We start from the raw sequence: 144,179 nt of genomic DNA, 5'->3' as shown, positions 1-144,179 counted from the left end.
AATGCTGAGATCAGAGGTGGGCAAATGCCCTCATTTTGGCCTTTCCTCCCTCACCCTCAATTTCTAATCGGCAGCCCTCCCTCACCCTCACTTAAAAAAATTTATTCGCCCTCCCTCGCCCTCATCCTCACTTAAAAAATATTGCTGGTCCTCACTCACCCTCACCCTCATCTCATTTGCCCTCCCTCACCCTCAACCTCATGTCCAGCAGTTTGAATATTTTAGTTTTTTTTCATTACTTTCGATCTGTGACAACGTTACAGCGAGTCTAAGTAGGCGCAAACTATTCTTATCTGCGTCTGTTTTCGGCATGTGTCAAGCTGCGTTGATCACTTAGCAATCCGAATTTCTCGAAGCTAACAATGGACTTAAATAAATGACGGGGCTGCATTCATGCTGTAGCGTATCACTGGCAAGAGCCATCTGGTACTTGTTCCAACAGTTGCTGAGAATAAGATATGCACTGCACATGGAAACCAGACTATGAAAAGTGCAAAGAACAATTCTGTCAGTGCTCTAAGCATGCCAATCAAAGGCGAAACTTCGAGGAGGAAGGAAAATAACCACTGTCATAGTTACCAGGCAAACCTGTCCACCGGTTTACACGCCATGTGTTTGAAGGAGATAGAGTGATCAAATACATTTACACAGCGCATGAGGAAGGAGGAGGTTCTAACTTCTAACCAGCCGCAGACGGAAGGCATGAGGCATATACGGCATATTAGACAACAGAACAATGTAATCTAATTCAAGTAACAGAAAAAACGCTATCACACAGAAGCGTAAATTTCGAGGGAGTCAGGGGATCATGACCCTCGATCGCTTCGCAGAGGGGGTTGGAATGGGGGGACATAGCATGCGAGCCTGGGGCCGTGCGCGACAATTTCCGACATGTACATGAAGTGTCATTTGGGAAACATCGCGTAAAAATGCGGTTGTTAGGACACGGCACCGTAAATGCCACCGACGATGTGCCCCGATCGCATCCCGCCTTCCTCCAAGAACAAACCGAAAACGCAAAGTGAAACACGTAACTCTGTTGCGCTTCTGATTTTCACGAACGCCGCCTCAGTGTTGCGTAAAATCGTTTTTTTTTTTTTTTTCCAAATTCTATTAAAGTTATACGAGAACAGGACGAGACAGCGCCTAACTAGAGCAGTACGATGTGCAAAGTGAACAGGCCAGCATTTCATGTATAAGGTTTGATTATGCTCCCTGACTAGTGTGCTTAAATCTAGGATCACTTATGAAAAAAAACAGCGCTTACAGAACGGGAACAAAAGAGCAACACATATGCGCCAACTGGCCGAAATCAGCACTCTGCATTAATTCGCCTAAGTTCACATCTCCATAGCTGATCTGCTTCATTCCGGACAAACCCGCATATGCAAAAGCCGGAAAACGGATTGTCTGCACTGTGAAGGCAAGAGCGGCAAAAAAATGAAACTCACCCGGAACCTGCATGACGTCCTACACACCTTTCACAATTGGACCGCGCATTTCCCAATAATATCCGAGAACACTGCCACAATGGAAACTTATTCGCGCACATAGTACACGGACGTCCTTGAGCATATAGAATTTGCAACAGCGCACCAAAGTGTTGTTTCAACAAGCGTCAACAACTTGAGTGATCCGATCGAAAGGACACAGTAACACAAACTGAAGGGCTTCCCCAGCCATTCCTGCCGTTCGCTGTTTTTTTTTTTTTTTTTGGGGGGGGGGGGGGGGGGACTGAGCTGAAGGAAGACCCTTTCTTTGGACAGAGAGCGGGAAAGGAACGCACGGTGATCAACGCGTGTGTATCCTTCCGAGAGCAATGCTGCCACGTCCATCCATGTCTCCACCCGGTGCCTCAGGAGATCTGATAAGATCAGCCACAACCGCCTTTTGAGCCCAGCCGTGGACCAGCGTGCGTGGTCTGCCCACCGCTCGGATATTTTTTTTTTCTTTTTTTTTTTTAACAGCTTTCCTAATGACAGCTGCCCTCGCTATGGGAGGGGGAGGGGGGGGGGGGGGGGGGCGTCAAGCGCCTGTCGTCGGCGCATTGCCACAGGGTGCAAAGCTAGGCGCACACTGTTTTGTGCGTTATCTGTCGCCCTCCCAAGCGATCTTCAAACGAAGCGCCGCTAACCAAAGCTCTCGGGTGTGCAAGCTGAAGTGCACCCCGGCTAACAATGTTCCGGCTTACAGCCTTGTAGAACACTGTAGTCTGCCTAATGAAACATCTTCCCGCGGCCTAGTACGAGTAGAGGCGTTCGTTGCTTCGTTTTTAGTTTGCAACACACAGATGGTGTATGCGTGTGTTTGGCACGAGACAGAAAAAGTAGCAGGCATCTCGCTGATCATTCCACTGCTTTACACGAGAAGCGACCAACAGCTAGCACAACAACATGGGAAATCCGCGGAAGAGAGGAGGCCTCTTTCCTTCCACAGAAATGGCTAAGCACAGTCAGGTGCACAAAAATCAGGGCTGTTATAGTTTCAACTTGCCAGCTTGAGATCCTAGGACATACCATAACTACGCGGAATCGGGCTTACTTTTATCTCAGCTGTCTGGTTTATTAATATTGAGTCAGTCTTAGAGTGAATGTGGGGCGTTGAAGCTGGGAGGTAGTGTTGAGCGTTCGAGAGCAGGTATCACGCAAACCCTTGAAGCCTTCTTCCCTAAAGTCTTCCTCTTCTTCAGACCTGGTAGACGTTTTAACAGTATGCAAGACAGGGGCTCTCTGGTGCGACTTTATCCTTAGCGGCATGTATCCCAGCTGGTCATCTTTATGTTAAGAAAATGTAGGGACACTTATTAAAACGTTCTCATAAAGTCCGAAGCTTTGGCTTTGAGGCAGTGGGCCTTACTCGAAGTCTAAGCGTCCTGGAGGGCTAGACTTCGACATCACCCTCCCATCTTATAGGTGAAAAGCACTCAGTGCGGACCTTTATAACCAAATGTGAATTGATGTTTTGTAGCTTCTCTCGAATTTAAAACCCTGCTTTACGTCAGTTAAAAATTCCAGTTTAGCGGTAGCCTTATTCTGCAGCATTGTGCCTACATCACTTTTTCGCTTTATATCGTGACGTACCAAGCACAGTAAACCATGCTTCGAATAAGAAGTTGTTGAAAGCCGACATAAACGTGGTCCACCCCTAGAGTGAAGCTGATCTTGGCAAATTAAGTAATGGCAAAATAAGAACACTAGCCCGTTGCCGTACGTACGACTCCTTAAGTTATCGGATAAGGCGACGGAGGCTTCAATTGCTAACACAAGTGGTAAATTCCATCTTAATGTAGTATGCTTCGTATACTTTTCTGCTTGTTTCGAACGCAAACTTCTTCAAGATTGTCGTTTCGCAGAATCGAGGAGCACGTTTTTGGAACAGAACCACGACACTGACGACATAGACTGCCAGTTCCCCACCACCCCGCCAGTGCGTCTACTCCTGCGTGGAGCTCTGAAGTGCGACGTTTCTGCAACATCCAATTTGTTCTGTGTAGCTTCTGACACGGGAGATCTGTATATGGTTAATGACGGCACTCTCCCTCGGCACGAACCTGCCTAAGTGTTTGATACTGCATCCTTAGCTGCTCGTGCTTTCCTTGCACCATATTGCACAAGCTAGTCAGTTTTTCGGGTACAGTGATGACTACCAATACGTCACCCTTCTGAGCCATATTTTTTAAGCGGTGGGAAACTTGATAGTTATATGGAATGACAACGTATCTTGTACCTTGCGCTTCTTCAGCGCAGCGGTGCTGCTCTACATCCCTAATATCCCTGGCAAGGTCCTCTAAAACAAAGGTGACCACCTCAGAGGCAAATCCTGCACTGGTCAGTGTTTGCAGCCAGATATTCACGCTATGTGTCATTTAATGTAGGCAAAATTTGTCAAGAGCGGCATGCAGGTAGTTTTTAGCAATGCTCTTCTTAAGAACCTTTGAATGAGCTAACTGTGGTGGCTTAAAATGCCTTCTTTTTTTATAGCGAGGCTGATACCTCCAGCATGCTTTGATTTTGCGAACAGCAACACATGTATCTAAGAACTGCAAGCACCCTTGCGCACCCAATCCGAAAGCACATTCGGCAAAGAATTAAACCCGGTACAGTATTGTCATACCTTCCTCATGCGTGAGTCTATGACAGCATTCGGCCTTACGACCGTTGGGCATTTCGATGCATTAAACTTATTCTGAATACAGAACAGATGCTAAAATCAAAGAACATTAAAGAACCTTACTCCAGCGCAGGACTTCAACAGGTTAACACGAAATGAGAACACTCTATAGACTTTGGATACTGGAAATGAAACAACTCTTGCGCGAAATTGTGCTCAATGCTCACACGCTGTAGTTATTACTTTCAAATCGATGCTATGTTAACACTCATCTCAAGAAAACTGTCTTAGGAAAATAGAAAAAGTAAAACTTAATGCTATAGAAATTGCAGAAAAAAACAATGCGCTGTAATTACGAGCCGCACATATTAATGCACGATTTGACAATTTTGCTTATTCACAACAGAGAAAAATGATAAAATAAATAAGAAAATATTTCTTGTTTCTGCAAACACATGACAAAGGTTGCAACAGATATTGAACTGCGGTTTATTTTATTGCAGCTATTATCAGCACAAATTATTTCCGTTGGTTTTGTTGCGAATTGTAATTTACACAACTTATGAAAGTTTTATGTAAAACCTTGCTAACCAAACAGTCAAGTAACACTATGAAGAAACATTTCGCATGCGTCGGCTACTCATGCAAGCTATCTGGACGAGAGAAAAACGAACATGTGGCAGGGTCCCAGCAGATAAGATCACCCCACCTCGGTCTTTTGTGTTCAACTTTCTCTACGCGTCCCCTCTACTTTAGACGCGCTTTTTTTTTCTTCTGGTCATGTTTTTTCCTAAATGGCAAAGAAACGTTAGCAGTTAGAAACGGGGGTCCTGTGTATTTTGCCGGTCCTGTAGTGTTCTGTGAGGCTGGAAACAGCGGCATCGTTCTCGGTGACTTCCTGCAGCTTCCTAGGGTCGTTTTTAGACTTTTCTTTACCACGAGCGCTGGGGAAATTTTGTGGCTTTCGTTCCTGCTTCTTCTATAGCTGCAGCGCCCGTGTCCCGTTCCATTACATCTGTTTTCTATACAACATATGCCCAGTGAAGGAGAAAGCGTGTTGTCACCCATGCCTTTCGGGTCGCCGCGTGTTTTTTCTTACTGCAGAAACTACACCTTTCGTAGAGCATTTGCCCTCGCCCCTCATACTCTTTATCTTTCCCTCCCTCACCCTCCCCTCACCGCCTCTGCCCTCCCTCACCCTCGTCCTCACGAATTTTTCAGCGCCGATCCTCCCTCGCCCTCACCTCACCGAGTCAGATCCTCGCGAGGTGAGGGTGAGGACGCCCTCATGAGGGTTCACCCTCGTGAGGATGCCCATGTCTGGCTGAGATACTATATAAGCAGAGCCCCTAGCTCCCAAAAGGGAGGAATTTATAACAAGCACCAAGATATTGGAGGAGGAGGAATCAACATTTATTAAGCCCGAAATAATTCGGTGGTGCATGCTTGCACCAGACGGGGTGGTTCCCTAGTTGCGGGACCCATATGTTTCCAGCAGCTCCTGGCCCCTGTCTGTCAGTGCGAGCTGGATCGATAGGGCGGGGCTGGACAACAAGGTCTCCCATCGCTCAAGGGGTTGGGGATTGGGGGTGTTTGCGGGAAGGGGAGGAGGGGGGGTTTGAGTTGTTTGCATTCTGCCAAAACGTGCGGCAGGGTGCCCTTTTCTTTTTTACAAAAAGGACAGAGCATGTCGTGTTCCGCAGGGTACATGCGGCTCATCAATACGGGATGCGCAAGCGATCCCGCCTGCGCTCGGCGCAGGATCGTCTGTTGTTGCCTGGTGAGCTTGGGGTGCGGTTCTGGCAGTCTGCACCTTTCCTCTCAGGAAATTACACCTCTTTGAAGGGCAAGGAGTGAACAATGATCTGGTGGATGCAACTGAACTGGAATCTATAAATGGTGAAGTGCATTTTTTATATACTCTCACGTTATGAATAGCAGCTGACATATATTTCTCAAGACAAAGCATACGACACTTGCATCTTGTCAGTACTCAATTACATGGCAGTGGTTTGAAGACTAACGGCAAAGATTAAAATTCAGCTGAGGACGAAGCAAGAAGGCATCAAAGGGAATGATGAGTCGGCTAGGGAACAAACACATCATCTTGTCCTACCTAACATCTTAACGAGGAAATATAAACTGAGTGCATAAAAGCGTTCAGTTCGTGTTATACTAGCCAAAGCTTAAAGTGGAAGCGTTTCGCCACATTTTCGTCTTCTGTTTTCAGCCAATCAGAGAGCGTTCCAAACTGATCGTGAACTGAACGCAGTTCTGTAATACCACCCCAACTGTGAAACAAGAGCTGGGAATTCACCGACGCCAAGTCAACAAACGCCGAGGCTCCCTCGCTGTTTCTACCCCTCTCACGTTTTCTCCTCTCTCTGATGTTGTATCGTGCGGGCCATGGTTTCCAGTAGAACTTGAATGATGCCATCTGAATAAGGTCTATGAGAAGCAGATTCAGTGCAGTAGCATCAGCGGCGTTTCTAATTGGTTTACATGAAAGAAAATGCGCAGAATCTGTCACAATTCTCCGCAGACAACTGTATTGAGACGTAAGGAAGAGGAGAAAGGTGGGAGTGAAAGAAGGAAGAGAGAGAGAGGTACCGTAGTAGAGGGCTATAGACTATTTTAGTTTGAATGCCTGAGCGCAGCCATATTAGTTTGATGGTGGCGCCCGGTATGAGCCAAACTGGGAAAGTCCGCTCCGGCTCCTCTTGACGCCATCTTAGGCTGTGCTGTCCGTGTTGATGCTGCGATGTGGCAGTGTAAAGGTGATGTTTCGCGGTGCTCGTGAGAACTATCGGATACCTTCGTGCAATTTTTTGTTTTGCTTGAGCGCGCCAGCTAACCGCATACCATCCGTTTGGCATGGCGACAGCTGTTGGAAACAGCACAAGCGGCCGGAGCGACTGCGAAGGACTGCGCTCCACTTCCGCATTCCGAACTCGTCAAGTTAACTGTGATGATATATCTGTTCTATCTTTAACGATGCATGCATTTTCAATTGTATTTTATAATCGCAATGGTAACTGTACATACAAACACACAGCGAATGAACCGTACGGCCAGCTACCGAACGCAGAATACAGATATTACGAAAGACGCTTTTCAGTCATCGCTGCATTGATTCAACGTGAAGTGTGACCCATTTCATGTCGTGTGTTTTCTCTCTACAGTGAATATTCCTATTCGATGTTGCGCTGCTTTCATTTCGCATAAAGGCACTGGCAGCCTTCACCGCGGTTACACAGCTAACCGCTGCTATCGCGTACCGAGCTTGGCGAATGTATGCGTGTATGTGGCGAGTCGGCGACCAAGTGCGAAAAGCATACGATAAAGCTTTCCTGCTTCAACAATGTATACTTTCAAGTTAAACCACGGTTCAAGAACAGCACATAAAAGTAGTGTCTAAAGTACCATCCGTCGACATTTTATGCAGCCTTGGTGAACGTCCGGCGGCGCAGCAACATCTTATCCCCTCACGTCGTAGCAGCATCGTTTGCGCGACGTATTGTTGAGCAAAACATTGAAAAATATGAGCTCCCAGCTTCACCATGAACGAAGACGACAAATTCGCAGCACATACAGCAGCGCTTACGAAAGCAGCGTCGCCCGCTGGCGCGGCGGACGACGGTGCACTCTCACCGAGCACCACTCCTCGTCCATAGGCCTAACTTGTTTCGCATCGAAGGCATATGCGCCGGCGCTTTGTAATTTGTCAGCGATAGAGTAAATAATATCTCGTGGAAATGCCTTACTGCCAATCCCATTACATCAGTAAAAAAAAAAAAAAAGATGTAAATTTCGGTGACGCCTCAGCAGCGGAGCCAGCATGCAGACGATGAGCCGCGCGCCGCACCAGCGGCAGCTGGCTGTGTTGAGAAACTTGTTTTATTATCATTATCAATAACATGGTATGGGTCAACGATCCGCAAGAAAGATTTTTTTTGCTGTCGGCTTATTGTTTAAGTCAAGAATAGATTTCAGCCCGCCCTTCTGGAGTTGGCGGAAGAAATCCAGCGTATAGTTGGCGAGGAGCGCTTGCGGGAGGTGGTAAGCTTTCCTTGCGAAGGTGGTAAGCTTTCAAGTCTGCGACGTGCACCAGCCCGGCGGTTTCACCGCTCGTCAACAACCGCAGCTGGTAGGTGAGTGGCATAGTCCGTGCCGTAACTTTGAACGGTCCAACCCACTTGTGCGCTAGCGACGCGGCGAAACCACGCACTGCGTTACTAAGCGGGTGCGTTCTTTTTAGTACCAAGTATCCCGTGTTGAAAACGACATGACGACGACCTTTTTTGTACTGATCCGCTTGCTCCATGCGTGAGATATCGAGGTATTCACGAGCCGCGCGCTGCGCTGCCTCAAGGCGCTCGCGGGTGGTGGTGGTGAGAACATTATTATATTACGCAGAGGTATATACACTAGGTGGGATGCCTAGACAGGCACTCCACTGGCGTTTGCCGCAGCCCGGGCGCGCTGCGTTAAGAGCTTTGCCGCGTACTACGTAAGCGGAGGGAGCGCGGGCCCCGTCGCGTCAAGTAGAGCGTTCTCTGGCGGAAAAGCGATCTCTTTCCCAAAATTCAAGTAAGCAGGTGTCATACCCACCGACCTGTTCACGGTTGTTCTAGTGGCGAACGCCAGTTCGGACAGCCGTGCGTCCCAATCTCTGAGCTGCTCGGTCGTCGCGACCAGCATACTCTTAACACTCTTAACACTCTGCCCCGCCGGGGTGGCGCAGTGGTTACGGCGCTCGACTATTGTTCCCAAGGACGCGGGATCGAATCCCGGCCTCGGCGGCCGCTCTTCGATGGAGGCGAAAAGCCAGGCGCCCGAGTGCTGTGCGATGTCAGTGCACGTTAAAGAACCCCTGGTGGTCGAAATTTCCGGAGTCCTTCACTACGGCGTCTCTCATAGCCTGAGTCGCTTTGGGACGTTAAACCCCACAAACCATACTCTTAACACTCTGATTCACTCTCTCGGTTATGTTGCTCTGAGCATGGTAGGGACTCGTTTTCCTGAGGCTCGTTTCACAACAAAGAGTGCTTGTGAAATACGAAGCATTGTCTGTAATCAGGTCGGAAGGGAAACCTGAACGAGTGAATGTCTCCAACAGTTTCTCCCATATCCGTTCGGACACAACTTTCCTAAGGGGGAATACCTCAACCCACTTGGAATAGTGGTCCGTTATTACCAGGATATATTGGTTTCAGAGCGCGGAGCGAGGGAGCGGTCCCATGATATCGCACGCGACCACTTGCCAAGGATAGTTGCTAACTACCGGCTTCATCATAACAGCGGGTTTCCCCGCCCGAGGCTTGGCTATCTGGCAACCAGAACATGTACGGGCGTAATCCAGCACATCCTTTCTCATCCCTGGCCAGGTCGCGACACGGCATAACTTGTCATAAGTCTTACTGCCGCTGCCATGGCCTGCCAACGCTCAGTCATGAAAGTACCGGAGAAATCGTTTCCGCAACTTCCTCGGGACCACGACTCGGAAAGGGGATGCAATCGCCTCTTCCTCGTCAAGTTGGGGGATGTAGCGGAGCAGTAAGCCATCATCAGGTGGTGCAGCGGTGGCGTAGTGGTAGAACATCCGCCTCGCATGCAAGAGGACCGGGGTTCAAATCCCGGTGCCACGCAATTCTCCACCGGATAAAAAAAAGAGAAAAAAATCCGCGTGTCGATGGAATTGCATAAACAGATTTGGGGTGCGACCTGATTCCGGTCAACACCTCCGGCAACGCACTCCCTCACCAGAACAGGAGTTGGCCACCCTGGTGCAGTAATTGGCCGCATACCTCGTATGATAAGCTCCATAAAACCCCGGCCCTCAGTCACCAGCGGCTGCGGAACAACTGACCACGGCGGCGGTCAGACCTGTGACGCAGCAGGGGGTGCTAAGAAAGCCTGGCTCCGCTGGACAGGCCGCCGTTGGAAACTGACCCTGGCAACGTTTAATGCTAGAACCCTAGCTAGTGAAGCTAGTTTAGCAGTGCTGTTAGAGGAACTAGAGGGCATGAAATGGGATGTCATAGGGCTTAGTGAGGTTAGGAGGCCGAATGAGGCATATACTGTACTGAAGGATGGGCATGCACTGTGTTATCGAGGTTTACCAGAGAGGCGTCAACTAGGAGTAGGTTTCCTTGTCAATAAGTATATAGCGGGTAATATAGATGAATTCTATAGTATTAATGAGAGGGTTGCAGGCATCGTAATTAGGCTTAATAAGCGGTATAAACTGAAGGTTGTACAGGCCTATGCACCTACATGTAGTCATGATGACCAGGCAGTTGAAAGCTTCTATGAAGATGTAGAATCGGCAATGCGAAAAGTAAAGACGCAGTATACTGTACTAATGGGCGACTTCAATGCCAAGGTAGGGAAAAAACAGGCAGGAGACAAGGCAGTAGGTGACTATGGCATTGGTTCTAGGAATAGCAGGGGGGAGTTACTAGTTGAGTTTGCAGAGCGCAATAACTTACGAATCATGAATACCTTCTTCAGTAAAAGGAAGAACCGGAAATGGACATGGCAAAGTCCTAACGGAGAGACTGAAAATGAAATCGACTTCATAATGTGTTCAACCCCCGCCATTGTGCAAGATGTAGATGTAATCGGGAAAGTGCGATGCAGTGACCACAGGATGGTGAGGTCTCGAATTAGCCTAAATCTGAAGAAGGAATGCAACAGATTAGTAAGAAAGAAACCCATTAACGAATTAGCGGTGAGGGGGAGGGCAGAAGAGTTCAGGATCTCGCTACAGAATAGGTATTCAGCTCTAACTGAGGATGGCGACATTACCCTAGAGGCAAGGAACAATAATTTCAGAGATATCATTACTGAGTGCGCGGTAGAAGTAGGCGGTAGGATAGTTAGAGAGGATACCGGTAAGCTGTATAAGGAGACGAAAGATTTGATTAAGAAACGCCAGAGTATGAAAGCTTCCAATTCAACAGACCAGATCGAATTGGCCGAGATATCAAAGCTAATCAATAAGCGCAAGGTGGCCGATATAAGGAAGTATAACATGGAGAAAATTGAGCATGCTATAAAGAACGGGGGAAGCCTTAAAGCGGTAAAGAAGAAATTGGGCATAGGCAAAAACCAGATGTATGCGATAAGGGACAAGGCGGGCAACGTCATCACTAATATGGACAAGATAGTCAAAGTAGCCGATGAGTTCTATACAGATCTCTACAGTAGTCAAAGTAGTCAGGACCGTAATGAGATTGGTGGTAGGGAAAACAGTCAGACGTTCCACCTGTGACGAAGGACGAGGTCAAGAAAGCACTAGAAAATATGAAAAAGGGGAAATCAGCTGGAGAGGATCAGATAACTACAGATTTGCTGAAGGATGGGGGGGGGGGGGGGATATCGTGCTAGAAAAACTGGCCACCCTGTATACGCAGTGCCTGGTGTCATCGACGGTACCGGAACCATGGAAGAATGCAAACATTATCCTCATTCACAAGAAAGGGGACTCTAAGGACCTTAAAAATTACAGACCAATCAGCTTACTGTCTGTTACGTATAAGGTATTTACTAAGGTAATCGCTAATAGAATCAGGACAACCTTAGACTGCAATCAAGCAAAGGATCAGGCAGGGTTTCGGAAACGGTACTCTACTATCGATCATATCCATACCATCAATCAGGTGATAGAAAAATGCTCGGAATATAACCAGCCCTTATACATAGCATTCATTGATTACGAAAAAGCATTTGACTCAGTTGAAACCTCGGCGGTGATGCAGGCGTTGCGAAATCAGGGGGTAGACGAGCCGTACGTGAAAGTGCTGGAAGATATATATAGTGGCTGCACAGCAACCATAGTTCTTCATAAAGAAAGTAACAAAATTCCCATAAAGAAAGGTGTTAGGCAAGGAGACACAATCTCCCCAGTACTATTCACAGCTTGTTTAGAGGAAGTATTCAGAGACTTGGAATGGGAGCAGTTAGGGATAAGGGTAGATGGAGAATACCTCAGTAATCTGCGATTTGCTGATGACATTGCCTTGCTAAGCAGCTCGGGGGATGAACTGAAAATAATGATTGATGACCTAGACAGGAAAAGTAGAAATGTAGGCCTGAAAATCAATATGCAGAAGACTAAGGTAATGTTCAACAGCCTCGGAAAGGAACAGCAGTTTACATTAGGTAGCGAAGTACTGGAAGTAGTAGGCGAATATATCTACTTAGGACAGGTAGTAACCGCAATTCCGGACCATGAAAAAGAAATAACAAGAAGAATAAGATTGGGATGGAGCGCATTTGGCAAGCACTCACAGATTATGACTAGCAGCTTACCGGTACCGCTAAAGAGGAAAGTATATAACAGTTGCATCTTACCTGTACTCACCTATGGGGCTGAAACGTGGAGGCTAACCAAGAGAGTTCTGCTTAAGTTGAGGACAACCCAGAGGGCCATGGAACGAAAAATGGTAGGGGTAACATTAAGAGACAGGAAGCGTGCAGAGTGGGTCAGAGAAATAACTCAGGTTACCGACATTCTAGTGGAAATTAAGAAGAAGAAATGGACATGGGCAGGACATGTAGTGCGAAGAGAGGATAACCGATGGTCGCTGAGGGTAACAAACTGGATTCCAAGTTAAGGAAAGCGTAGCAGGGGGCGGCAGAAAGTTAGGTGGGCGGATGAGATTAAGAAGTTCGCAGGGGTCAAGTGGATGCAGCTAGCACAGAACCGGGTTAAATGGAGAAATATGGGAGAGGCCTTCGCCCTGCAGTGGTATAATCAGGCTGATGATGATGATGATGATGATGATGATGAAGCCATCATCGCCCAGCAGATACACGTCGTACTTGCCCTCAGCGTTCCCGGTGCAAGCTGCACTATTCGCAAGCTCTGTCAGCACCCGCTGGCATAGACCTGCTTTCTGGGCCTCAATTAGCTCTGCCCTACTGACCGCTACTCCCCAAGATTTCTCTCTACCTCGGTTCTTGGCAAGCGAGTAGTCGCCGCCACCAGCTGCTGCGCCTTCTCTTTCTCATAGCATAGCGCGGAGCCTCTGCCCGCCTCCTTTCTCTCTTTAAGTACGCAGGGCGCGACACTCGCGTCCGCCCTCTCCTCCTCTCCAATAGCGGCGACGCCGCTTTCAGCAATGCTGGACTGCGCCTCTTCTGTGCTTCCGCCAGCTTTCCACGGTGCGCGCGATAAAGCATCGGCCACCTTATTCATGCTGCCGCGGCGGTATTGAAAGGCGTACGCGTAACGTTGCAACGTCAGCGCCCATCTCGCGAGTCTGCCTGTGGGGTTTTTCAGCCTCTTTAACCACAAAAGTGCCTGGTGATCTGTCTGCATGGTGCAAACCACTCCGTCTAGGTACATGTCGAACTTTGACAATGCGAACATTATCGCCAGGCATTCCTTTTCGGTCACGGAGTAATTCCGCTCCGCCGATGTGAGCGTGCGGCTAGCGAACGCGACAGGGCGCAGCTTTCCCTCGTGTTCCTGCAACTAAACAGCTCCTACACCGGCATCACTAGAATCTGTCTGCAAGACAAACTGCTTGTTATGGTCGGGAGGCGCAAACTAGCGCTGTTCGCTATCGCGCGAGCCAAGGCAAGAAAAGCGTCGTTCTGTTCCTTGCCCCAGACCCACTTCGAGCATTTACGCAACAGCTGGTTCAACGGCCTAGCGAGCTCCGAACAGCTAGGGATGAATTGTCTGTAGAAAGCAACCATTCCCAAAAGCCTCTGCAAGCTTCTCACGTCCGTCGGGCAAGGGTAGTTCAGAATTGCCTGCAGTTTGTCATCGTTCGGTCTCAAAGTGCCATTATCAACCCCAAATCCCAAGAGGTTCACTCTCTTTGATGCCAACTGCACTTTCTTTGGGTTGATCGTTATACCCGCACCTCTCATCCTTTCAAGAATGGAATTCAGGTGAATGAGATGCTCTTCGAACGACTGTGAGAATATCACGACGTCGAGGTACGCCATTGCGTAGTTGAACCTTGCATCGCCCAGCACAATGTCCATCAATCGCATGAACGTGCTCGGTGCATTAAACAAAGCAAACGGGAGTCGAGTAAATTCGAAGAGCCCGCGGTGACAGATGAATGCGCTTTTGTGAATGTCACCTTCCGCCACCTCAATCTGCAGGTACCCTCTGCTTGCATCCAGGACTGTGAAGAACCTTGCTTTCCCTAATGCGTACATCACAGCCTCGATCGACTGGAAAGGGTACGCAACCGTAGGCGTCAGTGAGTTGAGCTTTCGATAATCAACACAAAGCCTCACCGAACCATCTTTCTTTGGCGCTAGAACCACTGGGGACGCCAAAGGACTTTGTGAGGGTCTCACTGCGCCTGTATCCATCATCTCGTCAAGGGAGCTGTCAAGAAGCTGTCTCTTATGCGCGCTTAACGGCCGCGGGTTACACCTGAAAGGGCGCGCATCACCCGTTTCAATCTCGTACCGAAGCACGTCGGTTCAGCCCGGTTTCTCTGTGAAGCAATCCGAAAACGGCAGTAAAGTTCCCACAAGCCATCGGCGCTGACTACCGGGTCCTGAGAAGGACGCGATAATTGCTTCTAATGGACTATACCATTCAGCATCGCGGGGGAGTCGTCTGCCACACAAGCGTGGACGCTCGCCCGCATGGAGGAAGAAAAAAACTAGGAGAGAGCGCCGCGGCGGAAAAGTGAAGCCTAGTCATAAAAAATATAATGGAAAGCATCATGGGAAATTAGCCGTCACGTGACACAGCAAGCGGTAGGCGCTAGCGCTTGTCCAGTTTCGGTTCCGGTTTCGCATGCTCCGCTACGCGATGCCTGCGCTTCCCTGCCTGCGCTTGAAACCCGAGATGCGGAGAGGGAGCGCCGAGCAGACGATGGAACTTTGGAACTTGGACCTTTGGATGGGCCAATGCGCGAGGGCCACGGCCGCATTCCGCCCGTGTATTTCGCAAAGCGTGGTTCAGTCTGCTATACTTCGCCATGAAATGCTGCGTGCCGGGGTGCAAGAACTGCACGGAAGAATACCGCCCTGGACTCTCGTTCCATCGGTGAGTACATGTTGCTATGCGCTCCACGAGAAACAAAACTTTTGACGATCAGGGCATGTGCATGTATTGTTTGAGACTGAAGTTGTTTTATTTTCTTCCGGAAATTAAATGATGATATGGCTGGCGAATGCTGCTTTTTTCTTTTTCGCCCTTTTTGCAAGAGGTTTCCAAAAGACCCTGAAGTGAAAACTCTTTGGATAAAAGCGCTACAACGCGATAAAACTTGGATGCCATCGAAATATAGCAGTATCTGCTCCGTGCACTTCAAATCTGATGATTTCATGGGTGGTTCACGTCGGCTGAAACCAAGAGCTGTACCGTCACTTTCACATACCGAGGTTTGTAGACCCAGCTATTTATCCCATTCGTATTCCTTATGTCCGATATTATTTCTGAAAAATAGAGAAATAGCGCCCCGACTCCGCGAGAGGCGTGTTGAACTATTATGACGATGGTTTACGAGGTAGCAAAAAAAAAAAAAGCGCGCAGTTTTAACAGTTAACAAACCCGTGCCTGGTTTGTTAACTGTGCGAGATAGCGCCCGCGAGCACTTCGATCAGTTACTATGCTGTGTTCGCTTTTTTTTCTCTCTCTCTTTTCTTTTCTTTTTTCTTTTTTTGCGGAGTTTGGAATATATGTGAAAATAACACACTGAGCTGCCCGAGAATGAAACTATTTAGCCAAGTTAACAATATGCGCCTTTTTGATTGCGGCACTATGCAACAAAATGCTGCATATAAGCAATACAAGTTCTTTTCCAGAAACTGTTGTACTTTATCGCCAATTAACGGGTGATAATTTTTTATTGCCGAATATATCATTGAAAAAATTTGTACAGACCGTAAAACAAAAAAGGAGAAAAAAATTGGGGACAGTAATTGGGTTCTGCATCACTTAAAGTAAAAAAGAAATGTCCCATATTGTGCTTTCTTCGGTTGGTTGGTTGGTTGGTTGGTTATTGATTGACGCTCAGGAATCGAGTATAAATTTCCGGGTTCACGGAATTGCATGACAGCTAGTCTACGGATGATAATGGTTAATCTTCGGAAGACGAGCTACATTCCACCATTTCCTGCTTTGAACATATGAGTATAAATTTTCGGGTTCGCAGAATTGCATGACAGCTAGTCTACGGATGATAATCTTCGGAAGACGAGCTACATTCAACCATTTCCTGCTTCGACCATACCATATGGTCGAAGCAGGAAGCAAAGTATGGCTTTCTTGCTCCTTTAATTACAGCTATCCCTTAAAAAATCAGTATCTTAATTTATGGAAGCATGCTGGCTTATTTTTTTCCAGAGTTCTTCAGTGAGGGAAAGTGCTGTGCTGCTGAGCACCAGCAGAGCAGAACCTACCCCCCACGAAGCGGTGCTAACGTCCCAAGATGAGCCTGTAGGTGGAACGTTTCAAATTTTTCTTATAAAAAAAAAAAGAACAATGAAAATATGCAGCTGTACTGGACATGATGTGTCGTTTGTCTCTTTACAGGTAGCTTCTCAGGAGGCGTCAGAGCCCATGGACATTTCAGATGAGCCAATCCTTATTACTGTGGACACTTTGACTGACTTGTCAGCATCACAAGATGTCTTGGCAAGTCAAACAATCTCTGTGAATATTTAATGAGCAAAGAAAGAGCAGTGCTTGTTACCAATTTTCCTAGAAGTGCATGCACATTTCTTACTGTCAGAAGATGGCAAATTTGTGAAATTCGTTACTTTTTTACCTGATGCAGCTGGCCTCCCCGGAAGTAGAAGTTTTGCTTGCTTCATTTCCATTAGTCACAGACACCACTGCTGAACAAACAGCTAGTCAAGAAATGTTGGTATGTTTGCTTGCGATACTATCCTTGCAAGTTTGCTAAACCAGCACATATTTAAGACCAATTTGTACTTAGGACCAAAACATATTCCCAGAGCCAGCCCAAGTGATAGGCTCCAAGCCCAGAGCTTAAGAATAGTTATAATATTGCCTTGACATGGCCTTACCAGTATTACTACTATGCATATTGTGTAATTTCCCACTTTGTCTGCCTGCATAGTTAAGAGGGGCGCATCAACAGAGAATATACTGTTGCTAGGTGAGTCTGGAGATGTACTTTGGAAAGCCTGCAAAACAGCAAGTGTTGAAAATTGTTATCATACCATAGCTTACTTGAGGCTGCATTTTCTAAGGACAAGTTCACAAAGATGGCCTCTAAAGTATGTTTAACTGGGAATTTTAATCTTGCCCCAATGTTGCAAAATGGTATTTTGAAAAACATAAATACGCAATAATCAGTGAATGGATGGTTACTGCAGCAATTAAATATATCCAGGCTGAGAAATGGAATTATGGCCCCTATTAAAAGCTACTAGCCCCAAAATCTATCTCTATGAGAGTCATTTTTTTTTTATTCAGAAAGAAAAACACGGTGTGTATTTTGCTGTACCCATATATGTGTAGCCATCAGTATTTTGGGACCTGCCAAAAGTGACGATGTGTTAGACAGTAAGCACGAAGAAACAAATCTAGGTTCAAGTTTTATGAGCACCAAAAAATGATATTCAACTCAATTTATTGAAAAAAAATGTGATTTTTTTTATGATTGATATTTTTAATTGAGCTGCTTATGTAATTTAATCTGCTGTTGCACTAGTTGTAATAAGGACTTCAAGTTGATTACTGCAACAAGACCAATTACTCTATTTGCATGCACTGTGGTTATGCTTTTTATAGCCAAGCAGTTCAAGTCAGCCTGATGCAAACATGGAGGCCTCTCCATCACCACACTTGCAAGAAAGCCACATTTTAGAAAGACCATCAACTTCACGATGCGAACTGGTAAGGAAACTTCAGGAAGGCGTGTTATTGGAAATACTCATTTTTATGTGTTTAGTGATAGTCCACAAAGAAGGAGGTCTTTTGTAAGCATTGCATATGTCATTAGTTAGAGCCACTGGGCTTGCTCCTTCATATAGGCTGCACACCCCTGCTTGAAGAAAAAAAGAAAAAAAAGGCAAAATTATCTTGGAAGCATATTAAAGTCTTAATTAACAGATGCTTTCTTTTGTCTAGGTGAATTCTGAAGGCATGTAAATAAAAACCATCTATCAATTAACGAGACATATCTTTTGCAGTACCTTTCATACCCGAGTATTAAGTGTGCGTGCGTGCATGTTTTCATTGTTGAAGCTCTTGTCAAAACCAAAATAGGAAATTGTACAGTACAACTTTGTCATCAAATTCTAGCATTAATAATTTAGAACAGTATATCTGTATTTGTAGAGCACTGCCATAGGATTGCTTGACTTGACTTAGTAAGTAAAATTACATTATGCGCAAGCCAAAACTCAACGTGTAGATATGAACTTTTGCTTTTGCAAATTTTGTTAAAAATTTGCTAAATCTGCAAAAAAGAAAAAATTTGGAAGTGTTAATGATCTGTTGTATTTAGCTATTTATGTGTTTTTTGAAGCTTGCTATAAGATAATGTTTAGTGTAAACTTCATTTCAGCTACAGGTTGTAGAAGACACACCTGAAAAAGCTTTTCTGCGGAGTGAGGTGAAAAGATATTCAAATCTCCAAACTGCAAGCAAAAAGCGGATAAAAACTTTGCAGCAGTCTCGACGCCGGCTTGTACGCAAAGTTGCTCACCTCAAAGATGTGATCAAGGACTTAAAAAAAAAATCGTATCCTTCTTGACCAGAACATTTCCACACTGGAAAGCCTCGCTGGTTCTAACAAGGACCTTCTGATGCGTCAAATGGCACGTAAGATAGGGGCAGCAATGCCATCCGTTTATTCACCTGAACTTAGGGCCTTTGCTCTCACTTTACATTTTTATTCCCCAAAGGCATATAACTACGTACGAGCTGTATTGGATACCTGCTTGCCACACCCAAAAACATTGTCGAAGTGGTATCAAAGCATTGATGGTGCTGCTGGATTCACAAAAGAAGCCCTGGTTGCACTAGAGATGAAAGTCTGCCAAAATTCAAATGAAGGCTATCCGACACTTTGTAATTTGGTCATCGATGAAATGGCGATTCGAAGGCATGTAGAGTGGGACGGCAAACAACTTCATGGATATGTAGATATGGGAACAAAAGTAAATGATGACTGTTTCCCAATTGCCAAAGACGCATTTGTCCTAATGCTGGTAGCAATTAATGGACGATGGAAACTTCCAATTGGTTATTTTTTAGTTGATGGACTTGCAGGGGAGCAAAGAAGCAGCCTAGTTCTACAGGCTCTCTCTCTCGCTCACGAAAAAGGAGCACATGTTGTGAATGTGACCTGTGATGGCGCTGCAGCAAACCTATCTATGTTGCGCAGCCTAGGCTGCAAGCTCGAACTAGCTAAACTGGATGCATCCTTCCCACATCCAGTAACCAGAAAACCTGTCTTTGCTATGCTCGATGCATGCCACATGCTGAAACTGCTGCGGAATACACTCTGTGATAAAAAAATTATTGTAGATGAAGATGGAGGAGTAATTAATTGGAAACATATTGAGGACCTCCATGAAATTCAGTATGCTGAAGGGCTCCATTTGGCTAATAAGTTGAGGCAATCACATGTTAACTGCAAAAGCCAGCCCATGAAAGTGTCCCTTGCAGCACAGGTGTTCAGCAAGTCTGTAGCCGATGCTTTAGCGCAATGCAGAGCTCAGAATGTTTCAAGGCTGCGTCATTCTTCTACAACAGAAACATTTTTGAGGTATGTGAATGATACATTTGATATCCTTAACTCCCGAAATTTAAAGCAGCACGGGTGGAAAAAGCCACTGACAGTTGAGAACTCGGCTAGTGTCATTGCATACCTGCAGAAACTAAAGTCCTACTTTTCATCATTGAGGGAATCTGTAGGTGGAAAGCTGATGATCGAAACGAACAGAAAAACTGGATTTATTGGCTTTATTATTTGCATAGAAAGTGTTATCTCTTTGTATAACCACTTAATAGGTGACAATCAGCTATTGGCATACCTCCCTACAGTAAAACTAAGCCAAGACCACCTGGAATTATTCTTTGCTGCCATTCGCTCATTTGGCCGATGCAATGATAACCCCACTGCAAGACAGTTTGCTGCAGCATACAAACGTTTAATAGTTCAAAACGAGGTGAAGGATGTTGCTGCCGGGAATTGCCTTCCATTAGAACACATACAAATTTTGTATGCGAGTTCGACAGCAAAGCCTTCATCGATGGATGTGATTAACCTGAGTACCTCCAGAAGAAGTCTTGCTGACAGTGAAACACCTCCAAGAACAGAGATTCTTTCTGAAGATCATGCATACTGCGCTGATCCAGGCAAAATTTCAGAACTTGGCGATTCAATCATTGCATACATTGCTGGTTTTGTTGTTCGCCATTTGCAGGCCCGCATCAAGTGCTCAGAGTGCACATCTGCATTGACTGTGTCAGGCCCTGTGTACACTGCACACTCTCTAATCCAAAGGAAATCATTCGGTGGACTAAATTATCCTTCAAGTGATGTACTGATAATTTGCAGAGAAGCAGAGAAACAGCTGCGTAGGGCACTAGTGCACTGCTCACTGCCATCGCAAAGACTTGCAGCAGAAGTTGCCTTGGCCACCATGACCACCTTCATTGGCAGAGGTCTGTTCAAAGGTCTAATGAGCATATGCTCGACAATTCTGCCCTGGAGAGCCACTCTTCTCATTTGATGAGAGCAGTAGTAGACAAATATCTGGATGTAAGAATGCATCACCTTGCAAAATCAATAACACAGAAGCTTCATGAGGAAAAGGTTCGTCAAAAACATACGAAATTAACTCAGTTCAGGGGCCAGTAGCAAGTTGTTGTGTCGGGTATAACACTCTGACCTCTTACAAGAAAGGCAAATTTTCTTCCATTTGCTTTGAGTGCTACTTCCTTGTTGCTTCAAGCCTCATCTTTTTTTTACCCATTTTATTTTGGGACTAAATCATGCTGTAAACGATTGCAACATGCTCTTTCACTACAGAGGCACTCATTTTACTGGGGCATCATTTGACGGGCTGTGTAATTCTGCGCTCGTTTCTGCATTTGGGTCATGCAAGCGCTTAAAGATTTGCATCGTCTTTTATCCCTGTCTTTGTAAACCGAAACAGTGCACGTGTTTTCCCCTAGCATGCTCGAACTAGCACAATTACAACCACTGCTTTAGATTGGACAGAGGGTTCCTTAGGACTTGCAGATATTTTATTATTTTTATTTACTCAGTACTGCAGGCCTGAGCCCAAGCAGGAAGTGCATACAAGACAAAAATAATTCCTTTGGGTCTCCAGCATTAAATATATTGATAAACCCAAGGCTAATAAATATAATTGGATCAGAAATGGGAGAAAAAATGGTGCAAGGGAGAATGGAAATGGAACAAAACAAGAGCATGCTGTTATTGACTGTACAGCTTGGGCTTCTTTTGTGGTCTAGCGGCGGTTTTTATGCTTCGATGATGACTTTTGTCTGTGGATGCTATTGTCTTTTATGGTTTAATTGCTTCTTACCAGGAAAAAAGAAAGCATTGCATAAAGTGACTGTTCTCACTGAACACAAAAGGTAACATGGAAAAAGTGACACAAGGTATCTGTATGAAGAGGGGTGAGGCCCATGTCAGTGGCAAAGGCAGCATTAAGTAAAGGCTGGTATGTCGCAGTATGGTATAAGTAATGGCTTATTATAAGGCATGTAGGGCTTCAAGGAGAGACAAGGCAGGAAGGAAAGATGGGAAGGTTAACCAAAAGATATTGGTTTGCCACCCCTTAAAGAATAAAGCCAAGTTAATGTTGAAGCATACAAAGGAGCATACTTAAAGGGAAGCATACTTTGCAGCCAGCAAAGTCATAGCCTAGTGCACACACAATGCCCTCGAGAAACACAAAATTGCCTATCATGCCATCAGGACCATCAAATGCTGTGGCCACTGGCAAGAACCTTCGTCACTGTTTAATGTAGGAGGGGTGTGCTCACCAAGACATGCCAGGGCATGTAGAGCTTCCAAAATTGCAAGTACACATTGAGGACAGTCTTTTTAAGGAAGCCATGACTCTGGAAGTTTCATTTAAGCAATACTGCAGCCTGTTTATGCGTGTTTGAGTGAAAATGGCTTAATAGTCTAGAAAATAGATGCAAAAAAGGCAGAGGAATGCAGCTTGCTAGTATTTATTTGATCAGTAAGGTTCGTCAGTTGTATGCCATGAATGGGGCTAGTCCAAAAATGTTGTACACAGAGGTAGGAATTATTCAGTCACAACATGTCAACTGCCATAACGAGAAATGTATTTTGAGCTACAGCAAAATTTTCTTGTGCCTTTGTTCCAAGTGCTTGTTCAAAGATATATGTCTGAATGAAGCTCATTTTGTGATGCGTGATGGCCCGACTGTCTACATAAGCATTTTCACATGAAGGTCTTGGCCAGTGATTGTATTGCTGCACCTTGCATATGAGATGACTATTGTGTCAACAATCTGTAACCATGATAACCTGATGGTGTATATGAAAATTTGTATGCTAGCCCTGGTCTTTCCACACTTTGTGAATACTTTATGCTGTTTTGCAGTTCTGTTACTATATGCACCCGCTCATTTGTGATTACATGCTTTCTCTGGATAAATATTGTTCATGTAAATCTGTCCACTGGTTGTTTGTGTCATTCGCTGATTGATACTGCTTAACACAAGCAGCAAGCTGCTGTTGGTTTGTCCATGTCGCACTGGCGAAAACGAAAGCTTCGTTATTTCTACTGAGCGGTATCAGTGGATGTGTTCGGAAAAGGGCAGCAAGTTACTTCTCAAGCAATGGAGCTTGTCTGAAGCACATTAACCCAGAGCAGCTTGGAAATAGGCGCTTCGAATAAATGCGAGGAGGCCCTGCGCAGGGGCCAGCCTAAAGCCAGCGACTTCCGAGAGGGGCGAAGCACGCGGGCCAAAGTGCGGTCTGCCCGAGAAACGCGGGGTTTTCAGCTGCGCGACGGAGCGCCGCTGAAAATCGCGCGTTTCTCGGCCAGACCGGACTTTGGCCCGCGCGCTTCGCCCCTCTCGAGAGTCTCTCTTTAGGCCGGCCCCTGCGCAGGGCCTCCTCGCATTTCATCAAAACGCCTATTTCCAAACTGCTCTGTCTGCCCGAGAGACGCGGTGTTTTCAGCGGCGCGACGAAGCGCTCGTTAAACACGCATCGTGAGGAATCGCCTTTTTAGCTAGAGGTTCTCTTTGTCTATTCTTTAGGGTTCCGTTTACACGATGCGTGCGCAAAAAAAAAAGTAAAAAACTTCATATGTGCGTAATAACGTGGAGAGATTTCATTTTATTTATGAACCACCGTTTCAGCGACAACGTCGCGGCCACTCGCCTTGGAGTTATTTCAGAGCCGGTATCTAAATTTATACTTTCACTAATAGCAAGAAAACGCTTCTGTTCACGTCGGCACCACAATACCGGATACCTATGATTACAATTTCTTATGTATCGCATGTTATAGGAAATGCAGACCTCAAGCCAGTTTCCCAGGCATTCAACACTATTGTAGTTCGAATGCGTTGCCTGCATGGCGAACCCGTAGATGAAAACGTTACCTGCATTTCTCTCTCCAGTGTGCTTACAAACACCGAGCACAATGCAACATTGGAAAACTGAGCAACTGAGGTGTTAGAACAAGACGCGAAACTTTCAGCAGACGACTGCGGTAGGCTTCTCGCTGAAAAGTCCCGAGTCACTAAAAACTACCGCGCGCCCAGCTGGCTTTGAGTCTGGCAACTATGTTGGCTAAATTCCCAAGATTCAGTGCGCGGAGGAGCACCGAGAGAGAGAGAAGGCAGCGGCGTCAGAGGAGGTTGGCCTGCGGAGGCTGCGCGCGCTCCCTCCTAGTCTTTTTCTTCCTCCATGCTCGCCCGCTAGGCGACGCATTCCTGTTTGGATGTGCTAACAAAGGGAATTAGGGGGGTGAATGGGCTGTAGCGATAGCCGTTCTCCCCCATGTCGAGCACAATGCCTTCGCTCGAAAGAAAATCTCTTCCCAGAATTACTGGTATGGCTAAGCCGGAAAGATAGACGAAGCGATGCCTCCACTTTCTGCCATCAAAGCGCACAATGAGGCGCACCACTCCCTCCGCTTTTGCCGTCCCTGCAGCTAAGCTCAAAGGGGTTTCGGCTGGCCTGACACGGGTGTTACATCTACGGCAGGCCTCGAACACGTCGTCACCGACCAGTGACAGCGTTGAGCCCGTGTCAACGAGTGCCGAGTAGCTTTTACCAACTAACCGCACTAGCATAAAAATGCTCGAGCGCGACAACATTCATTGCGCTCTACAGGCGAGGGGGACAAAAGCCTCTGCGCCGCCTGTGCGGTCGTCCGGTGGCGCGGCGTGGGAGTACATTTCCCATTTTCCGCCGTGACTACCGCGAAATTCTCCCACCGATGGCGACAGGCTGGTGTTACCAATTATCGCCGCTGGCGGTCCGCGTTTCCCTGCATGCACTTTGCTTGACACTCGCTTGCCACGTGGCCCGGCTGGTTGCAATTCCAGGAAAGCCGATCGTTCACCTGCCGCGTTCCACGAAGCGGTTGGGGATGTCTTTCCCCTATCTCCACGCCTATGCGGACGTCGCTGACGAGCCCAGCTCGACGCCGCTGCTCGAACGCGTACGGGTCAAGAGCGCGAGGAATAGTAGAGCCTTCCGTTGGCCTTTCCTGCCCTACCGTCATTACGTCTGCGCCTCTGGTGCGCGGCGCTGAGTCTAGGCCTCCGGCCCAGGCTCATCGCGGCTCTAGCGATTCGGCTGGCCTGGGAGGTGGGTGGTAGCGCAATTTCAGTGAGTAAATCCGCCTGCACTACCTTCGCTTCCTGTGCTAGGGCCTCGAGGTTTGCAAAACCACGTCCCCGCAAATACGGCTTCAAGCGCGGATTGCATTGCCTGATCACGCGCGCGACCTGTTCAAGATCGGTTGCCGTGGGATCTGCCCTCTTGTAGAGCTCCTGCATTGCGCGTACATACTGAAGGAGGCTCTCCTCTGGGTGCTGTGAGCGCAACGCTAGCTTCTCAAGCATCCGGCACTCGTAATCGGGCGGCAAGAACTCGGCGCGGAAGCGATCTGTGAAGTTTGCCATATACTGGAAGGCCGGCTGGCAGCGTCTCCATCGTGCCGCGCTCTCAACAAGTGCTACGGGAATTACCTGCGCTAGCACTACGTCGTCTTGGGAACCCAGTGCCCTCTGATAATCCTCGAGTTCTTGTTAGAATTAACTCATGGACTGACTTCACGTCCGTGTAGCCGGAAAAAGTGGGACCTCTACATTTATCCGCGGACGCGAAACTGTCGCCGCAGCTGCGGCTTGGTTGGCGCTAGCCACCGAACCGAGCTAACGGGTGAACACAGACATTTCGTTCATCTGCCTCATCAGGGCGGCCGCATCGGTAACCTGCGCAGACTCTACCGCGTCCCTTACCTCACTGCCGGACGCACTGGCATCCGAAGCGGCGGCCCTATTCGGCACGTCTTTTCTCGGAGGCATTGCACTCAACAACTAAGGCCGGCCGGAAGCCGCAGAACAACTGCACGCGCATGACTACCACCTAGCCCGCGTCAGGAGGCTATTCACAAAGGCTAATCGCGGCGATAACACTTCATAAAACTAAGATACACAAAAAATAAAAATTCAAACACAAACCGCCCGAAACTAAAAAACACACATAACCCGAAACAAAATTAAAACACTGTACAAACACCACTATACTACATTCCGCCTCATCTATACACACGCTAACCCTAAACTCAAAATGGCGTAGCGCCTATCACACAAAGGACCGTCCCATCGTGAGTCTTGCCGTGCGCTCCCACGTCGGCAGAGAAATAGTCCACATGGGTGCTAATTCTGCCCCACGTTGGGCGCCAGTTGTGGGCGATTCCTCTGCCCTAGGGATACGCAAAACAAATTCGCAGCGGGCCGTGTAATAAACATCCTTAATCTCACATCCGAAGGGGTCCGTCCATTTCGGTGCGGAAGGTCATCGGGGTCGTCGTCTGGGTGGGCAGGCAGCGATCCGCGAGTCGTCTCGGGAGTGAAGAGAGAGCGAGGCGACGGCGTCTGCCTCCCCCGCGCGGGACCGGTTATCCCGGAATGAGCGGGGAGAGGGAAGGGATAAACGACGGCGCATCGGTAGCCGCGGGAAAAGGGCTCCCTTTAAAGGTGGTTAGCGCGGTCCCCACACGCTTTCTGCACATAATTCAGTGACGCTTGACCACGAGGCGATGGTTACAGGCTCGCGAGCGCTAGTGTACTTCTGAGCATAGAGTTATGTACCAGCAGACTGCTGTTATCGTTTTATCGAGGAGCACAAAAATATCTGCGGGGAATTTTTTTTTTCATTGTGGTCAAGCGCACTATATCTACTTACCGCACTGAATGCCCAGCAGGTACCGCATGAGCCCTGATTCTTCACTGGTGTCACGTAACCTTTCCTGCGCCAATTCAAGGTCCTCGGGAGGTTTCTCTCAATAATGATGGCTGGTTCTAGAAACTCCGTGCGCCCTCGTCGATATCAGTAGCATTACCGCAGCCGTACTGTTCTATATACTCATCGTGATTATTTCGAAGAAAACGGAAATAGAAAGATATGCAGGTGATTTGTCAAAGTTGTCCAATAGCAAAGTATGCCTTCGAATATAACTATAAAGCAGTCGGAATGGTGTCGTCGCAACTGAAGATCAGACAAATGAGGTCAAATTGTATATGGGTTTAAGGGACAGGCGTAATATCATCACAGTTCTCGGCAGACACTGAACACCGCCTTAAAGGAATACAGGAAGGTGCGATTAAAGAAGATTATAAATAATTTATTAAATTGGTTCGCAGAGAAGGAAGGGGCAGTATCTGCCTCAGTAAACTTCTGGAACACGTAGCACTGAACCGACTTAAAGATAACATGGCCGAGTCCAACCGCTTTCCACATACCATGATCGGTTTCCGTGCCCACCTAAACTCACAAGACGCTATGCTGCAAATCACGCATGACGTCCTCGACTCCCCTATCCCAACCCACACTGAAGCTATACTCGCCTTAGACCTCTCCAAGGCTTTTGATAACATCTGCCTTATCGCCATAATGACCGCACTTTCCCTGTTAAATATTGGACATAAAATGTATTCTACATCCGCGCCTTCCTTACCAACCGTACCGCGGAGGTTTATATAGGCCCCCACTCCTCCTCCCCCTACACCCTTCAAGGAGTGGGTACCCCACAAAGCTCCGTACTATCGCCATTTCTATTCAACGCCGCCCTCATTCCACTCGCTCTCTTATGGCGCCGCCTGCAGACCCGAACCCTTCCCACGCCCTACCCACTATCCCGCATGCACCACCCCATCTTGTTCCTTCCGACCGCTATACTAACACATCCTGATGGAGTGCCCGGCTGATCCTCCTCCGCTGGGCTCGGAGCTCTCTACCTGGGAGGAATGGGAGGTCTTACTGCGCGCGACGGACCCCCATCCGCAGAAGACCACCATCACGCGGGCCGCGGATGTGCTGCAGCGACATGGACTGTCCCACATCTAGTCGTAGTGAGGCCATGCCTGGCTCGGCGCTTACGGCCCACACCAGGGGAAAATAAGGTTTTCACTCTCTCTCTCTCTCACTTGCTCTGTGAATACCTCATGAACCATAAGGAATTAGAGAGAGGCGGGAGTGAAAGTGGAAAGAGAGAAACGCTGCCGTAGTGGAAGGCTACGTAGTAATTCGACCACCTGGAGATCTTGAACATGAACTGATATAGCACAGCACACGGACGCCTCTCCGATAAAATCAAAACAATAATGTCACCAACACACGTAGCAAGCAGCAGAACAACCGAGCTGGCCCTTTTAATTCAAGCGAAGCTCGAGAGAGACGACGACGACGCTCAGCCACGTGCCAAGACATTCGGCCACTTAGTGGAGCCAGAAGATGGTCAGCGGTGTGGCATTGCCCCCCTTCCAAGGGGCATTCCGGGCGTGTAAGTCACCTCTCGGTGTAGCAGGTTGTAGCGCTGGGCGTCGTGTACTTGGCGCCAAATTCGCTGTCGGGCAAGCTGGCATGCAGCTTCTGCGTCACGAATAAATTGGTCAGCCCCCACGATAGTGGGGGGAGCAGAATCTGGAAGAAGCATGGCATACAGCATAGTCAAGGGTTCGCGTTCATGAACCAAATGAAATGGAGTGAAGTATGTTGTTTCCTGGAGGGCAGTGTTTTATGCAAACGTGATGTACGGCAGAATTCTGTCCCAGTTCCCATGATCGTCATCTACATACATAGAAATCATGTCCGCAATTGTCTTGTTAGGCTGCTCAGTTAGTCCATTAGTTTGAGGATGATAGGCTGTTGTCTTGCGGTGGGTGGTGCCACTGAGTCGAAGTACCTCAATCGTGAGTGTCGACGTAAACGAGGTTCCTCTGTCAGTTAAGACGACTGTTGGCGCACCTTGACGGAGTACAATGTTGTGAATGAAGAAATGCGCAACTTCCTCTGCGGTACCACGGGGAATGGCCTTGGTCTCACAGTAGCGGCTGAGGTAGTCAGTAGCAACCGCAATATACCTGTTACCCATGGAGGACTTCGGAAATGGGCCCAGTAAGTCCATGCCGACCTGTTGAAATGGGAATTTCGGGGGAACGATAGGCTGCAGGAGCCCAGCTGTTTTAATGTGTGGTGTCTTCCGCTGCTGGCACTCACGGCAGGTACGGACGTAGCGGTGCACAACAGCAGCTAGCCTGGGTCAGTACTACTTTCGGCGTATTTGTGCCAATGTGCGAGAAAAACCGAGATGGCCGGAAGAAAGGTCATCGTGGCACGCACGAAGAACTTCGTCATGTAGCGTTCTGGGTACTACAAGCAGATAAGCAGTTTCTGTTGGACCGTAGTTCTTGTAGAGCACACCATCGCGCAGGCAAAATGACGACAGTCCGCGCCTGAAGAGCTGAGGAGGAGATTACACGGTTACTTCGAGGTATTCGATGAGGGGCAAAAGTTCAGAGTCAGCCAGCTGCTTTCAGAATAAGGTGGACGTCGCGATAGCACCGAGGAAAGCGGAATCGTCGTCGGAGCCGTCCGCGTGGCAGGGAGTAGGAGCGCGGGACAGTCAGCATCACTGTGGTTCTTTCCGGACTTATGCACAATAGTAACGTCAAATTCTTGCAACCGAAGGCTCCATCGAGAAAGCCGACCCGATGGATCTTTCAGGTTTGCCAGCCAACACAGAGAGTGATGGTCGCTCACGACACGAAACGGACGACCGACGAAATTTCATGACTGCACACACAACAGCAAGGCACTCCTTTACCGTAGTTGAATAATTAACTTCGGAACGGGACAAAGTGCGAATGGCGTAAGCAATGGCGCGTTCTGCACCGTCCTGCCACTGAACAAGGACCACACCGAGGCCAACGTTACTGGCATCTATGTGCAGTTCCGTGTCGGCCTCTTCGTCGAAGTGGCCAAGTATAGCGTACATTGGAGACGGGACTTGAGTTCCGTGAAAGCTTTTCCCTGGTCGGGGCCCCAAAAGAACGGCTCGGCGTCTTTTGTCAGGCAGGTCAGAGGCTCAGCGATCCTGGAGAAATTGTTAACAAAGCGACGATAGTACGCGCAGAGGCCGAGAAATCGACGCAAGCATCGTTTATCCGCTGGTTTGGGGAATGAAGCGACAGCGGTCGTCTTTTCTGGGTCTGGGCTAACACCTCGAGCGCTGACAATGGGGCCGAGAAATTTCAGCTCGTTAAAAGCAAAGTGGCATTTTTCGGGTTTTAGAGAGATAATGGCAGATCAGATGGCCTCGAAGACAGCGCGCAAACCTTTCAGGTGCTAGTCGAACGTGTCCGAGAAAATCACAATGTCGTCGAGATATACGAGGCATGACTGCCACTTCAGACCAGAGAGTACAGTGTCCATCATTCGTTGAAATGTGGCAGGGGCCGAACACAGGCCAAACGGGAGCACTTTAAGCTCATACAAACCGTCCGGCGTAATAAAAGCGGTCTTCTCACGGTCTCGCTCGTCAACCTCTATTTGCCAATATCCACTGCGGAGGTCAAGTGACGAAAAATGGCATAGCGAAGGCGATCGAGGGAATCGTCTATGCGCGGCAGGGGGTACACATCCTTCTTCGTGACGTTGCTGAGGCGTCTGTAATCCACGCAGAACCTCAAAGTTCCATCATTCGTCGCGACGAGGACAACAGGCGAAGACCAGGGGCTCGCCGACGGTTGGATAACGTCGTCCTGGAGCATTTCTGTTACTTGGCGGCGGACGGCATGACGTTCTTTTGAAGACACCCGGTAAGGACGCTGACATAGTGGCCGTTAGTTATCGGCAACTATAATTTGGTGCTTCGTTAGTGGCGTCTGTCGGACCTTGGGAGGTTGATGCAAAACAATCGCGGAACGAATTAAGAAGATTCTCTATGCAGCGTTTCTGACTGGGCATGAGGTGCGGGTTCACATCGGTCTGAATGGCTGTAGGCGTCGCATTGTCGAGGTCTGACGTGTTGGGTAGAGCGTACTGGCCTGTACATTCTCCGAGTTCTTCAAAATAAGCGACTGTCGTGTTCGCCGTCAAATGTTAGGGTTCATATGTGATGTTTGTTACTAACACTTCGGCTTGGCCACGGACACGTTCAACAAGGCCCCGAGCTACACAAACTTGTCAAGTGTTAGCTTCAGCAAGGCCATGCGTGCCGGTGCTGTGATCACATTCGACTGTGACGAACTTGCTCGCACGCAGAGGGATCGTTTGTGATCGTCACAGACGCGCAACATCGTTTTCCGGAAGTCCGTGTTGCTATCAACGGCTCGCTTGGTTGAAAACGATACCATGAGCTGCTCCCAAAGGTCTATAACAGCACCCTGTTCTTGAAGAAAATACATGCCGAGAATCAGATCTTTGCAGCACTCTTGTAATACGGCAAATATGTCAGTGAAAGTAAAACCGCAGATCTCTATGCGGCAAGTGCACATGCCAATCGGCGTCATCACATGACCACCGGCGGTACGCATCATTGGCCCAAACCAAGGCGTCAGAACCTTACGGAGTGCCGTGGCTAGCAGGCTGCTCATGACGGAGAAATCGGCGCCGGTATCCACAAATGGGGTCACATCACAACTGTCGGTGGTTACAAAAATTTCTCCGGAAACAATGCGTTCGCAGCACGCCGGTAAGTTCATCGGATCGGGTCGTCGCCGCCCGGGCCGTCGCGTCAAATCGTCGGGTGGAGGCTGTTTAATCTGAGACGTAGCGGCGGCCTCACCCCCGGAGGTCACCGTGTTTAGCTTTCCCGGCGAGGGGACGTCCCTCTGAATTGCCCAGAGGAGGAGTACCGACTGGGCGAAGCAAAACGCCTCGGGGATGACGATCGCGACTGCCGTTGTGGTGACGCTGGGTGCATCTCGTTAGCAGCCAGGCACTCCTCAATCTCCTGTGGCCTTTCGCCATAGCGGGGTCGAGGAGCGTTAGGCTGAAATCCTCTCAAACCTATTCTCCGGTATGGGCAGTTGCGAAGAATGTGACCACGTTCGCCGCAGTGATAACAGAGCGGCCGTCTGCTGGGCGTGCGCCACAAGTGCGCCTTGCTGATAGCCGGACGCTGGTATTGCTGCGGCTCGACGGGGCGCAGATCTTGTTGCTGCTCGACGGGGCACATGTAGCAAGGTGTTGGTCCGACAACGGGGCAGAATAGATTCGGCTCGGGGGCAGGTCGATGTAGGACATCACTATAAGTCATGATGCATGGCTCCGGTTGTGGTGCTGGTGGTGGCTACACCGCTCGTCGGATTTCATCACGGATGACGTCCCCGGTAGAATAATTCATTGCAGAGGGAGTATTCAAGTGGAGGTATTGCAGCTCTTCGCGGACAATGCTCCTCACAAGCTCCCGCAATGATTCGGCCCTGGCTGCTGGCACGGACGCGCCGCTGGGTGTGGCCGCTACGCTTGCCTGACGGCCGTATTGGGTACTCCGTTCCTGCAGTGAACGTTCCATGCTGGTAGCTTCTCTCGCGAAATCTGCGACTGTTCTTGGAGGGTCGTGAATGAGGCCGGCGAACAGTTGCTCCTTCCACCCCGTGCATGAGGTGCCCTACCTTCGTTGCCTCGGGCATGGTAGGGTCGGCCCGACTGAAAAGCCGCGTCATGTCCACGACAAGCATGGCCATGCTCTCATTTGACTGTTGAGACCTCGAATGAATTGCAATTTGTTTTTCTTTGCGTGCACTCGAGCTGAATGTTGTAAGCAACTCATGGCGAAAGGCTGCCCAGTTGACAAATGATGCCTCGTGGTTCTCAAACCACGTTTTGGCCGACTCTTGCAGCGCGAAGTACACACCCATTAGCTTCCGCTCGTCGTCCCATTGGTTAAATGCGGCCACACGGTCAAAACTGGCCAGCCAGTCTTCCACATCCTCGAACCGGTCACCATGAAATGATGGCGGTGATCGCGGTGCGAGAACGACGAACGATGGGGCGTTGTTGGAAGGCTGACTTGTCTGGCTGCTCGTCGTGGATGTCATGGTTCGTAGCGGGGTGGACAATGGTTCGAACTCAGGTTGTAGGCCTCGAAGGCGACGGCTGGCTTTATGGACAGGAGTCGCGTCCACGCTTTGATGAGCAGCGTCACTGACGTCTTCGGGGGCAATGTACATGGGATCTCACCCAGCACCTCCACCAAATGTCACCAATACATGTAGCAAGCAGCAGAACAACCGAGCTGGCCCTTTTTAATCACGCGAAGCTCGAGAGAGACGAGGACGACGCTCAGCCACGTGCCAAGACATTCGGCCACTTGGTGACGCCAGAAGATGGTCAGTGGTGTGGCAATATTAACTGGTTCACTGGAGAGGAAAGGCGCAGTACTGTCACATGGTCTGTGGACACCTGACCCGTGCCGTATAGGGGAAGGAAGGAAGATAGGAGTGAAAGTGCAGAGAGGAAGAGGAGCCGTACTGGAGGGCTACGGAGTAATTCCAACCACGCGGAGATCTTTAACGTGCACTCACATCGCACAGCACACAGATGCCACTTCTTTCCGCCTCCATCAAAACTCAGCCGCCGGTGGTCGCGACCGAACTCGGGTACTCCGGCATTGTAGTCGGGCGTCCTAACACTGTACCACCGCAGCGGGGCATTAAAGAAGATTGAGAAAATGTAGTGGATGCCTTCTTCCGATTTAGGCTAATTCGTGACCTCATCATCCTGTGGTCACTGCATCGCACTTTCCCGATTAGCTCTACATCTTGCATGATGGCGGGGGCTGAACACAGTATGAAGTCACTGCGTCCATAGTCTCCTACCTGCTTTTTCCCTACCTTGGAATTGAAGTCGCCCATTAGTACAGTACACTAAGTCTTTACTTTTCGCATTGCCGATTCTACATCTTCGTAGAAGCTTTCAACTACCTGGTCATCATAACAACATGTAGGTTAATAGGCCTGTACAACCTTCAGTTTATACCGGTTATTAGGCCTAATTGCGATGCCTGCCACCCACTCATTAATACTATAGAGTTCATCTATATATACCCACTATATATTTATTGACAAGGAAACCTACTCCTAGTTCTCGCCTCTCCGGCAAACCTCGATAACACAGTACATGCCCATCCAGTACAGTACAGTATATGTCTCATTCGACCATGTTACGTTTGGGTCGCGAGTGCCGGGGTAGCGTACCGCTGCCACCAGTTATTACGTGCGGCGCGCGCGCCCCTCGGTAGCGTTGACCTGGCGGCTCCGTGGACGGCGGACGGCATCAACGGTCCCAGCAAAGACGAGGCGTCTTCTAACGAAACAACCTTTACTACAACATCGTGAAGATACGGGCAGAGAAGCTGACCCGGAGAGAATACAGACACTCACACAGCTGGTGTCTAGCGTCGCCTCCACGGCGCGTCAAAGTAGTCTCTATCTCAGCGGAGTCGGCCGCTGCTTTTTATAGGTTTTCCCGTTCACAGGGAAAGGGTAAACCCTCACAGGAAACGGAGCGTCCAACGTGTCTGGGCAAGATGGGATGACTCAATCGCAGCTGGTCCGAACGCATCTCCTCCACCTCCTGCAGACGGGCGAAGGCGACGCTCTCTCCCTCGAGCTCCAGGCTTGGCCGGCGTTTGCACACACACGCACGCACACACATTTGGCGCGTGGCAGGAACACGCTGAGACTTGTCGGCGGGAGGAAGCGTTGCGCGGCCGATGAACGGCGTCGAAATGGCCGATCCGCTCGCGGTTCTGCCTGTTGCTATGCGGTGGCCGCGTCAGCTGTCCCACTTGTCGGTGGAGAAACGTAACAGACTGCCCCGCCGGGGGAGGGAGATCCCGAATGGCAGGGGACTGCATCCGCTGTCCGGAGGGATCGGGATATTGCTGCTAGCCGGGGTCATCCGACTTTGTTTCTCTTGAGCCAGTCAGCCTGAAGAATTCCTTGGCAAGTCCGGGTTTCCAAGGTACTCTGCAACTTGTCTTCAGGAGAGATTTCTGACAACCCGCAACGTCACAACCACGCTAAAAACTCAACCGTTCAGCCAGCAAGCACGGCACAAACTTCACTAAGTTCTGCCAGACTATTTCCCTCTTATGCCCCCATCAATATTAAAGGGCAGCTCAGCAGCACTTGGAACGCGTCCACAAATTTGAAAATTGCGCTTTCAAAAACGTCCCACAAACAAATAATAATGCAATACAATATGTTCAAAATCCTATGCCAGGAAGAAAAACACCAACAAGTGAAAACAGGGGCTTCTCACGTTATGGGCTCCGACTTAAGCCATCGGTGTTACCTTTGAGATCACCCTTTTCACTAAAGCTTCGGCTGTCCGATTCACGGGACAACCGTACCTTCTTGTTTCTATGCAAAGAAACATACGAGCATGAGTCACTCGCTTTTCGGAACAACCTATCCCTCTCCTTACGGGTTGCGCACCAGTCGCGCATTTTCTGGGCACGGGCGCATTTGTGCCTTTGGGATAGTCGCTTTCTCTTTCGCGATAGCCTCAACTTGCTCCATTCTTTCTCGCGCCTGCCTTTCCGTTTTTTTCTACGGCAGCACTGGAACACAGGCTTTCTGCTTTCTTGTTGCAACCGTTTGAGCTTGCTCTCCTTACGACGGCAGCAATCTTTCTCGTGCCTGCCCTTACGTGTTTTTCGGTGGCAGCACTTGAATACTCTAGTCCTACTTTCTTTCGGCGCGAGCTCTAGCAAGCTAGGGGTAACCGGAGCTAGTAGGACACCGGTGTCATCGAATTGGTCAAAGCAGTCAAAGTGCGGTGCCGCGTCTGCATCGAGGCCAGCAGCGCATGACTCACCTTCAGACAAGTCCTAACAACTGCTCACGCCAGTCGCGTCAATCTCCCTTCTAGGCATTTGCTCTGGCGGCTCGCCACTCAGTGCGTCGCCTCGCTCAGAGCTAACCGGGGCACGATCAAGCTCCTTCGGCAGCTGGGGCGCTTCGGATTGCGCGAGGGTCATATGTGCCACGTACGCGTTCTCACTGGGGTTGCTTTCGCGAATACAACCTAGCATGGTATTGGGGCTCGAACGATTCTGACTCTGCTCTGGTCGCTCGCTGTCGCCTTCGCAAGTCTCGCTCCCTACAGCGGACGCGCACTCCTCGTCGGTCTGCCCTGGCTGATCACAACCCGCGGGCTGCGCAGCTTCCCTGATTGGCAATTCGCTTATCTGCGCGCCCTGCTCTACAACACAGTCGATTTAGGAGACTGAAAGTTTCTCCTCTCCTAGCTCGTTTCCAGCTCCGTCGCGCTCTACACAAGCTTCTGCTTTCGACTCGAGAGGCGGTTCAGTTATTGCCAGTTCCCCACTCTCATTTGATGGAACTGTATCTCCTGCAGCTACTTGGGTCGGCATGCAGTTCACCTCGCTTAACGGCGTCACTTCGGACTTCCCGCCGATTAAGCCTGTGCTAACCGTCTCAGCAAGTGGCTCGACCAAGGTAACAGGATACTCTTCTGTTCCAGGCTCGGTCGGCTCGCTACTGCGGTCACATTGCTCGGCCGCTTCCCCAAGCTGTTTCTCACACTCCGGTGCAAGTTCGATTTGCTCCGGAACTTCCGCACTGTCTAGCCATTCGCTTACAGCGGCTTTCAACTGATAGGCCAAATCACAGTATGCCTCGTTACGATGTTTCTCGCTCTCATATCTCTTCCGAAGATCCTGAGGCGTTATCTGATATCGTATCAGCAATGACTCTTTTAGGTCATCGTAATTTTTCAAGCGGTCGCCAACCAATCGCTTGATTTCTTCCGACGCTTCAGCGGAGAGAAGAGCTACCAACTTTTGCACCCAACTATCTCGCTCGAAGCGTTTACTTCTGCAGACATTCTCAAAGTCTGCCAAATAATCTGCCATATCCTCGGCGATGAGGAACGGTGGTAGGCCATCTCGCGGTATTGAACTGTTACACCGCATGGCATTGTTAATGGCATTGCAAAGCTTTTCCGCGCTCATTCCATGTGCTGACACCTCCAGCTGTATCAGTTTCATTACGCGGGCAGACTGCTTTTCTCTCTCCTCGCGACGTTCCCTACGTTCACGTTCCTCTTCCTCGTGACGTTCGTCAATGATCTCGAGACATTCCGAAAGCTCGTCATCTTCAGCTTCCAACGCAAGAATAGCCTTTAACACTTAAGGTTTTTTGAGTTTGCCTGACAAATTCAGACCCAACTCCTCCGCAAGCTCCAGCAATTTCGGTTTGCGCAACGACTTCAAATCCAAATTCATGGCTGTTCCGAGTGCTGCCTTCTCTACTGCCCACTATTGTCTTGCTGCAATTAACCCAGCAACAACGACAACACAATTACCAGCTCTGTTCTCTACTTAACAAAAGCATGGAAAACTCAGTAGAAGAAAGTCCCGCACTCACCAAACCTCGCAGCCAAGAATCCAACGCAGTCGTTCCGCTGCAGGCAACCAGTCATCACACAGGGCTCGTTGCACTGCTCCCGACTTTCCGCTTAGCTGCTCGTTTCACGGGTCACGCCTCGGACATCTCCGCTCTTCCCACCAGATGTTGCACCTCGGTCAGGCCTGGCTCGATTCACCGACCACGGTCACTGCTTGGTCGTCCTCGTCTCTCCGCTGTTCACCAGTTGTTGGACGACGGTACCGCCTGGCTCGTCCCTCCAACCACGGTTACGGCTTGGTCGTCGTCATCCCACTGCTGTTCACCAATTGTTACGTTTAGGTCGCGGGTGCCGGGGTAGCGTACCGCTGCCACCAGTTATTACGTGCGGCGCGCGAGCCCCTCGGTAGCGTTGACCTGGCGGCTCCGTGGACGGCGGACGGCATCAACGGTCCCAGCAAAGACGAGGCGTCTTCTAACGAAACAACCTTTACTACAACATCGTGAAGATACGGGCAGAGAAGCTGACCCGGAGAGAATACAGACACTCTCACACAGCTGGTGTCTAGCGTCGCCTCCACGGCGCGTCAAAGTAGTCTATCTCAGCGGAGTCGGCCGCTGCTTTTTATAGGTTTTCCCGTTCACAGGGAAAGGATAAACCCTCACAGGAAACGGAGCGTCCAACGTGTCTGGGCAAGATGGGATAACTCAATCGCAGCTGGTCCGAACACATCTCCTCCACCTCCTGCAGACGGGCGAGGGCGACACTCTCTCCCTAGAGCTCCAGGCTAGACCGGCGTTTGCACAAACACGCACGCACACACATTTGGCGCGTGGCAGGAACACGCTGAGACTTGTCGGCGGGAGGAAGCGTTGCGCGGCGGATGAACGGCGTCGAAATGGCCGATCCGCTCGCGGTTCTGCCTGTTGCTATGCGGTGGCCGCGTCAGCTGTCCCACTTGTCGGTGGAGAAACGTAACAGCCACCTAACCTCACTAAGCCCTATGACATCCCATTTCATGCCCTTTAGTTCCTCTAACACCACTGCTAAACTAGCTTCACTAGCTAGCGTTCTAGCGTTAAACGTTGCCAGGGTCAGTTTCCAATGGCGGCCTGTCCAGCGGAGCCAGGAATTCTTAGTACCCCGTGCTGCGTCACAGGTCTGGCCGCTGCCTTGGTCAGTTGTTCCGCAGCCGCTGGTGACTGAGGGCCGGGGTTTTATGGGACTAATAATGGGAGGTTGCGGCCAATTACTGCACCAGGGTGGCCAACTCCTGTTCTGGTGAGGGAGTGAGTTGCCGGAGGCGTTCACCGTCATCAGGTCGCACCCCAAACCTGTTTATGCAATTCCATCGACATGCGGATCTTTTTTCTTTTTTTTACCCGGTGGAGAATTGCGCTGCACCGGGATTTGAGCCCCGGTCCTCTTGCATGCGAGGTGGATGTTCTACCGCTACGCCACCGTTGCACCTAAATCGAAAGAAGGAACCAAACAGATTAGTAGGAAAGAAATTCGTCAAGGAATTAGCGGTGAGGGGGAGGGCAGAAAAGTTCAGGATCTCGCTACAGAATAGATATTCAGCTCCTACCGAGGATTGCGAGGAGTGCGCTGTAGAAGTAGGCGGTAGGATAGTTAGAGAGGATACCGGTAAGCTGTCTAAGGAGACGAAAGATTTGATTAAAAAACGCCAGAGTATGAAAGCTTCCAATCCAACAGGCCAGATAAAATTGGCCGAGATATCAAAGCTAATCAATAAGAGCAAAGTGGCCGATGTAAGGGAGATAACACGGAGAAAATTGAGCATGCTGTAAAGAAAGGGGGTAGCCTTAAAGCGATGAAGAAGAAATTGGGCATAAGCAAAAACCAGATGTATGCGCTAAGGGACAAGGCGGGCAAAGTCATCACGAATATGGACAAGATAGTCAAAGTAGCCGAGGAGTTCTACACTGATCTCTACAGTAGCCAAAGCACAGGACCGTAATGAGATTGGCGGATTGACGGTAGAGAAAAACAGTCAGACGTTCCACCAGCGATGAAGAACGAGGTCAAGAAAGCGATAGAAACTATGAAAAGGGGGAAAGCAGCTGGAGAGGATCAGATAACTACAGAATTGTTGAAGGACGGGGGGGGGGGAAATCATGCTAAAAAAACTGGCCACCCTGTATACGCAGAGCCATGATGTCCTCGTCAGTACCGGAACCATGAAAGAATGCAAACATTATCTTCATTCATAAGAAAGCAGACGCTAAAGACATGAAAAATTACAGACCAATCAGCTTACTGTCTGTTACGTATAAGGTATTTACTAAGGTAATCGCTAATAAAATCAGGACAACCTTACAATCAAGCAAAGGACCAAGCAGGTTTTTGGAAATAACACTCTACTATCGATCATATTCATACCATCAACCAGGTGATAGAAAAATGCTCGGAATATAACCAGCCCTTATAAATAGCATTCATTGATTACGAAAAAGCATTTGACTCAGTAATAACTTCGACGTTGATGCAGGTATTGCGAAATCAGGGGGTAAGCGAGCCGTACGTGAAAGTGCTGAAAGATATATATAGTGGCTGCACAACAACCATTATAGTTCTGCATAAAAAAGTACCAAAATTCCCATAAGGAAAGATGTTAGGCAAGGAGACATGACCTCCCCAGTACTATTCGCAGCTTGCTTAGAGGAAGTATTCAGAGACTTGGAATGGGAGCAGTTAGGGATAAGGGTAGATGGAGAATACCTCAGTAATCTGCAATTTGCTTATAACATTGTCTTGCTAAGTAACTCGGGGGATGAGCCGCAAATATTGATTGATGACCTAGACAGAAAAAGTAGAAAGGTAGGTTTGAAAATCAATATGCAGAAGACTAAGGTAATGTTCAACAGCCTCGGGAACGAACAGCAGTTTACGTTAGGTAGCGAAGCACTGGAAGTAGTTGGCGAATATGTCTACTTAGGACAGGTAGTAACTGCAGATCCGGACCATGAAAAGGAAATAACAAGACGAATAAGATTGGGATGGAGCGCATTTGGCAAGCACTCGCTGATTATGAATAGCAGCTTGCCGGTATCGCTCAAGAGGAAAGTACACAACAGTTGCATCTTACCTGTACTCCCCTATGGGCTGAAACGTGGAGACTAACCAAGGGGGTTCTACTTAAGTTGAGGACAACGCAGAGGGCTATGGAACGAACATGGTAGGGGTAAAATTAAGAGATAGGAAGCGTGCAGAGTGGGTCAAAGAAATAACTCAAGTTACCGACATTCTAGCGGAAATTAAGAAGAAATGGGCATGGGCAGGACATGTAGTGCGAAGAGAGGATAACCGATGGTCGCTTATAGGGTAACAAACTGGATTCCAATGGAAGGAAAGCGTAGCAGGGGGCGGCAGAAAGTTAGGTGGGCGGATAAGGTTAAGAAGTTCGCAGGGGTCAAGTGGATCCAGCTTGCACAGAAGCGGCCTAATTGGAGGAATATGGGAGGGGCCTTCGCCCTGCAGTGGGTATAGTAAGGCTGATGATAATGCGTGGACGGCTTCATAATCAATTTGACCACCTAGGGAGGTTTTGCATGCAGTGACATCGCACAGTACACGGACGCCTTTGAACTTTGCTGCCATCAAATCGCGGCCACCTTCTCCGTTGATGCAGAGGTTAAGACGCTCGGCTGCTCTGTCAAATGATGCGGGATCGTATCCTGGCCGTGACAGTCGCCTTTCGATGAAGGTGAAAAGCAAGATTCCCGTGTGCTGTTCGATGTCACTGCACATTAGAGTCCCAGGTGGCCGATATTTCCCGAGCACTCGACTGCGGCGTCTAAAAGCCGTAGTCGCTTAGGGTGGGGTAAAATGTAGCCTCCGCGGTCGGTTCGGACCCATGAACCCCATTTCAGTAGCCAAGGTCTTACACAGTGAGCTATTTCGGCGTGAAGACCTGCAATCCCGCGCGAAAAGGCTAGCAGCATTTCTCCGCATTTAGCTGTTGTGACATGCTATAGTACCTCAGTCCTTTATCAAACGGCGCGCTTCCAGGTGGATCTAGACGGGCTCCTTTCATATGAAGGCGTGTGACTTTAAGCCAAGAAATGCGATGGACAGGCGAACGCTCATGGCCGTAGGCCGGAACAGAACGTCATTTAACGATGTCTAACTCACCCTTCCAACCATCACTCACCAAACCGGAGGCGTCCACTTTCAGCCAATTCAAAATTATTCGCACATTACCACCTCACACCGCTTCCTCTGATGCTATTGATCTGACGTCTCCTTTTTCTACTGCTCTGCCTAGGCAGGTCTGTATTGTTACCTGTGCTACTGACCAGGTGCAGAGTACTCGGATTCCCATCATCACATAGCTACACTGGCTTGGCGCTGAAGGAGATAACAGAGCCGGCTGGTGGCCCAGGACGTGGACAAGCTCGCCCTGTAACTTTTCACTGAATGAATGTCATACTATTACCCAGAAGATACAACTCTCTTGTGATGGTTCAACAAACGACTGCCAACAAACTGCTTCCATGGACACACTCAGCGAAGAGCAAGCATGGCACATGTGCGCGACAATCGCATTTCCGTAGCTTATGAATGACATTACAACATAATTCGGACGTTCTGTAGTAATCTTCATGTAAGGCCGCGCGTTCTTCTGAGCTGCACTGCCATTTCCTTGTTTTGCGATGTGTATGACGCTTGCATGAGTAATGGCCGGTCACAGCGGTGCTTTGTCACCGGTCGGTTGAAAGCGAGCCTAGGGAGAATTTCAGCGAGTACCTTTAGCCAAGGCTTTGCACGCTCACGAAGTGTTCCCTGTATCAGCAGTTTTAGATCCATCTTTGCGCTCGAGAGAATAAAATCAGCCGAGGTCGTTTCCGACACGGTGCTGAGGAACCGAGTTCATTCGAGGCTGTCAGTGGGATCTGCTCATTGTGGTCGATAGGTCGACGGGAGATTGATGATTGATGTGTGCGTATTCCCTTATCCGTGCGCCGTCTCTCGACACACATAAAACACCCAGTCACATGCAGCTGCATGCGGACGGTTTCTCAGATTTGTCTACCATGGCAGCTGGATCTCTGCAAAGCGGTCCAAACTTCGAGGTACGCGCTCTAAACCTTGATGCTCAACAAGTACGTGCGCCCGTGTGCAGTGGCGGCGCGACTTGATGAACAAATGCGCTAGCGACTACTCTCGAACATGTCATAGAAAAGTCGAAAATGCTTTTCTTCTCTCACTAGGCACCCCTGCCGCTTTTCTCTTAAAGGCTGCATGACTCACTGCCCCGCCGCGGTGGTGCAGTGGTAAGATGCTCGACTGCTGTGCCGGAGTATCTGGGTTCGACACCGACCGCCGGCCGCTGCGTTTCGATGGAGCCGAAACAAAGACGCGTTTGTGTGCAGCGCGATATCAGTGCACGTTAAAAATCCCCAGGTGGTCTAAATTACTCCGAAGCCATCGACTACGACTGCTCTTTCTCTTTCCACTTTCACACCAACCCTCTTTCCTTCCTCTACGGCTTGGTTAAGGTGTTCACAAAACAAGTGTCACAGCTACTGCGCCTTCCCTTTCCTGTGACCAGATAATATTATTATTATCACCATGGAACTGTTAGTTTGTTAATTATGTGCAAATATATCGACCACTCCACTGTCCATGTCGTAACGATGTTTATTTGTTTGGCAGTAAAAAAATTTCTCTCCTGTTGTCAGCAATACATGCATCATTTGCTACAGTCAATTGCAAACGTAGCGAACGAAGACATAGAAGCGATGTAAATCAAGAATCAAAAAACACATTTCTAAGATATGCTTCTAAAAACCTGCCATGGGCATTCCCTGAGTAAAAAGAAAATACTACAATATAACGAAGGTATGAATAAATCGGGGAATCTTGATGCAGAGTCGTGTCAGAAATAGTTGCAAAGGCAGCAGTGCAACCGACTGGGCAAAGTTATGATATAAAGAACTATGGAATATGCTAAAAATTTTAAAATCTAAAATTAAATCCCGCAGTTTGCGATATACGAGAATTCGTGATCGCCATGCCGTATCTGCGGATTATTTTCGGGGGTGAACAGACGATCTGCGGTTTCCGTGAAACCAATGTCGATCGCACATGGATAGCGCCGACAGCGAGGGTAAGACCTCGACGAATGTCACGAATATAGGCTCTATGCGAAAATTCTTGTTCTTTACTGTACTATTTTCGGAATGCTTTTAATAACGACGAAACATTGGACACCTGGACTCCTTGAAACCAACCATCGTAATGAAGCGTAGCGTCGGCAGAGAGCGAAAAATAATTACAACGTGACAATGTACGCGTTAGGAAGCTTTCGGACGTGAAGCACCAGAGAAACGTGGCCATTCAACCGTTCAGACGTCAGATACGTACTTCTGGGCCCGTATTCCGAGTTTGCGTCGTTATCGGTGTGTGGCTATCTCACGTGACCTCGAGTCACCTGATTGGTAGAAATGAAGGAACCGGGCCGGTGTCGCCACTACGGGACCGATAGAGGCGGTAACATCAGGTTCCGGCATTTCCACCAATCAGATGACTCGAGCTCGGGGAGATAGCGACACTTTCGATTATGACGCAAACTCGGAATACGTTCCCAGATGAGAGGTGCACTTTGCGACGATGAAATTTACATACCATAAAAAAAGTCTTGAGGGCACTTTGGACAACTAAAGTTGTTGTTGCGACTGTAGGAGGAAGGAAAAGAAAATGCACGGGCCTGCTACTGGATCTGTTGCTGAGCCACATCTGCTGCCTCATGCGGACAGAAGAGAAAATAGAGAAGCGGTGGCAGGTGCAATGACGGCCTACAACAGATAAATATTCTGTGGCAGGCTAGCCCTCGCCGCAAGCGGCGTTGACCTACCCGTCCCAGCCCCGTAAGGGTGGAAGCAGCCACCCTTGGACAACTAAAGTGCGATGAGGCGAAAGCCATTATAGCGCGGTGGACCGTAGCCCGCCACTACGGCACCTCTAACTTTCTTCTTTCTTTCACTCTCACCTTCCTCCCTTCCTTTACGGCGTGGTACATGTGTCCGCGGATACTTGTGACGGATACTGCGCCTTTTCTATCCTGAACATCAATTTCCAACATCGCTGATGCCTGCTGTACTATCCGATCTGGCGACCTGCACGCGGTCCCTCTCGTCAGCTGGATGGGCCAGAGCGGTTAAGGCTGCTAGCCTTTGTCCAGTTGCAACGGCCAGCGGTCAGTATGGGTGCAGCCGGAACCCATACTGAGGGGTTGCGAATCCCCGGGGAGGTTGTCAGCTTACTCCCTGCGGCATTGTGAGCGTGCCGCGCCCACGTAGCCCACGGGGGCAAGTCTGAAGGGGTTCGGACTGGGCACGTGGAATCCGGTTAAAAGCAGAACAAAATTCCCAATGTACGGGGCGGTCGGTAGGCCGAGGGAAAGCCCTGCCCGCCGCCTTGGGAACGGTGGCGTAGCTGCAGAGTACTAAAGGAAATGCAGTTAGCTGACTCCGTATGTTGGATCAAAATTACCCCTCGGTGCGAGAGAGCGCATCTCCCAGCCGCAGACACGTTGGTTTCCGCTGCCAGGGGGAGCGGGTCCTCGCGGGGCCGCGGCTGGGGCGAACCAAAACCAGGTTCTGGGGAACTTGCCTTTAGGCTCGAAAAGGCGAAAAAGACGGTGTCAAAGTAGCCTACATGGTTTCTAGTAAGCCAGAAACTTGGGAAAAGAGGGTGGTTGCACAATGTGGTAAAGCACATGTGTCCCTCACTGTCAGTATCTTCAACGAACACGCAGAACTACTCAGGGGAGTCAGACCCCGCAATGATATGAGTCAGTTGGCTGGCCGAGGGAAAGCCCAGCCGGCTGTAAGGGGACAACGGCTCAGCCGCGCAGTACGTGAGGAACCGCGGCTGGCTGGTTCATATGCTTGCATTAAGGGGAAGTAAAGTCCCCTTGTGAGGAACCGAGTCGGTACGACTGACCGAGGGAAAGCTCAGCCGGTCATTAAGGGAACAATGGCGCTGCTCGCGTAGTACGAGAGGAACCGCTGCCCGCTGACTTGGACCTCCTCCAGGGGGCAACGCCCCGCAGTACCGAGGTTAGTAGGCGGGGCATAGGTAAGCCCAGCCGGCCACCTAAAGGTGGCTTTGCCCGCGCAGTACGCAAGGAACCGCGGCTTGCTAACCGCGGAAGAAGCGTGGGGTTCGAGACCCCTTGGTCCTGGGCGGTAGTGCTGGCCGAGGGAAAGCCCAGCCCGCTGCCAAGGGCCCGGTGGCGCTGCTCGCGAAGTACTAAGGGAACCGCGGCTCGCTGACTCAGGGCCAAAAAAAAAGGGGAGTGGTGACCCCTCAGTGCCATCTGTAGGTGCGTGCACGAGTATCTTTGCGGACATTATCAGACGGTGAACCTGGAGTGGTCAACCAGAAATTAGCCGTCAACATACTATGTTGGAGAGAAAACGGTGAATGGAGGGTTGTCTACAACAGGTGACTCTGGGCACCTCTCTTAGTACCTTGGAGTAGGGCTGAAAGAATCTTAGTACGGCGAAATGCGCCCCTCCAGTAGCCCTAGTACAGTCGGGGCGAGGGAGCCTGACTTGGGGGACGGGGAACCCCAATGTGGCCCAGCAGCCTGTCTCATGTGGCGGAGACCCGGCGAACGTGATGTGGATGTGAATGCGCTTGAAGGCCGAGGGCCGTGCATTGGCTAAAGCGAGTGCTCGCCCTCAACTGAGGCCAAGGAATTGGAGCTCGAATCGAATCAGGATCATTTGAGAAACCCCTAAGCTGCCCCGATCCCTCCTACAATCCCATAACCCTTTCCCTATATCCCATTTCCCTTTCCCTTGTCCCATCCCTTCCCTCTACTTCCCAGGGGAGATCACGGGGGATCTACCCGGGCCCGCTCTCCGGCTGTGGGCCGCTGCGTAGAGATTCCCGCATTTTTTTGGAACCTTCGGGTTCTTTCGCCTACGGGTGCAAACACAGACCAAGCTTGTCCTTCGGGACCAATTCTTTTATATTCGATTGGATTGAGCCTGTTATACCTAGAGTGACACGGGCAGAGGCATATTATTTTATTCTCTTTTTGGTTGCCTCACCATATTTGATGTACTAACGCCTCCTAGACACCTGGGTCTGCTTCTGTTTGCTGCTTGATTCTATGTTCAGGAAGCGGAAAATGAAATGCGCCGCACGGACGTCTGAATCGGACGCCCGGTGGGGTCAGCTTCGTATATGCATGAATCGCCTGGTGAGGTCATGACCTCTCGTGACGGCATATCACGTGCCCCTTGTCCAACACAACCATCATTTCATTGCACGCATCAAAGTTCACCGGCGTTCTGTAATTCGTTTACAGGAAAGGAAATGAGCAGTATCTGTCCTATGAGTACTTCGGTATTGTGACGCAGTTTTGTGGACGTCGGGCTGTGATGCCATTGTGTGACGTCGAAACCGGGAGAGGACGTTTTTCGAAATGATGAGCCGAAAAGACCGGAAGTAGACATGTTTCGACATGAATGAGCCGGATAAACTTTTGGAACTGATTAGAAAGCGTGTAAAGTGTCCGAATAACTATTGAAAGAGATCAGAAAGCTTGTAAAGTGTCGTTTAATTGAAGAAAAAAGAAAAAGTTCTGTGAACACTGCGCATATTGGTCTGCAGTCGAGAAATGAGAAAGGCTGAGCATCGTTTCAGCACACGCTGCATCGCGCGCCACTTGTCGAACGCGGCCAGCATTGCGTTGAACGCATCAAAGTTGAGCGGTGTTCTATAGTTGGTTTACAGGAAAAGGAAGGAGCAGTATTTGTCACTCGCAAAATCTCACTTACGCATCTCGCGGATAAACCTCGCCGGCGTGTGATTTTCACCATGAGCCTATACGAAGGCTTTCGCCTTAAAATTAAAAGAACATGCACTGCTTGCTGCACAATGGCTTCAACGACGCAGCTGCTATCGGAATTTCAGCAGTGTGAAATCTTCTACATGGGGCGCGCAACATTCCTCGTGCAGCTCCAAAGCTCAGGATTACGCATTTTTCTAAAGCACATTCTGCAGTGATCTCGAAAAGGTTTCAGTGCTGCAGCACTGCTAACGAATTCTCGCAAACACCTGGTGTCGGGAGCTGATTGGACCTTTGATTTTCTCGAGGGACTTCAGGTGCCCACAGAAACAAGTGTGACAGATATGCGTTTTGCATTTCCTGTAAACCAATTATGGACGGCCGGTGAACTATTATGCGTTCAATGGAACGCTGGTTTTGTTCAACAAGGGGCGCGCGATGTGCCATGTGCAGCAGCAACGCTCAGGCTCTCGCATTTCTCCACTGCAGATTCCGCCGTGCGTTCGGAACATTTTGTGTTGCAGCACACATGAAATTTGTAGTCTGGAAGCATGGCGGCCTGAATAATACAGCAAAATAATGTTTAGTAAATTAGACACACCAAACACAATCCTGTTAAAAGACCCTGCTGCTGCATTATATTCCGTGATTATTCGAGTTTAACAGTCTGTATTTTGTTTGAACAGTGTTTGTGTCAGAGATATAGTACCACTTCTGCGAAAGTTGGCTGCTCAGCAGCTTTGTCTGCTACCTTTCGTTTACGTCGCTGCTGCCAAGTTTGAATTCGTGGGGACCTGCGATTTTGTTTTTAGATTTGTGTATCTCAGTTTTCGTGCGCTATGGTAAAAGATGCTGACTTCCTTAAGTTCAAAGAAGAAATCAGACAAGAACTAAAAGTGTTTCGCGAATCGGTAGAAAGGGATCTGCTAAACGAGATTCGCGACCTACGGACCGAACAGAGGAATCAGGCCCAAAGCCTTGACTTTGCTGATGGAACCATTACAGAGCTGAAAGCTAAATTAGAGGCAGAAATTGCAAGAAACACTGAACTAAAAAGAAAACGAACTCATTCGTGCTAAATGTCTGAGCATCGAACGCAAGACAGAAGACCTTGAAAACCGCATGGTTATTTGCGAGCAGTATTCTAGAAGAACCAACATTGAACTCCAAGGCGTGGTTAAGCAACCAAATGAAAATGTGTCCGATATACTATCTAAGATTGGCAGTCTCATAGATGAACCCATTCAAGAGTCTGACATAAAAGCATGTTATCGTGTGCCCACACGGAAAAACGAATAACTAGTGACTTTGAAGTATTAACATTACAAAGCAAGAATGAAACTATTGCTGTGATATATCGTCCGCCTTCCGGAAACATTGCTAGCTTTATACAGTTTTTCGAATCATTGCTAGAACACACTTGTGCTAAACATTTTCAATTCATCTGTGGGGGAGATTTCAACTTAGATATTCTAGATGCAACGCATGCAGTTCGCGAATTCAGCACCCTGATTCAATCTAATGGTTTTGTGAACTTAAGCACTACACCTACCTGAATTACTGCTAATACTTCGAGTGCTCTTGACCTTATTCTGACAAATGTTGAACCTGCAGTCGTTAGAACCGGTACGCTCTCATATAAGGGACCACTGCCCTGTATTCACAATTTACCGTAACCATCTTTGCGAGCGACAGGAGGCGGTTATTGTACAGTGTGTAACAGCTAGATGCAAGACTGGAATCGTTTAAAAAGGATATAATCTCGTACTTGGCTACGGTTATCAATAATACAAATGTGAATGATGCGTACAATGAATTTATCAAATGTTTGTGCGTATATACTCAAAACATTTTTCATTCAAGATTCTCAGACCGTCAAAGAAAATAAGGAAACCATGGATTAACAAGGAGCACCTCAAGAAAATAAGAAACAAAAACCACTTGTATCATCCTTTCCTCCAGACGCGCTCGGAAGATACCTTCAAAGCCTTTAAAAGGCTGAGAGATCAATTAAACGCTGAGCCTAAAAGGGGGGGGGGGCGAAAATTAGCTACTATCAAAACCTTTTTGCCCGTATTAACAAAGACAGACCTGGAACGGCATGGAAAGTTTTAAATACTGTGCTCGGTCGCGAACGTAATTCTTGTATTCCGAACACAATTTCTGGTGAATCGAGGGACTGTGCATTATCAGATAACTTTAACAAACACTTCGTTAACGGGCCTACGCAATAGCAGATCACTTGATATTGATAACATACAAATGAAGCCAGTAAAGCACGTCTTACCATTCATAGCTTCGCCTCTGGTTCCCATATTTATCACTTGAATCTGGTGACTTCCCGGATGGCATGAAAAACGCGCAGGTGTCAGTGATTTATAAAAGCGGCGATCGTAACCTGCCTTCGAATTATCGGCTCTTTCTGTGATTCCTGTGTTTTCGAAAGGGTTCTTTGACAAGACAGCTATTTTAACCAACTCTCAGTTTGGTTTTAAGAAGGGCCGATCGACTGAAGTAGCTCTGCTTGTGCTTAAGGAAACGATTTTACAAAACATTGAACACAACCTGCTAACCATCGGCATCTTTATTGACTTCAGCAAAGCGTTCGATTGCATAGATCATGATATCCTTGTAAATAAACTAAACTCTTATGTATTCGCGGGACGCCTTTATCTTTAATTCAAACTTATCTCAAGAACAGAAATCAGTGTGTTTCCATAGACTAAAACTAAAGTGGAGAGCTAAATACATTGGTTGCGTCCATCGCGCCATCTTTGCTACGTCGAATAAGTCAACTTGGATATCGGCGCGGCACAATTCCTTTTTCTAGCGATGGGCCTTCTGATTATAATGCCTTAGAACACCAACGAAGGTTCTGACTGGCCAATCATGGATGACCTAGCGAGTGCGTCTAGTGAAACTTCATTGCACTTATAGTCTTGTTAAAGCTGGAAGCTGCCCTGATATTATGTTCGCGGTATTGGTAGTTAGCGAGGTAAATTATGTGGGCTGCATGAAATGACAAACTGTGCTAATATGTGTTTTACAACCTGCGCAGTGCATAAAAAATTGGGTTCAGTCACTGCTCGCACACAACGAGCCTCTAGCATCCATGGAGCGTCTCACTGAGATCCTGGCTGCAACTCACGCTTTCATTGTGTTCAGAGATACTTTTGGCAACTTTGAAAAAGTTTGAAACATTGTCACAGGCCCCAACTTCCCTGTACAGGTGCACAGCGCGTCAAAGGCAGAGTCACCAGCTTCTTGGACACAGCTGTTGGAGCATCACGTCCGATGTGTTGCCACTGAACAAGAGGCAACTATCAGTATTCATCATTTTCTCTATATACTTTATACTGTCTCAGACGTACTGTCGCTTGTCCAGCTACAGTAGGTAACAGATCAAGAACTGAGCGAGAGCTTCCCGCCAAAGAGATCTTCCGGACAAAGGAACCGACTAATTGTAATTGCGTCACTGGTGGTTCGTGACCCGTGAGTTGCACCCAACAGGACACTGCCCGTCATGCTAACACATGTGCAAAACGATTGCTTACATCCTTATGCCATTCAGTGAAAACCATTGGCTGGTCATGTGCGTAGTGACAGGCATCCTTTGAGCGAAGTTTGCATTACCTGTTTTTTATCTGTAACTGGCTTTGCATGCGTAATGTGCAATAAACCCGTGGAGAAGGGACACAATGGTTACGACGCTTGACATCTGGAGCCACGGCAGCGTTTAATGGATATGAAACAGGGCGCCCGTGTACTGCGTGATTGCAGACGCCATACAATCCAGAAAACAATCCAACAATCCAGAAAAATATGATCGGCTGTTTCTGTAGTTGTAGCGTACTACATTCAAGTGCAATGCAGTATGTTCGTTGTCCGACTCCCGACGCGTACAGCAATTTCTTCTTTTTTAAATTACCATTGTTATTAGATATACTCAATGTTTTTCCTAACCTGGACTCGCAATTTCCCCAGAACTCGGGCCACCGACCACATCTTTCAATCCATACACTACAACCCACATATCCTACAACCCCTACAACTCCCATGTCCAATAACCCGGTATGTACAGGTACGATACATATGTAGATGTTTTCAATAGGGACGTATCGCTGGATAGCTTATACCAAGTACGACAGTACAGCACTAATTATAACTTAGGTAATAGCCATTAGTTGGCTGAATGTGATTAACAATGTTTGTGATTAACTTTAATCTACAAAAGGGGGGGTTAAATATCGTTGAAAGGCTTCGAGGAGTGCAGCCCAAAACAAAACGCTAAACCAAGATAAACCACGAAAAAAACATGAGATTGATAAAACCGCGCGTTACCCGAGCTAACGTTTATCTGTTTTTTTTTTAATAACGTTGTTTATTGTCTCAGGGCATAATAAAATATGATAGAATAGAATAGAGCGATGATAAGGTCCTTGCATCCAAGCAACGTACGAAGATGAGTTGTTCGGCTAAAGGCCCACTGCCGTCAGGTGCCGAATTCTCATCGGCTTCAGTGCCGGGCAAACCCACAACAAGTGGTAAATATCTGCCTCATGATCTTGTGACTTGCAGACAGGACATCCTGGACGTTGATATAAATATCGATATTGAGGCCATGTTCGTGTCACAGCAGCTATTTTCTTATCTTGCAATTTGCCACGGAGCACTCAATCTGGTAGCATTTATGGGGCAGTGCGTCAGTGAGCTAGTAGTTTCTCATGCTGGACTAGTTTTTCATCATGCGCTTGGGCTCTGTGTGCCCATCGTTTATCATTCACGCTCAGTTTCGTTTCATGTAAGTCTTACACATTTTGTAGCAGAAGCTAGAACGTCCACGAACTTGCGATTTCTCTGTGGTGGGACTGCGCGAGGCACAGAGTCATTCCCTATGAAAAACCGCAGCTGGCGGATGCCGCGCGCTCGCAGCGCCATCTAGCATGATGTCACACTGCTTGAGGGCGCACATCACAATGGTTAGGCTGCCATTTTGTGAGCAGCAATACAAGTTTTTAAGGCATCTTTGTAGCGCCTCCAAGCCACACCAGGGCTGTGAAGCGTGCTGTAGTAGAGGGCTGCAGTTTAATTTTGAGCACTTGAGTACCTTTAATGGGTATCGAAATCTTGACACATTGAAGTTTATTTTTAAATTCCATAAAATCTCGGCCACTGCTTCTGAGATCGAGCCGGCATCTTTTGGCTCAGCAGCACAAGGTCATTGGTCACCCTTAAACACTTTAGTAACCAGAAAGTTTCCTCAAGGTGAACCCGTAGTCGAGTCTGTGAGCGCGATATGGTGTAGTATGCGCAACGCGAGCGCGGAGACTGCTTTAACCTTACAGATTTGATCGTCGACGCAAAAAGAAGACAAACGGAGGCCAACAAGAGCAGTGTCTGAAGATATTCTTGTCCAAATGCAGTGGCTCGTCTTCAACGTACGACACCGTTGTAATTTCCTTCGCTGTCGAGGTGGCTCTCCAATTGAGTTTCCTATGCGTTATAGCTACCCGCAACATATTGTCATTCCCTGAACACTGCAGCAACAGAAGTGCCGGGTGCGTCACTAAAAAAATAAAACAAAAAGCAAGTCATTAATGCCCTATTTATTTAGTATACAATGCAGTACTTAAACTAAAATGCATACACAATAAAAACGTTTGCTGGATTAAAATTGCTTCCAGTAATCTGATCATTAATGTTGCGTCCATCGCGCCATCTTTTGTACGTTGAATAAGTTGAATAAGACCTCATTTAAAGCCCGCAATTCCCGTACCTTCTGATGATCGAACACTAATCTCAGCACTAAAACTTGTTCAAATCATGGGACTGCAATTTCTTTTTTAATTCACAACATCCAATTAAATTACTATCATCTTTCCTAGAGTGTGTTTCTTTTAGGCTGCCTATTGTGATGCTTTTGATTATTAATAGCCACGAAAAAGGCCGTGAACACAAACAGGTAATGACGTTATGACCATAGTTAGACTATGCAATTGCCTTAGCCGTAGTCAATTTCTGCCTTTGTGTGTAGTACCTTTAGTGCCCTTAAGTTGCGTCCAGACATCTCCGAGCAACAATCGCCGTTTAACCCGCTGAGATGCATCTAGTACAGCTAGTTCACTGTACAGCTAGTGAGGAGAAAGAAGTTGCGGCACCCTACCGTGCAGAAAAAAGAATTACGCCACGCCGCTATCCAAGGTAACTTATTCGACGTAGCAAATATGGCGTGACGGACGCAAACGATGTATTTATCTCTCCACTGGAGTTCTAATCAAGAAAACATTGTTATTAATAGTGCATTTCAGTTTGCATACTGTGCTGTATGTTCGAAAAAAGCGTAAGGCTTTATTGACTTGCTTTTTGTTTACTTTTAAGTGATGTACTCGGCACTTATGTTGATGGAGTTTTCGGGGATTGCAAATACGCGTACCCACAAAGCCGCTAGGCAACGTGAACAAAACAGAAAGCTCCAAGTTGTAGGTCATTATTTTATTCATAAACCTTCAGTGAAGAAGAAGATGGACCCCTTTTGCTGGACGCTGACGGAGAGTGTGGAATTATCGCGCCGGTCATCGTGGTGGTCTGAATCGCCCCGCTTCCTTGCCGACCTCGACACCGTCCTCGATGTGTAGATTAAACCTTCTCTTACATTTGGTGGGGATGCGGGCTTGATACCCTTGCCTCACGCTGGAGCTTCGCACCCGCACTTTACCGGCAGTTCGCATCGCCGAAGACGAACGCCCACCAACCACCCCGATGACCCCGCCCGATGACCCCGCCGGTCGTCTGCTCTGGCTCCTTACGCCAGCGAGACCCTGAGCTCTTCAGTGGGACAGAAGACAGCGACTGTGACGACTGGCTTGCTTCATACGAGCGAGTGAGTTCATACAATAAGTTGGGCGACGCAACAAAGTTAATAAACGTTACCTTTTATTTGTCCGGGGTTGCCAACCTGTCGTATCGTAACCACGAAGCCGAAATCATGATTTGGGACTCGTTTAAGGTGAACCTTGCCACCGTGTTTGGTCGTCCTGTTGTACGCAAGCTCCGCGCCGAACAACACCTGCACGATCGATCAAAGCGGCTCGGCGAGATATTTATTAGTTATATTGAAGATGAGCTCCACCTATGCAGTGGCGTAAGAGCCCAGATGTGCGAGGCACAACAGATAATGCACATCCTGAAGGGCATCGAATATTACGCCTTTCAAATGTTAACATCCCGGAAGTTGACAACTATTGCACAAGTTGTCAACTTTTGAAAAAGCTACGACGAGTTGCGCAAGCAGCGCCTCCTCCCTCGACAGCCTTCCGCGCCTGTGCAATCACTTTCTGACCTCTTCGCTACATCTGAGACCTCATTGCTGCTGCAGCAGCTCAAAAATTTCATCCGGGATGAAGCTGCTCACCAAATATCACTACTGCCCACACACTGCGAGCTTTCTCGCAATTTGGCGCCCCTTCGACAGGTCACCGACCGCGTGGCGGAGGCCCTTCCCTCTGTCCCTCCGCCAGCGCCCGTGCCTCAGCCCGCACCAACCGTTGAGACCCTCGCATACGCCGAAGTCCCTGTCGCTCCACCAATGACATGCGCCCCCGCTCCTGTCGCACCGCTAACGTACGCTGCCGTCGCTGCCCCACCACGGCCACCTAGCTACCCTGTGGTGTACGCTACGCCTCCAGGGCCTGTACAGGAATTTCTTCAGGCGCCACAACCTTTCGTTCCCCCTCGTCCGCAGCGCCGCAATCTATGGCGAACAAGTGATAACCTTCCCATGTTATTCTTGTGGATTTGCTGGCCATATTGCCCGGTACTGCCGAAAATCGCACTCCCGATGATTTTCTACCGCGCCGAACGTCAGCTTCCTGGCAGCTGACCCAATATCAGTACGCAGCCGCCGATCAATCTGCAGGTTTCGTTGCGAATGACCGAACTACCTTTTCTCCTCGCGCTCAACCTCGCCGCATCGCTGCTCGCTATCTCCTCTGCGATGGCGTCCCAGTCTTGCGCAAGAGGACAACTCAATGCCGCAGTTTCTGAGGCGAGAACTGCGCAACGAGCGAACTGTAAAAGGCCCCACGTATCTCCTGCAAATCTGCTTGAAGTTTCTGTTGAGGGCGTTGTAGTACTGGCTGTGGGCGGCACCGGCGCTGCTGTTTGTGCCATGGCTTTGTCTTTACCGTTCATTGCGCAAAGTGACAACACCTATTTCAGGATTCTCGCTATACATGGCAAGTTCCCAGCCTGTAGATCCTATAGCGGGGCGTACAGCTCGAGTCATCATTCACATTCAAGTTCAAGCATCATTCACATTCAAGCAATAGAGTTCGTCGTTTTGCCTTCCTGCTTTGATGATCTTATCTTGGGGCGGCGATTTTCTGTCGCGTCATAATCCGAACCGCCGCCGGACGTACGTTCCTTTTCCCAAAGTCGTCGTTGCCGAGAGTACTAATCTCTATGCGTGCTCTTTCGTTCTTGTGCCCACTGCTTGAGCTTTTTCCTGCCGTGCTGATGTACTTTTCATCCCATCGCCTATCTTTTTAAACCGCAAAAATCTTCTCCTGCTTTACGCCGTACTTTCTATATCAGGTGACCTCACCACGCTCTGGATTTGTAATCCGTTCTCATTTCCCGTATCCCTGCATCGCGGTGAATGCCTCAGCACTTCAGCTCATTGATTTTATTCTCCCCGGTGACGCAACACCCGCTTCACAGCCCGCTGGCTTGGCTGCACTCACACCGCCTGCTCTTGCGCTGGACCAGTCTTCTGCCGACGTTTTCCTCCGCGCCGTCGATACCAGTCTTCCTGAACCTCAACGCTCTGAACTTCTCGCGCTGCTTCATCAGTTTCGTTCTTCATTCTACTCTCACCAGCCTGCTTTGAGCCGCAACTCAACTGTTGCCTACCACCTTGACACCGCGGTTCCCATGCTCCTCTGCGTCAGCGTCCCTATCGAGTGTCTGTCGCCGAGAGCCGAGTTATTGAGGGAGGGTATTTTTGCAGATCGTGACCGCGCAATCACGTGACACAAAAGTGACGTGGGGCTACTACGTCACTTCTGCGTGTCTTGTCGAAGGTTTTTTTTTTTTTTATTCTATTGGGGCAGTGAGAAATGCACTTGGCCGTCGGAGCGCGACTTCGAGCTGGCGGAGGGAGAATACTTAGCCGTCCGCACTTAACAGCACGCACGCTTTCTGTATTTTTTTTCCTATTAGTGGGGAGAGGTAGAGAGGAGGGGCGGGTAAAGCCCTTCAATAAAGGGGCGCCTCAATTATGTACATACAACTATATATATATTGACGTATCCGTAAGCTAAGTAAAATCTTGTATAATTTCACAGCTTAATTCAAACATCAACGCTTACGCGCAAGATGCTGTAAAGGTATTTGCTTTTTGCCACTAAAAAACTGCATGTGTGCGGATGCGCGCGTGTGCAAATGACTCATGCGCAGATACTCGATATATTTCAGGCCCCGCATAAGGTCAGCACTCTTGCACGTTTTCATTGTAGTGAGGAAGCAAACTCACATTCCCTGCAGCGCGCTGCGAAGAAGCATACTCGCGATTTGAAGTCCCTGCGTCGCTTTGAATACCAGCTCTAACCCCGCCAGACCACCGGAAGAAAGAGACCGAAAGCAAAAGGCTGCGAACGCACAAAAGCTGCGCTCACTCATTCCCCCGGGGGAGGAAAATTCTGTTTACTGCTTCGAGCCATGGGGGAGGGAAGAAGACTGTGTTGGAGGTGGAGTCATGGCATGGACAAAACTAACTGACGCAAGCGCTTCCTCTTACAAGGAAAAAAAAAGGACTCCGCGAGATACGCGTACGTGACGTGTAGTCTACGTCACTCATGTGTGACGTGATTGCGCATCGACGATCTGCAAAAACATTCTCCCAGTTATTGAAGGCCTATTTCACACCACGCTTCAGAATGGAGGGAATGAGCCTTCGAACAGTCCCTGGTACTCCCCTGTTATCCTGTGCGGAAGAGAGATGGTTCTGTTCGCTTCTGCGATGATTACCGTCGCCTAAACAAAATCACGAGGAAAGACGTCTACCCTCTTCCGCGATAGATGACGCATTGAACTGTTTACAAGGTGCTGAACTCTTTTCTTCGCTCGATTTACGATTCGGTTACTGGCAGGTGCCCATGGCTGCGGAAGATCGCCCTAACACCGCACTTACCACCCCCGATGGCCTCTTTGAATTTATCGTCATGCCTTTCGGTCTCTGTAATATTCCTGCTACATTCGAGTATGTAATGGATACAATTCTGCGTGGGCTGAAGTGGAAGACGTGCCTCTGTTACCTTGATGACATCTTGGTGTTCTCGACGGACTTTGCGACACACTTCTCTCGCCGGAAACAGGTCTTGACATGTCTTGCGAACGCCAGTCTGCAGCTCAACTTGAAGTGTCGTTTCGCTGCTCGTAAGCTGACCATTCTGAGCCACGTTGTGTCCGAGGGGACACGTCCTGATCCCGCCAAACTGCGAGCTGTGACTGCGTTTCCGAAACCTACTACCATCAAGCAACTAAGGAGTTTTTTTGGGCCTGTGCATATACTTTCGGCGTTTGATACGGAACTTTGTCGCCCCGATGACTGAGCCCCTCGGCAATGACTCGGACATTTCGCTGTGGTCACCAGCATGCGGCGACGCCTACAACAGCTTGCGCAGCCTCCTCACAGCCCCGTCTATCCTGTGCCATTTTGATCCTCAGGCGCCCACCGAAGTGCATGAAAGCGCCAGTGGTGTCGGCCTAGGCGCTGTGCTTGCTCGGCGTCCCTCTGGCTTCGGTAAATACGTAGTCGCTTATGCCAGCCATCTCTCACGAAAGCCGAAGTGAACTACTATGTAACGGAAAAAGAGTGCTTGGCCATTGTCTGGGCACCCACAAAGTTTCGCCCTTACCTTCACGGCCGTTCTTTTCATGTAATCTCGGACCATCATGCGCTATGCTGGCTTTCATCGCTCAAGGACCCCTCCGGCCGCTTGGCACGGTGGGCTCTTCGTCTGTAAGAATACGATATCCGTCTTATTTACCGGTCTGGTGGCAAACATAAAGACGCCGACGCTATGTCTCGCTCGCCGCTTCCAGCCGACCTTGCCAGCCTCTCCGTCATGACATGGCTGCCGAACAACGAAAGGATCCATGGATCGCATCTCTTATTGACTACCTTTCCAACCATTCAGCGATTACCCCTTCACGGGCCCTTGCCGTCAAGCTTCCCCCTATGAGATTCAGGATAACCACCTTTACCGGCGCAACTACAACTCAAGTGGACAGAATGGCTCCTCGTGATTCCGCGCCATTTACGGACTCAAATATGTACAGCTTTTCATGCCGATCCGCAGTGCGGCCACGTCGGAGTTTTCAAGACTTACACTCGAATCCGTTTTCGCTACTATTGGCGCGGTATATGTAAAACTCGGTTCTCAGGTACGTTCGATCGTGACTTGACAACGCCGCAAACCTGCCTCTCACCGTTCGACTGGTGTCTCACATGCCCGCTTAGACCCTTCGACCACATTGGAATTGAGCTATATGGCCCTCTTCCGTACGCACCTGATTGCAATCGCTGGGTCATTGCCGCCGTTGACCACCTGACGCGATATGCCAAAACAGCCGCGCTCCCAGCTGCAACAGCCCGAGATGTGGCCAGTTTCTTATTGAAGAACTTCATTCTCCGGCTCGGTGCTCCTCGTGAATTGCTCAGCGACAGAGGCCGTGCTTTTTTATCTGACGTCGTTCAAGCCCTGCTCGCTCAGTGCAAAATCACTCACCGGACTTGCACCGCCTACCACCCGCAAACAAACGGCCTTACTGAACGATTTAATCGCACTTTCGGTGACATGCTTGAGCAGTATGTCGTATCCAACCACACAAACTGGGACATTGCCCTCCCTTATATCACCCACGCGTACAACACTGCTATGCAATCTAGCACGGGTTTCTCTCCGTTCTTTTTGCTTTACGGTCGGCATCCATCTGCTCCCCTTGATACGATCCTCCCCTACAACCCTCACGCATCAGAATATATCACAGTGAATGCACAGCACCCCAAAGAATGCTGCCAGATTGCCCGGACGTTCACGACCGACTCTCAGTGGCGTCAATAATAACTGCATGACACCGATCAGAAGAATGCACCACACTTCGAGCCTGGCTCACTCGTGTGTTATGGGTTCCATCCGGCAGCCCTGACCTCTCAACAAAACTAATCTGCAAGTATCATGGGCCCAATTGTGCCGTCGAGCGCACTTCACCAGTAAACTACAGTGTTGAGCCGCTTACTCTATCTTCCGATTTGCTACGCCACGGCCGCGAGACTGTACATGTGCAGCGCCTTAAGCCGTTCCACGATCCCATTATATCTTCGTCCCCTTAACTCGCCAGGGTGGCTCCTTTTTCTCTGAGGGGCATTGTGAAGAAGATTAACCCCTTTTGCTGGACGCTGACGAAGAGGAAGCAGTCTGGAATTGTCATCGCGCATATCATCGTACTGGTCTTAATCGCCCCGCTTCGTCGCCGACCTCGACGTGCAGATTAAACCTTCTCTTACCCTTAAAGGGCACATGTCCAGGGAAGGAACTTTTAAGCAAAGGAGCCCAGTGTTTCTGTCAGGTACCGGAGACAGTCTATGCAAAATGCTAGTGACACGAGCGCCGCAAAGCAACGAAAATACAAATCAAAGCTCTCTCATGTTCTCCTTCGGAAAGCAAGCTTCCCCCTTCCCTGCGCTGGCTCTTCGAGCCGCAGCTATTACCTATTTGTCGAAAACGACGTCCATTGGCCCGCCTCGCTGTCTAAGGGTGAAGGATGGGTGTCTATCGCTCGCTGCGCGCTTTTTCCTCGCCACGGCCGGACTGAATCCAACGGCGCACGCTCCCTCGTCCGTATGTTGTTTTTTTTTCGCGCAAGCGGAGTGCCACACCCCACCTCCCGCCAAACGCGGAGGAGGAAGGGGAAGTTGTCTTGCGGAGGCTAGACGACAGGGCAAGAGAGTGAAAAACCTTTGCGAGGGAACGGGAGAAGAGAAACACGACAGAATTGGGTGATTGCGGTGGTTGTAACTGCGTTATTATAGTTACTCTTTTCAAAAACATTTTGCGGCCTTGCGTTCTGGGGGTGAATTCTCTACAGTCACTGCTGAAGAAGATATTTTCGACCGGAGGGTGGACAGTGGTTCTTTAAAATAAAATGTTCGTCAAACCGAAAAAGCACGCCATGAGGTTTATTGTGAGCAGGTTCATAATGGTGCACACAATTGCACTTCGGTTCAAAGCACCGCAGTCGTTTGCTTCTTCAATTCATGTGTGTCGCTCATACGTAATCTCGTTTAGCGATCGGAGGGAGCAAGCTGCGCACGTCAATTTCTAATGATCACTTGCGCGTGATTGCAACACAACGAGGAGGAGACTGAGAGAACACATTTTATTCCTTCTGCAGCTTCATTATAACGAGATCAAAAATAGGTCTTCCCACTAAGCGCCCCAAGTGGCATCCTTCTGCTTCTGTTAATAGCGCAAAAGCTGCAGAGAAAACACCTTTTAAGGCAAATGATTAATTAAAAAAAGTACAAGTAACGAATCTATAATCACCAGATGAAATGGTGCTTTCGATGTCTTCAGTTTTCCCTAATTGGCCTTGATGTCGCAGTTTGTCGTAACAGGTGTTTACTAGTTGCTGGCTCAGCGACCTTTTTTCTGGCACTGAGCTGTGGCGAGCAAATTGCTGTGGAATGCGTGTTCTTGAAAGTTCAGAATCTGATGGCAAATGATATTTGCAAGCTTAGAGCTTAGAAGTGGTTGCACTATGCAGGCCGGTAAAAGAAGTTATTTGGCTGCGCTATTTGGCAGTGAGGACGTAAAAGTTGAGATATACGCTGGCAGCGCTACCAATCTCCTCGTTAGTGTTGGAGGAAATCGCGCTTCAAGCTGCCCTTTGAGACGATTAAGATTTTATAAGCGGCAGTGGGAGCGCTAGATATGATTGTTATGTTTTGAACGTGTTTGTCGTGAAAATTCTGCCCGCAATCTTTTACAATTATAGCATATGGGCGGTTTTTAAAGATTGTATAATTTTCAAACAGGAGACAATTCACTCCTGTGCAATGTACAACGGTAGACGTGTTGGGACGCTGTTCCCAACATTCCAGGGGCCTTGAACACAGTTTGAAAAATACCTTCCTAAACTACTTGTGACGTCAGTTCACAAAAGACCTAACCACAGCCTAACCCCGAGTTTTTAAAGCTATAGCTATAAATTTCTATGCTGTCAAGAAAATCTGAATTGACTGGCGAGAGACAAAACACGGGCATGGCTTTGGTAGGTGGTAACTGGACTTCACATGGCTGTGCTGTGGTGGTCGCCGGGGTATGAATACCCCTTACACAATTTTATTTAAGTGGTGCATAATTTAGCATTCGCCAAATAAATAAATTAACCAATGTACTAGCCCCCTCTGCCGAAGTGTGAAAGGTGCCATACTGAACTTGGGACCCCACCTGACCATGCATTTCTAGTGTACTGTGTGGGTCTCGATCCCGAGAGTGCATCATTACGCGGTGCCACCTTACGATGTAACGGAGTTTTAAACCTGAAAGCGTGTCTCTCAAGATATTATAACTTTTGTGAAATAAGGGTCCGTATAAGGAGTTTGTGTGATTTTTGCCGTCACATCGAGTCATCTCAACGAAGGAAACAATGAAACCGAACGCGAGTTCGCTTGCCATCACTTTCGGTTCCGGTGTTTACATCAACCAGAAAGGGTGCAAGGGTGAAAGCGACACTACTGAAAATGACGCAAACCCGCATCATTATAGATGCGGAAATTTTAATAGGGTTATAAAATATAGACGGCGTAAGTACACAAGTTCTACAGTAAGGTAAGTGATTTACTCTGAGTGACTCATCTATTTATACAATTTCAGATAAGTCACTGTCTGATGTGTTTGAATCAGTGTCCTGAAAAGAAACAAAAAAGAGTGTTAACACAAGATCTTCATCCGACCAAACTGAAGCGCCCTCTTAAAGCAGTAATAAAATTCTTCCTTATTTACGGTTCAACCCCCTCAAGCACTGCTCACCCCTTGTGTGTTAAAAAAAAACATCAGAAAGTGAAATGTAAATAACTTGTTTCGAATAGATTTCGATGGTTTACTTTGTAGCGGCGCATACGCATCTGCACAGGAAGCACCCTCACAAGTTTGCAACAAGGGTAAGTCCAATATGATTGCTCTATACTGTTGATTCTACATTATACGGATCACCCTTCTGCCAACGTATTATCTAATGACACGTGCCACTGTACATGCATTTAATTTCAGCACAGCATCAGTTTTAAATATCACCTGTACAATCAGCAGCACAAGCATTTCTGCTCCAAAACAGGCTCGGGATTTTTTATATAAAGCACAAAGTCAAACACTGGAAATTGGTCTAAAATATGCGGTCATCACCAAGAAAATTACACTGAAAAAATATTTCCCGCCTCACAATCTCAGATCGCCATCGTCAGAGCTGCGGGAAAATTACCCCCACTACCGGACAAAAGATTTACCTTGTCCCTAAAGTTAACCCCGATCTTCCACTTTACCCAACCCTGGCTCCTTACGTCACAAAATTTCTTATCACACACAACGATCTGAAAGTAACCTGAATAAATTCCTACTCTCCGCAGCAAACCGAAGAGGAGTTCATCATCACCCTTTGGAAGAGCATTGCGCCAATGACAAGCGTCACAGATGAGCACACAATAAAGATGCCTGGCGTGCTGCAAGGCAATCACTTACCACCACCATAAATACCACTTACATAATTTTATTTAAGTGGTACATAAATTAGCCTTCGCTAAATAAATACATTAACCAATGTACTAGCCCCCTCTACCCAAATGTGAAAGGTGCCATACTGAACTTGGGACCCCACCTGACCATGCATTTCTAGTGTACTGTGCGAGTCTCGATCCCAAGAGTGCATCATCACGCGGTGCCACCTTACGATGTAACGGAGTTTAAAACCTGAAAGCGTGTCCCTCAAGATATTACACCTTTTGTGAAATAAGGGTCCGTATAAGGAGTTTGTGTCATTTTTGCCGTCACATCGAGTCATCTCAACGAAGGAAGCAATGAAACCGGACGTGAGTTCGCTTGCCATCACTTTTGGTTTTTCCTCTAGACGCTACCTCCGCCGAGAAGAAACCCAGGCATAACCTAATCTGGATCCCGGGCCACACGGGCATAGGGGGGAACGAAAGAGCAGACAGCCTAGCTCGAGGTTACGCATTCCGAGCAGGGCAGTCAAATGCTCCGGAGCTCCGCCTACAGGCTTGCGAGGGGGGATACGCAGAGATCTTGCACTTGCATAGGGGAGCTAGAATTAGATATCCACCCCCACACAAAGCCCTAACAAAGGAGGAAGCGACCGGCTGGCGCAGATTACAGACCAACTCTTTTCCTAACCTACACATACTTAATAAAATGTTCCCGACACAATACAGAGCCACCTGCCCTTGGTGCGATGCCACACCTACACTTTATCATATCACGTGGGAATGCGAACGTAACAAAGCATTCCACCAACACGAAGACCCGAGTGCGGAGCAATGGGAGAGTCGGCTCACCAGCGGCGAGCTCGCGACCCAAAGGGCCTTAGTGCAGCACGCGACTGATGCAGCACGACTCAGTGGAGCCTTGGAATAGGGGCCCACCCTTGCTGACGAGAAGTCACAAGTCGCCAGCGCCAGAGAAGATGACGGAGACTTCACAACCGCGAAACCCTTGAAATATTCAATAAAGTTTTCACTCACTCACTCACTCTAGACGCTTTTATGGCCTAGTCAAGAGTAAAGCAAACCTGGATGATTTTGCTGGTGTTCTCATTTCCCTGGGATTTCCTGCTGTGGGTACCCCGGAGGAAACGCAGACTGGCATTTAGCGCCACATATTTTTTCCAGCCTAATAGATTAGCTTCTGCACCCGTCCAAAATAACTGCTAAGCAAGGAACGATGCTGTTCAAGCTGAAATATGGAGGCTCATTGGAAAAAACGTTAAATATTGCAGTACTCCAACGCTGACACATCAAATGTTTTCTTCCCATCGCGATAGCGATCTCCGATCATCATTCACTTTTTCAATGGCAGTATCGTACATACGATAAGGCGGCAGCAAAAATATTGAATTGTAAATGCAGAGGAGAAACTGGTCACCCTTGGTGAGATAAAAGTGCCGACAAGAAAAAGTAATCACATGGAGAAGAAAAGTAGTAAAACATAAGAAATGTAAAAGGTTATGACTATTTTTGTAAAAACAAAGGCTGCATGAATTATTCAAGTATGGCTATTGTGCGAGAACGTTATTGCTACTACAGCAAGGCAAAAGGAAAATGCTAATTTTTAGCATGAAAGCAGCTCCTTTAGGACACGCTGGAAAAGGTCATTCAGGGAAAGCCATTTACAACAAGACCGACAAAAGGTTAGGAGACAGCTTGTTTAGGAGCAGTTTGCTTTTGAGACACTGACATATCTCTACAGCACGCTGCTTCAGTAGTCACAGGTGCACATGCTTACTCCATCAAACTGCAAAAAACACCACCGCATAGTAGCTGACCTGAAAATAATAGGCCTAAAGCTCACCACAATCGTGTTGTACTCGATAGAAGGGCGCCATTCCGGCTGCGTCTCAAGGGTGTCATCGACCTCTCTATGTGCTCGTCTCCAGGTCGTCAAAGGTAAGGACCGAAACATTTGCAGTTTTCTCGGTAAAAGCATCGAATTACCGGTGATGAAAACTGAATGACACGATCCTCCCCAACATATCAGTCAAAGTAGGAATTCGAAGGCATCGCTGTCAGTGGCTTTGTGTGCAAATGAGAGTACTTGATTGTATTACTGTACATAACAGGAACACCTGGAGAAATCATCGCATCAGGAGTAGACATAAATTTTTGTCAAAGTTCCATGTTCCTACAGCATCGCACCAAGAGGGAAGCTCTCACTGCTGACTTCTCGGCTACATTGGCTGTTAATTTTCTTTACTGATCTTTCACATTTATGTACTCACCGTTTCAATAGCCCTTCCTAACCTTTGCACTCCTTAACAGGTGCAAGCGTAGTTTGTAATGCGACATTTTGACATTGCATTAATGAATATGCAATTTGAGGATACAGTCTGTCATGGAACAAAATCCAATACTTGTGCCAGATATCCCTGCCACACTACTAAACATATTGACGGGATGCCATACAGAGGCTTAGCAGCCGGGGCAGATGTTTAGACGTGGAGTTTGCAGCTACAACCGATGAATGTTCGAGCCTTTTTTGCGAACATTTAACTTTTGTGCTACACCCACTATTAAAACTGTGAAGATTAGTTATAGTACATTGTCGCACCCCATACATAAATACAGTGCAATTTTTAATACCTCGAGAGGCCGCCTCTTGGGCTTCTTGGCAGAGAGGTCCTCGAAGAACAACTTGCGGCCTGTTTTAAACTTTGCAAGTTCCTGGAAATAAGCACAGCAGTCGAAGGTATTTTGTGGTACTGAATCTGATGACTGCAACATCTCTTGTGCAAAATATGTGAATGATCATTTTGTATTAACTTTCGCAGACAGGGACATGAATGTCTATGAGAGAACAGTCATACTTATAAAGACCCATTCAAGCTTTGCTCAATGATGTTAAAAAAAGGCAAGGAAATCCGTTTTTAACTGTGGCTGGATGAATCCTATATTGAGTTATATACAGCGTTCATCACTGCACTAAATGCAGGTTCAAATCTTAGTCGAGTGAGAACAAATACGATTTGTTCTTCAAATCTCTGCATACTAGCATGATCCCAAGCTAAGCTAGTGTCGGGAGAACCAAGTTCTATAGTTGAAAAGAGTTTAAAAGGCTAAAAAAACAATGTTCAAGCTACAGCGTGTTTGAAATCAAGGCAGCTTTTATAATTCGGACGAATTGAAAGAGATTTTATTGTCAGTTCAAATAAAGCAGAACTTTGAAGTGAGCAAGTTTTAAACAACGAGCTACCGCTGTGGTTAAGTGCCGCAAATTCTCCCAGTGTCATTATGGCTACATATGGTAAAAGAGCGCAAAAAGACGAACGCAGTAGAGATGACAACACATCTCTGCTGTGTTCGTCTTTTCATGCTCGTTTATCATGAGTGCTTACCCAGTAGCCCAACTTCTCATTGTAAGACATCATGGGTATTCTACTACAGCAAACTTGGTTATAGCAAACAGGTATATATGTGCAGTAGGTTCATCAACATTTCATCAACAAAGTAGAGTTAACTGTTTTATTAAGTGGGGCAAAAATTATTAAATAAAAGGAAGCCACCACTGAGAGATTATTTCCGAGGTTTCAACGCCGCTTTCAAGCTGCTCGTCGTTGTTAAAAGTGCCGCATTGAACTCGGGGCCAAATGCTAGTTAAGCTGGCCTCCCCGCATCAAGGAGTTCATGAATACATTAAACGTCAAAACAATTTACAATTTTCCTCATATACTCGTACAAGGCAGTCTACATGCGCCAAAATGGCTACAACTGGCCATGCCACTGATTCCAGAGGAAATGTCTGCAGGTGTGGAATGTAGAAACGGTTGCCGACTGGCTGGCCACAAACTGCGTAGGCTGCAGAATCATTCGTGGCGCCGTTCAAAAGAGCGCGATAAGCGTGATCCACGACATGAGCACTTGCCACCTCATCACGAGACAACCGTGCGCTGTTGCTAAGATTAGCAGTCTGTTATTTGAGTGGATGTACTTGTAGCATGCTAGATATAAAGTGTATTCTCTGGGAGACAAACCTGAAAAATTCCAGGCATATTTACCTCATTACACGTGTGGTAAAATATCCTAGCGTGTTTAATCTGTCCAAGCATATCAAAAACAACTAACCAAAATAGTCTACCAAATAAAATAACTCCATGAAGAGCGTTTATTGCGCTATGCATATGTCAGCTCAGTCATAGCGGATCGCACCCGAGAATTCATCAGTAAGAAAGAGATTGCTGTATTCGTTTAATTGCAAACCGCACCGGATACAAAAAAAAAAAAACGCTGCATGAGTGATCGTTAAAAAAAAATTATCTTTGTTTCTTATATTTAATGTAAAAAAAATGCGCAAAACAGGCAACACAGAAGGAAGAAGGACGATGACAACCGCGCACTTGCTACTGTTTGTTCACAGCGTCAAGTAAACGAAGAGAGAAAGGGCATAAATGGGAGGACCCCCATATGCACACCGCAGAAACCTATAACCAAAGGCTACAGATGGAGAGGTGATTGTATTAGCACAACCTCGATTTTGAGCAACAAGAAAGAAAGTTTTCTTGGGGTGGTGGTCAGACACCATGTTTCTGTAGCCATTAGTTTTGTGCTTCTGTCTGTGTGCATGTGGGGGTCCTCCTTTCTACCCTTTCCCTGTTGATTTATATGTTCACCGGACGCTAAGTGTATAAGCAGTTGTACGTGAGCAGATGTGACCGTCCTTTTTATGTTGTGCATGTTGCGCATCATTTGAGACCATGAGTCCTACTAGCCCCCAGAGATTGTTACTAGACTACATTATAGTTAAGTTTAACTGCCTACAGCTAATGCTGCACCTATTTTAAAGTAGAGAGTAAGCATTAAAGAAGAATTCAATGGAGAACACATGGACATAACCTGAAACCTAAAAGGTCCCAAACTGACAAGATTATTTCGCCAACCTTTTATTTTCATGTACATGTGAATGTTATCGTTAGCACTTTCGGACCCAACGTGTAAGCTTCAGAAACTGCTCCACATCTGCCTAGACGAAACTAGGAAACGAGGAGAATTGATCACACATTCACAAGAGCAGCAATATGTGCGGCAACATTAAAAAAAAAATTCAACAAGAGTGCAGTTGTATGAATAGTGCAACCGTTTTGTGGCGCACTGCACAGCTTCAGCAATACCGGTAACAACAAGCGCTGAGAGTGCGATCAAATATGCCTGCAGCATCTCCACGTGCTACAGGCACCATAAAATAGCCGCCCCTGTGCCATAAGCGCCGTACTCCTTATAAAGAAATACCAACCTATACCATTTTAAGAGCCTCACACTCCTCTGTCTTCTTCCGGAGTTCATCGTGGTTGACATGGTCTTTGTATATCTCCTGCATCTGCAGCAGTTCCAAACAAGAGAAAAATATAATACAAACAAAACATACTAGTTAAGTGCAAGTCTTGTGTGAAAGCGGAGTAAAAAGGGAAACACATGCGCGGAATACTCAGACATTTCCAAGAATATCAAAAGCGAACTTATTTGAACGTTATGTTGACCTTCTGAATTTTGTGCTTTATTATCTGCTGAGCTGATGTTGAAATTTCTGATCAACGTTCTGCCTATTTGCTGTTAATCTTTGTGACGAGCGGTCTACCGCTTTGTTTTTTATCTTCGTGATGGATGACCTGGTGATCTTGGTATTGGTTTATCTGGCACTTCTGGCAGCAGCATCTTTCTCTAGATTCTTTGCATTCCCATGACGCCTGCGTTAGGTAGGGCCACATGGTGCTCTCATGGGGCACTGATGCAGCTTTTGCTAGCTACTTTCTCCAGGACACGCTCACCACGAGCAGCATTTCGAGTTGGCGCAGACTACCACGCGCAACGGTAGCACAGTGGTGAAGGCACTCTGCCACTTAGCCGCAAACCCTAGTTTCGAACCAGAGCTCGGTGGCACCATTGTGAAGGCGGCGAAATGCAAATGCAGCCGCCGTCTGTGCGACAGCACTTTATTTAAACATCCCCGTGTGGTTGAAATTATTCTGGACCCTCCCCTACGGTACCTCTTTCTCAGTCTTCTTCTAAGCCCACTTTTCTCCCTTCCCTTACGGTATCGTTAAGGTGTCCACGAGATGTGCACAGCTACAACGCCTATTAAGCTACTTAAGCAAATTTGCATTTTGAGACTCCAGTCGCGGTGGAAGCTGTCTCCCCATAAAGACTAGAGCTTAGGGCCCCGTCACTATTGCGCTGAGGAATGAAGTACCAACTGCACGCGGCCACCATATTTCACAGTTTACACCCTAAAATCTTAGCAAATACGCAGGCGAATCTAAACGAGGTTTTCCTATGGTGTTTGCACCCACCGCGTTAGCTAAGTGTTAAGACGCTTGGCTACTAAATCGGAATAAAATGTTTAACCGGCCTTCTGCAACATTTTGTAAGCTCTGGACGCTTTACAACACTCGGGGGAAAAATAACTGACGAAAACAGCGTTTTTTACACGTAACTGTTAGAGTTTTACGTATAGTCATAAATGTATTATAATATGCTCGAAAAGTGCTTGCATGAATACATAAATTTCTTGCTAATAGCCACATCCGCTTTAATGAGAGAAAAAACAAGGGAGAGAAGTGACCTCTATGGGACGGTATGTGTACTAATAGTTTAGTTTATGGAGCTTAACATCGCAGAGCGACTCAGACTGTGCGAGACGCCTTTGTCGAGAGCTTCGGATTTTTTGAACACATGGGCTTCTTTAACGTCCATAGACATCGCTAAGCGCACGGGCGCTTTTATTTTCGCCTTCGTCGAAAAGCCGCCGCCGTGGCCGGGATGTGTGCAACTACCTAAACCACCCAAATTACCAGGCACTGCTACTCCCAAGTGTAAGAAATTCACACTGATAGTGCAACAGCAATATTTGGGGCTCACAACAATTAATTCTCACTTGCCAATTTGTGGTTGCGACAGAAAAAAAAACTGGTGTTTAGATAAGACGAACATTATTCTCTCAACATTGTTTCGCACATCTAACTATGCTTAACACCCCACTCCGGAGAAATTATAAATGAACTACTATATGTGACAACATAAGGAGCCTTTTCCTCAAAAAACTACGGCCATCGATACAGCCCAAGTATGAAAAAACAATAGAAAACAGATAAAAAAGATGGTAAACGTTTAACGAGGAGATAAAATGCAGCATGCCTGTGAAAACAGTTAACCGTAATTACAGGTCTTCAGTAAAACAAAATATGAAAAGCCCATGCTACAGGTGAAAAAAGGGAACAAAAATGTATTGCTTCCATGAATACTATTGCAATTACGGTTCATTACCAAAGCCGAAAGTGTGAGCTTGGCACTGTTGCCACAAAACGAGGCTTAACAAAGCCTAGGACGTCACTCCAGCACTCAGGTCCGTTCACCTAAACAATTGCCGACGATTACGCTATTTTCTAATGCAAAATTTGAGCCCAGCTCATCAGCTATTTCACCTTTTCAATATCTTCAGGCGATGGTTTCGAGCAAGATGTGTAGTACGATTACAGACAACTTTTTTTTTTTAATTTTTCACGCATGCATAATCAATACTCCACTGATAGTTCATGACTGTCATGAAGGAAGCTTTGTGGTCGTCCGAAACCTTCCACTTTCTCTCTTGCTTCGTTGCCACCTTCCTCCTGTTTTTTACAGCTCGGTTCAGGTGTCCGCGCAGAATTCGCCCCGCCGGGGTTGTGCAGTGGTAAGACGCCCGAGTACTGTGCCGGAGTACCCAGGTTCGATCCCGACCGCGGCGGCTGCGTTTGGATGGAGGCGAAACGAAGAGGCGTACGTGTGCTGTGCGATGTCAGCGTGCGTTAAAGATCCTCAGGTGGTCGAAATTACTCTGTAGCCCTCCATTATGGCTCCACTTTCTCTCTTCCACTTTCATTCCCACCTTCATATACCCTTACGGCGCGGTTCAGGTGTCCACAGAAACAAATGTGACAGATACTGCGCCTTTCCCTTTCTGTGAATTAATTATTATCCGCGCAGAATTGCGACAGATACTGCGCCTTTTTTTTGTTGTCACCTAATTTTCAATACCGCTTATGCCTGCTGTACTGCGTCTATTTCTATATGCTCTGTGGTGCGACGTTCGAGGAAGCATCAAATCAAAGGCGCCGCACGGACGCCTGGATCGAACGCTCGACATGGTCAGCTTCGTGTATGCGTGTTGTTGTTGTTAAGAAGTTTATTTTTTCACCGATATGCGTGAATCTCCTGATGACGTCATCAGCAGTCATGAGGTCATGACCGAACGTGGCGTCATTATCACTTCCGGTTATTAGACATGTCCGGATGTAACATCATGATGAAGTCAAATCCGGTCATGAGTCACGTTCGATGACGTCACCAGGTTTCGAGGTCGACGGCGACGCCGACACCAAGGATGACGACGTGAAACGCAGGAACGGCGCCAAACAGCTGCGCTCTAAAAATGTGGAGGTTTAAGCACGGTTTAAACCTATCGATAGAAAGAAGGCCGTGTTGCTGTGATAGCCTCATTAACACCGCCTTTTCAAACCTTGCTTTTTTTTTTCATTTTTGTTTAAGTTTAGTTTTGGTGAAAGGAACGCACCTGAATAGTGGGACCCTACACCTTACCGGGTCAAGGTTTATACGTTTACACTTTTTTCTTTGTAAATTGTATATTCCTTTATAATGAAAAGGAGGGGTATCTCAGACTTCTCTCAGGCTGCTGCTGCGACTGAAGGAAGAAGGAAAAGAAAATGCACGGGCCAGCTACTGGCTCTGTAGCTGAGCCACCTCCGCATTCTCGTGAGGACAGGAGAAAATAGAGAAGAAAATGAAGAATGGCAGAAAGACGCGCGTTGCAACAGCCGTCGTCCACCACCGAAACGGTAGAACGGTAGCGAGTGCAATGACGGCCTACAACAGAAAAATATAGTGGCACCCTAGCCTCCGTCGCAAGCGGCAGTGACCTACCATTCCCAGCCGTGCAGGGCCAGGAGCACCCGAACTATCAATATGTCAGGGAGAATCGGGGCATTCGCAAATAATATGATCCTGATTGGTTATTATACCGCATAGGTCAATGTCATTTGAAGGTCAAATTTAGCGCCACGTGAAGGATGTTATCTGCTTACATGAAGCTTTTGCTTCATTTGTAAATTGGTTTACAAGAAAGGAAAGGCGCAATATTTGAGGATAGAAAAGGCGCATTATCTGTGACAATTCTCCGCGGGCACATGTACCACGCCGTAAAGGCAGGGAGGAAGATGGGAGTGAAAGAAGAGAGGGAGATAGAGGTGCCGTAGTAGAGGGCTGCAATCCACTGCGCTATATTGGCCTTCGCCTCATCGTACTTTAGTGGTCCAAAGTGCCCTCTAGAATTTTTTTTGGCACTTTTGCACTGTAAGGGCGATGCCACGTCCAGGCTATAACTTTTTGGGCGCAATGAGATGTATAGACTGTTGTGTAAACCTGCAGTTGATTCATTCACTTCGACATGAAATAAACAAGTGGTGCCAGTTATCTCATGCTTATCAAGTCGGCAACAAAGAAATTAGATACACTCAAAAAATAGGAAAAGAGCTTGCTCAGCCGCAAGCTCTTTTCCTATTTTACGCAAGCAAACCAGCAAACCAGACCAAGCAAACAAGTTCCTTCTCTTTGCGCATCGCATCCTTCAAAACAGTGACTACACTGCGGGGCCCCCGCGTGTCTAACAGTTGTACGAGCTCCACCTCACATGGGCCTCGAAGGCAATGAAACGGCAGACGCCGCCCGCGCGGTCACTCTCCGGGCAACGCCTTCAGACACTTCTGATACGGATCCCGAACCCAATACGGCGCTCACTTTTCGATAAATTACTGAGTTAATCCAATTCGGCCGTGCAATTTATCCTAAGCCTTGTAAAGGCCTTACAAATGTGCAGGAACGCACACTACTACGTCTTTACACCAAAACGCTGCTGTGCCCGGCAGTTTTAAAACACTTTGATCCTAATGCCCGCATTGTGCGGAGAAGTCTTCGGACATCTTCCACATGGTATGGGCATGCCAGTCAACCCCGAACCTCGTCCACAAACCCAACCCCACCCGGGAGGACTGGGACTGGTCCACCGAGCCAGAGCCGCGGCGGTCGCCAATGGTTTCTTGTAACGAGGAGCCCACCTAGTGATTGCGAGAGGTTGCCCCGGCTACCTCAAGCTTCCACCCTGCAAAAAGCGTTTTTCACACACACACACACACACACACACACACACACACACACACACACACACACACACACACACACACACACACACACACACACACACACACACACACCAGCACAGTGCAGTGATACAGGAACACAATAATGTAGAGCATGTACATGTCACTTAGTAGATAGCAAATTACATGACCACAATTTCCAGGAGCAAACAAAGCACCGTTTACAAGGTAGGCGTTCCGATGAAGCAAATAATAAATAAACACAGAGATATGAATAAAACACGTGAGCTAGGAAAAAGAAACTCACCATCTGGAATGCCTGCACTATGACGGCCTTGCAGTACCCTAGATCGTTCACATTACTAAGTAAATTCTTGATACGCTTCTCTGTAAAGAGGCGGGTGATTTAATAATCACACGGGACTACGTTTACATGGGTTCTTCTGAGAGCAACCGCAGTTTCCCTTTAAAGTGCATTCAAAAGAAAGTGCAACCCGGCAAGAATGTTGCATTTTGTTATTAAACGCACGTTGAAGCAATTTCAGAACGTCCGTGACGAGCAATCATATATTTGTGACTCATTTGTTGTCCTGCAAAGAACTGGCAATTTTATTTTATAAAGCTGAAGTAGAAAGTCCACATCCAGTATAAAAATTTATGGGACGCTCATGCTTCGCCATTATAGTAGACACAGCGCTTACAACACCGCCTCTTCATTCCGCGAATTTCCTTCCTAATTACATACTTGTTCATTAGCATACAATAATACTGCGAAGAACTGGCAATTTTATTTTATAAAGCTGAAGTAGAAAGTCCACATCCAGTATAAAAATTTATGGGACGCTCATGCTTCGCCATTATAGTATTGCAGTGAGCCGTCTTTACTGCTCACTGCAATACGATCGAGAAGTCAAGTCAACAAAATTTTTTACTCACCGGGCTCAACGTCCAATATCTTCTGCCTGAGCTCAGCAATGCGCGCATTGTGTTGATGCTCAATTTTTCTGAGTTTCTCCAGGCATGTCTCAAGGAAAGCGCGGTCTTCTTCCTGCAGCGTTAGATCGTAGACAATAGCCATAGTTCCCACACACAATTACGCCCATTTACCAATAAAAGTCTATTTAGAAATAGCTTATGGTGGGATTTGCACTGTGCCTGGCCTGCACAGCCAAACCATTTCTTTATGTATATATAATGAAGTATATATCAGTTCAATTCAGTCGTTCAGTCGTGTCCGACTCTCCGTGACCCTATGGACCATATCGCGCCACGCAATGCTATTGTGACTGGCCATAGGGTTTTCTTGGCACGAAATACTGGAGTGGGTTGCCATTACCTTCTCCAGTGAATTACATTTTGTCAGAACTCTCTGCCGTGACCTGTCTATCGCGGGTGGCTCTACACAGCAGAGCTCACACTTCATCGAGTTTCGCAGGGCCCTTCGCCACCACAAGGCAGTGATCCATGAAGGGGGAAGTATATATAATGCCCATAAATTGAGAGCATATTCAATGTATGCATAAATATCCTTGAACATCACTACTTTTACTCAGCAACTATTAACAAATAAGTGTGAAAGAGCTAAGCCCTACGTGGCATAAGTATTAAGTATTAATAGTCATATTTATTGCTCTGGTGGCTTGTTGCTGATGTGATGTGATGTGCTGAGGTTATGTGAATGAACAGTAATAAAATATTCCTACCTCTAAATAAATAAGTAAATATTGATTAACTAAATTAAATTTTTATTTAAAATAATTAGCTTCTACAGAAGAAACTGGCTTACAAATGGTTTGTTGGGTTTTAACTTGGCTAACGATATAAAGTGTGAGGAACACTAGTTTTACCACCTGGAGTTCCTCAACGTGCACTGACGTCGCACAGAGCACAGGCGCCTTGCTTTTCGCAGCCATCGAAAACTGGCTGTCGCGGTGATTGAGACACCGCGGCGAGGTTATCCTATTCTCAGGAACAGTATACAATCATATTAAAAAGTACGCCACAAGTTTTACTAGAATATTACCCACTAATTACTCTCATTGAATAACTGTGCAATATATAAATCTTATGACCCTCGTTCACATCAAGCAATTTTTTAGGGGTTACATTAAGAATGTATTTGCTGTAGGAATTAGCTAAGAACACCGACGCACAAAAGATTGCGGGGATACTTAATTTCCACTTTTATGGATATGTTATGATGGATGTCACAGCTTCATTTTATTAGCTGGTACCTGATGTGTTTCCTGTGAAGCATTGTTCGCATAGACGCACTTGCTGCACAGTTACTACCATTCTACAAAATATGCGCTCCTTATTTCTTGAACACCTGACACAGGCACCACACAGGTAGTCATTAGCATACACTCTTAAAGGGCCACTGTCCAGGGAAGGACCTTTCAAGCAAAGAAGCCTAGTGCTTCGATCAGGTATCGGAGATAGTCTGCGCCAAATCCTTCAGAGATACGCGCGCCGCCAAGCAGCGAAGATATAAATCAAAGCTTTTGCATCCTCTCCATCGGAAAACCAGCTTCCCCGTTCTCTACGAGCCGTAAGGCTGACGTCGGAGTCGAAAACAACCTGCATTGGTCCGTCTCGCTGTCTGACGGATGAAGAATGGGCGCGCTTTTCTCTCGTCACGCCGGGACTGAATGCAGCGGTACGCGCACCCTCGTCCGTTTTTTTTTTCGCGCATGCCAACTACCGCGCCCCACCTCCGGCCCACCTCCCGAGGTAGGGGAAATTGTCCTGCGGAGGCTAGACGACCGGGCAGGAGAGTTAAAAACCTTTGCGAGGAAACGAGAGGAGACAAACACGACAGAATCGGATGATTGCAGTGGCTGTAACTGCGTTATTAATTCAAAAAAAAGCTTTGCGGCCTTGCGTTATGAGGGCGAAGTTTCACAGTCACCATGGAAGAAAATATTTTCGACTGCAGGGTGGACAGTGGGCCTTTAAGCAAGCACTTTAGGTTAAAGACACCCGACAAAGATATTATGCCCTGCTTTAATCAAACCATCACCTCTGCCTCCGTCACCCTTGAGTGACTTGACTGACTACGGGTCCAAGAGTTGCATAGGATCCGATTCCCAACCTGCATTCCCATTTTAAAGCGAAACGGAATTGGTAGTACCTGCTAGTCCATCGATGCCGTTTAGTCTCATGACCTCTCACATCACGCCGACCAACCAGTTCTTAGCCTTGTCATCTGTTATTTGCTATGCAGTTCGAGGCATAGCCGTAATTTTTCGTTTACGACAGCAGATCTTTAGAGACCAAGATCTTCAATTCTCATCATCATTATCATCATCATCGCTTTTCTGACTACTAACTGTAGGCAAAGGCTTCTCTCGTACTCCTCCAATTAAAGCTGTCATATTAGCTACATCCAGTGGACACCTTGAAACTTTTTATCTTCCTTCGCCCCCCCTTAACCTTAAACTCCACGCGCCCAACACTTTGATAGTCTTCATGGGAATAAAATTTATTACCCTCAGCGACCAACGGTTATCCGCCTTCACATTACATGCCCTGCTCATGCCAAATTGCTCTTCTTGAATTTCGATTGGAATATCTTAACTCCAGTCTGTTCACTGACCCACTCTGCACGCTTTTTATCGGTTGAAGTTGTAACTATTATTTCCGCTCGATAGCTCTAGCTCTATGTGTTGTCCTAGGCTTACGTAGAGCCTCTTTTGTTACCTTCGACATCTCTGCCTTATTGGTGGGTGCCGGTATATTGCAACTTTTGTATATTTTTCTCTTGAGAGACACCGATAACTCGCTAGTCATCATTTGCAGGTATTTCCAACGTACACTGCATCCCAATAAAGCTCTCATAGCTATTTCTCTTCCATGGTCCGTATCTGTCAGTACTACTAGTCCTAAATAGATATATTTCCCTATCCCTTGAAGTGCTCCAGTACCATATGGAAATTGCTCTTCCTTGCCGAGGCTGTTGAACTTACCTAAGTCATCTGCGCTTTAGCTTCTTAGTCTACATTTCTGCCATGCCAGCCTAAGACATCAATCCTTTTTTGCAAGTGGTCCCCCTAGTTACATTGTAAAGCAATGTCTGCAGCCAATCGCAAGTTACTAAGGTACTCTCCATCAACCCTTATCTTTAACTGCTGCTATACTATGTCTTTGAATATTTGCTCTAAGCAAGCGGTAAACAGGACTGAACAGTTCGCGTCTCTTTGCCTAACGCTTTTCTTTATGGGAATTTATTATTGGGAAAGCATTAATAGGCTATTGGTGATGCGAAACCATGACCGCAACGCAAAAATAGTGTGTGACACTGTGCGTTTCCTTTTCTAATAACCAATTTCTGATGCAGAAGTATTAGTTAGCTATGTAAAAATAATGATAACTAGTAAATATGGTAAATATAAAATAAAAGTTATATAATAATAAATTGATGGTAATAATGATAGTGGTATATAAAAAGAACATAAGACATAAATAAAAAGTAAAACTAAATTTTATAAGATTTGAAATTAAAGAAATAAATTTTTGAAAGCGCAAAAGCAACATGGATGGAGAAGAAACAGTTATGGACAAGCGCTTGTCTCTGTCTGTTTCTTCTCCGTCCATGTTGTTTTAGCGCTTTCAAAAAATATCAGACCTTACCAACTAGTCCGATCCGTCACCCTTCAGAAATAAATTTTGCACTAAAATAACACAGCAAATAATGCTATAAAATGTAACAGGTAAAAATTACAAAACATTGCAGCAGCGCTAATGCTTTCTCACTCTCCCAATGCAGTTTATGCAAAAAACTTTTACTTTCCTCTTGGAGGACTACGTGGCTTTGTTGCCTCTACAGACAGTGTCAAGGGACAACGAGGACAAAAATTGGAGGCTTATCAAGGTTAAGCCCAGTGGATGCGAAGCATGTTAAGCAGCTGCCTCAGTGTGAATGGGGCTAAGTAACGGAGACGTGGTTTTAGGTTAATCGTCGTAGGCATCTTGACCGCATACACGCCCGGCGCAAAGACGCTGGCGCGGTTGCGGGCACAGAGACTGATGCGACGGCGGGCGCGCGCCGCTTCATCCCTGGCGTGACGTCACATATCACGTGATGTAGCGATGGTGATGACGGCGCGCGACGCGGCGTCAAAAAACAAATAGCTCCAGTCTGCCTCTCACTTCTAATATCCTTGTTTGAGTCTAGTTACTTTGCTACTCATTTTTTAGAAATATTTGTGCCGCTCGCCACACATACGCATGAGAAAACAGTCGTAAGATACCACATTATGTGAAAGACCGCTCGACATCACTCTAAATAACCTGACTGTAAGAACATGCCTGCATGGCCAAAGAGAACCATGCCTGACTTTGAACTGAAGTCTCCAAAGAGGTTCGATTCCACTTTGCGCTCCTATCTCAAAGAAGATTCCTGATTTAGCAGCGCCTGCGAATTCGGCCATGCCATCTAGTCCCGTTACGTCACATCATGCGATGACCAGACATTGCGTGGATATGTCACCTGTGAATCAGCACCTGCCAGAACCATGCCCATGATATTACCGCATTACTAATCCAACTTGGGGCGCCGTCATGCGGCCAGACTGGATTAGCGACGTTTTAGCTGGCCTTAGCCACGCTAGTGACCCTGGCCTTCGTCTTCCTCTCTCGAGCTCCCTCCAGCCTTGCCGCGTCCTAGTACCGCCTCACTGTGAATAAACCCACTTTCTAACCTTCTGGATGTTTGACGGGGACATTTGGTGGAGCTGCCGGGTATTGTCCCATGTACGCTAACTTCGAAGGCACCTTTCAAGCCAGCTTCAAGAGCGTGGATACAACACCTGTCCAGAAGGGGAGTCGTCGTCTGCGAGGACTACAGCCTGAGTTCAGCGGCTTGAGAACACCTCCAAGAACCATGACGTCTAACTCGGGTAGCCATCCTCCTCAGCAGGCTGCAGCGGTGCCGCCGTTTGTCCTACACACACCTCGGTCACCACGCTCGTTCCATGGTGGTAGGTTCGAGGACGTTGAAGACTGGTTGGCCAATTTCGACAGTGTGGCGGGCTTCAACCAGTGGGACGGTGAGCGCAAGCTGCAAAACGTCTACTTCGCATTGCTGGATTCGGCCAAAACGAGGTACTAGAATCACGAAGCTTCTTTTACCACCTGGGAAGCTTTTTGCCAAGAGAAGTTGGCCACATTTCGTACCGACGAGAGGAGAGAGCCGAACTCGCCCTGCACTCAAGATCGCAACAGCCAACTGAAAGTGTTACCATGTTTATTGAAGACATGACGCGACTCTTCAACCGGGCTGATCCAGCTATGCCCGAGGCCAAGAAGGTGCGCCACCTAATGCGGGGTGTAAAGGAGCAGTTGCTTGCCGGACTTGTCCGCAACCCTCCGACAACTGTGGCGAAATTTAAGAAAGAGGCAACGGGTAAAGGGCGCTCCTTGCAAAGCGGAGCGCTCAGTACGGCCGACTTGCTTCTGTAGCAACCGCCCATCACTGCCCGCCAACGTCGCTGCCCGGTGAGAAACTTCGAGTGTTCGTGCGGAAAATTGTGCGCGAGGAGCTCCAGAAACTACGCTTCGAAGTTCCCCAGGCAGGCGTCGCTGCAGTAGCGGACGTGGTCCGGGATGAGATTCGCCGAGTGGTGCAGCCACCTCCAGTAGCGCCGCAACCAGAGCCCTACATAGTGACTTACAGCGAAGAATTACGAAAACCTGTGCCTGTGCCACAAGCCATTCCTCCTGTTGCTACTTTACCTCCTGTGCAGTACCAAGTCCCAGCTGTGCCCGTCCAACAGCAGGAATTCAGGCCCGCCATTCGTAAGGCACACATGTGACGAACGCGAAACAACCGGCCATCGTGCTACCACTGCGGGGAACCCGTCCACGTTCTGCGCGAGTGCTCCTAGCGCCAGATGGGTCTCAGGGGTTTTTCTCCCGACGCACCTGGACCACGCTATATGGTGAACGAACGCAAGAGATCAAGCACTACTTGGCCGCTAACGTGCAGCCCACGACTGCACAAAGACGCCAGTCCCGATCCCCGCCTCCAAGAAGTTTCTCTTCCCCCAACCGCCCATTGACCTATGGGCAGTTGAGAGGCACGTCCCCACGGCGGGAAAACTAAAGACGGCGTCCTCCGGGGGTAGAGCCGCCGCAGTTGTAAGGAGTCAAGAGATTCCACTCGACGATTTACCGCGACGTGCCGACCGGCGACGACTCGACCCAACTAGCCTACTGACGAGCTGCGAAAAATTGGTTTCCGCCAACATTACAGTAACCGCCGACAACCGTAACGTAAATGCACTCGTGGATACTGGCGCTGATACATCGGTAATGAGCAGCCGGCTAGCCACGACCCTCAGAAAGGTTTTAACGCATTGGACTGGGCGCAGATCTGATCAGCTGGCGGCCATGTGGTGACACTGATTAGTGTCTGTACCTCGCGAATACAGATCCGAGGCATAAGTTTCCCCGGCTGCTTCGCTGTGCTCTCCGAGTGCTCCAAAGACCTGATACTCGGTTTAGATTTCCTCCGGGAGTATGGCGCTGTGATCAACTTTGTGGGATTCTCTACGGGGCTGCGGCTCCGCTCTCAGAGGAAACAACGCTCCGCTAGCTCAGACCACGGTGGTGGCCTCCAAGAACGACACGAACACCGAGGACCAAAGGGTAAACCGGTTTAATGGTTTTCCTCAGCCGCGCGCGCGCGATCAACCAATTCAGTTCACCTGATGCCAGTCCCTGCTTTTCCGGACGCGTCCGTACTGCTGGCCCGTCTGGTCCGCTCTGTCAGAGGTTGCACACCACCACACACACCACACACGCACTCCCTCTCCCCGAAAACCACACCCAGCCAACACATCGCGCTCTTCCCCTGCCCCAGCAGTCGAAGGAGAGAGGAGGAAGGAGGCTGTCACGTGATGTAGAGAGGAGAGGCTACACCTCACCCTCGCCGCCGCGTCGTAGCCAGGAGGGGAAGTAGCGGCGATATGTTCCTTCCCACACCCCTCCTACCTCAATCGAGGCGTCCGCTCGGGGGTGCAGGCGAGCGTCGCTTCCACCCTGTAGTGCCGTTGGTCTGGCTTCTCGGCAGTTCCCTGCCGCTGGACACTAGGTTGTGCCCCGGAGAGGCAGGCTCTGCATCTGGGATCTTAGTCGCTGCTGCCGGGGTGAAGGCGCGAAGTTCGAAAGCTGGAATCATGGTGCGCCGCTTGCTTCAAGCAGCGTCGACGCCCTGGGATTGTCAACCAAGGCAGGTGGCAGGGCTCGTTCATCTTCTCCAGCCAGGGCTGAACAGACGTACTCGGGTCCGGGAAAGCCCAGACTGCGGCGGGAGAGGTCAGAGTGCACTGGTATCTCCTCGCCCTCCCGTTCGTTATTCGGTCGAGCTCGAATGCGAGCTGCTCCAAGAACTTTTGCAGGCTGGCGCAGCCACAGGGCGCGCTGTCTAAACATCACCTTCGCCGCTCTCGCCGCCTGAATGCAGACAGCGTGGCCCATGCGCCCGGAGTGCCGGTGTCATAAATAAGGCCACTCGGCGGGCTAGGTCCCTCTGAACGTGCTCAGCGCAGGCTTCGCGTAAAGGAACACTGCCGGCTTGTGTATCGACACGCGCCGGATAAACACGAGACCTCTTGTGCCCTTGCGGTTGACATTAGGCGACTTCGCCTACCTTCCGCACTGTAACATCGCGGAAAGGACTGCCTTCCCTTGCATGCACTTGCGCGCGAACTCGCGCGTCTGGCGTTCCTCCCTCAACAGCTAGAATGCGACCGGTGCAAGCAAGGACCGCGTTTTAGGCCTGCATGTGCGCTCTCACGCATGCGGCCTCAACGATTTCGCTGGCTGCGGGTGTTATAGCGATGCCGGTAGAAACTGCGCTCAGCATCGCCCGCCTCGGCGCTCTCCGGAACGAGAGGCGTTTCAGCTTCCGCGGCATCTCTCTGGAAATACTGCTTCAGCTCTCCCACATGAATGGGTCCGCTTTTCCGGCCCGAGTGCAGGTCTTTCAGTCGGTAAACCAGCTGCGACTGTTTCTCTGCGATCACGAAGGGCCCGACCCATCGGGCGCAAAGCCGGCCGCGAATCCCGCGGATGCATCGCTGAGAACATGATTTCGCCTCAGAACCGTGTCTTCCAACTGGAACTCAAGGTCCCTGTGGGCTTGGTCGTAGCTCGCCTTTTGGCTTGCCCTGGCCTTCTCACGGCTGCGGCTCGCCTCCTTAATGGCATTGGCCAAACGCTCTCGTAATCTCGTAATCGTAATCGTAATGGGTCAGGACCGTGTCCGTTGGCGTGTTCAGCTGCCTGCCAAACAAGAGAAAAGCCGGCGTGAAGCCGGTCGAGCGATTTACACTCGTGCACAGAGCGAAGGATATGGCGTCCAAGTGCTCATCCCCATCATTATGCGACCGCGCATATGCGCCCAGGATCGGCTTGATATCCCGATTGCGGCGCTCGCTCACGTTGGGCTGGGGATGATAGCACGTGGTTTGCTGCTGCCGTACACCCATTGCCGCGCACGTATCACGAAACACCTTCGACGTGAAATACGTGGCGTTGTCGGTTATCAGTCGCTCTGGAAAGCCAAAACGACAAAACACCTCCGACAGCTTTCCCAAGATTTCCCGGGCAGTAGCTTGCCGCAGCGGGTACAGTTCAGCGAAAGCGCTGAAATGGCACGTAACGACGAGCACGTATTTTTACCCTTTTTTGCTGTGTGGCAGCGGCCCCATCAAATCGCACGCCAGGATTTACCATGGCTTCGTGCTTATGATGGGCTGGAGTAAGCCAGGTGGTTTGCCACCTCGAGGCTTCCTCTCTTGGCAAATGTGGCATGTTCCCACGTAACGACATACGTCAGCCTTCATTCCGGGCCAGGTAGCGAACCGACAAAGCTTCCGTCATGTATTTGGGGCGCTCCCGTGACCGTCGGCGTCGTGATAGTGCCGCATAGCGGCGCGGCACAGTTTGCGCGGAATCACAACTTTAAAGCACTCACTGGAGGCTTCTTTGTCTGGCACGTATTTTAGCAAAGCTCCTTCACAGTCCAGCAGGAAGTTCTCCAACTCACTCGTAGCAATACCAGCTACATTAGAGTTAGCGCCAACCACACTACCAGTGGCTTCACAGCGCAATTTGGCCTGAGTTGTCAGAGCATCCGTCTCTTCACTAAGACAATTGATTAACTCCTGACAGTACGAGTCTTCCTGCTGAGCTCTAAGAAGCTCTTCTCTGCTGAACGCAACATCGAGGGGGACTACAGCTTCCACAAAGCGCACGTGTTTTCGGGGCTCCGCAGCCGGGTGCTGCCCTCTGCGCGCTCCCTACGCAGAGGGGGAGACAGCTGCCCTTCCGTCTCCTCCTCGTCTTCGCCTGTCGGTTGGGTGTCAGTGACCGGCACCCGTGACAGCGCGTCCGCGACTGTATTAGCAGTCCCTTTTCGGTAGCGCACTTTGAACTCGAAGCCTTGTAGTGTCAGGGCCCACCGCGCAAGCCGACCATTGGGCTCGCGCAGGCGTTTCAGCCATGTTAAGGTCATGTGGTCGGTCTTGAGCATGAACCCTGTTCCTTCTACGTATATTTCGAAACGTCGCAATGCGTAGATAATGGCCAAACATTCCTTTTCCGTCGCTGAGTAATTGCGTTCTGGCGGCGAGAGCGCGCGGCTCGCAAACGAAACTGGTCGCAGCTGATCCCCATCCATCTGGAGGAGTACAGCGTCCACTCCAATATCACAAGCATCAGTCTGGATAACGAATGGCTTATTTAGGTCAGGCAGCTTCAGAGCTGCTGTCTCAGCGATGGCGTGCGAGAGTTGGCGAAAGCTCCTTTCCTGTTCATCTCCCCATTGCCAACGGGAAGACTTTCTTAGCAATTGTGCCAAGGGCGCTTGCAGGTGCATACAGTTTGGAATGAACTGTCGGTAGTATCCCACCAAACCGAGATATCGGCGAACAGCGCTGACATCTGTAGGCGCAGGAAACTCCAGGATCGCCCGAAGTTTCTCTGGATCAGGAGACACCTGCCCCCGTTCAACTCGATATCCAAGCAAGAGCCTGGCATATCTGCGCCTTTGCGGGATTGAGCGCAAGGCCAGCGGACCTGAGATTTCCCAGAACGTCTCTGAGGTGATCGAGGTGCTACTCGAATGTGTGGGAATAGACGATCACATCGTCCAGGTAGGCGAGGGCGTCCTGCCATCGGGCATCGCCGAGTACGCGGTCCATTAGTCTCTGGAATGTGCTCGGAGCGCCGGACAATTCAAAGGGCATTCTTTTGAAGTGGAAAAGTCCTCTGTGACATGAGAACGCCGTTTTGTACTCATCGCCTGGTCGCACTTCGACCTGCAGATACCCCTTGCTAGCGTCAAGTATCGAAAAGAACTGAGCGCCGCCAAGATTGGAAACAATCTCGTCTGTTCTCGGAAAGGGGTATGCATCTTTCTCCGTGACCTCGTTCAGACGCCGATAGTCCACGCACAAGCGCCAAGTGCGGTCTTTCTTTGGCACGAGCACCACTGGGCACCCCCATGGACTTTGAGAACGGCATATAAGACCAGCATCGAGCAACTCCTGGAGCGCCTCATCGATCGCTTACCTTTTAGCAGCGCTGACGGGCCTTGGGTTACATTTCCAGGGCAGCGCGTCACCCGTATTTATGCGGTGCTGCACCAGATTGGTACATCCCGGCTGGCCTGTGAACATCTCGTCAAAGTTGTGTAGCAACGACAAGAGTCGGTCACATTGGTGCTCTGTCAGCGCACCGGCATCGGCCAGCAATCTTCGCATTTTCTTTTCCGAATGCGGATGAAAAGTGTGCTGACAGGCCGCCGCTGCCGGTCATGGCAGCTGACACGGAAACCCACTGTCTCTTTTTCCGCCGGCAGAGGCCGGGGTTGTATGCGTTTTCTTCTCCGACTGCGGAGAGGGAGCATTGAGACGGGCCGCCTTACCCGAGCTCGGTCGGGGAGGGGGGAGGGGGGGCGAACAGCGCTCATAGGAGGTATGCCTCCCGTCTGCGAGTGGATCGGCCGTGCGCGTTAACGATTGCGTTGTAACCGGCGGTTCGGCGAATGGCCTGAGCGGGGCACACGGGCTCTCCCGATAACCCCCACTGGCGATATCGATCACCAGTCCAGTTTTAGCCAAGAACTCTCGGCCTAGGATAATTGGTACTGTCAAGCCAGGCAGGTGAACAAAACGCATTCTGCGTACACACTTATCGAAGCGCACTACGAGGCGAATGTCACCGCAGGAGCGCACCTCGCCGCTAGCGAGCAGGAGGGGCGTTCTTCGCTGTCGCATCCGAACGGACCGCCGTCGGAGCTGGGAAACGACCGCGTCTCCAATCAGCGAAATGCTTGCACCCGTGTCGAGCAGTGCCTTAAATGTTGCTCCCGCTACGGCGAGGTCAACAAAAGGCGCTGGCGTGTTAGTTGGCTCTCCAACTTTGAATGCGGACGTGACGGGTACAGGCTTCCGAGCGTTTTCAGCCTCCGCCGGTGCTGCTACCGGCGGCCTGCCTCGTTTCCCGATCTCGAGGGGCAGTTTCTGGCTATGTGACCAGTTTGGCCACAGCTAAAGCAGCGCACAGATCGATGCTTGTTGCTGCGACGCTCGGCGGGTTTCAGAGGCACTCCGACCGTCTGGCCGTATGCGGCCCTCTGGGGGTGCGTTCTGAGTAGGTGCGGACTTTCGCGGCTGAACCCCAGTGAACTCACGGGGGTTGAAATCAGTACTGCGCAACCGGTATCCAAAGGGATCCAGGGCGCGGTCCGATACTTCGAGCGGCAACGGCTCGCTCGTGAACCAACTTGCCTCAGGAGTGTACTCACTCCTTACCGTTGGGACACCGCTCCAGGCACACGTCGGCTCTAGTGATTCTCGAGCCGGTGGCGGGGGCCGGTATTTACGGGCCGCAGAAATCTGAGCCTGGACTCTGCGAGCTTCAATGGCAAGCTCGTTCAGGTCGCAGCATCGGCAGCTGCTCAAGTAAAGGGCAAATGTGGGGTGGCACTGGCAGAGGACGCGTTCCACTCGCTCCGAATGCGAAACTTCCGTGTCGGCGTACTCGTACAATTCCTGCATCGCCTGTACGAACTCTACAAGCGATTCATCAGGTGCCTGTGTCCGCAGCTCTAGTTATAGCTGCATTCGCTGCTTGTAATCGTACGGAAGGAAGTCCTCCCTGAACAAGCGTCGAAAGTCCGACATAGTGCTCGCTTTGTGGCCTACCAATAGGTACCACCGGGCGGCTTGATCGACAAGTGCAACTGGCAAAGCTCGTCTCAGAATATCGCTCTCGCTCAGGTCACTCGCAAGCTCATACCCGCGCAAGGCCAGTAGGAAGTCATTTGCGCTCTGCGTGTCGCTGTAGCCACTGTATGTCGGTATCGGTACGCCGATCCGAGGGCCAGGCAAGTGCGCCTGCTTCAACAGCTGTTGCAAAGCGGATGCGAGGACGTTTGCGGCGTCTCCCTCCGGGTGACATACTACGCGCTCACTAGCCATCGGGTGTGATGCGCGTGCCGGTGTTGCGGGCGTTCTCCAATCGGGGCCAATGGGCCATTCCGACTGAATACCGGGGGGAATAAAGCCTTCGCCGACGGGCGGTAGCTTGTGATGCAACTCGGGATCTCCCGATGCTGGGTACTCTGCATGCCTCTCCGTCAAATGAGGGGAGCGCTCGCCGCATTGGCGGGTGTAGACGCAATTTGGCCACCGAGCCAGCCTGCGTGCGCAGCGGGTGAAAGGAGCGAAGAGTAGCCGCCGCCGACGGGCGATGGCTGTACGAGTAATTCAGGATTGCCTGTATTAAGACTCGTTTGGCGAACTGAACCTGTTACAAGGTGGAGCGATTGGGCCTGGAAGCCACGGCTACTGGGCACGGGCTTCGAAAGCTGGCCGGAAGTTCGCGGCGCGAACATACTAGCGCGAGCCGCATCGGCGGGTGCGCCAGGGGACACGTTCAAAAGAACGGAACTTCTATAGCCACAGCCGTCGGACTGTTCCGGCTCGATGTGTTTACCGGGAATGCCCGGCGCAACGTTTCGGACGGTAGCCGCACCTGCGGCATCATGCAACACATCCAATTGACCTCCCAACATCGCATCGGCGGTTGGATTTGATGTAGCCAAATGGCTAATGCTCGAGATCTGCCGAGCTTGGCCGCAGATGTCGGCCAACATCATTAGGTCAGACAGCCCGTAGCGCGGGCTGGTGATGTTCATACAGAGCTAGCTTTCCCCGCTGGAACGCCAACAGGGACCCACGTTGGTGCGCCAAATGTGGGATTCTCTACGGGGCTGCGGCTCCGCTCTCAGAGCAAACAACGCTCCGCTAGCTCAGACCACAGTGGTGGCCTCCAAGAACACCACCAACAACGAGGACCAAAGGGTAAACCAGTTTAATGGTTTTCCTCGGCCGCGCGCGCGCGATCAACCAATTCAGTTCACCTGATGCCAGTGCCTGCTTTTCCGGACGCGTCCGCACTGCTGGCCCGTCTGGTCCGCTCTGTCAGAGGTTGCACACCACCGCACACACCACACACGCACTCCCTCTCCCCGAAAACCACACCCAGCCAACACATCGCGCTCTTCCCCTGCCCCAGCAGTAGAAGGAGAGAGGAGGAAGGAGGCTGTCACGTGATGTAAAGAGGAGAGGCCACACCTCACCCTCGCCGCCACGTCATAGCCAGGAGGGGAAGTAGCGGCGATATGTTCCTTCGCACAACTTTAAAGAACTAATCCTGTCATTTGCCACCCACCGCACTCTTGACGCCGACCCCCAGCAACACATACCGAAGCTGCGAGTCTGTGACGATCGCATTGTGATACCGTCAAGATACAGGAAGGTTGGGGCCGTAGAGTGCGATAGCAGCCCCGGAACTCGTAGCATCGCCGAAGCCAACATGTCGCTGCTTCTGGGTCAACAAGTCGAGGACTTATTAACTGAAGGACAGGCGAACCGAGCGTTTGATGACGAACTTCGGTTGCGAACCGCAATTTTTGGCGAGCGAGACAACGATTGCATACTTTGAAGAACTCCCGGAATGCGCAGGGCAGTACGCATTGTCCGAAATCACAAAACTCATAAGAAACGTCGACTACTCTAGTTAAAACCGACATCAACCCGGACCTCCTGCCAATCAAAAGCGCTGCCTAGAGATCATTGTCGACTCTTTCCGGGATTGTTTTGCAATGACCTCCAGGGTTAGACAGACACCGCTCACAAAGCATCTAATTATAGTCGACGACAACCAGAGACCATTACGTCAGTCGCCTTATCGGTTCTCTCCAAAGGAGTGAGATGCAATTCGCCGGCAAGTTCAGGATATGCTCCAGGACGACGTGATACAGCCGTCGACGAGCCCATGGTTGTCGCCTGTTGTCCTCGTGGCGAAGAATGATGTGACTCTACGGTTATGCGCTGATTACCGCCGTTTAAACAAGGTTACTAAAAAGACATTTATCCTCTACCGCGCATTGCTGACTCTCTAGACCGTCTGCGCCACGCCAAATACTTCTCATCGCTCGATTTACGCAGTGGCTATTGGCAGATAGAGGTGGACGAACGCGACGAGGAGAAGACAGCCTTTATTGCCCCGGACGGTTTGTACGAATTCAGGGTGCTCCCTTTCGGCCTATGCTCGACTCCTGCGACCTTCCAGTGGATGATGGACACTGTGCTTTCTGTCCTGAAATGGCAGTCTTGCCTGGTGTTCCTGGATGACATTGTTATTTTTTCCGATACTTTCGATGAACAAGTGAGGCGCCTGCGCGCCGTTTTCGAATCCATTCGTTCAGCCGGTCTGTCCCTTAAGCCAGAAAAGTGCCATTTCGTTTTCCAAGAGCTGACGTTTCTGGGCCATGTTGTGAGTGCCACGGGCGTTAGCCCAGACCCCGACAACACAGCCGCCGTAGCTGCTTTCCCCATTCCAACCGACAAACGAAGCATGCGCCATTTTCTGGGTCTTTGTGCCTACTATCGGCGTTTTGTGAAGAACTTCTCACGGATAGCTGAGCCCCTAACTCGCCTCACAAAAGAGAACGAACCATTCTGCTGGAATCAAGAGCAACAACGGTCATTTGAGAAACTACGAACTCATCTACAAAGGGAACCTATACTTGGTCACTTTGACGAACAAGCCGATACAGAACTTGCACACAGACGCAAGTAACGCCGGCCTTGAAGCGGTCCTTGTACAACGGCAGGATGGTGTGGAACGCGTAATCGCATAGCAAGCCGCACCTTATCCCGGTCCGAGGTGAACTACTCCACTAACGGAAAGGAATGTCTTGCTACTGTGTGGACAGTGAAAATTTTCGCCCCTACTTTTATGGCCGGCCTTTCTGAGTAGTGAGCAATAGCCACTCAATCTGTTGGTTGGCGAGCCTCAAAGATCCTTCAGGGCGGCTAGCACGCTGGAGCCTTCGACTTCAAGAATTTGATGTTACCATTCTCTATAAATCAGGCAAGGGGCACAGTGATGCAGACTGTCCCGCGCACCTCTTTAGCATAACAGCACAGAGTTCGACGATTCTTTTCCTCTTGGCGCTATTTCCGCGGACACTGTGGCTCAACACCAGAGACGACCTTGAACTACAGCATCTCACTGAGTATTGAGAATGAAATAATCCGACTCCGCCGCGAATCTTCTCTCGCGGATTGTCATCGTTCTGTTTACGAGACGGGACTCTGTACAAGAAGAACAACGGGTCGACGAAAGCTAATTTACCTAAGGCTATTCGCGACGAAGTCTTGCAGGCGTCCCACGACGACCCTTCTTCTGGTTACCTGGGTTTTTCCCGAACGTTGCACGCATACGCCAGAAGTATTATTGGCCTAAACTCACTGCGGTGGTCAAGCGCTACGTCAAAACTTGCCGGGAGTGCCAACGCCGAAAGACGCCACCGACTAAGCCGGCCGGACTGCTACAACCTACTGATCCGCGACAAGTCCCGTTCCAACAAGTCGGCATGGATTTACTCGACCCGTTTCCGGAGTCCTCGCTCGGTAATCGGTACATTGTGGTCGCCACCTACTATCTCAGCCGATGCTGTGAAACGAAAGCTCTTCTCCGCGGAACCGCGGCTGAAATTGCGACCTTTTTTTAGCAGAGCATTGCACTTCGTCACGGGGCACCCGCAGTCATTATAACCGACAGGGGAACGGCTTTCACTTCGGCGCTTACGCAGGAGGTTATGCGACTCAGTGGCACAAGCCACCAAAGAACAACTGCTTATCACCCGCAAACAAATGGACTCACCGAAAGGCTTAATAAGACAATCGACAATATGATTTCAATGTATGTCGACGAGGACCATCGAAACTGGGAAGAAATACTTTCCTATGTCACCTTCGCATCTAATACTGCGCCGCAAGAAACGACGCACTTCACTCTGTTTCGTTTAGTCCAAGGACACGAAGCCATGACTATGCTGGACGCAATGCTGCTTCCTGACAGTGCTAATCGTGCAGTCATGGGTGCTGATGAATTCGTTCTGCATGCCGAGACCACTCATCAACGTGCTCGACAGCGTATCCGGCGCCTGCAAAAAAGACGCTCACCGGTATAGCCTACGCCATATAAATCAGAGTTACGAGCCTGGAGGCCTGGAGAACGAGATTGTGTGGAGCCCAATCCGTGTAAGAGGGCGGTCTGAAAAGCTGATTCAGCGATACTTTGGCCCCTGTGAGGTAATCCGCCAACTCAGTGAGGTGAACTATGAAGTTCATACCCAGAGAACTGTCCGTTCCTCTCGACGGCCAACGTCCGAAGTGGTTCACGTTGCACGAATGAAGCCCTCTCATGCTCGTTAGCCGCTCGTTCGCCCCAGCCATCCGACACTACCGATGTTCTTTGTTGCTTGGATCCAAGTTAGCGCCAATCACGGCGACTTTCAAAGAAGGAGAGTAATGACGCATTACTAATCACTCTTGTGGCGCCGTCGTGCGGCCAGACTGGATTACCGACGTTTTAGCTGGCCTTATCCACACTAATGACCCCGGCCTTTTTCGTCTTCCTCTCTCGAGCTTTCTCCAGCCTTGCGGCGTCCCAGTGCCGCGTCAATGTGAATAAACCCACCTTCTAACCATCTGGCTGTTTAACGGTGACAATATTTAGATCACAACGCCATCACTGGATCTTGTGGAGAATTGGAATTTTAAGCCTTTAAGTTTACTGTGTTAATATAATGTAATATAAACGCAATTGCATCGACGGTACCGGAACCATGAAAGAATGCAAACATTACCCCCATTCATAAGAAAGGGGTCTCTAAGGACCTTAATAATTAGAGACCAATCAGCTTACTGTCTGTTACGTATAAGGTATTTACTAAGGTAATTGCTAACAGAATCAGGACAACTTTAGACTGCAATCAAGCAAAGGATCAAGCAGGTTTTCGGAAACGGTACTCTACTATCGATCATATCCATACCATCAATCAGGTGATAGAAAAATGCTCGGAATATAACCAGTCCTTATACATAGCATTCATTCATTACGAAAAAGCATTTGACTCAGTTGAAACCTCGGCGGTGATGCAGGCATTGCGAAATCAGGGGGTAGACGAGCCGTACGTGAAAGTGCTGGAAGATATACATAGTGGCTGCACAGCAACCATAGTTCTGCATAAAAAAGTAACAAAATTCCCATAAAGAAAGGTGTTAGGCAAGGAGACACAATCTCCCCAGTACTATTCACAGCTTGCTTAGAGGAAGTATTCAGAGACTTGGAATGGGAGCAGTTAGGGATAAGGGTAGATGGAGCATACCTCAGTAATCTGCGATTTGCTGATGACATTGCCTTGCTAAGCAACTCGGGGGATGAACTGCAAATAATGATTGGTGACCTAGACAGGAAACGTAGAAAGGTAGACTTGAAAATCAATATTCAGAAGACAAAGGTAATGTTCAACAGCCTAGGAAAGGAACAGCAGTTTACATTAGGTAGCGAAGTACTGGAAGTAGTAGGCGAATATGTCTACTTAGGACAGGTAGTAACCGCAGATCCGGACCATGAAAAGGAAATAACAAGAATAAGATTGGGATGGAGCGCATTTGGCAAGCACTCAAAGATTATGACTAGCAGCTTACCGGTATCGCTCAAGAGGAAAGTATACAACAGTTGCATCTTGCCTGTACTCACCTATGGGGCTGAAACGTGGAAGCTAACCAAGAGAGTTCTACTTAAGTTGAGGACAACCCAGAGGGCTATGGAACGAAAAATGGTAGGGGTAACATTAAGAGATAGAAAGCGTGCAGAGTGGGTCAGAGAAATAACTCAAGTTACCGACATTCTAGCAGAAATTAAGAAGAAATGGACATGGGCAGGACTTGTAGTGCGAAGAGAGGATAACCGATGGTCGCTGAGGGTAACAAACTGGATTCCAAGGGAAGGAAAGGGTAGCAGGGGGCGGCAGAAAGTTAGGTGGGCGGATGAGGTTAAGAAATTCACAGGGGACAAGTGGATGCAGCGAGCACAGAACCGAGTTAAGTGGAGAAATAGGGGAGAGGCCTTCGCCCTGCAGTGGGTATAGTCAGGCGTATGATGATGATGATGATGCATCAAAGGCTTTGTTCACAAAAAACCCGGCATCGGCAGCTGTCCACCGGCATTGGTTTTATGAGATAAATTACGAGCATGCCGCTCGAAGGCGATAGCTGAAAACTGGCATCGCCGAGCACTAATTGGAATTATAATTGCATAAAACTACGTTTGGCAGCAGCTGTCTTCTCAGGTTACTCCTTTCTTATGGGAGGATGATTCAGAATCCGCTTGCCAGGAACCTTCCATTGACTTACTCCTAGGCCGCGTAGGCACGTTTATACGCTTTGGATAAAGCCGGGATTTATATAGCGCTAGTGGCCTGTGCTGAAGAGTCATACTCTTAGACATGAAGCTTAGGTTTAATTTATGGGGTTTAAGGTCTCAAAGCAACTGGCACTGAAAGATGTCGTAATGAAGGGCTCAGGAAATTTCGACTGCGTGGGGTTCTTTAACGCACCCAGTAAAAGCGGCACTTAAGTGTTTTTCATAATTCTTTTAGGTTCCATAAAACATTATGCTGAAGAGCTTTTCGGCGTGCCCCAAGAAGACAGAGGCTGGTCAAGAAACCTCAGCAATTTCTAATCACCCCTGACTTTAGCTTTTTATTTCCATAGATGACATCACTTACACTACACAAAAAAAGGAGGTAAATGGCAATACACTTCAGGTGTATAACTTCCATCCCAACAGAGAAGTACCAGTCCTTCCGTGTGCTCAAAGTTCATTCAAAATTTGTCCGAGTATATATCAATAGGCAGTGAGCGCTAGGGAACAAACCGTAATCTGTTTAGTGTGAATGGTAGCTGGACAATTGCATACTGCACAATAGGATGACCCTCTAGTTAGGGTGCGAGGATTACAGTGGGCAAGCACAGTGCTGCGTGAAAGGGCAAAGGTATGCTCCCGGACAGTTTGTAGTTCTCCACTGGAGGTTATGCGGGAAAGGGAAGGAGGCGAGCTTGTCCCCGTGCTTTTGGGCTTTGGTTGCTTTTGTTCGATTTACGGATGCCGAAAGGTTAAGGAACAAGCTAGAGAGACGGGTCACTATAGTGCTGCGGTAGGCCACTTCCCGTGCAGGAGGGCAAATGCTTATCTATCCCTTTCCTGCGCAACCTTGATGGTAGACCGCAGTGTAAAAATGCTGTAGAGCCAAAGACAATTGTCCAGGAGTAATGGTCTGGTGCGCGTCAACCTAACAGCTCCGACCTGTCCGCACAATTTTATCAAGAATATGAGCACCGTATACTCCACCGAATTCCTGGCGCATACCACTTTTGTAAATGACGATAATACATCAAGAAACCGCAAAGGGCGTGCTAAGCGCAGCGCAGTCCAAATGTTTCTTTACGAGAACAGATCACTGCCTCTAAAGTGTAACAGCAATTATTGGGTTAAAACTCAAGGTCACAATATCACTCGTCGTAGAAAGCGGGTTTTTTGGACAAACTGCATCAGTACCGATTCAATTACATAAATAAACCTTTTGGATGAACTAGGTGGTGTCCTGGCTGAATAAACATTTGATGTAGTTTCGCTTCGGTTAAACCTAGTGTGAAGCGAAAGTTGAAGCATGGTTATACATGGCAAAGCTCATTATTCAGCAGAAAGGTTTCTTTGCTAATGGCTAGGAAGAGACTCGGATAATCTGTAAAGTTAGTCTCGGTTTGAGCTATCGTCAGCCATTGTAGACATCTACACCTAGCCAGATCATGATCATGTTTTCATATTTTTGTCTTGTATATTGTACATTGGTTTATAAGAAAGGAAATGCTCAGTATCTGTCATTGAGGCGGCTGCGCCTCGCCCTACGAGGCTGGGACTGGTAGGTCACTGCCCCTTGTGGCGGGGGCTAGCCTGCCATTCTATTTTTATCTCTTGTAGGCCATCATTGCACCCGCTACCGTTTCGGTGGTGGATGACGGCTGTTGTGACGCGAGTCCATCTCCCCATCTTCTTTTTCGTTCTTCTCTATTTTCTTTTCTGTCCACACCAGGCAGCGGAGGTGACCCCGTCGGGGTGGTGCAGTGGTAAGACGCCCGACTGCTGTGCCGGAGTACCCGCGGGTTCGATCCCGGCCGCGGCGGCTGCGTTTGGATGAAGGCTAAACGAAGAGGAGTCCGTGGGCTGTGTGATGTCAGCGCACGTTAATGATTCCCAGGTTGTCTAAATTTCTTTGCAGCCCTCCACTACGGCTCCTCTTTCTCTCTTTCAACTTTAACTCCCATCTTCCTTCCTTCCCTTACAGCGCGGTTCAGGTGTCCACAGAAACGAGTGTGACAGATACTGCGCCTTTCCTTTCCTGTGAACAAATTAATAAAAGGAAGCTGAGGAGACTCAGCTACAGAGCCAGTAGCAGGCCCGAGGTTGGAGGGTGGCTGCTCCTGGCCCTACGGGGCAAGGATTGGCATGTCGCTGCCGCTTGCGGCGGGGGCTAGCCAGCCACTGAATTTTTATCTGTTGTAGACCGTCATTGCACCCGCTACCATTTCGGTGGTGGACGACGGCTGTTGCGGAGCGCGTCTCTCTCCTTTTTCTTTCTTCTCTATTTTCTCTTCTGTCTGCACGAGGCAGCGGAGGTGGCTCAGCTACAAATCCAGTAGCAGGACCGTCCATTTTCTTTTCCTTCTTCCTTCAGTCGCAACAGTAGCAGGCCCGTACATTTTCTTTTCCTTCTTCCTTCAGTCGCAACAACTGCCTTTGACCTACAAGGCTGTTAAAGGTGACCTTGCACAACTAAGGGCTTCCTCTCAGTCGAATAATAATAATTTGTTCACAGGACAGAAAAGGCGCTGTATCTGTCACACGTGTACATTGCACACCTGAACCGCGCCGTAGAGGAAGGGAGGAAGGTGGGAGTGGAAGTGGAAAGAGAGAAAGTGGTGCTATTGTGGAGGGCTCAGGAGTAATTTCGACTCAATACTAAAATATTAATAATAATAGTTCGTTCACAGGAATTTGGAAAGGAGCAATATGTTATACTTGTTTCTGTGGAGTGAATGTGAAAGAGAGAAAGAGGAGCCGTATTGGAGGGCTACAGAGTAATTTCGACCACCTTGGGATCTTTAACGTGCGCTGACATCGCACAGCACACGGACGCCTCTTTGTTTCGCCTCCATCGAAGAGCAGCCGCCGTGGTCAGGATGGAACCCGGGTACTCCAGCACAGTAGGGCATCTTACCACTGTCCCACCACGGCGGGGCAATTTCGACCACCCAAGTTAGGTTTTGGGAAAAGGAAGGCGCAATATACATTTCGGTGAACACCTCGAAATTTTGAACACCCACACTTAATTAGGTCAGGGGGATTTGAAGGCCAAATTTAGGCTCCCACTAAGAACTGCTGTACAAAGCATATTGAAGGGAAGAGGAGGAGAAAACAACTTTATTTAACGCACTATTAAGTGTAGAGAATGACCTGGGTCAGAGTCACTAAGGCCAACTGGTCCTTCAGCTGTTCAGAGGCTAACCAAGCCCGCCAGGTTGGGGAAGGATGGTGAGAAGCATGAGGTGACTGTATTGCAACAGGGCAGGAAAACATGCAGTGTTCTAAGTTTTCATAATGTTCAGAATGATTTGGGCATGTGGAGGAATGTCTGATTCGGTATAGAAATGATCGCGCAGGAGTAAGGATTCTATTTAGTTGTATGCGTCTAAGTATGCGTATTTGCGTGGTAGTGAAGGATTTATTAGGAAGAGGAAGCGTACGAAGAGTTTTCCTAATGTTGTCATAGTGAGTGTTGATTTCTTTTTTGTAGTGAAGATTAGCGTCCCACGTGGGTGGGACGCTACTGAAAATATAATAAATATAAGGCCAGGGAATCAACAGATGAAAATTTAAGGCCAAAGAGCATGAAAAAAGGCCAGGGAATCCCAGGCGCCCAGTGCTGAAGTTCGCGGGCGAAGCGATGGACTACCTCATTGCCTGGGATTCCAGTGTGACCAGGAATCCACCTCAGTGTGACAGTGTTGAGACGTGGTTTGGTGAGAGCTCTGTGTAGATCATCTTGCAGTTCTTCAGGAATGCGACCCGCGTGAATGGCGCGTAGAGCCTGTATTGAATCAGTGTTTATTGTATATCCTGAAGGATGGGGGGGGGGCGGTGCTTGTGCGACTTCTTGAATACTGGCGACTATTGGTAGGGTCTCGAGAGTCGCTGTAGGAGGAGGATCTATGTAAGGACCGAGGGTATATGTCACTACTTCACTGAAGCTCTCAATTGGGTAAACAGCTGCTCCGACATCAGTTCTTGATGCATCTATGTGTACGATCGTGGAATCAGTAGGATGAACATGATTGGAAACGTGAGCGGAACGTCTGCCTGGGTTAGCATCGGGTGCAACGTTTTTTAGAATGGGGGTTACTCTTAAGTTATCTGGGAGCAGGGAAGTAGGGGTAATGATAGGGAGGTCGATAGGTTTGAGTGCAACTTGTTGAAGTATCCAATGTCCTTGTTTGGTGCTTGAAATACGTGCCATTTGCCGGTCTCGATGTTGCTGTATGAGGTAAGAACAGCCCTGTTGAGTACAGGCGCTCCGTGGACGTATGTAGAGGGACGTTAAGGACAGCCTTATACAATATATGAAGTGCAACCTCGATTTGATGTCTTTGGCGACAGGTTAGAGTAAGGTATGGAACTGTATATAGAATTTTGTTCAGTGCTAATGCGTGGACAAGCTGCCTTACTTGACCCTCGCGTAGCCCAGCGCGCTTATTGACAATGCGGTGAACTGGAATCGTAAGCTGATTGCAAACTTTAACGGTTGTAGAAACATTGCCCTGATTAGTTGACTCATGGATATGTAGTCCAAGGATCCGGCAGGACGATACGCGAGGGATGGGGTGACCTGCCATTGTGAGATTGATTAGATGGTTATGCTTTCGTTGATAGCGAATTTTTGCAATCAGCAGCAATTCGGATTTTTCAGATGCGGGAAGTAGCCCTACTTTGTCAAGATATCTCGCGACTGCATCGATACCTTGCTGTAAGGTATCCTCTACTGCTCCAGGAGACCAAGAAGTACACCAGAGTAAGGTCGTATGCATAGAATGTATGTTTTAGGTTTGGGATAGACGCTAGAATACGAGATATGGGAGCCATTCCAAGGTTAAAAAGGGTGGGTGACAGAATAGCACCCTGAGGAGTGCCACGTGTGAGGGGGAAAGGATCAGAGACAGAATCGGGGAGACGGAACTTGGCCGTGCGGTCGCGGAGAAATGCAGTGAAGTAGCCGTAAATGTTTAAACCACAGTCAGTACCGGCCAGGATTTTTAAAAGAGGATCATGGGCAAGGTTATCAAAGGCCTTACACTCATCAGGGGCCACTATGGCTTGGATCTGGAAAGAGGGCGGAGGATCAAATTCATGCATGAGGAGAAAAAAGAGGTCCTGAGTAGACACCTTTTCGGAAGCCAATTTGTTGAAGGGGAAAGAAATCTGTAGATTCAAGATGAGCCTCGAGCCGATTGAGCAACATCCGTTTCATGGTCTTTCCCAGGCAAGATGTTAGAGAAACTGGGTGGAGGTTTTGAAGCGCAAGTTTCTTGCCTGGTTTTGGCAGCAGGGTTATAAGTGATTGTTTCCAAGATGCTGGAAGGATGCTTTCTTCTCAGTGTAAGTTTATAATGCTCACAAAATATTCTTTGTCCCTGTCATAGTGGTTTCGAATGAGTATGTAATCTGGTCCTCACCTAGGGTAGACTTCCGCTTTAGCTGTTCTAGCGCCCAGTCTAGATCCCAGAGGGTAAATGGCTCATCAAGTTCTACATTGTAAGCACCAGTGTACTGAGGATAAAGACTAGGTAGGGGAGGAAGAATGAAGAGATGGCGGAGTTGAGTTGTTAAGGCATCCGCTCCTAGTAGCGAATAGTGCTTCTCGAGAGTGGGAACAGGAGCCGGTTGAGGCCCGAGGAGTTCTCTGAGTAAGTGTAAGGTTCTTTTTTGGTTTAGCGTGCCGTTGATGATGTTACAAATCTTGTTCCATTGATTTGTGTCAAGTGTAACGTAGTGTTTTTTAACCTGTCGCGTCAATTCGGTGACATGCTCAGAAAGGCGAGAATTGTTGGGCTGAGCGCGCAGGGTGCGCAAGAGTCGTTCCGCATCTTCCAGATGCGTACAAGGTAAACTGGTTTATAAGAAAGGAAAGGCGAAGTATCTGTCAAGGTCACGTGGAGGTGAAAACCGTGCATACTGGATGGCTCGAAACTACCTGGTGTTATGAGGCTTCAAATTTCCTTGCACTGCTTGCGGCCAGGAGCTCGTGGATTCATAAAAAACGGGATTCTCCGATTCGCGACTTTGACTATGATAACGATGCGCCAAATAACGCTTGCGCAGGCAGCCTTTGAAACGAAAATGGCTTACGATCAGACCCCTACGCGGTGGTGTAGTGGTGAGACACCCGACTACTGTGCCAGAGTTCCCTGCTTTGATCCCGAATGCCGGCGGCTGTTTTTCGATGGAGAGGAAACGAATTAGTGGCGTTCGTGTGCTGTGCGATAAAGTGTACGTTAAAGATCCCCAGGTAGTCGGAATTACTCCGGAGCCCTCCACTACGGCCCTTTTTTCTCTCTCCAGTTTCACTCCCACCTTCTTCCCTTCCCTTACAGCACGGTTCAGGTACCCACAGAACAAATGTGACAGATACTGCGCCTTGCCTTTCCTGTGAACCAAATATTATTATATTACGAACAGTACATCAAAAACCCTCCGAGCAAGCCTATCCGGATGCTGTGGAGCATGTGTAAGAATGGATTTGACACGTCGTCTGATACGTGGTTAGGTATATCGAGTTCAGAATTCTTACTGAAGTACATATGCAGTCAGATAATTGCAATGAACTTTTGCTTTGTGCTGAAATGAATTCGCAAGCCTTAACTAAGCTATGGCACGTTTGCATCGCCTCGTTCTTTCAGTTAGATACTGCCTACATCATTGCGCAATATCCTAACCTAATCTACCTTTCCAGAGACCCTGCTGCTCTAGAGTCTATGTACTGGTTTACACCCGTCGGGGTGATCTACACACGTGAAGTTCTTGATAAAATGGTTCGAGGTAGCGGATCAGGCTATTATGAAATATTTCACCACTTCGTTGACTGCACATTAGGGTACTCCCAATTATGCTGCGGCAAGGTAGGTGTACTGCGGCAGCGTAGTTGCCCACCTCCAGTCACAAGCTCCAACCATGGCTCGCAGACATTAATTTGTATGCCCTTCAAAGCCGCTTGTGCCAGTCCCACACTCTCTGTTCACTCATGCCACCACCAATAAACAAATCCTACTCTAATGTGAATAACAGAAAAGAGATCAAACACATGAAAGTAAATAGCGAAAACCCGAAACAATGAACGATTCCTACGGAGGGGAATACGTGCTCTTTGACTGCAGTACTCAATACACCAGCTTTTTAGAAAATTGCTTTAGAAATGGCATGTTTCATGCTATGTTCATTAGTTGTAACCACAATAGAAAAATCAAATTAAATTGTGGTGAAAAGGTTATAAGTATCACTTTTAACGTACCCATATACTGGCTCTGAGCATATGTTCACATATCCCATAAGTACTTTCGTAATTACCCCACCTAACCCCCCATTTATTCCTGCTATTCGCATCCAACTGCTTGCTTTACTATTATCTCAAACGGTAAGGTATGCATGGCCAGCAATCGCTACAATTGGTGAAAAGCATACGAAGGCGAGACCAGGTTTAGCTGCACCTGTGACCCACCTATGTACAATAAGTGATTCCAAAGGGTGACCCAGAAAGAAGTCGGATACAAAAAAACTTCGAGTCAAGCTAACTAGAGATGCATCCCAGACGGCTTAGATCGGGGCGCATAAATACAGCCCACCGTGTATGAATACTTTGAGAGTGGTGCGTAGTGTCATGAACATAAGTTGCCACCTGGTGGAGTCAAGCCATAGGAAGGAAATTTGGCGCCAATTTTTAGAGTACACAGAAAATACACACATTGTCAATACCTGGAAAATGCGAACCACTCAGCCAGTATGAGTATAAAATCAAGCCTTTAAATTAAGGAAAAAGCGAGGAAGGAAATTTTGCGAGCAGGATTTTAATAGCTAACTGTTTAAGGAAACTAAAAAAATGGAAGAGCGAGGTGCTTCAATGCACTATTTGCCTCAATATTTACTATACCTTGTAAAATATGAAATATGTCTTTAAACATTCCGTCCACAATTTCTGCAAGTAGAAAGCACTGCCGCAAATCGCATAAACATACGACCCAATATTTCTGGCTTCAACTTGTGAAAGCGCGCATAATTTCTCTAAGGCGCTCGCAAAAGTGAACCCTTTAAGGCCCGCAAGGATTTAGAAGTTCAGGGGAGCCGAATAGGAAGCTCAGAAATCCTAGTAGCGGTGTTGGTCGCGGTCCAATTTCCCCTTCGCAACTGGGCACTCACGAGGTTGAGGCGTTGAGTCTTTTCACTCAGCTTGTTCAGCACCTCACGAAGTTTCATTTTCAAACGCTGATTTTCAGCTTCCAGCTGCGTGTTGCGCGACCGCTCCATCTGCAACTCCTTAGACTCGCCGCCGTCATCTTCAATGATACTACTTGTTCAGTCTGAACTAATTTGCATCTCGCAAGCTCAGTCTTCGCTTCCTGGAGCTGCAGAACATTACATGAAAGAAAAATTAGTATATGCCAACTGCAGTGGCTTAGGAATGGTGAAGGCTTCCAGTCATATTAGATGAACTACCGAAGACACTCTTAAGGGCACTGATAATGCATACTCGCACGCAGTAGAACAGCCTCCGCAACGTACTGCTCTTTATTGGCCCCAAGTTTCGAAATCCGGTGCACCTAAAAACCTGGCACTGATGAACCAGTAGGCTGCGTTGCTATGCCAGTGCGCCTCCATCAACATGATGGCAACACCTCAACACTAGTTTGTATGCCTGCTTGTTGCATGGGCCAGCCAACACAGTGTGGTGCGTCTTTTACACTAGTATTCTGCATAGCATAAACCGCCATAAATTGGAAGGGTGACGTGTAGCTGCCTTTTCCTGTTGACACACGTGGAGCAACACAGATCTTTATGTGTAGAGTGAGAGAACAGTAAAGGACACATAGCTATGATCCACAGAATTACGAACTATCACATTTCATGAAAACTCCAAAAAAGTAAAAGGTGAAGCCCACTCATAACGCCGACGGCAGTTGTAATACAATAATGTATTTAACGGCTGCATGTTCTAATCGAATTGCTTTTTACGGCTCCATCAAGCGAGGCTGTAGGAAATCCAAAAATGCCCGTCTGGTGTTATAGCAGTTTGAAAAATTGTCGCGTTTTGTTTGAGCATGTATTTCTACGAAATATCGCCAACCCAACCAGTACTAATTGCAAACAGTCACAATTGCATCAGCAAACGATTCAAGCATTCTAAACACTTAGGTCTTTCTCAGTTGCCGCGTAATGCACAATAAAGATTACACCAGGTGTCATAAAATTTCTTTGTTGAAGAAAGTATGGACTTTTGACCAGGCTTTTGCGCAGACCACACATAATATAGAATTATGTAGCGAAGGCCTTCGGCACTGTTTGTTTGCAACAAGCACATTGCACAGTAATTTGCTTTGAAATAATTCACTAAGAAAAACATTAACAGCAGACTACCTTCCCAGGCAGCACAAATGTTGGTCCCGGTTTCGGCAATCTGTCGCCAATGCCCTATGTTGGACCGGCATTGCTAACGCAGTACCAACTCGGCCCAAGGGTTTCTGCTACACGGGACCGTTACGCAGGACCTGGGATTGGTAGTCATGCATAGTTAATTTGTTACAAATTACTAATTCCAAATTGAAAGCCACACCAGTGAAGCTTACTCGAAGCCAACTGCTAAAAGGCTCAACGAGCTTACAGCTTTGCAAAATCACCAAATGAAGTCCATCAGTGCGAGATGACCCAAATGCTAAAATTACAGCTGTGAAGGCAACGATAGGTCCCAATACGCAGTGAAGGCGATCCCACCTGCTGGCTAAGGAGGGCGATCTTAGCTTGTGTCGGATCAAAGTTTACAACGGGCTTGTTCTTGATCTTTCCCGCCCTGCTTGCATAGCGAAGGGTGTTCAGTGTCTCCTCCATGTTGCTATCTGCTGGGCTAATGCAGGCAATCATTAAGGTGTAACTGTTGCCACCCAGCGAACCTAGCAAAATAGGAATTAGGTGAAGATCAAAGTAAGAGCTAGCAAGTGTTGGCTCTGTAATATAGTCAACACAAACAAAATTCAGGGCTGCCTACAAACGACAGACTCTTTAGTCTTCTAGTATATATACAGGGACACTCAGGACATCATTACATTATTTTTAGTAAAAGTTGGTTATCTGCTTCTTTCTAACAATGCTGCTATTAGCTCTGTAGCAAAGATACATTTATTACTAACAAACGTCAGCATGAAAATATTCATAAGAAAATATTTCCTTACACAATGAGAGGCTGCTGTCATTTTCAAGCGAATGGCCGCGAATCAGCCTCTCGTATTTGCGTCTCAAATTCACTTTTGACGCATGCATTCTTATAGCGAAATCAGGTGCCGTTCGCAATATCAATATTCCTTTTGTTGTATTCCAGATTATGAAAGTCCCACCTTTAGGAATGGCGGTCTCATTGCGATTAGACTTCGGAACTCCATAGATGAAGGGGAAAATCTACACGCACTCAGCGTCTGCGTTAACACTGTAGAGCGTACCCAACTTGAAGCGAATTTATTTTTATTCACCCCTCGATGGGCAGTACATATGACCCGAAAAGGTGAAACAATGCTGCTCGTTTTAGGGCCTTTTCTGTGAGGAACTTACAATTTGCAGCCGCAGTGTGCGCAAATGAAGTAAAAAAAGGTTTATCAGCTAAATTTAAAACATCACACCTTGTTTGAGCGTCATCTGCATATTGATGAAGAGCCGCGAATACATCGAAGGAAGCATATAGGGTGATCATGCCAGAATGATCAAAATTTGAGTTGTAGTAATCCCGATCGCCATCAGCTCGCGCGCCAACCCGAAGAGGTAGACGAAGTGGAGCCGGAGCCTTGTTGGCACTGCACCGTTGGTTCGAACGCTACCCCCGTCGCTTTGGTTTGCGGACGTTGCCTACGGTCTTGGTGCTCCAATAAACACCTTACACTTGGTGGAGGTGTCTCGGTCGTCGCCCCAGTCCTCCTCGCAAATTTCACCCTGGAACTTTGAAACCGCACGCTACCGCCTTCGGTCACAACCATGCAGGACGCTCCCAGCCAACCATCGGCGCCCATCGCTGCCACTCCTGCCACCATCATCTGTCCCGGGCGCAACGCCCCCGTGACCCACCTTTCTTCAGTGGTACCGACGACCATGACGATGACGACTGGCTGGCCTCTTTCGAGCGCGTCAACACAACCGCTGGGAAGATTCCATAAAACTGAGCAACGTCCTCTTCTACCTCACGGACGTGGCAAATCTGTGGTTTCAAAACCACGAAGCCGATCTTTCGACGTGGTCTGTCTTCAAGAACTTCGCGGATGTCTTCGGCCGTCCTGCGGTACGCAAACTCCGCACCGAACAACGCCTCCATGCACGGCTTCAACTTGACGTGGTTGACCTCTGCAAGCGAGTCAATCCGTCCATGCCCGAGACCGAAAGAGTCACACATGTTCTAAAAGGTCTCACTGATGATGAGTACTATATGATGTCGGCCAGGGACCCTACTTCCGTATCCGACATTATAACCCTGTGCCAGAGGTTTGACGAGCTACGAAAGCAACGCGCTTCTACGCGGCGGGCTGCCGCACCTGCCGGCGTTGCTGGCTTGGCACTGGCTACGTCATCTGCGGAACAGTCTCAATTTATGCAGAATATCCAAGACTTCATCCGCGAAGAAGTTGCACGCCAGCTGTTCCTCCTCCATCCAGTTCAGCCGATCGTCTGCACTTCGCAATTAGCGCCGGCCAACGCGTCATCCATCTCGCCGGCTATCCACCATGTTATCGAGGAGAAAGTCGCCGAAGCGCTGCCTTCTAGTGTTCCCATCGCTCCTGTGCAAGCCCCACTCACTTACGCTCAAGTAACCGCTGGAAAGCGCGGTCCGCTTCCTACACCGTCTTACCAGAACGGCCCTACATTTTATGTTCCACCTCGTTTCATGGCCCCTCAGTCTCCGATCCCTCGACCGCGACGCCGCATTACGAACCCATGGCGAACCGCCGACAATCGTCCAATTTGCTATGATTGCGGGCTCCTGGGTCACGTTGCTCGCCTTTGCCGTCAGCGCCCGCTTCATCCTGAGAACACAGTCCGTCAGTACCACTACGATCCCGAGCCGCCCTTGAGCAACGTCTCTTCTGGATCGTCTCCACCTCGGGCTCAGTACTCGACACGCCGTTCGCCTTCGCCTCGCCGACGTTCCATTTCGCCGATGCTCCGGCGACAGGGCCCTACGCAAGGGGAAAACTAAATGCCGCAGTTCCGGAGGCAAGAACTGCGCGTTTGACGAACTCGTTAAGTCCTCCGCCTTCTCCCGCCAACGTCATTGAAGTGTTCGCAGAAGGTTTTCCCGTTCTTGCGCTGGTGGATACTGGTGCTGCCGTTTCCGTAATTGGTGATGCCCTTCACCGCAAAATTCGCAAGGTCCCGACGCCGCTTTCTGCCTTTTCGCTTCGTACGGCCAGTTCAGAGCGCATCACCCCTGTGGCAGCGTGCACGGTACGAGTTTGCACCGAAGACATTACGTATCTCGTCGAGATGGTGGTGCTTTACGCCTGCTCCCACGACATCATCCTCGGCTACGACTTTCTGTCGAATCACAGTGCTGTGATTGATTGTGCCCGTGCTGAAGTTGAGCTTTCCCCTGTGTGACCCGCCTGTGCGCCCTGTAAATCTTCTTGTAGCTGCAGACACCGCCATTCCTCCCTTTTCTTCTGTTCTCGTTCCCCTTATTTCGACATCTGCCCTCCCTAGTCCTGTTCTCTTTACGCCCAAATTCGCCTCCGCCCACCATAACCGCCTCCTTCTTCCTTTCGCCGTTCTAACGATTTCTGATGGCAGCTGTGTCATCTATGCTTCCAACCCTTTTCCCTGCCCGACGGTTGTTCTTCGCGGGGAGTGCCTCGGCTACATTGAAGAGCTGGACCCTGATCGCACTTACATGTTCTCCGAACCTGAAGTTTTTCCTCACGTCACTGCCCTGACGTCTTGTGCTGCTACGAGTGATGAGCTTCCTGTCGACGCCCTTCATCGAGCTATCGCGACCAACTTTCCGTCCACCCAACGGGACCAAATAGTAGCCCTCCTTCAGCGCTTCAGTGCATCTTTTGACGTGTCCCAGCCTTCCTTGGGCCGCGCCTTGACCGTTTCTCATGCAATCGACACTGGTCCTCATGCGCCCCTGCGGCAGCGACTATATCGCGTGTCGCCCACTGAGCGCCGCGTCATTCGTGACAATGTCGCCGATATGCTTCAACGGGGCATCATACGACCATCTCATAGCCCTTGGGCCTCCCCCGTAGTGTAGGTGACGAAGAAAGATGGCATGATCCGCTTCTGTGTGGACTACCGGCGTCTGAATAAGATAACCTGCAAAGATGTTTACCCACTACCACGAATTGACGACGGGCTAGATTGTTTGCAAGGAGCGGAGTTCTTTTCGTCGCTAGATTTGCGCTCTGGCTATTGGCAAGTACCGATGGCTTCCGCTGACCGCCCGAAAACAGCCTTCATCACTCCCGATGGCTTGTATGAATTCAATATGATGCCGTTCGGACTGTGCAACGCTCCCGCCACCTTCGAGAGAATGATGGATAACATTCTCAGTGGGCTCAAATGGGAAACGTGTCTTTGTTATCTGGATGACATTGGTCGTTTTCTCGAAAGATTTCCTTTCCCACCTTCTGCGCCTTCAGCGTGTCCTTACGTGCCTTACTGAAGCCGGCCTACAGCTCAATTTGAAGAACTGTCATTTTGCCGCTACCAAGCTCACAATACTTGGTCATGTCATATCCAAGGATGGCGTTCTACCGGATCCTACCAAACTTCGTGCCGTCGCAGACTTCCCCAAGCCCACAAACTTGAAAGATCTTTCCGCCGTTTTATCCAAAACTTCGCCAGTATCATCGCCCCTTTAACGCAACTTCTCGCCGGAGGCCCGAACCTCTCCTCTTGGTCACCAGCCTGTGATGCTGCGTTCAGTACACTACGCCGTCTACTGGTCTCTCCCCTATACTCCGCCATTTTGACCCTGCCTGCTCGACCGAAATACACCCTGATGCAAGCAGCGTAGGTCTGGGCGCTGTTCTTGCTCAACGGAAACCTGGATATCCCGAGTATGTCGTCGCTTACGCTAGTCGTACCCTCACGAAAGCGGAATCGAACTATTCTGTGACCGAAAAGGAGTGTCTGGTCATCATATGGGCCATTACCAAGTTTCGTCCTTATATTTACGGTCGCCCATTCTATGTTGTTACCGACCACCACGCGCTCTGTTGGCTATCCTCCCTCAATGACCCCTCCGGCCGCCTCGCCCGCTGGGCGTTGCGTCTTCAGGAGTACGATATCCACGTCATCTATCGATCTGGACGCAAGCACACCGACGCTGATGCCCTTTCCCGTTCACCGCTTCCTAACGACTCGACGGCTGGCTTCGTTTGTGCCTACGATATGTCGCCGCTCAACATTACCAATATGAAATCTGAGCAGCAGAAGGATCCATGGATATCCTCCCTCTTAACATTCCTGTCTATGCCCGCAGAGCTTTCTCCGTCACGTGCACTTCGTCGTCAGGCCCACCACTTCGCCACTCGTGATGAACTTTTATATCTCCGCAATTACCATCCTACAGGGCAAAAGTGGCTTCTCGTAATTCCGCGACATCTCCGTGCTGAAACCTCCGCCTCTTTCCATGCCGATCCCCAATACGGCCATGCAGGTGTCATGAAAACCTATTCTCGACTGCGTATGAGATATTACTGGCGCGGCATGTACCGCTTCATTCGTCAATACATCCGATCCTGTACCGCCTGCCAACGTCGCAAGAATCCACCCCCTCAGCCAGCCGCTCCGTTGCAGCCATTGCCTTGCCCCAGCCGCCCTTTTGACCGTGTCGGTATCGATCTGTATGGCCCGCTTCCGATCACTTCGGCTAACAACCGCTGGGTCATTGTAGCCGTTGACCACCTAACCCGTTACGTGGAAACATCGGCCTTGCAGTCTGCCACCGCACGGGATGTTGCTTCGTTCATTCTGCATCGCCTCGTTCTTCGCCACGGCGCACCGAAAGAATTGATCAGCGACCGCGGACGTGCGTTTCCGCCACTGTCGAAGCCCTCCTCAAACAGTGCCAGATCATTCACAGCGTATCAGTATATCAGCGTATCACTCCCGAACGAACGGCATGACTGAGCGGTTTAATCGCACTCTTAGTGACATGCTAGCCATGTACGTTGATAGCGCTCACTCTAATTGGGACTAAGTGCTGCCTTTCGTAACGTACGCCTACAATACGGCTATGCAGACTACGACTGGGTTCTCCCCCTTCTTTCTTTTATATGGTCGTGAACCCACATCCAGCATGGATACTATCCTACCCTACCACCCCGACGCTTCAGAGACCACTCTACTGTCTGAAGCGCACACATTTGCCGAAGAATGCCGACAATTGGCGCGCTCCTTCACAACGGAGAACCAGGCTCAACAAAAGCATAACCGGGACCCTACAAATCCAGCGCCTTCATATCCCCCAGGCGCCCTCGTTTGGCTCTGGGTGCCTTCCTCTGCACCCGGCCTCTCATCCAAACTCCTATCGCGCTATCATGGACCTTACCGCATTCTCGAACAATCTTCTCCCGTCAATTACGTAGTAGAGCCCTTGAACCCATCTCCAGATCATCGCAGCCGCGGCCGAGAAACTGTACATGTCGACTGCCTCAAGCCGTATTATGATCCCCCTACCCTTTCCTCACCATGAGTCGCCAGGATGGCTCCTTTTCCGCCGGGGGGGTATTGTAGTAATCCCGATCGCCATCAGCTCGCGCGCCATCCCGAAGGGGTAGACGAAGTGTGTGATGGTGCTCCAAAAATCGGAAGGCACTGTGTGTATGCTCATGGTATTCACACTATTTCGTGGCATATGTTACACAGTTCTACTCAAATCACAATTTCAATAAATACGGGCAATATATTCAGACGCCTTGAGTCTGCGACACGATTCGAGACTAGAAAACTTCTCTATTTGCTAAGCTAATCAAACCACCTATTATGCTCAAAATTACTTAGCGGGGCTGATTCATGAGAATCTAGAGCAGTGATTATTGCAAGGAACAACAAAGCTGATATAAAGCACTTAAATTACTAAGCAGGTTTTTGAATATATCCAAAGCCAAAGTAAAACTATTATGCATGTAAGCATGAACCTTAAGCCGCTTGCAGCGCTACTTAGTGGCTATGGTCGTTGGCTTACCACAATGCTTACCACAAGTTAAGCATTCGCAGAATATGGTCTGTCATTTCTCTCCGTGTAGTTCATTTCCTAGGAAAGCGATTCGCTTTCCCTGCTATTTTCGTATATATTTGGGCGCGCAACTCAAGGTAGCGGCGGTTAAGACGAGATTGGAGAGGTTCACACCGCGGCGTAGCTTTTAGACAGATGCAGAGACGACCAGGTGTCAGCTCAAATGGCGAAACGAGAAGAGGGCGTCAATCCCGCCTAAACTGCAGCAGAGCAGTGGATGTTGAACTGTGCGCGTTTGGTATGGTCACCGCGGCCACACTGATGTCTCGCGGCATATTAATACTAGACCCCTTGATAAATACTGCACACATACTAATTAAGCTTAGATGCTGCCATTACTTGCAAGACAGTGCGTGAAGGATTACAGAGCTTTAGTATACGTAATTGTCGATCTAATAAGAATTACGCGAGTGTGCCGGAAGTATTTTATCTCCTGAATTAGAGTACCAAGTATACAATCCTGCGCTATTAAGCTCGAATGTGCTTAGGTAGAACTGCGGTTGCACTTTGTCTTATATAAGAGTCTGTACATTTTTCACCTATAGTAAAAACACTTTAGTCGAACATGAATATAGCAAAACGCATCTCACCCTGAGAATAGACCTCCCACAAGAAAGAAGACATTGAGGGTTCGTGTGGGACCTCAAGACACTGCTGAGTACTTTGACAATATCACATAATGCTCTTAAGTGAACTCGCGCCTTCCATTCTTTTCCGGTTCTGATGTCAGCCTATCCTGTTGGTGAAAATCGTGCTCTCTTCATTCTAAGGCAGGATCACATAAACGCCAAAATAAAATCAGGCTGTTCTAAATCTGGGTGGTAAGGTAGATGGAGGAGCAAAATCTAGTCATAAGAGGCAATCGCTGCGTTTATTTTCAGTGTGATGCGATGGCAGGCAATGTCAATTATGCCTGCCCCATCAAGGAAAAATGAGCTATAAAGTACACGTGCCCTTATTCACTGGGAACACAAAGCCACACATTTTGAGAGAATACACTATTAAATAGTAATAATGATTAGGCAGATGGACGGACTGATTATTTAATTTCGTAAATTTTTTAATATACGGTGTTCTACAGAAATATTGGGCATCACTCCCTGAATACTCTGAGTAGAAACCAATTGAGCCCGAATAATTTCCAGTATAATAATCTATTGCTTCAAATGCTTTTGAAATTATATAATAATTCATTTTCAGTTTAGGTTATTGACACACAATATCAACCGTGATAAACACGGACACCCATATCGGTTAAGTTCTGAGCAAATAAATCCGGTTTTAGCACAGCTAAAAAGATCCCGCAAGATCTGAGTGGCCGGAATCAAGTGCACCTCAAGGCCTCGACCCAACTACCGCTAAACCTCAAAGCAAGGACAGCCACAGCTATATGTTATACCACTATTAGTCATCAATAAATGCTCTGCTCAGATGTCTATCTATGCTGATGATATCTGCATTTGGGCGTCAAGTGTGACTCGTCCCCAAGTCCGTGATGACCTCAAAGGGCAGCATCAATCGTGACGTCCTACCTACATTTGCAAGGCCTTAGCATTTCAAGTGAGAAATGCTCTCTTGTGGCCTTCACACGAAAAACAATGTCACACTATACCATATCTATAAACGGGAAAGCCATTCTCAATGAAAAAACCATCGCTTCCTGGGAGTTGCTATCGACAGGAATCTCTCGTAGAGCCCACATCTGAATGACATGAAAAAGAGACTACTTGCCGTTGTCCATGTTCTCTACTTTCTCGGGGGAAAGTCATGGGGCGCATCAGTGCACTCGATGCTACAACTTTATCGATCATTATTTATGGGTTACATGCGGTACAGCCTTCCGATATTCAACACCATCACGAAGACGAACATTCGGACTCTCCAAAGTGTGCAAGTGCAAGCTCTCCGCATCTGCCTCGGTTTGCGTAAATGCACCTCAACGGCACCAACTGTTCTTCAAGCCGGCGAACATCCTGTCACTGTCTAGGGTGCTGTCGAGACACTGAGAACACACATTAGATACTTCGCACGAGTTCCCAACCTCCACCTGGTAAATCTCCCAGCAACTAGAACATGTACTGCCTTTTCCAAAACCATTGAAACTCACCTCACTTATCCTCCTTCGCAGTTCACCCCTGCTTCAAGACCGTGCGCACCCATATGGAGCCTACATGAAACTCAGATTCAGCTATCAATTCCTGGCATAAAGACGAAAGCTGGGGTACCAATGCTTGCCTTGCAACAAATGACGCTGGATCACCTTCACTCTAAGCACAATTGCCAAATACATCTGTACACGGATGGCTCAGTTATGTCAGCCAGCTCCGCGGGGTCTGTGGTAGTATCGGCAAGGTCCGTCTTGATAAACCTAGACTACATATCTGACCTGTTCGACTGGCGCGAAACTAGCTGACCTACGAGCTGCAGTCGAATACACCAGCCAGGAACGCCCCCAAGAATGGTCAGTTTTCACTGACTTCAAAGCAGCGTTTCAAGGCATGCAAGCGGCACTACGCCATGGCTCGAATGAACAACTAATTGCAGAGATCCGCACGCTGCACCACGCCGCACTATCGAAAGGCCACGACATCACCTACCAGTGGTTGCCAGGACACTGTGGCATTGCAGGAAATAACCAGGTGGAAGACGTTTCCCGTTCTGCCCACGTGGAAGACGATTCCCGTTCTGCCCACAGTGACGGACTTCCGGTCCAAATTCCGTTAATGCGATCGACGCAGCAAGCGACCTTCGCTGCTTGGCTGTGGAGCTGACACATTCGGCGTGGATCACCGGATAGTTCTCCAACCGTCGCCTCAAGGAATTGGACCCCAGACTGCGCCTGTGTATTCCCCACCACACAACACGTCGTGAAACGTTACTGTGCCGCCTATGGCTTGGCGTTGCTTTCGCAAACAAATACGCCTTCCTGATCAGAATGGCTGACAGCCCTGCTTGTGAATGACGTGGCATTGATGAAACGATTGAGCATCTCCTTTGTGATTGGCCTGTTTATGCAACTGAACGACATACGCTGCGTACTGCATTGGATCGTCTGGACGCTCACCCCTTAACGGAAGGGAAGATCTTAGGACCATGGCCACAAACGTCATCTGCACTCAAAACCTACAAGGCATTTCGCTTTTTCAGAGAGACTAGCCTCGTTGACACTCTGTGACTTTTTCACCTCCTCGCCTCTTCTATTCTCCCCCTTAATTCACCCATTCCCCTTCCCCAGTGCAGGGTAGCCAACCGGAATTCATTCTTTCTTGTTAACATCCCTGCCTTCCGCCAACCTTTTCTCCTCCTCCTCCTCCTCCTCCTCTGACCAGAACTGCAACTACTTTTTCGAACGAGATAGGTGGCTCCCGTTCGTAAGAATACTGACATGTTTTTATGCTAACTGGACGAAAGCTACAATGCTACCCTGTATGCTCCTGCAGACACTCGTTTATCATTAGCATTCTGCGCATGTATACCGGCAGAGCCCCCTAGATATCTTTTCAAGACAAGGCATCGCCGTGCTATTATTAGGCTGGCGTACCCCTCTTAATACCGTGAAGCCAGATTTTCCGATTAACAGATATGATGTTTTAGGTCTTAGGTTTTACTGTTGCTAACGATAGCCCGTTATACCCAGTGGCACGGACAGAGGCATATTATTTTATATTTTGTTTTGGTACCCTCACCATAATATATGTTGCTAACGATGTTCATGGCTCATGTAATAATTCATAATGACAAAGAAAGCTGTGCAAGCTCAGAAAAAAAAGGCTGCGTTTGACAACTCAGTGACGTAGTTGCGATATTAACGGCTAGTAATGATCAAGACTGTGTACACTACAATGTGATATTTTGGTGAAAAAGAAACATTGCATGCTGTGCACAGCACAGTACGAAGTATGTGCTACATTCTCAATTTGCAAAAAAAAAGGAATTAAGACATGCAGGCAGCATCCCAGACATAACATTTGTGCACGCACCTTGAAGCAGTCTTGTCAGTTTAGAGCTGCGGTACGGCACGTAGATATCCCCGTCGCATAGGGCGCTGATGCCCTTGCCAAGTGACAGAAGTCCTCGATTGATATTTATTCCTGTGAATAAATTAGGATTGCACACTCAGCCATCTTCTGGCACTGAGAAATAAGAAAGGTAACTGTAAACAAAATGGCAACAAAGGACAAGTAGAGGATGGAACTGGTTATAACAAGCAATAGATCTTTCAAAATGAAGCTCTCAAATTACTACCCCATGCAATGAGCACAAGGAATGATTTACGATGAGATAAGTATCCTGCGGCGCTAGCTATGCAGACCGCAGGATAAGGTGCCGTCCTGATTACTTGCATGGCTGATGAAATGAAAAAATCGTAAAGAGAAGTTCATTAATATATTGCTGTATGGAGTATGTTATTTCATAAAAAGAAAACGCCCACTAATAAAACTGAAGAGAGGGCATATGGGAGTACAAGCCGCACCAAAACTGCCCATTATCGACAAAAAAATTCATGGAAACCAAAGGCTATTTGAGGCAATACGAAAGTTTCGCAGCCTGTTCTGTTTCAGTGCTTTTGTGCAGTTTGAGTGTTGTGTCTAATGGAATTCCAAATGAGTCCGTACTTTCCAGCATTTGGATCTTGTAACACACAGCCAGCTTAAACAGTGAACCATTGACAACGAACCTTCTCTCAGCCTATCACCAACAGCCTCGGTCTTCTCAGCCCGTTCAGAGCCCGCCAGATCCACGAGATGGAATTTTGATATTCGTGTGCAGACACCATTGTCTTCGTCATGTTGTTCTACAGTCAAAGTGAAGATGGCGTGCGACCGCGATGACCGCACGTTCATCTTGGTCGAGGCAGTGCTGCGAGATGCAGAACCGATCTTGAGGAGCTGGACTATATCTTCGGGAGTAGTAACCCTGCGTTCGGTCAGGTTGATAACCTGTGCAAAAAGGAGTTATAAGAAAGCACATATCTTGTATCGGCAAATGTTCGTGAACACAACGTAAACTGAAAATGCTAAAATAAGAGCAACAATTTCTAGCACCCCTGACTAGAAAAAACATGAATGGAAGAGGAAAATGTGACTGCCACGAGTAGTTCAAAAATTCAGTGAACAGAAATTTATTTACGGTACTCTAAATTTTGAGAGTGCAGCAGAAGGAGCAAACACCATTTGGCGCTAATGTGGAGGCACCGAAATATTAGCAGATTATTTGATAAACGTAGCTACATTTTCTTTCGAACTGCATGGCTTACTCATGTTATTCAAGAAACAACTGGAGTACAACAGTTGAGTCTCACCTTTATACTTCCAGTCTTATCTTCCCGAATCTCGAGTGGTTGTCGATATTGTTTTTCAGAAACCAAGTCGTATATACCTTCATTGTATATCTGCGAGAAATCAGTGACGCCATTACATATGTGAGAAGACAGTTTTCATAGCATCGCCCTCATGCTCCTGCATTTTTACTCATTTTGGGCATCAAAAGCAAATGAAAACATTAAAGTACGTTGCACAGAAGTATTTCCCTGCTTAGTTACGTCTACAGTGATCCACATAAAAAGATCGTTGAGGTCGTATACGATAATATCATGCGTGGCTATCTCGATATCAATATGCACAAATGTACAAAAAGAGATTGAGCAAGTAATTGCAATAATATTTTGGTCCGTTATTCTAAGGAATTGATGCGATTGCTTCAACAGGATGCTGACGCTCTTGCTTGGTTTGGCAACAAAGTGTACCATGATCACGGTTGACTTTAAGCATAGCTGGGCGTTTTACCACTCACAGCATGCCAGCATTGCAAACGGTAGCGCATCTGGTTATTATACAATTCTTTAAAATTAATAGTTCGTGCATATGCAGCAATCAGGTCTTCGGGAACTGTGCAGGGGCACAATATCATGCTGCGATCCTTCGGCAATAGCCGAATTGTCCAGGGCATGAGGAACGAAGCTTCTCATTTTTTAGGGAAACTGGTTCAAGAATTTCAACTTTGCGATGATTTTCCGTCTAAAGGGATCTAATTCTATCGCCGCTCCAAGGACCTAATGGTCAGCAGGCATACATCCCGCAGAAGAGCTCTAATAACCCCCCCCCCCCCTATGTAAAATTCATTGGCCCTGTTTAATACATATTCACTGACGCCACAAATTTAAAGTTTTGCAGAAAATGCACTCACCTCTAGGAATGAAGCTCGCGCAAAAAATGTTTTACCAGAGCTCGTCGCGATTAGCTTGAATATATGTTGTATTGTCCTAGGAATGATTCCTGCATTCTTCGCATGGATATCACCTTCGGAGCAGGAAGTACCCATCGTGAATATCTTGCCAGATCCAGTTTGGCCATATGAAATTATCGTTATGTTGAAACCTTGAAGACAGAGCAGGTAGTCGATGTTTTAAACATATCCACTGACAAGAACGCGTTGCGGATTGTACAGTTACATCAAGCAAATATATGGGAAAAGCGGCTTATTCGAAAATTATTACAAAAGACTAAGAGTCTCTAAAACTAAGGGCATTCCAGAATGCACAATATTTATTGCTAAATTTCGGTGTGACCGTAACCAGGACGCCAAGGTAAACAGTATATCACATGAATGCGCTGAAAACTGAAGGGCGGAACATCCGCCGTCTTGGCTCAGCTTCGAATGGGACATGTGGAGAATATTTTGTTGGAACCAATTGGCAGCATAAAGATGGTCTCTTTTCTGCGAAATAACTCCTAACATCAATTATTGTCAATTTCTATTCAAATTTGCAAAACAATACAAAGTAATATTTGGCGAGGCTCTCGGTGTGAATGCCACCAATCTTCTCTCGTACACACAACAGTGGGACACAGAACAGAAAAACAATACGTACTAAAATATTCAATATTGGTGCAAAAAATGATGCAAAGTATTACCCTGCCAAAGTTTTTGCTTCTCAGGGCACTGTTCCCGCTGCAGATATTACAACTACTGGAAATTACTAACAGCAATAGACTACCTCGCAGGTGTAAGTCAGGCTGGGCAGCTAATCGGGTTGAACAATTCAGTTATGTGGGCTGATAAAAAAGTCTACTCAGTGATGCAAAACTTGTATTTTAAAGCGATAGCGTTAAATTCCTCGTTGACCGAAAATCGGGCTCTTTTTTTGGCGTTGTGAGTGCAAAATAACGAGCATGCCGCCTGCAGGCGACAGCTGGCAGTTGACATGGCCAAGCGCTAACTGGACATACGGTTGCCTGACATTGTTTGGCAGGAACGGCCAACTCGGGCCTCACCTTTCACTTAGCGGGTGAAATCGGAATCATCGTGTCATGATCATTGCATTAACTTATAACTAGCCTACGAAGGACACGCAATAGCCGATGCCATCGTGTCAAAGCGTTAATGGCGGAACTTATGTATGCCCTATAATTTTTCGGTTCCTGGAGCCGTGTTATCATTCTGACGAGAAGAGCAAAATAAATAGCAATTTTAATGCAAAAGCTTTATTAACATACTCTCGCATTTCGCTGGACTGGCACAAAAGGTTGCTACCTGTGCGTATTGAAACAGCACTGGTGTCAGCCTCGTAAGTCACATTGGTAGCCTGTCTCAACGCTGCGCATCCTATTTAGCCATCTTCATCCCTTACAAAGTTGCACTAAATACTTTAATTAGACCTCCTTCTTCCTAATTAAAGTCTAAAACACCCGTTAGATATTTCAGGAAGGATTTCAATATGTAGGTAAGGTACATAAAGTAAAGCTTACCTAAACAAGCTCTAAATCATTCTTCCCCATGTATATGTGCTCTTAGCTAAGCTAAACGCTGCTTAATCATTTTCACTGCCCTCAGCGTTACCTTACTATAATAACCGGGCGCTACGGTTACCTCAGAAAAATAACCCGGAGCTGCGGTCATCTCAAGGTCCCTTGAAAGAGCGCATTGAGAGAAAGCTTACAAACACCATTTATGGGTATAGGAAATGACCCGACAAGCTCGTTGTCGGGTCTCCACAAATATATTTGGCAGGACCCGCTGAGCCAGGCGGGAACGGGACTATCCTACCCTACCACCCCGACGCTTCAGAGACCACTCTACTGTCTGAAGCGCACACATTTGCCGAAGAATGCCGACAATTGGCGCGCTCCTTCACAACGGAGAACCAGGCTCAACAAAAGCATAACCGGGACCCTACAAATCCAGCGCCTTCATATCCCCCAGGCGCCCTCGTTTGGCTCTGGGTGCCTTCCTCTGCACCCGGCCTCTCATCCAAACTCCTATCGCGCTATCATGGACCTTACCGCATTCTCGAACAATCTTCTCCCGTCAATTACGCAGTAGAGCCCTTGAACCCATCTCCAGATCATCGCAGCCGCGGCCGAGAAACTGTACATGTCGACTGCCTCAAGCCGTATTATGATCCCCCTACCCTTTCCTCACCATGAGTCGCCAGGATGGCTCCTTTTCCGCCGGGGGGTATTGTAGTAATCCCGATCGCCATCAGCTCGCGCGCCATCCCGAAGGGGTAGACGAAGTGTGTGATGGTGCTCCAAAAATCGGAAGGCACTGTGTGTATGCTCATGGTATTCACACTATTTCGTGGCATATGTTACACAGTTCTACTCAAATCACAATTTCAATAAATACGGGCAATATATTCAGACGCCTTGAGTCTGCGACACGATTCGAGACTAGAAAACTTCTCTATTTGCTAAGCTAATCAAACCACCTATTATGCTCAAAATTACTTAGCGGGGCTGATTCATGAGAATCTAGAGCAGTGATTATTGCAAGGAACAACAAAGCTGATATAGAGCACTTAAATTACTAAGCAGGTTTTTGAATATATCCAAAGCCAAAGTAAAACTATTATGCATGTAAGCATGAACCTTAAGCCGCTTGCAGCGCTACTTAGTGGCTATGGTCGTTGGCTTACCACAATGCTTACCACAAGTTAAGCATTCGCAGAATATGGTCTGTCATTTCTCTCCGTGTAGTTCATTTCCTAGGAAAGCGATTCGCTTTCCCTGCTATTTTCGTATATATTTGGGCGCGCAACTCAAGGTAGCGGCGGTTAAGACGAGATTGGAGAGGTTCACACCGCGGCGTAGCTTTTAGACAGATGCAGAGACGACCAGGTGTCAGCTCAAATGGCGAAACGAGAAGAGGGCGTCAATCCCGCCTAAACTGCAGCAGAGCAGTGGATGTTGAACTGTGCGCGTTTGGTATGGTCACCGCGGCCACACTGATGTCTCGCGGCATATTAATACTAGACCCCTTGATAAATACTGCACACATACTAATTAAGCTTAGATGCTGCCATTACTTGCAAGACAGTGCGTGAAGGATTACAGAGCTTTAGTATACGTAATTGTCGATCTAATAAGAATTACGCGAGTGTGCCGGAAGTATTTTATCTCCTGAATTAGAGTACCAAGTATACAATCCTGCGCTATTAAGCTCGAATGTGCTTAGGTAGAACTGCGGTTGCACTTTGTCTTATATAAGAGTCTGTACATTTTTCACCTATAGTAAAAACACTTTAGTCGAACATGAATATAGCAAAACGCATCTCACCCTGAGAATAGACCTCCCACAAGAAAGAAGACATTGAGGGTTCGTGTGGGACCTCAAGACACTGCTGAGTACTTTGACAATATCACATAATGCTCTTAAGTGAACTCGCGCCTTCCATTCTTTTCCGGTTCTGATGTCAGCCTATCCTGTTGGTGAAAATCGTGCTCTCTTCATTCTAAGGCAGGATCACATAAACGCCAAAATAAAATCAGGCTGTTCTAAATCTGGGTGGTAAGGTAGATGGAGGAGCAAAATCTAGTCATAAGAGGCAATCGCTGCGTTTATTTTCAGTGTGATGCGATGGCAGGCAATGTCAATTATGCCTGCCCCATCAAGGAAAAATGAGCTATAAAGTACACGTGCCCTTATTCACTGGGAACACAAAGCCACACATTTTGAGAGAATACACTATTAAATAGTAATAATGATTAGGCAGATGGACGGACTGATTATTTAATTTCGTAAATTTTTTAATATACGGTGTTCTACAGAAATATTGGGCATCACTCCCTGAATACTCTGAGTAGAAACCAATTGAGCCCGAATAATTTCCAGTATAATAATCTATTGCTTCAAATGCTTTTGAAATTATATAATAATTCATTTTCAGTTTAGGTTATTGACACACAATATCAACCGTGATAAACACGGACACCCATATCGGTTAAGTTCTGAGCAAATAAATCCGGTTTTAGCACAGCTAAAAAGATCCCGCAAGATCTGAGTGGCCGGAATCAAGTGCACCTCAAGGCCTCGACCCAACTACCGCTAAACCTCAAAGCAAGGACAGCCACAGCTATATGTTATACCACTATTAGTCATCAATAAATGCTCTGCTCAGATGTCTATCTATGCTGATGATATCTGCATTTGGGCGTCAAGTGTGACTCGTCCCCAAGTCCGTGATGACCTCAAAGGGCAGCATCAATCGTGACGTCCTACCTACATTTGCAAGGCCTTAGCATTTCAAGTGAGAAATGCTCTCTTGTGGCCTTCACACGAAAAACAATGTCACACTATACCATATCTATAAACGGGAAAGCCATTCTCAATGAAAAAACCATCGCTTCCTGGGAGTTGCTATCGACAGGAATCTCTCGTAGAGCCCACATCTGAATGACATGAAAAAGAGACTACTTGCCGTTGTCCATGTTCTCTACTTTCTCGGGGGAAAGTCATGGGGCGCATCAGTGCACTCGATGCTACAACTTTATCGATCATTATTTATGGGTTACATGCGGTACAGCCTTCCGATATTCAACACCATCACGAAGACGAACATTCGGACTCTCCAAAGTGTGCAAGTGCAAGCTCTCCGCATCTGCCTCGGTTTGCGTAAATGCACCTCAACGGCACCAACTGTTCTTCAAGCCGGCGAACATCCTGTCACTGCCTAGGGTGCTGTCGAGACACTGAGAACACACATTAGATACTTCGCACGAGTTCCCAACCTCCACCTGGTAAATCTCCCAGCAACTAGAACATGTACCGCCTTTTCCAAAACCATTGAAACTCACCTCACTTATCCTCCTTCGCAGTTCACCCCTGCTTCAAGACCGTGCGCACCCATATGGAGCCTACATGAAACTCAGATTCAGCTATCAATTCCTGGCATAAAGACGAAAGCTGGGGTACCAATGCTTGCCTTGCAACAAATGACGCTGGATCACCTTCACTCTAAGCACAATTGCCAAATACATCTGTACACGGATGGCTCAGTTATGTCAGCCAGCTCCGCGGGGTCTGTGGTAGTATCGGCAAGGTCCGTCTTGATAAACCTAGACTACATATCTGACCTGTTCGACTGGCGCGAAACTAGCTGACCTACGAGCTGCAGTCGAATACACCAGCCAGGAACGCCCCCAAGAATGGTCAGTTTTCACTGACTTCAAAGCAGCGTTTCAAGGCATGCAAGCGGCACTACGCCATGGCTCGAATGAACAACTAATTGCAGAGATCCGCACGCTGCACCACGCCGCACTATCGAAAGGCCACGACATCACCTACCAGTGGTTGCCAGGACACTGTGGCATTGCAGGAAATAACCAGGTGGAAGACGTTTCCCGTTCTGCCCACGTGGAAGACGATTCCCGTTCTGCCCACAGTGACGGACTTCCGGTCCAAATTCCGTTAATGCGATCGACGCAGCAAGCGACCTTCGCTGCTTGGCTGTGGAGCTGACACATTCGGCGTGGATCACCGGATAGTTCTCCAACCGTCGCCTCAAGGAATTGGACCCCAGACTGCGCCTGTGTATTCCCCACCACACAACACGTCGTGAAACGTTACTGTGCCGCCTATGGCTTGGCGTTGCTTTCGCAAACAAATACGCCTTCCTGATCAGAATGGCTGACAGCCCTGCTTGTGAATGACGTGGCATTGATGAAACGATTGAGCATCTCCTTTGTGATTGGCCTGTTTATGCAACTGAACGACATACGCTGCGTACTGCATTGGATCGTCTGGACGCTCACCCCTTAACGGAAGGGAAGATCTTAGGACCATGGCCACAAACGTCATCTGCACTCAAAACCTACAAGGCATTTCGCTTTTTCAGAGAGACTAGCCTCATTGACACTCTGTGACTTTTTCACCTCCTCGCCTCTTCTATTCTCCCCCTTAATTCACCCATTCCCCTTCCCCAGTGCAGGGTAGCCAACCGGAATTCATTCTTTCTTGTTAACATCCCTGCCTTCCGCCAACCTTTTCTCCTCCTCCTCCTCCTCCTCCTCTGACCAGAACTGCAACTACTTTTTCGAACGAGATAGGTGGCTCCCGTTCGTAAGAATACTGACATGTTTTTATGCTAACTGGACGAAAGCTACAATGCTACCCTGTATGCTCCTGCAGACACTCGTTTATCATTAGCATTCTGCGCATGTATACCGGCAGAGCCCCCTAGATATCTTTTCAAGACAAGGCATCGCCGTGCTATTATTAGGCTGGCGTACCCCTCTTAATACCGTGAAGCCAGATTTTCCGATTAACAGATATGTTTTAGGTCTTAGGTTTTACTGTTGCTAACGATAGCCCGTTATACCCAGTGGCACGGACAGAGGCATATTATTTTATATTTTGTTTTGGTACCCTCACCATAATATATGTTGCTAACGATGTTCATGGCTCATGTAATAATTCATAATGACAAAGAAAGCTGTGCAAGCTCAGAAAAAAAAGGCTGCGTTTGACAACTCAGTGACGTAGTTGCGATATTAACGGCTAGTAATGATCAAGACTGTGTACACTACAATGTGATATTTTGGTGAAAAAGAAACATTGCATGCTGTGCACAGCACAGCACGAAGTATGTGCTACATTCTCAATTTGCAAAAAAAAAGGAATTAAGACATGCAGGCAGCATCCCAGACATAACATTTGTGCACGCACCTTGAAGCAGTCTTGTCAGTTTAGAGTTGCGGTACGGCACGTAGATATCCCCGTCGCATAGGGCGCTGATGCCCTTGCCAGGTGACAGAAGTCCTCGATTGATATTTATTCCTGTGAATAAATTAGGATTGCACACTCAGCCATCTTCTGGCACTGAGAAATAAGAAAGGTAACTGTAAACAAAATGGCAACAAAGGACAAGTAGAGGATGGAACTGGTTATAACAAGCAATAGATCTTTCAAAATGAAGCTCTCAAATTACTACCCCATGCAATGAGCACAAGGAATGATTTACGATGAGATGAGTATCCTGCGGCGCTAGCTATGCAGACCGCAGGATAAGGTGCCGTCCTGATTACTTGCATGGCTGATGAAATGAAAAAATCGTAAAGAGAAGTTCATTAATATATTGCTGTATGGAGTATGTTATTTCATAAAAAGAAAACGCCCACTAATAAAACTGAAGAGAGGGCATATGGGAGTACAAGCCGCACCAAAACTGCCCATTATCGACAAAAAAATTCATGGAAACCAAAGGCTATTTGAGGCAATACGAAAGTTTCGCAGCCTGTTCTGTTTCAGTGCTTTTGTGCAGTTTGAGTGTTGTGTCTAATGGAATTCCAAATGAGTCCGTACTTTCCAGCATTTGGATCTTGTAACACACAGCCAGCTTAAACAGTGAACCATTGACAACGAACCTTCTCTCAGCCTATCACCAACAGCCTCGGTCTTCTCAGCCCGTTCAGAGCCCGCCAGATCCACGAGATGGAATTTTGATATTCGTGTGCAGACACCATTGTCTTCGTCATGTTTTTCTACAGTCAAAGTGAAGATGGCGTGCGACCGCGATGACCGCACGTTCATCTTGGTCGAGGCAGTGCTGCGAGATGCAGAACCGATCTTGAGGAGCTGGACTATATCTTCGGGAGTAGTAACCCTGCGTTCGGTCAGGTTGATAACCTGTGCAAAAAGGAGTTATAAGAAAGCACATATCTTGTATAGGCAAATGTTCGTGAACACAACGTAAACTGAAAATGCTAAAATAAGAGCAACAATTTCTAGCACCCCTGACTAGAAAAAACATGAATGGAAGAGGAAAATGTGACTGCCACGAGTAGTTCAAAAATTCAGTGAACAGAAATTTATTTACGGTACTCTAAATTTTGAGAGTGCAGCAGAAGGAGCAAACACCATTTGGCGCTAATGTGGAGGCACCGAAATATTAGCAGATTATTTGATAAACGTAGCTACATTTTCTTTCGAACTGCATGGCTTACTCATGTTATTCAAGAAACAACTGGAGTACAACAGTTGAGTCTCACCTTTATACTTCCAGTCTTATCTTCCCGAATCTCGAGTGGTTGTCGATATTGTTTTTCAGAAACCAAGTCGTATATACCTTCATTGTATATCTGCGAGAAATCAGTGACGCCATTACATATGTGAGAAGACAGTTTTCATAGCATCGCCCTCATGCTCCTGCATTTTTACTCATTTTGGGCATCAAAAGCAAATGAAAACATTAAAGTACGTTGCACAGAAGTATTTCCCTGCTTAGTTACGTCTACAGTGATCCACATAAAAAGATCGTTGAGGTCGTATACGATAATATCATGCGTGGCTATCTCGATATCAATATGCACAAATGTACAAAAAGAGATTGAGCAAGTAATTGCAATAATATTTTGGTCCGTTATTCTAAGGAATTGATGCGATTGCTTCAACAGGATGCTGACGCTCTTGCTTGGTTTGGCAACAAAGTGTACCATGATCACGGTTGACTTTAAGCATAGCTGGGCGTTTTACCACTCACAGCATGCCAGCATTGCAAACGGTAGCGCATCTGGTTATTATACAATTCTTTAAAATTAATAGTTCGTGCATATGCAGCAATCAGGTCTTCGGGAACTGTGCAGGGGCACAATATCATGCTGCGATCCTTCGGCAATAGCCGAATTGTCCAGGGCATGAGGAACGAAGCTTCTCATTTTTTAGGGAAACTGGTTCAAGAATTTCAACTTTGCGATGATTTTCCGTCTAAAGGGATCTAATTCTATCGCCGCTCCAAGGACCTAATGGTCAGCAGGCATACATCCCGCAGAAGAGCTCTAATAACCCCCCCCCCCCCCCCCCCCTATGTAAAATTCATTGGCCCTGTTTAATACATATTCACTGACGCCACAAATTTAAAGTTTTGCAGAAAACGCACTCACCTCTAGGAATGAAGCTCGCGCAAAAAATGTTTTACCAGAGCTCGTCGCGATTAGCTTGAATATATGTTGTATTGTCCTAGGAATGATTCCTGCATTCTTCGCATGGATATCACCTTCGGAGCAGGAAGTACCCATCGTGAATATCTTGCCAGATCCAGTTTGGCCATATGCAATTATCGTTATGTTGAAACCTTGAAGACAGAGCAGGTAGTCGATGTTTTAAACATATCCACTGACAAGAACGCGTTGCGGATTGTACAGTTACATCAAGCAAATATATGGGAAAAGCGGCTTATTCGAAAATTATTACAAAAGACTAAGAGTCTCTAAAACTAAGGGCATTCCAGAATGCACAATATTTATTGCTAAATTTCGGTGTGACCGTAACCAGGACGCCAAGGTAAACAGTATATCACATGAATGCGCTGAAAACTGAAGGGCGGAACATCCGCCGTCTTGGCTCAGCTTCGAATGGGACATGTGGAGAATATTTTGTTGGAACCAATTGGCAGCATAAAGATGGTCTCTTTTCTGCGAAATAACTCCTAACATCAATTATTGTCAATTTCTATTCAAATTTGCAAAACAATACAAAGTAATATTTGGCGAGGCTCTCGGTGTGAATGCCACCAATCTTCTCTCGTACACACAACAGTGGGACACAGAACAGAAAAACAATACGTACTAAAATATTCAATATTGGTGCAAAAAATGATGCAAAGTATTACCCTGCCAAAGTTTTTGCTTCTCAGGGCACTGTTCCCGCTGCAGATATTACAACTACTGGAAATTACTAACAGCAATAGACTACCTCGCAGGTGTAAGTCAGGCTGGGCAGCTAATCGGGTTGAACAATTCAGTTAGGTGGGCTGATAAAAAAGTCTACTCTGTGATGCAAAACTTGTATTTTAAAGCGATAGCGTTAAATTCCTCGTTGACCGAAAATCGGGCTCTTTTTTTGGCGTTGTGAGTGCAAAATAACGAGCATGCCGCCTGCAGGCGACAGCTGGCAGTTGACATGGCCAAGCGCTAACTGGACATACGGTTGCCTGACATTGTTTGGCAGGAACGGCCAACTCGGGACTCACCTTTCACTTAGCGGGTGAAATCGGAATCATCGTGTCATGATCATTGCATTAACTTATAACTAGCCTACGAAGGACACGCAATAGCCGATGCCATCGTGTCAAAGCGTTAATGGCGGAACTTATGTATGCCCTATAATTTTTCGGTTCCTGGAGCCGTGTTATCATTCTGACGAGAAGAGCAAAATAAATAGCAATTTTAATGCAAAAGCTTTATTAACATACTCTCGCATTTCGCTGGACTGGCACAAAAGGTCGCTACCTGTGCGTATTGAAACAGCACTGGTGTCAGCCTCGTAAGTCACATTGGTAGCCTGTCTCAACTCTGCGCATCCTATTTAGCCATCTTCATCCCTTACAAAGTTGCACTAAATACTTTAATTAATTAAAGTCTAAAACACCCGTTAGATATTTCAGGAAGGATTTCAATATGTAGGTAAGGTACATAAAGTAAAGCTTACCTAAACAAGCTCTAAATCATTCTTCCCCATGTATATGTGCTCTTAGCTAAGCTAAACGCTGCTTAATCATTTTCACTGCCCTCAGCGTTACCTTACTATAATAACCGGGCGCTACGGTTACCTCAGAAAAATAACCCGGAGCTGCGGTCATCTCAAGGTCCCTTGAAAGAGCGCATTGAGAGAAAGCTTACAAACACCATTTATGGGTATAGGAAATGACCCGACAAGCTCGTTGTCGGGTCTCCACAAATATATTTGGCAGGACCCGCTGAGCCAGGCGGGAACGGGACTATCCTACCCTACCACCCCGACGCTTCAGAGACCACTCTACTGTCTGAAGCGCACATATTTGCCGAAGAATGCCGACAATTGGCGCGCTCCTTCACAACGGAGAACCAGGCTCAACAAAAGCATAACCGGGACCCTACAAATCCAGCGCCTTCATATCCCCCAGGCGCCCTCGTTTGGCTCTGGGTGCCTTCCTCTGCACCCGGCCTCTCATCCAAACTCCTATCGCGCTATCAAGGACCTTACCGCATTCTCGAACAATCTTCTCCCGTCAATTACGTAGTAGAGCCCTTGAACCCATCTCCAGATCATCGCAGCCGCGGCCGAGAAACTGTACATGTCGACTGCCTCAAGCCGTATTATGATCCCCCTACCCTTTCCTCACCATGAGTCGCCAGGATGGCTCCTTTTCCGCCGGGGGGTATTGTAGTAATCCCGATCGCCATCAGCTCGCGCGCCATCCCGAAGGGGTAGACGAAGTGTGTGATGGTGCTCCAAAAATCGGAAGGCACTGTGTGTATGCTCATGGTATTCACACTATTTCGTGGCATATGTTACACAGTTCTACTCAAATCACAATTTCAATAAATACGGGCAATATATTCAGAAGCCTTGAGTCTGCGACACGATTCGAGACTAGAAAACTTCTCTACTTGCTAAGCTAATCAAACCACCTATTATGCTCAAAATTACTTAGCGGGGCTGATTCATGAGAATCTAGAGCAGTGATTATTGCAAGGAACAACAAAGCTGATATAAAGCACTTAAATTACTAAGCAGGTTTTTGAATATATCCAAAGCCAAAGTAAAACTATTATGCATGTAAGCATGAACCTTAAGCCGCTTGCAGCGCTACTTAGTGGCTATGGTCGTTGGCTTACCACAATGCTTACCACAAGTTAAGCATTCGCAGAATATGGTCTGTCATTTCTCTCCGTGTAGTTCATTTCCTAGGAAAGCGATTCGCTTTCCCTGCTATTTTCGTATATATTTGGGCGCGCAACTCAAGGTAGCGGCGGTTAAGACGAGATTGGAGAGGTTCACACCGCGGCGTAGCTTTTAGACAGATGCAGAGACGACCAGGTGTCAGCTCAAATGGCGAAACGAGAAGAGGGCGTCAATCCCGCCTAAACTGCAGCAGAGCAGTGGATGTTGAACTGTGCGCGTTTGGTATGGTCACCGCGGCCACACTGATGTCTCGCGGCATATTAATACTAGACCCCTTGATAAATACTGCACACATACTAATTAAGCTTAGATGCTGCCATTACTTGCAAGACAGTGCGTGAAGGATTACAGAGCTTTAGTATACGTAATTGTCGATCTAATAAGAATTACGCGAGTGTGCCGGAAGTATTTTATCTCCTGAATTAGAGTACCAAGTATACAATCCTGCGCTATTAAGCTCGAATGTGCTTAGGTAGAACTGCGGTTGCACTTTGTCTTATATAAGAGTCTGTACATTTTTCACCTATAGTAAAAACACTTTAGTCGAACATGAATATAGCAAAACGCATCTCACCCTGAGAATAGACCTCCCACAAGAAAGAAGACATTGAGGGTTCGTGTGGGACCTCAAGACACTGCTGAGTACTTTGACAATATCACATAATGCTCTTAAGTGAACTCGCGCCTTCCATTCTTTTCCGGTTCTGATGTCAGCCTATCCTGTTGGTGAAAATCGTGCTCTCTTCATTCTAAGGCAGGATCACATAAACGCCAAAATAAAATCAGGCTGTTCTAAATCTGGGTGGTAAGGTAGATGGAGGAGCAAAATCTAGTCATAAGAGGCAATCGCTGCGTTTATTTTCAGTGTGATGCGATGGCAGGCAATGTCAATTATGCCTGCCCCATCAAGGAAAAATGAGCTATAAAGTACACGTGCCCTTATTCACTGGGAACACAAAGCCACACATTTTGAGAGAATACACTATTAAATAGTAATAATGATTAGGCAGATGGACGGACTGATTATTTAATTTCGTAAATTTTTTAATATACGGTGTTCTACAGAAATATTGGGCATCACTCCCTGAATACTCTGAGTAGAAACCAATTGAGCCCGAATAATTTCCAGTATAATAATCTATTGCTTCAAATGCTTTTGAAATTATATAATAATTCATTTTCAGTTTAGGTTATTGACACACAATATCAACCGTGATAAACACGGACACCCATATCGGTTAAGTTCTGAGCAAATAAATCCGGTTTTAGCACAGCTAAAAAGATCCCGCAAGATCTGAGTGGCCGGAATCAAGTGCACCTCAAGGCCTCGACCCAACTACCGCTAAACCTCAAAGCAAGGACAGCCACAGCTATATGTTATACCACTATTAGTCATCAATAAATGCTCTGCTCAGATGTCTATCTATGCTGATGATATCTGCATTTGGGCGTCAAGTGTGACTCGTCCCCAAGTCCGTGATGACCTCAAAGGGCAGCATCAATCGTGACGTCCTACCTACATTTGCAAGGCCTTAGCATTTCAAGTGAGAAATGCTCTCTTGTGGCCTTCAAACGAAAAACAATGCCACACTATACCATATCTATAAACGGGAAAGCCATTCTCAATGAAAAAACCATCGCTTCCTGGGAGTTGCTATCGACAGGAATCTCTCGTAGAGCCCACATCTGAATGACATGAAAAAGAGACTACTTGCCGTTGTCCATGTTCTCTACTTTCTCGGGGGAAAGTCATGGGGCGCATCAGTGCACTCGATGCTACAACTTTATCGATCATTATTTATGGGTTACATGCGGTACAGCCTTCCGATATTCAACACCATCACGAAGACGAACATTCGGACTCTCCAAAGTGTGCAAGTGCAAGCTCTCCGCATCTGCCTCGGTTTGCGTAAATGCACCTCAACGGCACCAACTGTTCTTCAAGCCGGCGAACATCCTGTCACTGCCTAGGGTGCTGTCGAGACACTGAGAACACACATTAGATACTTCGCACGAGTTCCCAACCTCCACCTGGTAAATCTCCCAGCAACTAGAACATGTACCGCCTTTTCCAAAACCATTGAAACTCACCTCACTTATCCTCCTTCGCAGTTCACCCCTGCTTCAAGACCGTGCGCACCCATATGGAGCCTACATGAAACTCAGATTCAGCTATCAATTCCTGGCATAAAGACGAAAGCTGGGGTACCAATGCTTGCCTTGCAACAAATGACGCTGGATCACCTTCACTCTAAGCACAATTGCCAAATACATCTGTACACGGATGGCTCAGTTATGTCAGCCAGCTCCGCGGGGTCTGTGGTAGTATCGGCAAGGTCCGTCTTGATAAACCTAGACTACATATCTGACCTGTTCGACTGGCGCGAAACTAGCTGACCTACGAGCTGCAGTCGAATACACCAGCCAGGAACGCCCCCAAGAATGGTCAGTTTTCACTGACTTCAAAGCAGCGTTTCAAGGCATGCAAGCGGCACTACGCCATGGCTCGAATGAACAACTAGTTGCAGAGATCCGCACGCTGCACCACGCCGCACTATCGAAAGGCCACGACATCACCTACCAGTGGTTGCCAGGACACTGTGGCATTGCAGGAAATAACCAGGTGGAAGACGTTTCCCGTTCTGCCCACGTGGAAGACGATTCCCGTTGTGCCCACAGTGACGGACTTCCGGTCCAAATTCCGTTAATGCGATCGACGCAGCAAGCGACCTTCGCTGCTTGGCTGTGGAGCTGACACATTCGGCGTGGATCACCGGATAGTTCTCCAACCGTCGCCTCAAGGAATTGGACCCCAGACTGCGCCTGTGTATTCCCCACCACACAACACGTCGTGAAACGTTACTATGCCGCCTATGGCTTGGCGTTGCTTTCGCAAACAAATACGCCTTCCTGATCAGAATGGCTGACAGCCCTGCTTGTGAATGACGTGGCATTGATGAAACGATTGAGCATCTCCTTTGTGATTGGCCTGTTTATGCAACTGAACGACATACGCTGCGTACTGCATTGGATCGTCTGGACGCTCACCCCTTAACGGAAGGGAAGATCTTAGGACCATGGTCACAAACGTCATCTGCACTCAAAACCTACAAGGCATTTCGCTTTTTCAGAGAGACTAGCCTCATTGACACTCTGTGACTTTTTCACCTCCTCGCCTCTTCTATTCTCCCCCTTAATTCACCCATTCCCCTTCCCCAGTGCAGGGTAGCCAACCGGAATTCATTCTTTCTTGTTAACATCCCTGCCTTCCGCCAACCTTTTCTCCTCCTCCTCCTCCTCCTCCTCTGACCAGAACTGCAACTACGTTTTCGAACGAGATAGGTGGCTCCCGTTCGTAAGAATACTGACATGTTTTTATGCTAACTGGACGAAAGCTACAATGCTACCCTGTATGCTCCTGCAGACACTCGTTTATCATTAGCATTCTGCGCATGTATACCGGCAGAGCCCCCTAGATATCTTTTCAAGACAAGGCATCGCCGTGCTATTATTAGGCTGGCGTACCCCTCTTAATACCGTGAAGCCAGATTTTCCGATTAACAGATATGATGTTTTAGGTCTTAGGTTTTACTGTTGCTAACGATAGCCCGTTATACCCAGTGGCACGGACAGAGGCATATTATTTTATATTTTGTTTTGGTACCCTCACCATAATATATGTTGCTAACGATGTTCATGGCTCATGTAATAATTCATAATGACAAAGAAAGCTGTGCAAGCTCAGAAAAAAAAGGCTGCGTTTGACAACTCAGTGACGTAGTTGCGATATTAACGGCTAGTAATGATCAAGACTGTGTACACTACAATGTGATATTTTGGTGAAAAAGAAACATTGCATGCTGTGCACAGCACAGCACGAAGTATGTGCTACATTCTCAATTTGCAAAAAAAAAGGAATTAAGACATGCAGGCAGCATCCCAGACATAACATTTGTGCACGCACCTTGAAGCAGTCTTGTCAGTTTAGAGTTGCGGTACGGCACGTAGATATCCCCGTCGCATAGGGCGCTGATGCCCTTGCCAAGTGACAGAAGTCCTCGATTGATATTTATTCCTGTGAATAAATTAGGATTGCACAGTCAGCCATCTTCTGGCACTGAGAAATAAGAAAGGTAACTGTAAACAAAATGGCAACAAAGGACAAGTAGAGGATGGAACTGGTTATAACAAGCAATAGATCTTTCAAAATGAAGCTCTCAAATTACTACCCCATGCAATGAGCACAAGGAATGATTTACGATGAGATGAGTATCCTGCGGCGCTAGCTATGCAGACCGCAGGATAAGGTGCCGTCCTGATTACTTGCATGGCTGATGAAATGAAAAAATCGTAAAGAGAAGTTCATTAATATATTGCTGTATGGAGTATGTTATTTCATAAAAAGAAAACGCCCACTAATAAAACTGAAGAGAGGGCATATGGGAGTACAAGCCGCACCAAAACTGCCCATTATCGACAAAAAAATTCATGGAAACCAAAGGCTATTTGAGGCAATACGAAAGTTTCGCAGCCTGTTCTGTTTCAGTGCTTTTGTGCAGTTTGAGTGTTGTGTCTAATGGAATTCCAAATGAGTCCGTACTTTCCAGCATTTGGATCTTGTAACACACAGCCAGCTTAAACAGTGAACCATTGACAACGAACCTTCTCTCAGCCTATCACCAACAGCCTCGGTCTTCTCAGCCCGTTCAGAGCCCGCCAGATCCACGAGATGGAATTTTGATATTCGTGTGCAGACACCATTGTCTTCGTCATGTTGTTCTACAGTCAAAGTGAAGATGGCGTGCGACCGCGATGACCGCACGTTCATCTTGGTCGAGGCAGTGCTGCGAGATGCAGAACCGATCTTGAGGAGCTGGACTATATCTTCGGGAGTAGTAACCCTGCGTTCGGTCAGGTTGATAACCTGTGCAAAAAGGAGTTATAAGAAAGCACATATCTTGTATCGGCAAATGTTCGTGAACACAACGTAAACTGAAAATGCTAAAATAAGAGCAACAATTTCTAGCACCCCTGACTAGAAAAAACATGAATGGAAGAGGAAAATGTGACTGCCACGAGTAGTTCAAAAATTCAGTGAACAGAAATTTATTTACGGTACTCTAAATTTTGAGAGTGCAGCAGAAGGAGCAAACACCATTTGGCGCTAATGTGGAGGCACTGAAATATTAGCAGATTATTTGATAAACGTAGCTACATTTTCTTTCGAACTGCATGGCTTACTCATGTTATTCAAGAAACAACTGGAGTACAACAGTTGAGTCTCACCTTTATACTTCCAGTCTTATCTTCCCGAATCTCGAGTGGTTGTCGATATTGTTTTTCAGAAACCAAGTCGTATATACCTTCATTGTATATCTGCGAGAAATCAGTGACGCCATTACATATGTGAGAAGACAGTTTTCATAGCATCGCCCTCATGCTCCTGCATTTTTACTCATTTTGGGCATCAAAAGCAAATGAAAACATTAAAGTACGTTGCACAGAAGTATTTCCCTGCTTAGTTACGTCTACAGTGATCCACATAAAAAGATCGTTGAGGTCGTATACGATAATATCATGCGTGGCTATCTCGATATCAATATGCACAAATGTACAAAAAGAGATTGAGCAAGTAATTGCAATAATATTTTGGTCCGTTATTCTAAGGAATTGATGCGATTGCTTCAACAGGATGCTGACGCTCTTGCTTGGTTTGGCAACAAAGTGTACCATGATCACGGTTGACTTTAAGCATAGCTGGGCGTTTTACCACTCACAGCATGCCAGCATTGCAAACGGTAGCGCATCTGGTTATTATACAATTCTTTAAAATTAATAGTTCGTGCATATGCAGCAATCAGGTCTTCGGGAACTGTGCAGGGGCACAATATCATGCTGCGATCCTTCGGCAATAGCCGAATTGTCCAGGGCATGAGGAACGAAGCTTCTCATTTTTTAGGGAAACTGGTTCAAGAATTTCAACTTTGCGATGATTTTCCGTCTAAAGGGATCTAATTCTATCGCCGCTCCAAGGACCTAATGGTCAGCAGGCATACATCCCGCAGAAGAGCTCTAATAACCCCCCCCCCCCCCCCCCCCTATGTAAAATTCATTGGCCCTGTTTAATACATATTCACTGACGCCACAAATTTAAAGTTTTGCAGAAAACGCACTCACCTCTAGGAATGAAGCTCGCGCAAAAAATGTTTTACCAGAGCTCGTCGCGATTAGCTTGAATATATGTTGTATTGTCCTAGGAATGATTCCTGCATTCTTCGCATGGATATCACCTTCGGAGCAGGAAGTACCCATCGTGAATATCTTGCCAGATCCAGTTTGGCCATATGCAATTATCGTTATGTTGAAACCTTGAAGACAGAGCAGGTAGTCGATGTTTTAAACATATCCACTGACAAGAACGCGTTGCGGATTGTACAGTTACATCAAGCAAATATATGGGAAAAGCGGCTTATTCGAAAATTATTACAAAAGACTAAGAGTCTCTAAAACTAAGGGCATTCCAGAATGCACAATATTTATTGCTAAATTTCGGTGTGACCGTAACCAGGACGCCAAGGTAAACAGTATATCACATGAATGCGCTGAAAACTGAAGGGCGGAACATCCGCCGTCTTGGCTCAGCTTCGAATGGGACATGTGGAGAATATTTTGTTGGAACCAATTGGCAGCATAAAGATGGTCTCTTTTCTGCGAAATAACTCCTAACATCAATTATTGTCAATTTCTATTCAAATTTGCAAAACAATACAAAGTAATATTTGGCGAGGCTCTCGGTGTGAATGCCACCAATCTTCTCTCGTACACACAACAGTGGGACACAGAACAGAAAAACAATACGTACTAAAATATTCAATATTGGTGCAAAAAATGATGCAAAGTATTACCCTGCCAAAGTTTTTGCTTCTCAGGGCACTGTTCCCGCTGCAGATATTACAACTACTGGAAATTACTAACAGCAATAGACTACCTCGCAGGTGTAAGTCAGGCTGGGCAGCTAATCGGGTTGAACAATTCAGTTATGTGGGCTGATAAAAAAGTCTACTCAGTGATGCAAAACTTGTATTTTAAAGCGATAGCGTTAAATTCCTCGTTGACCGAAAATCGGGCTCTTTTTTTGGCGTTGTGAGTGCAAAATAACGAGCATGCCGCCTGCAGGCGACAGCTGGCAGTTGACATGGCCAAGCGCTAACTGGACATACGGTTGCCTGACATTGTTTGGCAGGAACGGCCAACTCGGGCCTCACCTTTCACTTAGCGGGTGAAATCGGAATCATCGTGTCATGATCATTGCATTAACTTATAACTAGCCTACGAAGGACACGCAATAGCCGATGCCATCGTGTCAAAGCGTTAATGGCGGAACTTATGTATGCCCTATAATTTTTCGGTTCCTGGAGCCGTGTTATCATTCTGACGAGAAGAGCAAAATAAATAGCAATTTTAATGCAAAAGCTTTATTAACATACTCTCGCATTTCGCTGGACTGGCACAAAAGGTCGCTACCTGTGCGTATTGAAACAGCACTGGTGTCAGCCTCGTAAGTCACATTGGTAGCCTGTCTCAACGCTGCGCATCCTATTTAGCCATCTTCATCCCTTACAAAGTTGCACTAAATACTTTAATTAATTAAAGTCTAAAACACCCGTTAGATATTTCAGGAAGGATTTCAATATGTAGGTAAGGTACATAAAGTAAAGCTTACCTAAACAAGCTCTAAGTCATTCTTCCCCAGTATAGGAGGTATTCACTGAGGTCGTACTACCAGATGGCGCGAGCATCGTCCCGCCTCGTCCGCCATGTCGGAGGTCGCCGGTGGCATCGGCGCGCGTCTGCTCGCGTTGTTTCAGATTCGCTGTCAGGTGCCCGCCGTATATTGGAAGTGATCCGCAAAGTTTTATCAAGCTGGTAAATACGTCCACATACACTTTTCTTTGTTGAGCCCTTTATGGGCACGGAGTTTGCAGCGATATTTTGATGCTCCGGGACATAACACGCTGTTCAGTGTTGCACCAGGCATCACCCGTGCAACAGCTCGACAGCAAAAGTGGCCGGTTACCCATTTAGCGAAAAACGACTTGCAGCTCGTCAAACCTGTTGTTGGCTGCCACTGAGGCAGAACACATCGTGAAAAGACAGCGAGCGCATTAAATTCTCCAATTCCAAAGCTGGCACGGCAGCAAAACATACACTTTTAGTGGCGGTAGTCGGCAAACTGGCGAAGCTTCCACAGGCGCTGTTCCAGCAGTAAAGCGAATCAATGCAGTTGCTTAATTTGGGTGACAGAAGGTCGAGAAAAAAAAAGTGCTGTCATGTCCTCGCAGGATAAACGGCCCACCCAGAGAGCATGTTTTACAAATTTAGTATCGGCTACGTAGCTCTGCTCGAAATGCACATAACCCATGGAACCTAGGTTCGCAACAACGCGATGTACAGCGATAACGCTTGACAAAGTTGTAACTTGTTACTTGCAAGTCGGAGGAGGACAGACACGTCGCAATGTGCTCACCTCTAAAAACGACACGCCGGTCATCGACACCCTCACGCACGTGTGGCTCTTGGCCTCGCTTTCTTGCCAAAAATTAAAACACATTCGTGGCTTAGTACGTTTTAATTTCTTCACCTGTCGCAAAACTTCAGACCGCACATCACGTGGCAGGCACCGATGTCAGGGAATTCAACGCGAAGCAGTGGTCTTGTAGTACACGACACACCTCGACGAAGTTACCGCGGTCGTACGAGCCGGTGTTTTCACGAAGTCAAACATTTTGTCCAGACAGTCGTTTTTCTTGTTCCACGAAGTCCACGGGTGTATCCACTCGCTCGCATGGTTTTCGCTGGCGCACGCAGAAATTCTGTAAAGGCGCGAAAGGCTTACCCCACGGATCAGAACGAGTTGAATATTGCGGCTGGGTGCGGCGCCCACACACACGACCCATGCACGACCACGCGTATGGCGAATTCTGCGCTGGCCGCTAGCGCCCCTAGCGGATGACGTCACGTGAATACCTCCTATATGTGCTCTTAGCTAAGCTAAACGCTGCTTAATCATTTTCACTGCCCTCAGCGTTACCTTACTATAATAACCGGGCGCTACGGTTACCTCAGAAAAATAACCCGGAGCTGCGGTCATCTCAAGGTCCCTTGAAAGAGCGCATTGAGAGAAAGCTTACAAACACCATTTATGGGTTATAGGAAATGACCCGACAAGCTCGTTGTCGGGTCTCCACAAAGTCAATGTGACGGGCAATGGACGGCCAATAATCGACTTCACGGCTATGGCTGCTGCTCAACGAGCCGACGCCGAACTGCAATGGCTTCGAACGCGCGACTCTTCTCTGGTATTTGATGATGTCTTGCTCCCAGACTGCGCTGTTCCTCTCGTCTGTGATACGCCGACCGGTTCTTCTCGCCTCTACGTGCCTCTATCATACCGCCGAACTGTCTTTGATGCCGTCCAATCCTTGGTCCATCTTGGCATCCGCGCACTCAGCGCCTCGTCATGGCTCGTTATGTCTGACCTCGCATCAACGTCGACGTTTGCGGCTGGTCGCGCATGTGCCTCAGCTGCCAGCAAAGTAAGGTGCACCGACACACTGCGACTCCTCTTGCATCCTTCCTGTTCCCGGACGCCCGCTTCAGCCATCTGCACGTCGACATTGTCGGTCCTCTTCCTCCCTGCGGGAACCACCGCTACTCGTTAACCTGCACTGAGAGGTTCGCGAGATGGCCTGAAGCGATGCCCCTTCTGGACATAATGGCGGAGTCGATCGCAAGAGCACTCATCACACTCTGGATAAGCCAGTATGCTGTCCCTTCCAACATTACGTCTGATCGTGGTCGTCAGTTTGACTCAGCACTATTTGTTAACCTATCTCGGCTCCTTGGCATCAACCACATTAAGACGACCTCTTACCACCCTATTTCGAATGGTATCATTGAACGTTTTCACCGGCAGTTGAAAGCTTCACTTATGGCGTCCGCTTTCCCTGCACCATGGATTGAGTGCCTACCCTTCGTTCTGCTTGGTCTCCGTACCGCACTTCGCAGTGACGCTTCTACATATGCAGCAGAGTTAACGTTTAGCACTACTCTCCGCCTCCCTGGCGAGTTCTTCGAGCCCTCGCCACCCACGCCTGCTGGCGTTACAAATTATGCCTGTCGATTACGTAGCGCTATGAGCAGGCCATTCCACCACATCAACGCCAGTATTCCCGTCATATCCACGTCCCCACGACCTGCAGCGGTGCACACATGTCTTCATTCGCCACGACGCTGTACGTCCACCCTTACGGCCACCATACGATGGTCCGTACCAGGTGCTCCGGTGTTCTCCTAAATACTTTCTACTGCCTATCAACGGCCGCGAGGACATGCTCTCCGTTGATCGCTTTAAGCCCGCCCACCTGGACTCAGATGCCATCGCAAACTGTGCCACTTCAACCCCTCCCGATCGCACCAGTCTTGACACGTACGATTCACACTCCGAGTGTCCGCTTTTCGCCATTCCTTTTCGGTCATGGCTTCATCGCTAGAGGGGGGGGGGGGGCTGTGGCCTGCACCGTGGTCTCTCCGCAAAAGAAGACAGCCTCAGCACACCTGCCAAACATGCGCAGTTAGTTCTTCGCGACAGCAGGATTGAAAGCCAGTGGTTCGCTGTCCCGTTCCCGCCTGGCTCAGCGGGTCCTGCCAAATATATTTGTGGAGACCCGACAACGAGCTTGTCGGGTCATTTCCTATACCCATAAATGGTGTTTGTAAGCTTTCTCTCAATGCGCTCTTTCAAGGGACCTTGAGATGACCGCAGCTCCGGGTTATTTTTCTGAGGTAACCGTAGCGCCCGGTTATTATAGTAAGGTAACGCTGAGGGCAGTGAAAATGATTAAGCAGCGTTTAGCTTAGCTAAGAGCACATATACATGGGGAAGAATGATTTAGAGCTTGTTTAGGTAAGCTTTACTTTATGTACCTTACCTACATATTGAAATCCTTCCTGAAATATCTAACGGGTGTTTTAGACTTTAATTAATTAAAGTATTTAGTGCAACTTTGTAAGGGATGAAGATGGCTAAATAGGATGCGCAGCGTTGAGACAGGCTACCAATGTGACTTACGAGGCTGACACCAGTGCTGTTTCAATACGCACAGGTAGCGACCTTTTGTGCCAGTCCAGCGAAATGCGAGAGTATGTTAATAAAGCTTTTGCATTAAAATTGCTATTTATTTTGCTCTTCTCGTCAGAATGATAACACGGCTCCAGGAACCGAAAAATTATAGGGCATACATAAGTTCCGCCATTAACGCTTTGACACGATGGCATCGGCTATTGCGTGTCCTTCGTAGGCTAGTTATAAGTTAATGCAATGATCATGACACGATGATTCCGATTTCACCCGCTAAGTGAAAGGTGAGGCCCGAGTTGGCCGTTCCTGCCAAACAATGTCAGGCAACCGTATGTCCAGTTAGCGCTTGGCCATGTCAACTGCCAGCTGTCGCCTGCAGGCGGCATGCTCGTTATTTTGCACTCACAACGCCAAAAAAAGAGCCCGATTTTCGGTCAACGAGGAATTTAACGCTATCGCTTTAAAATACAAGTTTTGCATCACTGAGTAGACTTTTTTATCAGCCCACATAACTGAATTGTTCAACCCGATTAGCTGCCCAGCCTGACTTACACCTGCGAGGTAGTCTATTGCTGTTAGTAATTTCCAGTAGTTGTAATATCTGCAGCGGGAACAGTGCCCTGAGAAGCAAAAACTTTGGCAGGGTAATACTTTGCATCATTTTTTGCACCAATATTGAATATTTTAGTACGTATTGTTTTTCTGTTCTGTGTCCCACTGTTGTGTGTACGAGAGAAGATTGGTGGCATTCACACCGAGAGCCTCGCCAAATATTACTTTGTATTGTTTTGCAAATTTGAATAGAAATTGACAATAATTGATGTTAGGAGTTATTTCGCAGAAAAGAGACCATCTTTATGCTGCCAATTGGTTCCAACAAAATATTCTCCACATGTCCCATTCGAAGCTGAGCCAAGACGGCGGATGTTCCGCCCTTCAGTTTTCAGCGCATTCATGTGAACCAGACCTTCTTTATTGGAATGCTCCGTCGCTTCTGCGCATGCGCCAGCTGAAAGAAGTGAGGAGGAATAACTTGCCGGATGTGGCGTAAAACTTGTTTTATGTTTTGTTTGTAAAATGTCTGCCGCTTCTCGTCGCTGTTTCTAGCGATAGGCCGATAGCTGGTCGCTAGTGTCGCCGGCTCCGTGATCGCTCGCAAGCCGGACTTGGCTGTGGCGCTGGTGGCGGACGGGTTTCTTCGCATCGTAGTTTGAATATCGTAGCCGAGTGGCCGTGTGTGGCCGTGTTCCTTTCCACTTGTTATAATACTCCTTGAGCATCGGCCTCGCGTATGGATGGATGGATGGATAAGGCTGAACCCTTTGAATCGGGCGGCGGCGCCACAGGCCGCCTAGCCGTGAATAGTAATATATAGTGTGGACCTATTCTTGCCTTCCTTTCAGCCACCAATCAGCTAACCTTCGTTTGGTTATTTCTACCCTTTTAAAGTCTATTTTCCCTTCATTATCCCTAAACCCCAATGCTTTGGCTAAATCTGGCCCGTTGCCTTGAACTATAGGGCGGAGCCCTTTACAGGAAATTATTAAGTGTTCAGGCGTTTCCTCATCCTCCCCACACACCCTGCACAGCGTGTCTATCTCTTGGTACTTGACTCGGTACGTCTTAGTCCGCAATACTCCTGTCCTAGCCTCGAACAACAATGGGCTGCCCCTAGAATTATCGTAAATGTTTTCTTTGGCTATTTCCTGCTTGAACGTTCGGTACATTTCTAATGCTGATTTAGTCTCCATCCCTGTTTTCCACAGACCCCTCTCCGTTTCCTTAACCTTTTTCTTAATTGATAATTCCTGGCTGGTCCCCCTACTGCTGTCCAAATATTTGTTTGCCAATTTTCTTGTCCGCCTTCTCCATCTTGTGTCAACATTCCTCATGTAGAGGTAGCTGAAGACTTTCCTAGCCCACCGCTTTTCTCCCATTTTTCTCAATCGTTGCTCAAACGCTATCTTGCTGCCAGCTTCCCTGCTCTCAAAAGAAGACCATCCCAGGTCACCCTGCACACCTTGGTTTGGCGTATTCCCATGAGCTCCCAAAGCAAGCCTACCCACCCCGCGCTGTTTAATTTCCAACCGTGCTCGGACCTCTGATCTCATACACAGGACTGCGTTGGCAAAAGTCAGACTAGGAACCATCACCCCTTTCCAAATCCCTCGCACCACTTCATACCTATTGTAATTCCAAAGCGCCCTGTTTTTCATGACGGCTGCGTTTCTACTTCCCTTAGCTGCCACATATTTTTCATGCTCCGTTAGGTATTCAGCTCCAGTATTTATCCACACCCCAAGATACTTGTACTTATCCACTACTTCCAGCATGTCCTCCTGTATCCTATGTTCGCCGGTCTCATTATCATTAAAAATCATGACTGCCGATTTTTCCTTGCTAAACTGCAGACCTAACTTATCTCCCTCTGTACCGCAGATATCCATCAACTCCTGCAAATCTACCCTGTTGTCAGCCATCAGTACTATATCATCTGCATACATTAGTCCTGGTAATGACTGTGGGATAAATTCTCCTTGCTTGAATAAAGAAAGGTTGAAGCCGAGTCCACTCCCCTCTAGTTTAGCCTCTAATCCTTGCAGGTACAGCATGAACAACAAAGGTGACAGGGGACATCCTTGTCTAAGCCCCTTCTTTACCTCTACAGGCTTTGACACCTTTTTTTCCCATTTTATTAGCACTTGGTTATCCTTATAAATATCTTTTAAAAGATTAGTTACTCCGCTTTCCACACCTAACACATCCAGAATACTCCATAAGGCTTCTTGAAGTACACTGTCATAGGCTCCTTTGATATCTAGAAAAGCTAGCCATAGGGGTCTGTGTTCCTTTTCTGCTACCTCGATACACTGTGTCAATGAGAACAGATTGTCCTCTAACCTCCTTTGTTTCCGGAAGCCATTCTGCAGCTCTCCCAGCACCCCCTTGCTCTCTACCCATGCCTGCAGTCTGTCCTTTATAATCTGCATCACCACCCTGTAGACCACTGATGTTACTGTTATGGGACGGTAGTTGCCTATGTCAGCTTTGTCCCCCTTTCCCTTATATATCATGCTCATTCTACTTAGTCTCCATTCATCAGGAACTTTGCCATCCATTAACATTTTGCTCACCACCTCTCTTAACGTTTCCTTAGACTTTGTGCCCAACATCTTTAATAACCTAACAGGAATACCATCTGGGCCTGCTGATGTGCTACTTGGTACTCTCTTCTCAGCCCTTTCCCACTCTCTTTGTCCAATTGGAACAATTGCACTAACCGGTCTATCGTCCTCTACTAAGGCACCTACTACATTTCTTTGTTCTTTAAACTTTTCTGAGATCGTTAGTCGTATATGCTCTATTGCCTTTTCCCCTTCTAGCCGAATACCTTGATCTGTAACAATAGACCTCTGCTCTAGGCTAGTCTTATTACTCAGGGAATTCAAGTGTTGCCAGAATTTCTTAGCTGCATTTTTATCCCTTTTGTTTACTTCTGACAGCCACTGGGAACCTTGTCTTCTAATTTTCTCATTGATTAAGTAGGATGCCTCCCTTCTACATTTTATGTATTTATCCCATTTTCTCTCAACGTCTGCTTCTGGGTCTCCCCTATGTTTAGAATATCTGTGTTCCCTGGAGGCTTCCTGGCGTTTCTCTATGGCCTCCTTCACCTCCCCATCCCACCAGCTCTTTGGTTTTCGTCTTGTCCTTTTTTTCCTGGCTCGCACCTTAGCCAACTCTAGCCCAAACAGTCCCATTAACTTTGTGTATGTCCACTCTGCTTTCTTATCCTTAGAGATTACTGCTTCAATTTGGGTGCTTGCTGTTTCTATTTGCTGCTCCGAGTAAAAGATCCCATCTGGCTGGTCATCATGTTTCATTCCTGAATTAGTTTTTATTCCAAAACTCATCTTGATACGTTTATGATCACTGCCTAGACTCCTGGCACCATGTTCATCTATGTTCATGACCCTTAGCCTATCGTACATCCTGTGTGACATTATCGCATAATCTATTGTCGAATGCCGACTCCCTACCTCCCACGTTATGACCCCGTCACACTTCTCAGTACTGTTACAGACAACTAAGTCGTGTCTTTCACACATATCCAGCAGCATGGTACCTGTCGAGTCTGTGTATCCATCTATATCTTCTATATGAGCATTCATGTCCCCTACTATAATTATTTCGCATCCTTTTCCTAGCTCATTAATGTCACCTGCTATACATTCTACCATTTTTTTGTTTTCCTCTTTGGCAGTTGCTCCTGTCCACAGGTATACAAAGCCAAGGAGTGTTTGCTCCCCTGCCACTTTTCCTTTTAGCCATAAATGTTCCTTACATTCCTGTTTGACTCTTTGCCAATTTGTACTTTTATGGATGAATGCCCCAATTCCCCCTCCCTTTCTGCTGCCCTCTGTTCTGTTGCAGTATTCCCATGCATAATCAGGGTTACAGGGTGGTTGCTCCATGTCCCGAAGATGCGTCTCCACAAATCCATAAACCATTAACTTCTCCTGCCTAAGCTGCTCTTCTATTTCCTCCCATTTTAGCCTATTCCGGCCTCCTTGCATGTTAATATACCCTATGTCTGAATTAATTTGGCTCTTGCGCTTATGCCTGTTGCTTCTCCTATGGCTTCTATGTTTCCCTAGTCTATGTTCGTCCTCTTGGTCGCCTTTGTTTAAACTGGTGGCTTCAGGGCCCTGGGCCCTCCTAAAAAAGCTGTTGCCTGGCGGCCTATCCTGCCTCCTACCCTCCTACCGGTGGCCCGGCTGTAGTGGATGCCTTCTCGTGCAAACGGGTGGAGGCCGGCCTCGTACACATCCCTGTTAACCTCCATTGTGGTGTACCCAAGTCGTCGGCTTAGGCTCCTAATGACCCGGTTGGCTTCGACTACTCTCCCCTCTGTTCTGCTGGACTGCCCTTCTACTTCCGGGATTGTGCATACAGTCACGTGTACTTTCTCAGAGGCCTCCTTTATGTTATTTATACCTACCTCTAACTGCCTCCCGAGATTCCGGCTCGTCCCCTTCAAGACATCATTCAGTCCAGCATGGATGATGACCAGGGTTTCTACATCCCTGTTGTTCCCTACCACCTCCTGGGCTTTGGTCATCGCTTCAACCATACCTTTCCCCGATTGGGCCTCCACCTTCAAACGCCTGCAAGTAAGTACATGCAAGTAAGTACATGGAATGCTGTTCGTCAAGCGGCATGCTGTGATCGTTCTCTTAGTTACAGATAGCACCGTCTCCGACCTGTGGACTCTGCGACGCTAGTTCACGGCCGGTCTCGAGGGAAACGCGCTCTCCCTCGAGACCAGCCGTGGCTAGTTCTGCAATGCGTGTCAGCCCGCCCTTGTCGATGGAACATGCCTGCAGTATGTTGCAAGTAACTGGTGTGGTCAGCATTCCATGTACTTACTTGCATTTCCCGAAATTTATACGAGTCACTGCCTTTGGATCATCCGGAAGTACGTATACAATCGGTCTGAGGTGTACAGCGCAAGCAACGCAACACATGGGATGCGAAAAACTCGTCTCCGATCGAGTACTTGAATGGAATCTCGCTGTCATTTTTATTGTTGTCCTCGACTTCGACACCACTATTCAGCAGCAGTGGCAAACTTTAATCACCTCGAAAGTTTTGTTGAAGTTTTGTTAAACCACCTCGAAATACCAGTATAAAAAGGCCGGTGGGAGCCTGTAATTTGTACGAAATTGCCTCTTTAGCCTGGATTTCAAGAGGTCGGTTAGTGTATCCGCAGGGCAATTGTTTTGCCATTTTCGTTGCCTTTATCGGATGTACAAACTGGAATTCGGTGTCCAATTGATGCAGGCAGCTTGGCACAGCTAATCTGTTATGAAGCTCCGGTGCGATAGCCAGCCCGGGACTAACCGGGAAATAGAACCTCAACCGGGAAGGCCAGCTATTCATCACAGCTCTCAAGCGACTCACTGCCCGCCTACTGGGCTAGTCATGCAACCGTGGAACCCAGGTATATTTTCAAGTAAACTTCTGTACTTAGGAGTGCCGGGAGGTAGACCGCCCGCGCAAAGAGAAAATGCTCTCCACATCTCCCAACGCCGTCCTGCCTCTAGTTTTGCTCCTAAAGTTGAAGGCTCGAAGCGCAAGCTGTGAAAGTCCTGGTATTTTTGCACAGTATTTATCTTCCAGCTGCTCTAGATCTAGACAGTTCTTGTATCGAATTCCTGTATTTTTTTTTTTTTTTTTGTCTCAGAAA

At 47.9% G+C, this 144,179-nt stretch overlaps 1 protein-coding gene and 1 long non-coding RNA gene across 6 annotated transcripts; one reads left to right on the top strand and one right to left on the bottom strand.

Moving 5' to 3' along the window:
• The first annotated feature begins 16,442 nt into the window (after positions 1-16,442).
• On the top strand, positions 16,443-18,974 carry LOC146202110 (uncharacterized). Its single transcript, XR_014701987.1, has 4 exons — positions 16,443-16,541; positions 16,638-16,967; positions 17,861-17,965; positions 18,639-18,974. It is a non-coding gene; the product is annotated as an uncharacterized LOC146202110 (long non-coding RNA).
• A 42,777-nt stretch (positions 18,975-61,751) lies between these two features.
• On the bottom strand, positions 61,752-134,186 carry LOC146202109 (uncharacterized). 5 transcript variants are annotated; one of them, XR_014703642.1, is made up of 18 exons: positions 132,967-133,619; positions 132,076-132,165; positions 131,452-131,713; positions 130,754-130,864; positions 124,008-124,198; positions 123,117-123,206; positions 122,493-122,754; positions 121,795-121,905; positions 115,036-115,226; positions 114,152-114,241; positions 113,528-113,789; positions 112,830-112,940; positions 111,447-111,688; positions 73,755-73,866; positions 73,126-73,205; positions 67,907-67,990; positions 65,263-65,343; positions 61,752-61,805 (listed from the first exon to the last, which is right to left on the bottom strand). XR_014703642.1 is itself a non-coding variant. In XM_084587950.1 (14 exons), exons 2-14 carry the CDS (start codon positions 133,099-133,101, stop codon positions 111,663-111,665), a joined length of 1,932 nt encoding a protein of 643 aa, XP_084444076.1. In that variant the 5' UTR covers positions 133,102-133,157; positions 133,695-134,186; the 3' UTR covers positions 111,447-111,662. The 5 variants fall into 5 exon arrangements, 2 of the variants coding, with proteins under 2 accessions (XP_084444078.1, XP_084444076.1); XR_014703644.1 differs by lacking the exons at positions 73,126-73,205; positions 111,447-111,688 and having other exon boundaries at positions 132,967-133,618; XR_014703643.1 differs by lacking the exons at positions 61,752-61,805; positions 65,263-65,343; positions 67,907-67,990; positions 73,126-73,205; positions 73,755-73,866 and adding an exon at positions 100,775-100,981.
• Between the last annotated feature and the right edge of the window lie 9,993 nt (positions 134,187-144,179).

This window comes from Amblyomma maculatum, chromosome 1 (genome assembly GCF_055883805.1).
Source record: "Amblyomma maculatum isolate TAMU_Amacu chromosome 1, ASM5588380v1, whole genome shotgun sequence".
Classification (NCBI taxonomy): Eukaryota; Metazoa; Arthropoda; class Arachnida; order Ixodida; family Ixodidae; genus Amblyomma; species Amblyomma maculatum.
This window is presented reverse-complemented; position numbering and strand designations above follow the sequence as displayed.

Excerpts from the sequence above, each read along its gene's own strand:
- LOC146202109 (XM_084587950.1), bottom strand. The coding sequence starts at position 133,101 with ATGGGTACTTCCTGCTCCGAAGGTGATATCCATGCGAAGAATGCAGGA. Across the intron at positions 132,166-132,966 it reads CGCGAGCTTCATTCCTAGAG|ATATACAATGAAGGTATATA; the intron begins GTGAGTGCGTTT and ends GATTTCTCGCAG. Across the intron at positions 115,227-121,794 it reads ACTGACAAGACTGCTTCAAG|GTTTCAACATAACGATAATT; the intron begins GTGCGTGCACAA and ends TCTGTCTTCAAG.